The 139,630-nt window shown below is 40.7% G+C and overlaps 12 protein-coding genes, 1 long non-coding RNA gene and 1 other non-coding gene across 18 annotated transcripts in view; 7 read left to right on the forward strand and 7 right to left on the reverse strand.

Annotated features, from left to right (window-relative positions):
- The first annotated feature begins 590 nt into the window (after positions 1 to 590).
- On the forward strand, positions 591 to 1,838 carry LOC147854902 (uncharacterized). The gene has a single exon (XM_087331327.1). It carries the CDS (start codon positions 599 to 601, stop codon positions 1,829 to 1,831), a length of 1,233 nt encoding a protein of 410 aa, XP_087187453.1. The 5' UTR covers positions 591 to 598; the 3' UTR covers positions 1,832 to 1,838.
- An 18,607-nt stretch (positions 1,839 to 20,445) lies between these two features.
- Positions 20,446 to 25,578, reverse strand: LOC147854903 (uncharacterized). Its single transcript, XM_087330962.1, has one exon. It carries the CDS (start codon positions 24,274 to 24,276, stop codon positions 20,944 to 20,946), a length of 3,333 nt encoding a protein of 1,110 aa, XP_087187088.1. The 5' UTR covers positions 24,277 to 25,578; the 3' UTR covers positions 20,446 to 20,943.
- A 23,365-nt stretch (positions 25,579 to 48,943) lies between these two features.
- LOC147854904 (HMG1/2-like protein) lies at positions 48,944 to 54,197 on the forward strand. Of its 5 annotated transcripts, XM_087330966.1 has the most exons (10): positions 48,944 to 48,960; positions 49,005 to 49,062; positions 49,969 to 50,028; positions 51,596 to 51,727; positions 51,824 to 51,881; positions 52,110 to 52,154; positions 52,244 to 52,324; positions 52,633 to 52,701; positions 52,815 to 52,877; positions 54,003 to 54,197. In XM_087330966.1, exons 3-9 carry the CDS (start codon positions 49,979 to 49,981, stop codon positions 52,836 to 52,838), a joined length of 459 nt encoding a protein of 152 aa, XP_087187092.1. In that variant the 5' UTR covers positions 48,944 to 48,960; positions 49,005 to 49,062; positions 49,969 to 49,978; the 3' UTR covers positions 52,839 to 52,877; positions 54,003 to 54,197. The 5 variants fall into 5 exon arrangements, with proteins under 5 accessions (XP_087187092.1, XP_087187091.1, XP_087187095.1 ...); XM_087330965.1 differs by lacking the exon at positions 48,944 to 48,960 and having other exon boundaries at positions 48,999 to 49,083; XM_087330969.1 differs by lacking the exon at positions 48,944 to 48,960 and having other exon boundaries at positions 49,050 to 49,068.
- Positions 54,198 to 57,288: 3,091 nt separating this feature from the next.
- On the forward strand, positions 57,289 to 60,643 carry LOC147854905 (uncharacterized). The gene is made up of 3 exons (XM_087330963.1): positions 57,289 to 58,514; positions 59,055 to 59,227; positions 59,963 to 60,643. Exons 1-3 carry the CDS (start codon positions 57,405 to 57,407, stop codon positions 60,117 to 60,119), a joined length of 1,440 nt encoding a protein of 479 aa, XP_087187089.1. The 5' UTR covers positions 57,289 to 57,404; the 3' UTR covers positions 60,120 to 60,643.
- Positions 59,234 to 59,767, forward strand: LOC147854906 (uncharacterized). Its single transcript, XR_015531006.1, has 2 exons — positions 59,234 to 59,542; positions 59,672 to 59,767. It is a non-coding gene; the product is annotated as an uncharacterized LOC147854906 (long non-coding RNA).
- Positions 60,644 to 64,166: 3,523 nt separating the features above from the next.
- LOC147854907 (calcium-dependent protein kinase 10-like) lies at positions 64,167 to 66,071 on the reverse strand. The gene has a single exon (XM_087330964.1). The coding sequence runs from the start codon at positions 65,832 to 65,834 to the stop codon at positions 64,905 to 64,907; it is 930 nt and encodes a 309-aa protein (XP_087187090.1). The 5' UTR covers positions 65,835 to 66,071; the 3' UTR covers positions 64,167 to 64,904.
- A 4,294-nt stretch (positions 66,072 to 70,365) lies between these two features.
- Positions 70,366 to 75,518, reverse strand: LOC147854908 (kinesin-like protein KIN-10C). The gene is made up of 13 exons (XM_087331573.1): positions 75,256 to 75,518; positions 74,569 to 74,734; positions 73,895 to 74,095; positions 73,629 to 73,809; positions 73,210 to 73,415; positions 72,644 to 72,915; positions 72,507 to 72,549; positions 71,948 to 72,421; positions 71,775 to 71,821; positions 71,666 to 71,687; positions 71,082 to 71,150; positions 70,746 to 70,784; positions 70,366 to 70,659 (listed from the first exon to the last, which is right to left on the reverse strand). Exons 1-13 carry the CDS (start codon positions 75,501 to 75,503, stop codon positions 70,612 to 70,614), a joined length of 2,016 nt encoding a protein of 671 aa, XP_087187699.1. The 5' UTR covers positions 75,504 to 75,518; the 3' UTR covers positions 70,366 to 70,611.
- Positions 75,519 to 82,965: 7,447 nt separating this feature from the next.
- WIN1 (HOPW1-1-interacting 1) lies at positions 82,966 to 87,711 on the forward strand. Its single transcript, XM_087331199.1, has 3 exons — positions 82,966 to 83,694; positions 85,002 to 85,448; positions 86,865 to 87,711. The coding sequence occupies exons 1-3, from the start codon at positions 83,092 to 83,094 to the stop codon at positions 87,390 to 87,392; spliced, it is 1,578 nt and encodes a 525-aa protein (XP_087187325.1). The 5' UTR covers positions 82,966 to 83,091; the 3' UTR covers positions 87,393 to 87,711.
- Positions 87,712 to 88,824: 1,113 nt separating this feature from the next.
- On the forward strand, positions 88,825 to 90,299 carry LOC147854910 (myosin heavy chain-like protein). Its single transcript, XM_087330851.1, has 4 exons — positions 88,825 to 88,998; positions 89,425 to 89,743; positions 89,873 to 89,931; positions 90,018 to 90,299. The coding sequence occupies exons 1-4, from the start codon at positions 88,863 to 88,865 to the stop codon at positions 90,065 to 90,067; spliced, it is 564 nt and encodes a 187-aa protein (XP_087186977.1). The 5' UTR covers positions 88,825 to 88,862; the 3' UTR covers positions 90,068 to 90,299.
- A 2,008-nt stretch (positions 90,300 to 92,307) lies between these two features.
- TRNAQ-UUG (transfer RNA glutamine (anticodon UUG)) lies at positions 92,308 to 92,379 on the reverse strand. The gene has a single exon. It is a non-coding gene; the product is annotated as a tRNA-Gln (tRNA).
- A 1,179-nt stretch (positions 92,380 to 93,558) lies between these two features.
- LOC147854912 (pentatricopeptide repeat-containing protein At5g39350-like) lies at positions 93,559 to 96,896 on the reverse strand. The gene has a single exon (XM_087331763.1). The coding sequence runs from the start codon at positions 96,582 to 96,584 to the stop codon at positions 94,005 to 94,007; it is 2,580 nt and encodes an 859-aa protein (XP_087187889.1). The 5' UTR covers positions 96,585 to 96,896; the 3' UTR covers positions 93,559 to 94,004.
- Positions 96,897 to 97,888: 992 nt separating this feature from the next.
- On the reverse strand, positions 97,889 to 104,014 carry MCM3 (Minichromosome maintenance (MCM2/3/5) family protein). Its single transcript, XM_087331245.1, has 16 exons — positions 103,849 to 104,014; positions 103,312 to 103,424; positions 102,880 to 103,088; positions 102,641 to 102,771; positions 102,266 to 102,504; positions 101,695 to 101,931; positions 101,470 to 101,624; positions 100,669 to 100,877; positions 100,406 to 100,574; positions 100,120 to 100,319; positions 99,973 to 100,032; positions 99,502 to 99,594; positions 99,234 to 99,415; positions 98,774 to 98,914; positions 98,330 to 98,471; positions 97,889 to 98,200 (listed from the first exon to the last, which is right to left on the reverse strand). The coding sequence occupies exons 1-16, from the start codon at positions 103,912 to 103,914 to the stop codon at positions 98,144 to 98,146; spliced, it is 2,403 nt and encodes an 800-aa protein (XP_087187371.1). The 5' UTR covers positions 103,915 to 104,014; the 3' UTR covers positions 97,889 to 98,143.
- Positions 104,015 to 106,511: 2,497 nt separating this feature from the next.
- On the reverse strand, positions 106,512 to 119,613 carry LOC147854914 (pentatricopeptide repeat-containing protein At3g03580-like). Its single transcript, XM_087330893.1, has 2 exons — positions 116,312 to 119,613; positions 106,512 to 108,824 (listed from the first exon to the last, which is right to left on the reverse strand). The coding sequence occupies exons 1-2, from the start codon at positions 119,449 to 119,451 to the stop codon at positions 107,045 to 107,047; spliced, it is 4,920 nt and encodes a 1,639-aa protein (XP_087187019.1). The 5' UTR covers positions 119,452 to 119,613; the 3' UTR covers positions 106,512 to 107,044.
- Positions 119,614 to 139,325: 19,712 nt separating this feature from the next.
- Positions 139,326 to 139,630, forward strand: part of LOC147854915 (putative methyltransferase PMT17) — a 5,733-nt gene continuing 5,428 nt past the window's right edge. Inside the window, exon 1 of the mRNA XM_087330887.1 lies at positions 139,326 to 139,630. This exon is cut by the window's right edge and continues 728 nt beyond it. The gene's annotated coding sequence lies outside the window, so the exon portion shown is untranslated.

Raw genomic sequence — 139,630 nt, forward strand, 5'->3', positions numbered from 1 at the left:
TCTGGTTATTTCCCGGGCATACCCTTCTGCACCCAATGAAGCAGAAAAACAAAAATATGAAAGAAAAGAGAGAGAGAGAGAGAGAGAGAGAGTCGTGCCGCTTGGCTCGACATACCCACACGTCCTTCCATCGCTGGTGCCCCCTCCGCCTTCCTCTCCCCAATCTCCATCTCCATCTCCATCTCCATCTCCATCTCTGTATCTCTGTGTTGTCTCTGTTCCTCTGTCTGTGTTTGCCCCCCCCCCCCCCCCAAAGCTCAAAGAAACGAAGAATCTTGAGAGAAAAAGAGAGGCATAGCGATGGAGAGATAGAAAAAGACAGACAGAGAGACAGAGAGAGCGGAGGGACGAATGGCTGGCGGTGGAGCGCCCCCCCAGCATCGCCGCCTCAGCTGATCCAACAATCAAGGACTGCAGAAAAAGCACTAGTTAGGTCTGAGGAATCATGAGAATGCTCATCAAATACTGAGTCGCGGGATTGGAAGGAAAGCAAAAAAAAAAAGCAAAGGGGGTGTTTGTTTGAAGCAAAGGGATTAGGGTTGAGAAAGACAGAAAGACAGAGAGGAGGAGGAGGAATTAGGGTTGAAAGAGAGAGAGAATGCCTCGTGAGAGGACCCCGGGGCCCGGGGCGTACAACCTGGACGTCCGTCCCATCACTCCGGCCTCGCCGTCCTACTCCATCGCCTACAAGCCATCTGGCGGAAGCGGCACCACCGATGGCCAGCCGGGCCCCGGCACCTACAACCCTAAAACCACCACCTTCTCGGCCGCCCCCGCCTACACCATCCCCGTGAAGCACCCGTCGTCCAATTCGGATCAAGAGAAGACTCGCTTGCCCGGCCCCGGAACCTACAACCTCGGCACCCCCGACATCACCCACCCGAAAGAGCCCGCCTTCACCTTGGCCGGCCGCCGCCGCTCCGGCACCACCGACTACGGCCCGGGCCCCGGCGCGTACACCCTCCCCAAGGTAGAATCGGGCCCCGCCCACACCATCCCCGGCAAGCGCCCAACCTCGGCCTCGGCTTCCGACCGCTCGCCCGGCCCCGGAAGCTACACCCCCTTGAGCAACCGGCCGTCGAGCCCCGCGTACACGATCGCCACCCGCAGCAAGAAGGACTCACAAGACATTGGCCCCGGGCCTGGGTCGTACCAGCCCCGCGTACCGGGCGTGCACGCCCCGGCCTACTCCATCCTCGGCCGGTGGCCCTCCTCCTCCAGCTCTTCGGCCACCACTCCCGGCCCCGGCTCGTACCAGCTCGACCTCGGCGCAGCCCTCACCCATCAACGCGACCCCGCTTTCACCATCAGCTCCAGGCATTCCAAGGCCTCGGCCGACGACCAAGGCAGCCCTGGGCCTGGCTCCTACACCCCGCTCCACTCGTCCCGCACCGAGACCGGGCCCGCATACACCATCGCCACCCGGAAGCTGAGCTCGCGGGGCGAACCCACCCCGGGGCCCGGCACGTACGACGCATCCCGCATCACCGGGAGCCCCGCCTACTCCATAGCCGGGAGGGCCCCCGTCTCACACGCGCCACCAAACCCGGGCCCAGGCGCATACAATATCAAACCGGCCGCCGTGGGCCCCGCATTCAGCATCCCGCGTCGGTACACCTCACGGCGCAAGTCGGACACCCCGGGCCCCGCGTCCTATTGCCTTGACCTCGATGTTGTCCACACTGCCTCGCCCAAGTTCTCGATGGGCACACGCCATGACGAGAAAGGCAAGGAGCTCTGCCCGGGCCCTGGCTCGTACGAGCTACGCGTCCGCTCCACCGCGCCCGCTTTCAGCATGTCCAGTGGCACGCCTCGATTCGACCCCTACTAAAGGTAAACAAACTTTAAAATCCCCCAAAAAATAATTCCTTAACCTTGCTCTAAAGATTTTACTTTCAAAAAACACACCACCAACAAAAAAAGAACACATTATAATCACTTCATTATCTTTGTATCAAGTTGATATATTTTAATATGACGCTTTGTTTTGAAACCTTGAGGGGCAATGCTAATAATTACTTTTGACCATGTAAACTAAAATCGGGAGTGGCCAAAAATGAGCATGAAATGTGTTCTTCACTAATTCGACAACTTTCCATGAAATGATAACGGCTTTTTTTTAATCTACACTTACGAGCTATTTGTTGAAATCCCCCCCAAACTTGTGTTATGCACTTGCTAAGAGAGAATTTCATGATTTGAGTGTGGCTTTCTAGCACTAAAACATGAGGTTGTGCACCTAGCAATTGATTTATTGCAAATCATTCATCATGCAAAATTCAAGAGGTTTTCATCTATCGTCTCGCAACTATTGTTCTACCACAAGGTATCCAATTATGACAAGCTAAAGTTGAATATACACTTGCTTTAACCCAAGTAATTCGACCAAAGACAAGCTAGGCCTTTTTATATAGGCGCACACACGAGAGACATATGCACATGCTTCACCACAAACTTACATGCTCGTTTGCTTCATATCATTGTGCAATGACACCCATTTATTGAATGCAACCCCATTCTCTTAGTAAACCACTTGGACAATAGTCTATTAGATAGGAAGGATACCTAATTGTAGTCTATCGTTGAATAGGAGCAAACACAAGTTATAGTGTTTTGTTTCAAGTGTATGAGTTCCCCTTGGTTGATGCACATGTATGGCTTGTGAGATAAATACCCTTGATTTGGTAATGCATAGTCATATAAGCATTTGTAGGTGAACTACTCTTGATTACATGTATGTGTAGTCTTCCTAATGAGGCTTGTGAAGGTATAATTTCATGTATATGTCTACTTTGTCTTGATTATACCCCAAAGTTATGAATAAAATAATTAAGAAATGAATACATCTAAAGATTAATCATTGTGTCTCAAGGATTAATCACACTTGTTCATCTATATATGTTCAAATTGTATCTTAGAATAATGTTACAAGCAACGGATCAAGTTTCATGTACCAAAAAGATTCTGGAAGGCATAATCCTACTCCAAGGCTACATTCATATGAACGATAAGAGCTATAATCAAAGGCATGGTTTCGAAACTACATTTAGGATTGTATTTTAAATGATGAGAATACTTGGAACTATACCAACTTTCTACCAAAAGAAAATGCATTGTGCTACTTTAGATGAAAAATGTTAACGTTTTTCTTTTGTTTTTTTCATTCTCTAAGATTAAGTTCAATTACACATCCCACTTGGCATGCAAATTGATGTCATTGAATCCATATTGCACTTATAAGGCTTCTACGTTCTTTGGATCATAGTAAACTATTGAGTTTCTAAATAACAATTATGTATCAATTATGCCCACTACTCAAAATCTTTACTAGATGGCTATTACGTTAAGTAGTTAATTGAATCTATGCTACTTTGATCAAAATCTTATTATAATTGAGAAGTAATGGTATGTATGAATCTTTACTAGATGTCATTGAATCCATATTGCACTTATAAGGCTTCTACGTTCTTTGGATCATAGTAAACTATTGAGTTTCTAAATAACAATCATGTATCAATTATGCCCACTACTCAAAATCTTTACTAGATGGCTATTACGTTAAGTAGTTAATTGAATCTATGCTACTTTGATCAAAATCTTATTATAATTGAGAAGTAATGGTATCTATGCTACTTTGATCAAAATCTTATTTTATATGTGCAAACCAGTAGCTCTTTGTCTCTCAACTGGAAAGTAAAGTGCTACCAATGGATGATTGGCAATATAAATATATTCTAGCTGCATTTTGAAATATAAGTACATAACGTGAGTTTATTATTTGAAGAGATTATGCGTACATTAGATGGAAAACAAGTTAGAGCATTTTGAAAATTTGCGTAAGTTGCATGGCAATTAATGTCAATGCATTACCATAAGTACGTAAAATGTATTAGAACCCTCATGACAAAATGCACGACACAATCGTCTATATTTAGTCCCATTAGGGATATACATACGGTCACTTTGCGAAGAGAAACTAGTTATCACAATAGAAGATTGGAGAGAAGATGCAAAAGGCAAATTCTATTGTAGAAGTGGAGTGTCGTAAGGCAACCCAAATATGACCTAATCCCTAAACTTCATCCCACTCATCATCAACAACATTAGTATTCCTATTAGCATATACTAGAGATTACTTGACCAAACCCAACCCACAACTAATGGCTCACTCAAAATGATCTCCTCCTCTATGTCCACCAATCGCACCGGGAAAGGATTGCTCATGTTTTGGTCTAATACCCAAGAAAAATCCCCCTGTAAAGAGTTCAAATCCAACTTTAGGTGAAGGTTTCCAAGGTACATGAGCACATGTCTTGCAACCAAATGACCTCAAATGATTGTAATTTGGATTCTTTCTGCTCCACATATCTTCTAGTATCTTCAAGTTATTGGCGAGCATAACGATCAATTGACAATGCGAGCAGTTGTTGGCAATGCTTTTTCCGAGAACTCTCACCCCATACTTACGTGTTAGAATCATCATCACTAACCATTCTTGGATAGTTCAATTCATGCGTTCAACGACACCATTCTAAACTAGAAGGAACAACTCATTCCAATCGAATTTCCCATTCTTAGAGAATAATCAATATTCATCTAAGTTAAATTCCCAACCATTATCTTCTCTATGAAACTTCACTTTCACACCTTTCTCCATTTCTACTACCACAAGCTATACCTTGATTTCTTGAAAGCTTTTGGGTTCTTTGATTTCAAAGAATATCCCAAATCATCTTTGTGGCATGCATTGGCAACAAATGTCATAAAGAATTTGGCTTCTCCCTAAGAGCATTCTAGCATCAAGCCACACATATCAGAGTGTACCAACTCTAACAACACGAGCACATTCTTAAGGAACACTCTATGTTGGCTTTGCATATGCTTTCCCAACATGTAGCATTTGTATCATTTACATTAATACATATTTATGTACGTATGTATAAGTCTACATTACTTTTTGGAAAAGAGTTGAAGGTACTACGACTCCATTTTCATTTCAAGAGAGATGATAGGTTTTATGCCCATTTTGTAAACATATTTCAAGTTTAATTTTTTTTATTAAGTCTAATTTTATTCACTTTTTTTTAGGGTAGAGAAAAGATTATGGTTGTGTATTGTTGACCATCCGTTGGTCATATGACAAAACTGTAATTATATATGTAATGTATAAGAATGACATGACAATCTATAATTATAAAAGGGTCAAGGATTAGGTAGCCATGTAGTTTATTAAATGTTGAGAATATAATATAAGCAAAGGGCAATCAAAGCCAAGTACTTAATGTGTTGTTAAATAGGTAAAATAAAGTGGCCGACAAGCCCTTTGCAATGGCATGAGTGAACAACATAGAATACTATTGTCACCAACCCTCAAGAAATGGAGAATGCACAATCAATCATCTCTGTATCAAGTAATTCCCTCCCTAGAATTGAAGTACAGCACTACTTCATTGTCATTGTCATTGCCATTGCTATAGTTGTGCTCTTGATTATACATTGTTAGCCTTACGATTTGTCATGGACTATTGTACCTATTATTAATTGAGAACAAGGAGTTATGATAGTCTAAATGTGTTCATGAAGTTTGTTCCTCTAGGCTCTAACCATTGTGCTCCCACACCATTACAACTTGATCATATCATACTTGTAATATATCATTGAACAAGAGGGCTCTCTAGATCCCTTTTGTTGTGAAGGTTGGAACTCCAAATTGCCACCCATAAAGCAAGGTGAGTATGATTGACAAGTGTATGAAATGGTCTTAACTTGGTGTGTAATTCTTGAAATTGAATATGGTCTTGACAAGGGCTACATGCTTACACTTGAGAGAAATGTTACCCTCATGCAAGTGATAATTGTGCTTCTATTGATGTGCCCTAGAGCACACATTAGCATTGTTTGTACTCTACAACTTCCCCTTCAAATAAGATCTGATGGCGTAATCAAATTGCTCATTTATTGTTGGCATTAAACACTTAGATAAATTTGAATGTTACATAGAACTTATATCATAATTCCCTTGTGTCAAATTTAGGAAGGTGATTCACTGATAGATAAAAATTGAATCTTTCAAAACATAACTTTAAAGTTTATCTTGGTGTCCTAAATAAACATTCAATGCTTAAGAGAATCGTTTCGCTTTGCTAGTGCAATTAGTAAAGTTTGACTGATGTGCTCCAAATGAGACTTCATTTGCAACGACTTCAAACGCAAAAGGAAGAGAATCATAGATTAAGAATAACGCATTCTATACACTAAGGGATTAAGAGGCTATATGTCAAACCATCACCTTTTCTTTTTTCTTTTTTTCCATAAAAAATATCCTCCATTGGTATTAAAATTAAAAAGGCCACAAGCACTATACAAATAGTATATAATATTGTCCATCTCAACAAGTATAGATCATCAAAGAAAGGACCAAAGATAAGTGATGGCATTTGGCAAGTTAGGGATAATTTATATCCATGAATGCAACTCTCAGCCTTTGTCAATAACACCTTTCCTACGATAAGCTAGGAGACCACATATAAATGTGATAGAATCGGGGACTATACCATCAACCTCCATCATCTGAAGATAATTTGCCATGACGAGAGGATGAGTGGTGATGGTGTGGGGGCCGACGTAGATCATGAGGGGATGGGGAAACATCCTACACTCATTTTGTTGTTATTTGCATAGGACCTTGGTGGTAATCGGCGAGATGGTTGATGCGGACTGAATGAAGCAATTTGTCTGTTTTTTATTAGAATGAGTGATGGTGGGGGGGAGCCGAAGCAGATCATGAGGGGATGAGGAAACATACTAGACTCATTTTGTTGTTATTTGTACAAGACCTTGGTTGTAAGCGGTGAGATGGTTGATGCGGACTGAATGAAGCAGAATTTTGTTTTGTGATAAGGATGAGTGAAGATGGTGTGGGGATCAAAGCATATTTGCTTGAGGTGATGAGGACATTAGATCATTTTGTTTTATAAGTAGATGATTGTGGTGTAATCGGTGCATGGTTGTTTTGAGAACATGAAGGTTGTGATAAAGCGGAGTGTTGATGGTATGGAGGTTTAATACAAGTAGATTCTCGATGGTCATGGAGATGAAGGACATAATCGTTTCGACATGGGAGAGGATAGATGGGGGCTATCCAAGGCGGCCCGTCGCGTTTTACTCCAAACGACATGTGCATCATGGACTGTTTAGTGTCTACAACTGCATCAACTGAAGATGGTCTTGATGTACAGAAATTTGCCAAGTATGTTCCTACAATGCAAAGAATTTTCAGCTAATTCAAAGGGCATCCTAGCAGATGATGTTACCTTTCTATGCGGCTTGAGAGCTTGTGCCAATACAAATGCATTCTATGATGGGTTGGTTATACATGCTCAAATTATTGAAGAGGGTTTTGATGAGCATACCCCTGTCTGTCACACTTTCTACATAGGTATGCAAGATGTGGCTATTCATTGAAGCATTGGATGTGTTCAGTGAACTGATACTTCAAACGCAATATCTAATGGACAACGCGCTTATTGTAGGCTATGTAGAACATAGTGTTCATGACAAGGCACTACAATCCTTTAAAGAAGCATTATTTTAGCTTCTGGTGCGAGACAACAACACGTGGACATCACTTATCTCAGGGTATGCTGAGCATGACTACCAGCAAGAAATGTATTCTCTTGGACTGCATGAATTTGTTTATATGTTGAGTATGGTTATGTTGAATAGCTTTAGTATATGCGGAACCAAATGCAAACAAAGCATGTATCCCCAAGTTCAACCACCTTTGTCTGCAACATGAAGTTTTTAGAGACCCCTAACAAGGGGTAAAGGGTACATTGTCAAATTATTAAATTAGGACTCGAAAAAGACTCTTATCGGAAATACTGTAGTAACTGATATGTATGCAAAATTTGTTTTGATTGTTGAAGCAAAAGATGTGTTTCAGAGGCTCCTAACTACTGTAACAAATGTGGTCTCATGGAATGCAATGATGATAGAGCTTATTGAACATGAATGTTTTGATGAAACCATCACCTTTATGCATCATAATTTAGCTTTATATGTTTCTTATTAGAATTGTAAGTCATTTGGCTTAGTGCTCAAGTCATTGGTTTATTAATGCGATCACAATAAAATTCTTCCAATTCAGTTTCTCTCTAAAGAATGGCTTCACAACATCATCGTTATCACGTATTCCCCACATGAAGAGTGAAAATGATTGAAGATTCAGAGAGATTGGTCACATTTGTTGTCTTGATTTCAGCGGGCAAACTATTGGGGGTAACCGATTTGCTCGCAACTACTGTGACAAACGCAGCAACAAAGGCTGAACAACCAACAACGCCCGTTGAAGGGAGGTGGCCAACGGCTGAGCCATGCCCGATAGGAGGTGAGCCGGTTGCGGTGGTAAGTTGGGCGGCTGAAGGCAAGGCGCCTCGACCTTCATCGCCACATCCGCAAATCAAGAGCAATTGTCGCGCCGTCGCGAACAATTTAACTGGGACTATCATGCAGCTAACCCGGATATCCCACCCATTTCGGACACTAGAGCTCATGTTGTCGGAACAAGATCAAACACGGATTGTGCAAGAGATTCAACGTTTGGAGAAGAAGATTATCATTGCACATGTCTTGGGCCTTCGTCCTACACGTGCTGATCTCCGTTTACTCCTTCAAGCCGCTTTGAAACACGATCTTGACAGCATTACGGATGTACAAATACTTGGCAGAAAATACTATCAACTAGAGTTCAAGCTGGAACGCATCATACCAATTTTGTTGGAAAAGAAAGCAGTTGCAGTCAAGGGAGGTTGGATCTCTTTTCACAAGTGGATTCACAATTTCTCTGCAAATCAGGTGCATCATGATTTTGATTCATATGAAATATGTGGTTGTTTTTCCTAATTTGCGAAAAGAATGGTAACTGCCTTCTGTGCATGTGATTGCTAGCACTGTTGGTACGGTTTTAGAAATTTATGATAAACCATGTCATATCGAAGATAAGTATCTAGGAGTTGCATCTACTAAGCTTTTGCTTTTTAAGTTCACAAGTTTGCCCTCAAACATTTTGTTGCCCAATTTACTTGACCCACTACGGGCACCCTATTCTCAGAAAATCTTGTATAATCAATGTTGCCGTTGTTTTGGGTTTGGTCATTTGGCAAAATATTGCCCGAAATTTAATGATGACATTGACAAGCACACACCTAGCACAACGATAGTTCCATATTAGAATAGATCTTATGGTTGAACCATAATGGAGCTAACAATCGGCAACGGTTTGGTTTGAACCGAACCGAACCGTGAAACCGCGGCTTAACGGTCTCAACAGTTCGGTTCGGTTCAGGTTTAGGTTTTTTAAAACAGTTCGGATCGATTTCGGTTCGGTTTTAACAGCCAAAAACCGTGGTTTAAACGGTTTAACAGTTTGTTTTTTGTTTTTTTTAATAAAAATTTGTTTTTAAACAATCTTTTCCTTTTTAGACCTTATTCTCACATTTTAGGTCTAACATCTTAAACATTTTAAAAATTTTAAATAATGAAATATTATAAATTTAAAACAATTTAAAATTTTGATCTATTGTTGAAAACTAAAACCGAACCACGAAACCGCGGTTTTTACGGTTTAACGATTTGAAAATTGTTTAACGGTTTCGTGGTTCGGTGTGGTTTGGTTCAGGTTTCGAAAAATTTAAACGATTTGGACCCTCTCAAACCGAACCGAACCGAACCATTGCCGATTGTTAAGTGGAGCATAAGAAGATAACTCCACGTGTATCCCTAAATAAACCTTCACAAAGTGCCAATTAACAATATTCAAAAATTGCCTCCCTTGCAGAATATGTATAATGCCCTCCAAATCGAAGAGGAAAGTTCACAAGAAGTGAATAATGGGGATCATTCATCATTCCACCTTCCTCAACAGAAACTCAAGTCAAGTTCTTCCTCATAGAAGATAGACCAACACTCTACTCAATTCGATACATCATTTCCAAAGTTGGTGGCTGGATAACTGCCCTTAAAATTGTTGAGAATCGGCAAATTTTGGTCAAGTCTACTAATTCGGATTCTTCCGATAAGCTTAAACGAAAAGTTGCCTCTAATCTACAAGTTAATATGCACGTGGCAATGCCTAAAGGTACAATTATGGAAATGGCAAAAAAAATAGCAATTCAATGTCTTTGATAATTTAGTTTATTCGGATAAGCACAAAGGACAACCAGTGGATATTGAAATGACTCAAGATGTAGATAAGCACATTCATGCTGGATTTCAATTTATAGTTACACAAGATCCTTTGACAATCCAAAATTTTGAAAAGTTGGTCAAGGAACATATGTTACATAAGTATGCAGGGAAGGATTTGCTTTTGAAAAGACAAATGAGAGCTTAGGAGGTTGCCAAGAAAAGACGTCAGGATACTCTTCTTGAGAAAAGGACATCTCTAAACCCTATGTAATATGGATGCCCTACATTTTCTTTCCTGGAATGTGCAAGGTCTAGGTGGTCAAGCTTTTCCAGATTTAAAGGACTCTTACGTTCAAATTTAGGTACTTCTAATGTTGGTACAATTGATATTCTCTTTCTACAAGAGCATCACGTGTGCAGGGATAGGATTCAGAAGTATAGCCCCATTTTACCAGGAAGGTGGACTCATTTTGGGTTCTTGCCTTTGGTCCAAATGGCCGCCAGGCTGGATTATGTATTGCTCTTAGACAGCACTTGCAGTCTATTATCTTGTCAACATGTACTATTATGAATAAACAGGCGTAGTTTCTTATTGTAAAAATAGGGTTTCAAAAGGTTGGCCTAATGAATATCTACGCCCCTAACTCCGCGTCAAATAGGGCATGTTTGTGGGTGTCTCTTTTGGAATATGTGGGTTTAACATATTGTTGGTTAGTGGGAAACGATTTTAATATGATCGAGGATGCTTCCGATAGAATAGGATGTTCAACTACTACAATTTCAGGTTCGAAAGCTAAGTATTGGGACTCCTTTGTTTTGCCTTTGGTGTGCTTGATTTATGGAAGGTGCATTCTTTCTCACGTATACAAGGATCCCTACAATTTTCTAGATTAGATGGGAGTGTGCCTAGTGCTACTTTCTCTCAACTGGATAGATTTTATGCCAAAGGTTTTTTTGGGATGTGGGCGGATCCCTTGGCATTATTCCGCGATCAACGATATCTAACCATGACCCTCTGAAGTTAAATGTTACATTTAATAAGAAGTGGTACTCTAAGCAGTTGCATATTCCTCCTTCCTTGCTATCTAATGATAGCCATCGGATGTCAATTGTTCAGATATGGTCAAAATACAACTTGTCGGATGATTGTTTGCTTCGTAATATGGTTAATGTCATACTTGATACAAAGAATTTCTTCATGAATAAAGTTTCAGATTCGGTGCATCACTGCAATTCAAAAATTGCCAATTTGTGTCGTGCTCTCATAGCAAATTATAGAAACTGTTGGAAAGGTATCCACCTTCATATATGCTACTTTCTGATTTGTGGCGGCTAAAAAGAAGTTTAAAAGAAAAGCAACTGGCACGTTCGATGTTCCTCTTGAAATGTAAATGGTTGTAGTAAACAATATGTCATTTCATTTGTAATCTTCAGCTGAACAGTTGCAAATATAACTTGTTTCTTATTTAAAAGACTTCTATTGTAAAAGTTGTAGTAGACAACAACTGATGATAGTAATCTGAAACTATACCTCGCATCTCAGAGTTATCTGATGTATATGATCCATCAAGTCGTTTCAAAGAAGTAATGGAGATAGGTTTATATTTTCGTTTGAACTGATTGAAGAATTCCTTATTGACTCGATCTTGCTTTTGCGACCAATGAGGACATTACCATAAAAGAGGAACAGCGAACGTGCCAGTTGCTTTTCTTTTAAACTTCTTTTTACCCACTACAAATAAGAAAGTAGCATATATGAAGGTGGATACCTTTCCAACAATTTTTGTAATGCTACGAGACCACGACACAATTGGCAATTTCTGAATTGCAACGATACAACGAAGTTGAAACTTTATTCGTGAAGAAATTCTTTGTATCAATTATGGCATCTCCAGGAAAAGACGGAATAGGAGTTGGTTTCTACTTACATTATTGGGATTTTCTTGGCCCTATCCTCACTAGAGTGACTAATCTACTATTTTCAACGGGAACTATGCTGGCGGAATGGATGGAAGGAATAATATATATGATTCCTAAGTCAATGTGATGAAGTCTCTAAGTGGCGGCCAATAACATTGCTCAATGATGGTTATAAGATTGTGGCAAAAACTATTGCCATTAGATTATGATCTCTATTTCCATCTATTATTCATGACACACATTCTGGTTTTATACAAGATATGACAGGAACTACACGCTCCGATGAACAACGCTCGGCCACAACCGAGCCTAGAATAAAACAAAGAAAAAAACAGGGAATGGACACAACACGATAGAGAGAAGAGTACATTGGATGTTTACGTGGAAAACCCAAACTTGGGAAAAAACCACGGCAGCCCACAGACCGCAAACTATCACTATGTCAGAATGTACAATAAGAAAGCACCGAGGCCACGACCTCAAGCTTGCTATCTTCGCCACAGGCGGCGGTTACAATCAGAGGCAACGACCTCTTCCTCTCTCACACTCTCTCTGTACACAGTTGCACGCTCTAATCTTGCACCAACAAGAATGACAACACACTCACATCTCTGTTTGCCCTAAGTCATATTTATACTAATATGACTTTTCGGCTATTTACAAATATAGCCCCGATGGACTCTCAGAAACATATTTACAAATATGTCCCTTCATCCGGTGAGCTCTTCTCACCGGGTCTTCACCATCCGGCTCTTGCCGGGTACACCACATCCGGTTCTCACCGGGTCTTCCGTAGCCGGGTACTCCACATCCGGCGCTTGCCGGGTACACCACATCCGGTTCTCACCGGGTCTTCCGTAGCCGGGTACTCCACATCCGGCGCTTGCCGGGTACACCACATCCGGTTCTCACCGGGTCTTCCGTAGCCGGGTACTCCACATCCGACGCTTGCCGGGTACACCACATCCGGTTCTCACTAGGTCTTCCGTAGCCGGGCACTCCACATCCGGTTTCGGCCTCGGCCGAGTTTGCTCATCAGTACTGTTCTTCTCACTTCCCATCTGGAGAGACCTATTTCCTAACAAGATAGAAGCATTTTTTATAATATCTTTTTATTCTAGGAAATGGTTTCATTAGCTCAGCAAAATAAACAACAGTTGACAATATTACTGAAGGACTTTGAAAAAGCCTATGACAAAGTAGACTGGATTTTCTTGAGGCAGTGCTATCAAGATTAGGTTTTCCTAATGCATGGATAACTAGTGTTTCGGCCTTTAAATACATGTTGGCCTTTAGCTTAGTTTTGTTCGTTGGAGGATATGAGCCAATATTTCCAATTTCCAGGTCAGTTAGGCACGAATGTCCTCTTGCCCCTTTGCTTTTTATCTTGTTCGGGTAAGCTCTGTCCTCATTCGTAAGATCTTCTTCGGTTGGCATAAAAGATATAGCATTACCTATTGCACAGTCTACTGTATTGGATGTTGAGTTTGCAGATGATACGACCCTCTATGTTGATGGGGGGGGGGGGGGGGATCTCGAATAATGGCCAAAGTTGCTTGGAAGGTGTTGATTCAACCTAAAATCCATGGAGGGTTGGGTTTGGTAGATCCTTTGATGTGGTCAAGAGCCTTCTTGGTTAAGTTTGTGATCCGAGGATTGTTGCCAGGGTTAGAAACCTGGAAAGGAATGTTTCTAAATCAGCTAATGAAGTTAAGTCTTAAGATGGGGGGAGTTTGGTCTCCCTCTCTAAAATGGTTGTTCTTGAGTGATGTGCAAACACCAAGGCGGGATCTAGCATCTAATCGAATTTTGTTAGGAATCATATGGGCATGGGATGGGATTAAGCCATTTTTTATTAAGGAGAAGCCTTCTACTTGGGATGCACTGCTTAATTAGCCTCTTCTTGCAAATTCTCTATTTCGGGATAATGAGGAAAAGTGTTGGGCCTTAGAATTCACCTTGCTTGGGTTAAATTGGATAATGGGCCAGCTGCATCTGTAGGCACCTAGATTCAATTCCAGCAGATGCCACAAGCATATCGTCTTGCAACATTTACAAGTTGTTCATGGTGCCAAGATAATGATGACTGCCATTTCAGCAGCATATTCCTCATTGACGGCAACCTTCCAACCCATACAAGAATATTATTGGTTTGGATGCTTCATAAATGACACATTGTTGGTTGTCAAGGGTATCTCCCCTAATGGGTGCATTTCGTATTTTGAGGTTCTTGATAACAATAGATTGAAGACTCATGTCTTTGACTGCAACTATCTACAACACATGTGGAATGCACCAATCAGAGTGGTTGCTAAAATGGGAAAGAAGTGGTTGCTTGGTCCTTACCCTTCCATCGCTCATATGTGTGATATGATGTGGTTGTACGCAAAATAACCTGTTGCAAGATTACTATGGGATCTGAGGGGTTGGTTCTAGTCATATTCCTTTGGGGAACAGATCATAAAGGTTCCCTTCTTTCAATATTCAGTGAAGCTTGGAAGGTCATTACTAATGTCTACAAATGTAATGGTGCCAACAGCTCAAAAACATTGGACTAACTAGGGTGTTTCAACGTTGCAGTTGAAAACCTATTGGAGATGGATCTAGTCTTTCAAGGGGCCCACTAAATTTATTCTTTTTAGATGGCTATTAGTGCATGCAACATTACCAATTGGCTAGTCATGGAAAGGGAATGTAGCACCTAACCTCAAGCAATGTGGCTTTCGCTATGCAACTCAGGAGACTACAAAGCATGCCCTCTAGTCTTGTCCCTTGGCTCAACAAGTATGGAATAAAGTTCTTTCTTTATTTCTAACTATCAATGTTGGTTGCTTGTTCTTATGGGGAGCAGCGGTGTGGGGAATTTTACATTCCAGCTTGATGTTGTATGAGGCAGATGATATTCAAGAGGCCATGATGGTACACAATAGAAGATTGATATCGGTTAGTCCATTTCTGCAACCTCAAAAGCAGGTGCGATCTGTCCAGGTCTGGAAAATTGTGACTATGGTAACGTTATGGGTATTATGGAAATGTAGATGTAGTTGACTTTATGATGCAACAAATCTTGGTCCTTCAGATGTACTGCTTGAGATATGGGAAACATTGCTGACATTAGTCTGTGGGCAGTATGATAATATGCATGGTTCTCCAGAAAATGTTCATAAGAGAAGGACGAAGCTTCTTCACTTATGGAGGAAGTTGCCCCTCTTTGTAGTGTCAAATCAAGGGCCTCAATGGAACTATCAACTTCCATGGACCCTTTCTTGAATATCAGTACATCATGGTAATGTACCATATCAAGGTTCAACACCCCTTTATAAGTTGCTTTTGTATGTACAAGTTTTGGTGTACATACAATGTCTTTTATTCTATGTTGTAACCCTCTGTGCAGATAACTTCAACTTGTAGTCTTCAGACGTTTTTTAATACTATAGAAGAAAATCTTTCAAGGAAAAAAAAACAAAGTTAAAATGATTTGTATACAATAGCAACAATAGAGGTAAGACCCAAACTCACTATTTCATCTCTATACCTAATGTTGCCCTCTATGCTCGGAGAATTGTTGTTCAATAAGACAACCTTAGGTGAAAGTCTTTGACGAAAATAAATGTCAATAGGTCCCACACAAATGACAAAATTTAAACTTGTGATGTTTATGCGTGGGTAATTTTCCACATTTGACTTGTCTTATTGTAATGACATATTTGAATGCTTCAAATAACTTGCTCAATTTTGATTGTTTTTTGTTTTCTTGTGTTTTGGTCGCAAAGCAATTGTGAAAGGAGGTGATAAGGTATGTCGTTGTTAGCATTTTCTTTTAAACTGGAAATGGGGCATATTTGTCACTTCCACTATGGAAGAATGTCAATGTGTTTTTTTGGAAGAAAAAAAAAAAAAAAAAAAATGTCAATGTGAACGTTGCAAAGCAATCTTGTGTGGAATGAATGTTAGTCTTAATGTCAAGAAAGCGGCTTTCTAGGAGCACTCTGTGTGTCCATGATCTTCAATTAAATTTTCAACAAGCTCTTATAATAAATGCAACATCAAAACCCACTATTGAAGACTTCGACCGCGAACCTCCATGTTGCAAGTGCACGAACTTTACCACTCCACAATCATGTTTATAGATTATTAAACTTGTAAAAGGAATCGTTTGTGAGGACACAAAGGTCTCTTATTTTATGTGAAAAGCTAATGCTTTCACATTGTGCTCTATTGCACAATGTCTTGCTAGAATTGTCTTTGTAAAGAGGATTTTTTGGGAGGAACATAATTTGAAAAGCTATTGAAAACATTGGACACTAATGGAGAAAAACAACATCAGTACCTTGTCTTTACTAAGGCCCTACATGAAATATGTTGTCCACATTTACATACCATTGGTAATTCCTCCATCTCTCATGGAGAGTTTGTAAAGTTTTGTTAATCACAACTTTTGCAACAAGAGGCATTGCATCATGATGTGCTTTGCACATTTTGTCTTGTCTATCTAGCATTTGAGGCCTTTTAAGATTAGGTTGAGATTGTGCACATCAATAGTTTGCTTTTCGCTTCGACCGGTGGCTTGAAATCAATTCCCTCTCAATTTACTAGTTGAACAAGTTACGATTTACATACATAATTCTCATCATACCTCTATAAAAAATCAATCAATATAAATCACGTGGGTGATATCCGATGTCATTGTGAAAGAGAAATTTCAGCAATCTCTTACAAAATTTAGTTGTTTGAATCTAAACTTTTTTTGCTTCTTATCCATTATTAAAAAAGGACCATATTTTATATAAACATTTCAATCAAACATATGCCCTAGAGTTGATGACTATACTGTCTATACATACATAAAAGCCAAATTAATAGTTCCCCAAATATGGTGCTTGGTTGCTCTTTTGAAACAATTGTTGTTTTCACATGGTCACAATATATTAGACGACAAGAGTCAGATTCTGTTTGTTGACAAAAAGACGACAAATTTAAAATTCAAGGTCCCAATATTCAAAGACGCGAGTTGGGCTATGTGCATGGGCTTGCAAGCACCAAGGAACTTAACCTTGGGTGATGAACTAAAAGAATGCATTTTAAGTCTTAACAACGAGATATAGCTTAATGACAACGTATTCATGAGTCTTTTCGTCGGTCTTCCTTCTGATCATTCTTTTGTTGCATATAGCAATAAAACCAAAGTATGTTCCAGACTAACACCATGAGCAATGATTCTCAATAGCAAAGACGTAAAAGTTGTTCAATATAAAACATCTTCGTGCATTTTACTCCCCTTAGGCCATTTACATGCAACCATTATATCACTATCACTTTTAAACCTCAAATATTGAAATTGATCAAGCATTCTCAATTATGAGATGTGGTTGGTCTCAAATGAAATCTATTAGGAAAGCTAGTGATATCTATAGAGTTAAAGAAAATCATATGGCCCACCCAAGAACACCAAGTCTAATATCACATGCTTAGAATAAATATTGAAATTTTAAGGGAATGCAAACATAAATTTGCAATGTAAACCAAACGTGCAAAGTAGATAAGTATGTGGCAAGAACGAGTGGGCATCATAAGTGAGCAATTATTAAGATGATCTATGTATAATTGTGGCTACATGAATGTCCATTATATGTGAGATCATTATAACATACATATGGATAGGACGCATGGTAGTTGAAACTTTTTTCCAAGTAGTGGTTTCGATACAAATATCATGGAGCCCTCCCAATAATAGATACCCATACCTTGTCTTCACTTCCTTGATCCAATTAGCACTTGCCGAGCATAAACAATGCTGATAAGTTCAAATGAGCATTTCTCTAGATACATGGAGATAAATCTTATACAGGACCAAAGTGCAATGAATATGCACCTTTTCATATTAGTGTGGAATAGAGATTAGAAGATGGGAGAAGATAAACAATTGATTTTATGAGTTTTGCACGGTGATATTTGAGGCAAATGCCAAATGTATATTCCAATATGGTTTGGACCATTCCAACATGTCGAGCAACTTGAGAACCAAGAATGTTTGAACCTATAGCTCAAGGAACTTCAAAAACGCAAAAGTATGTGTATTGAAAGATGAACCACTCCCAAACCCATTGGAAGAACATAAGTTCATCAACCTCAACCTATCTTGTTGCATACTACATGCCCACAACTCATTTAAGCCCGAATAACGCATAGCTACAAGACGTCCAAGACACAATAAGAATTAAACAACCTCCTCACAAATATACAAAAGCCATCATTGTGAAGTATCAAAAGCTTTGGTTAAGACTTCTCCACAAAGATAGGAGTTGAGGCATTGGGGCACTGGGGCACTGCTCTTTTCTTTACTTAGTGTCTATTAATTTTCATTTCTCAACAAACCAAGGAGCTATAATATCTATATAGTTTTAGTTTCACATACCATATTGGCCACTTTCAAGACCTTATTATGTTGGGTCTACTTCATTAAGAAGCCTAATGTACCAAAAACCTTTATATTAATATTTTGCACATATCGCATATGTATTTATTTGTAGTCATGATAGAGACTCGAGAGGCATGATTTGCCCACATTATATGTATCTACTTTAACTAGTTGCAAAATGTTTGCACACCTTCCTAGACCTACGAAAGTCTTGTCAAAATATATATCAACAAAATCCAATCCGATCATCTAAAAAGATCATCGACATCTTGAATGTTGTCCTTTTTAGTAACCCACATAGTGCCATCTTATCAATTCCTTATTCCGGAGAGGGCAATCTCATCAGAGGAGCACAAAAATAAACAAGAGTAATGTAATCAAATTTTGTCAAGAACTAATGGGATCTTTTGGTTTGGGGAAGGGCTAGCTCATTAAAAAGTTTACAAGGTACGGTTACAAGACTTAGACTAGATGTAATGCATTTAAAAAGGGGGAGCCCAAGGACGAGAAAAAGAAAGACTTTACGTGCATTGCACAATATAATGCATTGGCTTTTACGCTCCTTTCGCCTACAAGTGAGGAAATGACATCAAGTTTTGAATACTTCCAACAAAAGAAATCCATGTGACACCCTACATTTCACATATACAGGTGCCAGATAGCATAGGCTCTCTCATCTCGCTTTCCCTTTTCATTTGAACGAAATAGCCAACTCATCTCTCTCTCTCTCCCTCACCCTCTCTAACTCTCACATCGACTTCCTAAAATTGCATGAGAAAATTTTCAAAAGACAACTTAAAACCTTTAGTTTACAGAATGTAGATAAATGAGAGATATGAAAAGAAAAGCTTTGGCAGATGGGATGAGGTCTTGTCAGATTCCTCGGTGAATGAGGCTCTCTTACAATGCCAATGCATCATGACCCGAAAGAGATGAAGCTCACTATTTACACATTATGTTATGTTATGTATGTTGCACCAAACTACAAAACCTTATTCCGGAGCTTCTTGTTTGAAAGAATAAACCACTCACCCATGCATACTGGAGCTTATCCCCTATTCCACAATTAGCACCATTGTTTCCATATGACATATCACCTCACATTGCCTTTGATGCGAGATGAAGCATTGGAGCATTGGTGAGGAGACTTTCCAGATATCCATGGTTTGCCCCAAACAATTCACAAGTCTTAGTATCATACTTCGACATATACCAACTTTTCCTTAATTTTCAACATTGGCCTATCCTTACATTTCCTACAATCACACTATGCGCTTTCAATTTCAATGTGCATGAGTAAAATTCATCAACGTCCAAAATAACTTATCAACTCCTCATACGCTACACAAAACATTTCCAAGTTGATCCCAGAAGTCAGAGGAATTTAGTGTCACGCCCCTACATGGGTAACAAACAATATTAAAGTGCCAAAAGGCAAGAATTGTAGTGAGAAATACAAGAGTGAATCTCTACTTGCTCCAATCTCTTAGAAAACAATGAGAAAAATTATCTACCCCTAATGCAAATGGTCTTCAACAAAGGAGAAACCCTCGGTTAGAGCCGAATGTAGAGAAGAAAAGGATACGTGAATGACTCTTCTACCACCAACCTACATTCGAAAATAGATGGAACCGATATGTTTCTATCGATTTTGGTATCGTGTTGAAAGAGCCTTCTTTGCAAGCGTATTGACAAATTATGCATTTCATATAGGGAACGTGAATGACTCTTCTACCACCAACCTAGGTTCGAAAATAGATGGAACCGATATGTTTCTATTGATTTCGGTATCGTGTTGAAAGAGCCTTCTTTGCGAGCGTATTGACAAATTATGCATTTCATATAGGGGGGGACAAGAGGGACACTTGATCTTGAGTCACGAATTAACACATCTGGTTCTTTTCTTTCAAATGGGAAGCCATACTGGCTTTTTACAAAACCATGGGAGTTATTTTCAATGATGCGAGAAAAAAAACCACACAGCGTGCGTCTTCTCGTTGGCCCGTGAAATATGATGGGCTTTGCAAAAAAAAAAAAGTTTTTCAAACTTAAGGCTTCTCGAGAAAACAATGGATGCCCACCCGCCTTCAAACTCTCCATTGGCGAGCATATTTTAAACAAATGGACGACAAACGAGCCGGACGATCGATTGAGTCTTTGGCAGGCAGGCAGATTGGGATGACACGACCAACCAACGAAGAATAGCGGCCAGCCAAAAAGAATAGTTCGGCCGGCCATGGGGCACAACTTGTCGGGACTAGGGCAGGTCATCCCCGAGCACAAGTACACACAAAGGCCCAACGATGTCCTCGATGATGGTCAAGATAGAAAGACGAAAGGCGAGCGAGATCGAGACCGAGCACGAAAAGGTGGGTGCTTGTGTGTGTGTGAGAGAGAGAGACGGAGAGAGAGGGTCATTAGACCATGTCCTCGATGCTCGAGACAAAAGACGCATCCCGATGGCAGGGCGAGGGCGAGTGGTGGACAGAGAGGCGAGAGGGGGGCGAGGGCGAGAAGAACTCGAGGGGCGCGGCCGGAGGGGGTGGCGCCTCCCCGAGGAGCACCTTCAAGATGGCGGAGATCGAGGGGCGGGACGACGGGAGCCGTCGGATGCACGAGAGCGCAAGCGCGATGCACAGGTGGGCCTGGTCCCGGGGGAATGAGCCGTGCAGCCGGTCGTCCACGAGGTCCAGGACATTGCCCGAGTAGGCCAGGCTTCGGGCCCACGAGATGAGGTTCGCACGCTCGAACCGCCTCATGAGTAGGGTGGGCGAGGAAGAGCCGCCGCCATTATTTTGGGCGGATTCGGACACGGATGGGCCGAGGGTGGAGATGGGCGGGGATGGCGTGAGCTCGATGGGCCGCCGGCCCGAGATGATGACCAGGACCAGCACGCCGAAGCTGTAGATGTCGCTGGCCTCGGACACGGAGCCCCCCGCGCCCCCACCGAACTCGGGCGCCACGTAGCACACCGTGCCCCGCATGCTCGTGGTTGTGGTCGTCGTGCTGCTCAGGTCGTCGCTCGCCGCCGTCTCCGTCGTGGAATATTCCCCCGGGGGTCGTGGCACCGACGAAGATTCCCCAGCCCGCCGTGGAATATTCTCCGACCCGGGGGTGCCAGCCCGCCGCCGCCTGCGGTCCGAGGGTCGTGCCGCCCCTGCTTCCCGAAACCTGCTCACGAATCGATCCGCCACCATGGATAGGACGGGGCAAGCCCCGCATCTGTCTCCTCCACCTTCTTCTGCGCAGCTATGGAGTCCTTCCTCCTCCTCCTCCGCCTCCGCCGCCTGCTCCTCCTCCTCCTTCTTCTTCATCTTCTTCTTCTGCTTCCTGCTCAGCTCAGCAAAATACTCATCTTTCCACCATTCTCTGCTCTTCCTCCCACTGTGATGATGATTACTCCCCTTCGACCCACCATTACCATGCTCTGATCGTCTCCTTCTCACATCCGACTCCATTTCCTCCTCCTCTTCTGCTTCTTCTCCTCCTTTTTCTGCTTCTTCTGATAATTCCTGCACAGCCATACCTGATCTCATCCCTTTCCTAGAACTCTTCCTCTGCTCCTGCTTCATCTCCTTCCTCTTCTTCATCCGTGCTCTCTCTTCTTCCACCATAGCCATAGCCATCGTCTGATGCTGCTGCTTCGGCCTCAGCCTCGGCTTCGGCTTTTGTTCCATACCCACCATACTGTCCTGCATCCTTGTTGTGTCTCTGCTTCTATTGCTCTCGCTTGCAGAGAGCTCACTCCTCATCCATTCCATTACATAATCTTTCACCTTCAATTCGTCACTGTGCTCCTGTTTCCACCACCAATCTCTTCCACTAGACATGGCTGAGCCTTTCTGTGGTGATCTGGTCCGTGATCTCCTCGGCTGCAGAGATGATGGCATTATACCTGCACTAGCTGGGAAGTGGTAATGATAATCTGTGCGAGGCGAAAGACTCGACGGTGATAATTCTTGCAGGTTATAATTAGGGCTATCTAGTGGAGTGACCAGCGAGCTCAGATCAGTAGCAGCTATGGCTGCTTTCTCAGATGGAAGACCTATGGCTCTGTCTTCTGGTGATGCAGAAGCTCCGGCTGTCGCTTCTGGTGATGGAGAGCCTATGGCTGTTTTAACTGATGGAAAAGCTATGGTTTTTTCCGATGGAGAAAGGATCTTTACCTGGCCACGGCCTGCAAATCTTGCCACATTATCTGTGGTAGGAGACTGTATCCATGGCGATTCTTCCAGATTAGGGCTATCCGGAGCTGTCAGAGGTGCTACATCTGCAGTAGCTATGGCAACTTTCTCTGCCAAAGATGGCATAGACGCGTTTCCCGCTACAGAAGCGCTAGAAGCTTTTTCTGATAGAGAAGCCATGGCAGCTTTCTCTGATAAAGATGCCGTGAGAGCATTTCCAGGTGGAGTGAAGACCATAGTTTTGATGTCTGAGTATGGAGAAGCTATGGAAGCTTTCTCCGCAGAATGTGGTGGATAAACCATGGCCACGACCTCTCCAGGATATGGAGAAGCCATAGAAGCTTTCTCTGCAGAACATAGAGAACCTACAGTCTTTAGACTATGAGAACCAGCGATAATGTTGCCATTGTCTCCACCTCGTATATCAGGCGATCCAAGGTAAGAGCTGGGGAGAGATAGATCGCCAGCAGCAGCAGAAGCAGAATCATAGGCATTACTTACATTGGCCATAGCTATGGCTCTGTCTGGAACAACTTTTGTCTGCTTCGTCTTCTCCATGATCTCTGAGCTGCGCAGGTTTGGAGCTTTAATGGCGGCCTGCATTAAGCTCCCACCGAGTGCGTCTGCTTCTTCGGATGGATCGGATCTGATCTTGTTGCTGCTACTCTGTTGAAGATCAGAGTTCGGAAGAATTTCCACGCCAATCTGATCGCTGTTACTAATCTTCACCCTGGCTAAGCCAAAGTCTGCAAGATACCCGCAGAGCTCGCCATCAAGAAGCACATTGCTTGGCTTCACATCGCCATGAATTACAGGTGGATTACATTCAAGATGCAGATAGGCCAGAGCTCTGGCTATGTCCAAAATTATGCTAAACCTTCTCTGCCAGTCGAGCAATGGCACAGACGAAGATGAACCGCCTGCTGCCGTTAACGCCTTCTCCAGCAGAGCTTCTTGCAAGCTTCTGTTTTTCATACACTCGTAGACTAACAGGCGTACCTTCTCCCCATGGCTAGAAAACCCTAAAAGCTTCACGATATACCTCGAATCCAGACGCCTGCAAATCGAAAGCTCGTTCTGGAACTCCCTCTCGCCTTGAGCAGAAGATAGCACCAGCTTCTTCACTGCAACTTCTTTCCCATTTGGGAGGAGACCCCTGTAGACGACGCCATAGCCACCTTTGCCAAGCTTCTGGGATTCATGGAAGCTATTGGTAGCTCGCTTAAGCTCCCTGTAGGAGAATCTGTGGAGCCTGCGCATATTCTTGCGCGAGGAACCAGCTTGATCCTCGCCACAAGTGTAGCCAAAGACATGGAGATCACGAGATTGGTCTAGTGATAACGGCGTGCAGGTTTTGCTGTGAAGTCTGCGAAGCCTGAAGAGTCTGATCAAGAAGAAGAGTGCTGCGAGGAGAAGGAGAAGAACTGTTGCGATGGCAGTGGCGGAGATGACCAGACTGTGATGACTGTGACTGTGGTGTTTGTGTTTGTCTTTGTGTTGATTAAGATGCTTCTGCTGTTGTTCAGAGATGGATATGGAGAAGAAGCTTCGATGATACTGAGGCATGGCTGCAGCAGACAAGATGGCATATTGATGATCAAGCGATGAATTCTCAGTCTCTCTCTGCCTGATTATACCTGGTCCTGCTGTTAGAAGAAGGAGAAGAAAGATCGATCAGAAAGAATCAATGGCGGAGGAACCCATGTCATTCAAGGAGGAAGATGGAGAATCAGGGTTACCCTGTAAGTCTTCTTCTTCAGAATTAGGGTTAAGCTATACGTTTTCGTTTTTGGCCTCCTCTTGTTTTGGACCAGAAATTAGCGTTAAGCTGTAAATATTCTGTTTCTGCTTCAAAATGAGGGTTCGCCTGCAGGCTTCTACTTCAGGCTTTAGAATTAGGGTTTAAGAGATGCGCCTTCTTCTTCCTCTTCTTATTCTGCTGGAGAATTAGGGTTAGGGTTAGGGTGTTAGTTTCCTACTGTTGCTACAAAGACTTCTTCTTCCGGTTCTGTTTTCTTTGGACTTAAACCTGAGCTGTAGCTCTTCATCATCATCATCTTACCCTTCGTCTTCTTCTTTTGCTCTGCTCCAGCTTCTCATTAATCTTTTTTAGGGTTAAGCTGCGAGTTTTCTGTTCTTCTTTTTCTTCTGATCTGCTCCTGCTTTCTACAGAAAATCTAGGTTAAGCAGCGAGTCTTCTTCTTCGTCTTCTACTTCTGCTTCTATTCTGCTCCTGCTTCTACAGAATTAGGGTAAGCCTGCGAATCTTTTGTCTCTTTCTTCTTTCTCCGTTCGGCAACTTCTTTTTAACAGAATTAGGGTTCCCTGGCGAGACTTCTTACCTCCTCTTCTTCCACTCCTACTGCTCTACTCCTATTTTTTAACAGAATTAGGGTTCCCTGGCGAGACTTCTTACCTCCTCTTCTTCCACTCCTACTGCTCTGCTCCTATTTTTTAACAGAATTAGGGTTCCCTGGCGAGACTTCTTACCTCCTCTTCTTCCACTCCTACTGCTCTGCTCCTATTTTTTAACAGAATTAGGGTTCAGCTGCAAGTGTCTTCTACTGCTGCTCACCTGCCTGCTCCTCCTTCTTCATCTTCCTGTCACTTTGCGTCTGTTTCTTTCCTTCCTTCCTTCCTTCCTTCCTTCCTTCCTTCTTTTCTTCTTCTTTTGCTTTGTAAACCGCAGAGACAGTTCAATCTCTGTCTTTCGACCTTCTGTCGTTCTTTCTGTCAGAGCTTCGTCTCTGCTCCTTCCCTCTCTCAGACAGGGCTTCTTCGTCGTTCTTCTTCTTACGGGATTGTTAGCAGTTTGTGAGAAGATGAAGGAAGAAGCAGAGAAAGACAAGAGAAGCAGAGTATGTATGTGAGGAACAGAGTATGTATGTGAGAAACAGAGATGAGAGAGAGAGAGAGAGAGAACCAGAGCATGTATGTGAGAAACAGAGTGTGAGAAACAGAGTATGTGAGAGAGGAGAGAGAGAGAGAGAGAACCAGAGTATGTAAGTGAGAAACAGAGTATGTGAGAGAGAGAGAGAGAGAGAGAGAGAGAACCAGAGTATGTCTGTGAGAAACAGAGTGTTGTGTATGAGTGTAAGTGCAAAACAAAACATATACTATATGTACATATATATATTGATATATACATATACATGTAGATGTACATGTACATATACATATATGATATATCAATGGAGAAGAAGAAGTCACACACACATATATCCATGGAATTCCTTGTCTCCGCCGGAAGAAGTAGTCGCTTGATCCCCGAGACTTGTCGATGATACCTTTCCTCCGATACTAGTCTCTATGATGATGATTATGATGATGACGACGATGAAATTCCCTTACTGGCGCCAGTCGAAGAGGCACTGATGTAGCCTACCTTCGATTCCCAGGGGCCTCAAGGTTTAGAGGAACAAGGAATTGTTGTCGTAGAGGTGGTTCGTTGACACAAGTGAAAGAAACTACGAGAACTCACAAGGCATGAGCAAGTACTCAACCAGTGCCCGAAAGTTTCGCAAGTAATCTGCAAGTAGAGCATGTTCTGCACCATGAGAACTCACATATGTTGGGGGTGTGTATCGACAGACAACGCCCGTAGTCAGGTGCTTGAAACCACCAGAGCTCAAGCAATGACGCCTCCTAGAATGGACTTCTCTCAAAAAACGTTGTGTCTACAAACACCATCAACCGGCAACCTTTGTATTAGCTTAGCTATCTTCAACTCTTAATACTACATACTTTACTATGGCGAGCATCGATTTTCAAGCCCCTATTCTCCAAGGCATAAATTGGAAATTGAATGGGCATGATGGTCATATAATATCTCCTTGACATGTGATTTTTGGTCATGGTTAATGGTAGGTGGCGGAATATACATTAAAGAGGGGCATTTTTTATCCACATAGTATAAAAATCAGAACTATGTGTATATAATATTACATGAAGTCCTAGCCTTAATGTGTTCACTCATGCATTCACACTTGTGGTCACCCATGTGTTCACACCAAGCTACATAGATATCCTTGATCTTCTAACTTTGATGCTTGGTTTACATGGTGATTTGAGCCAATGCAGATTTCGTTAGTCACAAAAACAATATTTTCGAATCGTATCTCCAAAAATTAGGGGAAAAAACCATACGAAGCTTATCGAATGTGGTATATGTTGTGATACATAAGGGTAAATGCAAATATTTTGAGTAACTCACGCCATGGAAATAAATAGATAGATGTGTATATACATATTGTGAACTAGATAGTTAGTTCTCATGCAATGAAAATACATAGACATATTTGTGTGTGTGTGTGTGTGTGTGTGTGTGTGTGTGTGTGTGTGTGTGTGTGTGTGTGTGTGTGTTGTGAGAGAGACGGAGACAGAGACAGAGATTTCAAAGATAAAAACTTGTATTGATAAATAAAGGGGACATTATAATAAGAACATACGTTATGGAGTGCTAACTAGCTATAATTAAATATACATACACATGTACAAGATGAGGAGCCAGGTTTATAGAGACATTATTACTGTAGTCTGTACATATATACATACATACATACATATATGATATATATACACAATAGAAGTCCAGATTAATTTAGTAATGATGGAGAGTGAGTGCAATAACTCTTTAAGTATCCACTTCATTTAATGTAAAAGCATCACTCATTCATTGAGTCAATTGGTGGACTTTATATAACACACATGTCTCAAGGAATCTCTGCTCAAACTCGTGGTGTGTGGGTACCTTTTCAAGTTCAATTGCGTTGTGCCATCTAACAAATTATAATCATTCTACGTATGTTGGACATCGATATCCTCTATTATAATCCGCTCACTAATGAAATAATAATGACCTTGATGGGCTTTCTTCAAGAGTGAAACTCGGGGTTTCAAATTAGTCAAATGTTATTGAGGTTTAGGGTTTAATGTCTATCAAGGTGTTGTTCTTGAATGATTCACTTGAGCCACAAGACTTCCCAAATAGCAGTTGTTGCCCCCTACACTCAACAACAATGCTTGATAGAGCCACCATGTGTTGTTTTTTGTTGGTTCACAAGATGACACCACCACCCAAAAAGAATATCAAATTTGATGTCTATCTTCGATCTACAAAGCTACATGCCCAACTCATATCCATGAAGCCTTTGAGCCAAACCACAATTCCCACTTTATAGAAGATGTGGTTGTACCATTAATGTGTTATATCACGTTTCAGTGAACTAATCAAGGAGCCCAATAATGACACTAAGATTGGGTTAGACTATTGTCAAATAGATTTGATTATTGATTATCTCCCTATATGTATATTGCAGCGTTGTGGATAACAAAGCCAGAGTTTATGTACATCTTCAAGCTTCAATTAAGGTAGGTTGTGTCTTGAACAAGAAGTTGACAATGAAGTGGCAAGTTGTTCATATGTAGTGGCATTGTTTGAAACCAATATTTCCCACGTGTCTAAATTAGTTAATGCCAAAGAAGAAGTGAAGCTCATCCATATTCTTCATCTTGAATTTGTTTGGCAACCATCGCGGTAGCTACCAAGTGATCACCATCTTAATCCCTAGCTTGTCACTATTCAAGACTATAAAGAAGTCCACACAAGTCACATTAGACTTAGATGGAGTTTTTGACTTGGACATGCAAAAGTTGATATTACTTAGGTACAAGAATATCTTAAATCATGGGATATGTTGTGATGTCATGATGTGGCGTGTGTGAAGGGAGGAAACCAACTAAAAGTCATTCGGTCAAGATTTTGGACAACAAAGACTCAAAAGAAAATAGATGGATATTGTCAAATAAAAAATGAAAGTTGGTGCAAATTCTAAGAAGTAACAACTTGAATAGCAAGGGCAAGGGTTTGAACCTCGTTAGGGACGATGGAAGAAAAAGTTGAGCTACGATATATATATATATATGTATATATATATATATATGATGAAAATGAAGCAAGCAATATATACGAAGACGTTAATGAGCCTTTTGTAGCATCAAGTGCCCATGCAAGGATAAGTTTGAGTGGTTGCTAAAACAATTGGAGGCGCAAGGAACTCCAAAATGCTATAAACTGAGCAATAGAATTCATGGGTTCTTACTACGGATCAGGAGGCAAGTAGGCGACGACAACAAATGAGGACGTGATTGTCAATCATAGACTTGCAATGTCAAAACTCAAGGATACATCCCTAATATTTTCTTGATCATACTCTTATTCACCCTAAGAAAAAGGTTATCTTTTGTAAACTTTGGCGTGGACCTAGGAACGAAAGAGGAAGAAAGAAGAAGCAAATAAGAGCAAAGGAAGAGAGACATGCACCGACGAGAAGTAGAGAGGAACGGAGGAGGAGGAGCGAGATGACGAAACAATGGTTGCACACTTGGAGGGGTTTTTTCGTCCGCTTGGCACCTTTTGCCTCAAAAGGGGAACTATGATAAAGGGGGCGGGAAACCTTAGATTTCCCAAATACCCCTCACCTACCAATGATTCCTTCATCCAAGATTTCCGGACTCCACCTACTCCCTCAAATAAAAACATGTTTGAACTTACACATACATGTACATTATACAAAGTCAGTTGCACACACACACACATGCATCTAATTACATAGACTTAAATTTATACATGCACATCACTTTAAACTTTCACACTTATAAGAACACATATAGTTAGAAGCATAGGTTCACATACTCATAAACACCTATACTTGCAAATGCTTTCCTCGTGTATATAGTCTCAACTGTTCACAAAAACAATTACATGATAAACACGTATGCATTCTGACGCACACAATAACACTAACTCATAGAATTATACTCCACTTGTACACATAAATGCAGGGATTATACCTTAGTTAGATGCCCAAGTTTGTAGTGTCAAACCACGCCACAATTGGAAGAAGGCCAAAGAAGGGACCATCAAACTAACATCACTTGCAATTCATCATCAACAAATCCATCTTCCTTAGTTCAAGTCCGATGTGGTCCTGATCGACTTTCACACACGTGTGAATTTATGCAATCATGCATTGTTGGGTGGAAGCATTAGGGGAGTGAACATCTCAACATTCAAGGCATTCAGATGGCATCACGAAAATACAATTAAAACTTGAAAACGAACAAGTACAAGATCTCACAATAAGATAATCATAAAAAAATCAAACTCAATCTTTCTGAAGTGATTATAGATTTTGTTGACCCAAAGCAAATTACAAGAGGATATTAACCCTAAGACCAATAGGTATAACAATGAGTAAATAACTAATTTATTATACTTTGCAAGATGATAGAATAACTAGGAAAATATGAGGCCATTGACATTAGGAATGACAATCCATAACTGAAATTATAGAATTTAATTTCAAAAGAGATAATCTTGAGACAAAGCACGTGATCTTTCCAAACCCCACAAATGTTATTCTTAAAGAGTAGCTTATTGGTTTTCCCTTTTCAACCTGACAAGGAAGAGATAAATTACCTTAATACTAATTGATTCGAGACTATGATATAGAAGACTAAATTAGCTTCACGTTAGTTATGTTGGTGATTGCTACGAGTCCTCTTGGATTAGTGCTCCTTAATCTTCTTTCTACCCTAGTGATCCAGAAAACACTAAATTTGACCTCATTCCTCTCTTCCATACCTCCTTTGGACATTTTGTATTTTCCCTAATAGATTAAACCTTTTTTCATCTTTTAGAGAATCTTTTACATGAACAAGTCACTTTTCACCAATATGGTAAATTCTAGCTTTTTGTCAATTTTGTTGTTTTTTTGTGGGGATGGTAGAAGGCCTTCAAGTTGTGGCGATTGATTGGGTGTTGCTGGTGTTGGGTTCACATCATTATCTTCTAAGTGAACCACTTCCAGTTGTGCATTGGGGGTGTCTTGCATTGTGGCCTCTCCTCTGTAAGTGGAGTATGATGCTCTTCTTTTGGTGCAACACGTGGTTGTGTTGAGAGTAGTTCCATGGGTTGAAGTCCCCGTTGATCTTGTAAACATAAATCCAATGTGCAACTACATAGATTTGGAGCTATATAACACCCTCGATGATAAAATAAATAGAATGTAGCTTTCAAGTTCATGATTTCTTCAAGGGGGAAATTCACGAGCTTGAAAATGGAGGGTTGCTTTGATGATATCCTCAACGCTATCACCATTAGTATTGGGCCAGAAGGATACACCATTTGCTATAGGCATTCCAATACTATTGCACATTTGTAGGAGTTGGATGCAGAACAAAACCAACACTTCTCCTATGAAGATCTTTATTTGATGATGAACAAAGTCATGAAAAATAGCTCCACAATGCTTTGATGATATCCTCAACGTTATCACCATTAGTATTGGGCTAGAAGGATACACTATTTCCTATAGGCATTCCAATACTATTGCACATTTGTAGGAGTTGGACGCAGAACAAAACCAACACTTCTCTTATGAAGATCTTTATTTGATGATGAACAAAGTCATGAAAAATAGTTCTACAAGAATCAATGGAGGCAATAGTAACAAGAAACAAGATCAAGAAAACTAGGAAACAAAGAGACACCAAAGTAGGCAGAAATATGTGTAACTGTATTATTCTCCAAAGTTACAATGGCAACAACAACAACAACCAGGTTACAAGAGTTAGTTTAAATACCAACCGACTTAGGGCAGATGCTCTTTCCACTATTTACATAAATAGCCTAAAATCTAGTATGTCCAAATGGGATAGTGTGAATATGTCCATTATTTCCCGTATTCGACACTCCCCATAATGGGCGTATACAACAGAAATATGTACTAATCAAGAGAATAGACAAGAAATATAGATTTAGACAAAGGGTTGTTGTAAAGAAATGGAGAGTGTAGGTGATCTTGTGCAGCGGAAGGAACTCTGTGTGTGTGAGTAAGAAAAATAGAGAGAGAGAGAGAGAGAGAGAGAGAGAGAGAGAGAGAGAGAGAGAGAGAGAGAGAGAGAGAGAGAGAGAACAAGAAGCTATATTAACTGTAAAGAATTGGGTATGATTCTTGTGTAGCGGAAGAGATGTGTGTTATATGTATGTGAGAGGAATTAGAGGAGAGAAGAGAGAACACAAGATAGATAGAAAAAGGAATACTCAAGAAGAAGGTGTATATTCACAAGTAGAATGGCAAATACAAAATGTAGCATTATAAGGAGTCACAACCGACTTAGTATGACATATGAGGAGGGTGCTTTATATATAGTCACCCTCTCTCTTCATTAACTAACTACAACAACCACCCTCTCTTGGGTAATGTGAAGACTCATCGTCATGGGGAATATGTAACTCATTAGTTATGTTTCATAGAATATGATTCTATGACACATAACTAATGTGTAGAGAGTAGTGGTGTGACTCTTGATCTTTGAGTAATCATAAATTCTCAAAATGTGTGTTCACACGTTACACTATGTTGAGCTTGATTCTCAACACGCCCCCTCAAGCTCAACTTGGGTTGGTTCCTTTCGATTGATGTCTGCTTTTGCTGGTATCCGGTTCAGATGATCTCTAGTGTCTACTTCAGCTCATACCTGGTTCGGAAGGTATTCGGTTCTTGCTTGTACTCCCCCTCAAGCTTGGCAAGTCAAGGATCGTCAATTCAAGGTCTGACATGAATTGCTGAAGCTTGTCGGCCCCTAGGGCCTTGGTGAAGATGTCGGTTGTATGAAGATTTGTGTTGATGTGTAGAAGATCGACATCTCTGGCCTAAACACACTCTCGAATGAAATGGTAGTGCACTTCGATATGCTGTGTGCATGCGTGGAACACTAGGTTCCGAGCCAGATATATAGTGCTCATGTTGTCGCAGTAATGGGAGTTGGATCCTTGATGGGAACTTCTAGATCCTTCAAAATCCTCTTGAGCCATATAACTTCACATGCAGCTACGGTTGCGCCCCTGTATTCGGCCTCCATACTCGAAAGTGCGACGGTAGGCAACTTCTTACTACTCCAAGATATTTGTCCGCTACCAAGCGAGAAGAAAAATTCGGAGGTTGATCGTCGATCAACTTTGTAGCTGGCCTAGTCGGCATCCATGTACCCTTCGAGTCGAATTGGTGTGATGATGCATAGAGGATGTCATAATCCATTGTGATGCTCACGTATCGTAATACCCGCTTAGCGCAATCGAAATGGATATCTCGAGGAGTTTGCATGAATCGGCTAAGGGAGGCCGATCGGATAGTTGAGGTCAGGTCGAGTGATCGTGAGATAGATGAGGCTCCCGATCAGTTATCGATATTGAGTCGGCTTGCACTCATCTGTGCCAGAGTCGGCATCTAGTTTGAGGTTTCGATCTTGAGGGGTTGCCATAGATTTGCACTCTGTAATCCTGAACTTGTATAATAAGTTGAAAATGTAGTGTTGTTGAGAGATCATAATGTCAGTCAGAATCCGAATTACTTCGATGCCTAGGAAGTAATGAAGTTCCTTCATGTCCGTCATCTCGAATTTGTTGCAGAGGAGGGATTTCACCTTGTTGATGTCAACTAAACTTTCTCCTCCAATGACCAGATCATCCACGTATAGGATGATGACAATCAAGCTTCTAGAGTCGTTTCGTACGTAGAGGGAGTTGTCGGATTTTGACATTCGAAAGCCGATTTGATGAAGATATTGCGTAATCTTCGAATGCCAAGTACGCGGTGCTTGCTTGAGACCGTGGAGAGGCTTCTTGAGTTGGCATACGACTTTCAGATGAATGTTGAATTCGAATCTGGGAGGTTGTACCATGTACACCTCCTCTTCTAATTCACCTTGAAGAAAGGCGTTCTTGACGTCCATTTGGTGGAGGTGCCACCCTTTCGTCGTTGTGAGTGCGATCATGGTCCGCATAGTCATCATCTTTGCCACGGGGGCAAATGTTTCTTCATAGTCGACTCCATGCGTTTGTGCGTATCCTTTTGCTACGAGTTGAGCTTTGTAGTGGTTTACGGAGCCGTCGGCGTTATACTTCACCTTGTAGACCCATCTGCAGCCAATCGCCTTCTTGTGCGGTGAGTGGGGGACAAGATCCCATGTCTTGTTTTTGGAGTGCTTGCATCTCCTCATTCATAACTTCAACCCATCTGGGGTCCTTCGCAGCTTTGGAAAACATTTCCGGCTCCTATACTATCGCCACCTTCATCATAAAGGCGTAATGGTACGCCATATAATCGTTGTAGCCGAATCAGCTTACGGGGTTCTTTTCACGGGTGTATCGGCGGAGGTTCTCGTTTGTGGATACTAAGGCTTTCTTCGCTCCATTTGTTTGGATGTCAAGGCCTTCGAACTCACTATCGAGGGGGAGAGTCGATTCGTTGCCGTCGAAGTGATCGTCTTCATACTCCGCCATTTTCGCCTTCCCTTTGTCCAACTTTGGACTCAGCCAAGATGTGCTTTGATTGCTCGGAGGCTCTTGTGGCCCACTAAGCCTTGTCGTAATCGGGCTTTCTTCAAACATGCGTGTGAGCTGATCTCCAACTTCTATCTCTATTTCGGCAAATTTTGGGTCGAGCAGAATCGAAGTTGAAGTTGTCTCTGGTGCGTCCCAAGATGTGAACTCATCGAAAACGACGTCTCGACTTACTCGAGATTATCGAGTTGAGGGGTTATAGCACTTGTACCCCTTTTGCTCCAGTGAGTATCCTATGAGGATACATTTCTCTGACTTTTGTCGCTTCTCGTCGGGGATGTGCACGTACACAATGGAGCCGAATATCCAAACATGTGATAGGTCCGGCTTCTTTTCGAAAAATTTCTCGTGCGGAGTAAGTTTGTCCACACTCGATGTCATACACCAATTCGTTAGGTATACGGACGTGTTAGCCGCTTCTGCCCAGTACGATTTTGGCAGGTGTTTTTTGTTCATCAAGGCCTGTGCTACTTCGAGGATGTGCCGATTCTTTCATTCAGCGACTCTGTTTTGTTGTGGCATATGTCGACATGAAAACTCTCGCTGAATTCCTTCTTTCCGTAGAAAAGCCGAAAATTCGTCGGAGAAGTACTCCTTGCTTCCATCCGACCGAAGACATCGTACATGTTGGCCTGTGGTTTTCTCAACTTCATTCTTAAAACTTTGGAAGTGTCCGAACACTTCGGTCTTTTGCCGCATGGGGTAGATCCAGGTGTGCCTAGAGAAGTCGTTGATGAAGGCCACATAGTATCGGCATCCGCCGAATGTAGCCGTCTGAGCCGGACCCCATACATCGGAATGAATTACGTCGAGTACGCCTTTGCTGACATTCCGCTCCCCTTCGGAAATGGGTGCCGATGTTGATTGCCGAATTGGCAAACGACAAACCCGCCTTCAATCTCTTACTCCTTGAATTTTGGGAGCCCGATGATGACTCCTTTCGATTGCATTGCCTTGAGCTTTTGGAGATTGATATGGCCAATCCACTTGTGCCATAACTCTATGTCGGAATCGGTTTTCGTGCCCTTTGTGAACATGGCCGATTTCATCTCGTGCAAGTCGAGAATGAACATTCGGCCCTCTCTTCGTCTGCGAGCGATGAGTCAGCCCTCTTTTTCGATGAAGCAACCACCTTGATAAAATCGTACTTGCATCCCTTGCTCAACAATTTGGCCGACGGAGACCAAATTCTTCGTAATGGTTCGTACATGCAAGATGTTCTTAATAAAAGTTTGGTTACCTTCTTTGCCGAATGGGACATTGTTGGGGACAAGGTCGTCAATGCAGAAGTGCAAGCAACATTCGTGATGAAGAAGATCCTGTGTATGCACGAGCATGATAGACACAGAGGGAGAGAGAGAGACACACACAACGTATAAAAAGGTATTTCAATAGCAACAATTACAAAAATAACAACCAACCTTTACTAAAGGTTACAAAGTCACTTTATATAGTTGCTATCCTAGGGCAACTGCCCTTTATGCTATTTACAGAAATGGCCCAAACTTGGGTTGTCCAAAGGGACAATGTGAATACAGCCATTATACACTCGTATTTGACAGACATTGCCGATGTGTCGAATCGGATGTGTAGTGTCATCTCCGGTTTCGACATAGTCGGGTCGGTCCAACTCTCGAAGTTCTCAGAACCATTCTTGATGAGACGTCATATGGTTCGAGGCACCAGAGTCGACGAACCATACGTTGTCGTGAAGGATTTGCTTCACAATATAAAAATGAACTTAAATATTATATTCAGTAATATTTTAGAGACTAGAACCCATAACCTCACACACGAAGTGTGAAGTACACACCACTAGGTTAAGTTATTTGTTTTTAAGTTATCGTAAAGGATATAAACTTAACATTGAGAGACTTGAGCCCACAACCTTATATGCCAACTAAAAAGCATATACCACTAGACTAAGTTATTGTTTTTAGACTATATTTCCATGATTATACTTATCCCGTGCCTATTTTCATACATGAAAGCTCAAATGAGCGAGATGTCTATCATGCATCACATGTAATGCATGAATGCCAGATGGCGATCATGCATCACATGCATGTCTTGTACCCTCACATGCATTATATGCATGGGGGCACCTATAAAAAGAGGGGAATCAACTAAGGAAGGGGCCAAGAGAAAGTTAGAGAAAAAATATGATCAAACAAACAAGTTAGCTCATTTGGGAAGAGGCTTGTGTTTCAAAGTTGGAGTCGAGGTTTCAAATCTACAATTCAGCAAAAGAAAAGTCGCATCTTGTGATCGACATTGTAACTTTGGTAAAATCTTGGGTTTTTAATATAATACATATTCTTATCATATTTTCTTACCTCTTCAATCATACATTGTCTCTATCTCTCATCCTTGTTCGTCTCTCTCATACATTACTTTCAACTTTTATTCTTGCTATCGTGAATCTTTGTGGTAAAATCTTATATTCTTAATATAAATCATGTTAATATCATATACTCTTGCTTCTTAAGTCATATATGGTCTTTGTCTCTAATCTACGCTCGTCTCTTTGTCACACAATACTTTTAACTCTTATTCTTCTTATCGTTAATCTTCCTAACATTTGTGCGCAAGCTTTATAAAAGTTTCTTCAACTCCCCTTAAACCTTAGTCCCTGAGACTTCGCTGCACGAACCACAACTACCCCGATGTCAACATCTTCTGGATTAGATGTGCTATTTGAAGTAGAAGACGACATAGAATTTGCTCTATGTCTCATCACGAACATTCCGCCACGATCATCATAGTCGGAGTTGGTGGTGTAATTGGTGAGTTGTCAGCTAGTGGAAGCCGACTCGCGTATCTTCTTACAACACTCTTCTTCGTGGTGACTGATTTTTCTGCAATATCCGCATTTCGGCTGAGTTTTGTCGGCTCGAACCGGAATGGAAGCTGCCCCTTCTTCCGAAGGTTCCTCAATGGCTTCCGTCTTGATGCCAAAATTGCGAGTTATTTTCGTAAGTCGGGCTTCACCCACCTCATCCTTGGCCAAATCGACCTCTTCTTGCACAATCGTGTCCTCTTCCTCCGTCCGAGTGTGAGTAAAGCATGTGGCCTTCCGAGGCGTTGCTTCTTGTTCGAACATGGTTTTCTTCAACCAACAACATGGATTGAAGATCGAAGAAGGAGGGCGGATTCTCCCGTGCTAATACGGCGGTCCTCATTGCGCTGAACCGTGGTTCAAGGCCATCGAGGCATATTTGCACCATCTCGTCATCGTCCACATTGACGCTTATCGAGCCGAGCGAGTCACAAAGCTCCTTGATCTTCAAGGTGTAGCTCGTGATGGACATATCCCTTTGTTGGATGTTGTTCAACTCTTGGCGGAGTTGAAGCTTTCTCACGGTTGTGTTGGCAGTAAAAATCTTTTGTAGATTCTCCCATGCTTCCTTCAGCGTCTCGGCTCCTTGAATGTAGACGAGCACGTGGTCATGAACACAAGTCACCAAGCAATACATCACTCGGCTTGCCGCTTGCTCCCATGTTGCGTTGTCGTGTTGTCGCGCTTGTGCATAGGAAACTAAGGCGGGACTGGGGGGGTCCTGAACTGAGGAGTGTGTGAAATGGAGAGAAAAGAGAACGGAAGCGATGGGTCGGCAAGCACTGGTTACCGGCAAGCACAACGCTCACCGGGCTTGATGAGAGTACAACTATGGGTGAATGAAAGACGGAGAAGAGCACTTGGTCGGTTATGAAGACAACAACAAATTAGAGAAGGCCACAGTTAGGCAAGAAGACAAGTACCCAAGACGAATCGATTGCGACTACTAAGCGATTACACTGTTTCAGAGATTACAACCGGCACGCCGGTGATCAACCAAACACACGCACACACACACCAGAACTAAGATACGCAATGGAGCCTCTGCTGAAAGCACATGAGCTCTCCTTGCGAGTAGAGGCAACCAACCAGAAATCTTGCAGTGATCACCACAAAAAGAAAAGTGCTCGGTCCCAAATCCGACAACACTTCCTCCTCCCCAAAACGCGATACCGTTTCCGCCTTCTCCCCTTCCTTTTATAGGCTGCTGGGGAGGGACTGTCAGATCCGGTTTACATCATCTTTATTCTCTGTCCCTTCGGGCAGAGATACACTTCGATTTCTTAGCTAATAAATATATTCTTCCTAGTATATTTACATCACACCGACCTACTCCTAGTCATGTGCAAAGTTATTAATGTACGCGTCCCCACGTAAAGGGGACGGTTCATGCGCTTTATCCCTTAAATCCTCTTTAGGCCGGTTTTCTTCATGACATCCACCCCCACCTAACCACGTATCCACCGGTATGTGCCAAGAGAGACAAATACCGAAGAAAATTAGCTTGTTTTCACCCGTCGATTTCCAGTTTGTCGTCCCCGTTGTCCGCACTTGTCGGGTCTGGCTCGTCTTCGTGCTGTTTCTTGAACGCCTTGACCCTCTTACCGGCTACCGATACTACTATCCGTGTTCCGTCGAGCTCCACGAGGTGGTAGGTGTCGTTGTTGTTTGTGCTTGTTACGACGTAGGGCCCGAACCACCTTCTTGCGAACTTACGCGTTGCCTTGTGCTGATTGTTGAGGTTGTTGTCGTAAACCAGAACCCAGTCGCCTTCCTCGATCTTCTTCGGTCGTAGCCGTTGTGTCCGGTCGAACCGGCCTTTATTCTTCTCCCTTGCCGCGTGTAGCTTCGGCTTCACCCGGCCCACGTCCTCCGATCTTCACTCAAGCTGGCGAATCCGCGCCGCCAATAGCTCTTCCCGACTCATCTCGTCTCTCCAGTCCACTGTAGCCCATGAGGATATCGTTTGCTCCATCAGCATGACTGGCTTCTGCCCGTACATCAGCTCGACCGGCATGAACCCAGTTACCGAACTATGCGTAGTTCGGTCCGCCCACAACGTGTAAGGCAGGAGCCGCGACCAATTCCTGACTTGTCCCTCGCAAGCCCACACCAACGCCTTCATGATTGGCCTGTGCTTGCGCTCTACCTTCCCGTTTGCCTCCGGATTGTACGCCGTAGTGAGGGAAAGCTTGACCCCCAACCAGTCGAACAACTCTTCCGCCTCCCGCGCATCCAACTCTCCCCGATCGGCCACGATCTTCCCCACGCACCCGTACCGACATACCACCTCTTCAATTAGGAACCGGCATATGTCCGAATTTGTCTTGTTTTGCAGCGCACGACCTTCTACTTGGTTCGTCAGGTCCTCCCGTGCAAGCACCAGGTAATGCATCTGCCCTAACCCCATTGGCATCGTCACTAAGTCCACCATCCACTTGTAATGGACGGCCGACGGGTAGGTCGGGTGGAGCTCGTCTCGATGTCGGATCACGGAATGCATCTGGCAGCTTTCGCAAGTCATCACGAACTAATGCACGTTCCGGTACATCCCCGACCACCAATACTTCTCCTTTAGATTCTCGAATGTGGCCTACGTCCCGCGATGTCCGGCCTAAGGGGTCTTGTGATACGCTAACAACAAGGCCCTCTGCTCTTCCTCCCTTGCCACCACACGAAGCGGAATACCGCCTCGCTTCTTTGGGTGCTTCCATATGTGTCGGTCCCGTAGGAAGAACCGGTACGCCTTCTTCCATATCCGGTTCACCTCGTTCCTCGTCCATGTTGCGTCTGGCGTCAACGTCCTCAAGAACCTACCGATCTAGAGCCATTCCCTATCGTACTCATCCTCGTCTAATTCATTAAGTGTCGGAGTGCGCCTGTCCCCCGCCGCTATGTGAGCCGACTCGAAGATGTCTACGCCGACTTCTTCGTCTTCCGAAACAATGCCATCCTCGTTGGTAAACCGCGCCCTCAAAAGCATATCGGCCATGGTGTTGTCTTTTTTGGATATGTGCCGTATCTCCGGGTTCAGGGATTTAATGTACGCGATCCACCTAAGCATTGCCAAGTTCAGCGTCGCGCATCTGGAAACCATACCGAGGGTCGGTAGGCAGTTTGTCTTAATTACTACCTCCGTCCCGCTCAAATAGTCTTTGTCGGCCTTGACCGCCAAAACGATACCCCAAAGTTCTCATTTAACTTGGGCGTATCCTCGTTGTCACTCGCTCAGTACCTTCGCTCTGAACCGGATGGGGAACCTGGTGCTACTCTCGTCCTCCTGATTGATCACCCATTCGATCCCGGTTGGGCCTGTGTCTACGGTTACATAGATCGGGACCTCCTTGTCGTAAACCACTTTTTGGAGTGTCAGTGCCGTGGTAAGCGCTTCTTTCAATCTCCGGAACAACTTCGTATGTTCCTCGTCCCATTTGAGCTTACGCCCTTTCTTTAGCAACCCGAAGAGTGGCTCTGTAACGTGTGCGTAATCGTGATGCGGGATCCAGTGTGATAGAACACACACGCGCCCAAGAACCTCTGAACCTCCATAATTGACTTGCAATCTTCCTTCATTTCGGAGATGGCTTCTACCTTCGTCAGAGATGGTTTCCAGCCGTAGGGCCTGCACAAGTGTTCGACAACTAGGATCTCCAACTGCCCAAAAGTTGATTTCTCCCCAAAGAAGGTGAGGTGCGCGCTCTCGAGCCTCTGCAGCACCTTCTCGCAATCGTGGATGTGGTCCGAAACGAATTTCCAGCATCCGTCCGGCCCAACCGATTCATCCTTATCTTCCACTGGACATCCTTTTATCGGGATGTCGTCCAAGAATGGCATGGTGATGTCCGGGATGCAATCCCTAAGCACCTTATTCATTGCGTTCACCATGTGCACCACCGAGTTGGTCCCTCCTTGCGGTAGGGTGCACATCCGCACTAGGCCGAGAGGAGTCCGCATTGTCGTAATATCCCTGTTCTCTACTGCTAGTTGGAATTGGTCGTACCCCGAGTACAGATCACCGACCAAATAGATGGACCTCCCAACGAAGGCCTCCGCGAACTCGTCAATGGTCAATCCGATACCTGCGTTTCGAATGGTCACCTTGTTGACCGGCTGCAGGTCCTAAATGAAGCGCAACGTGTCGTTCTTCTTTGGCACGGTAAACCACCGATTTGAATACGGGGCACTCGACGACTCGAGGATGCCCATATCTACCTTTTGCTTCAGCAGCTCCATCAACTTCGGGATGTGAGCTTTGGGTACCAGAATCGGCTTGAGGTTCCACAGCATATGCAGTACCGTAAAGATAACCATTGGTTCCACGACCATCGGGTCCACACACCCGATCTCCTCCGGCGAGAATGCGAAGGCCTTCTCGTGCCTCCTGAGCATCCTCTGAAACCCCTCCTCCTCCGGGAGTAGAAAGCCACCCCCACCGATCTTGAGCTCCCGTAGCGTTGTCTCAGTGAACCAGTGCCCTTTGCCGGCCAGATCTGCACCCCTGTACCCTTCGAGTCGAATGACCATGTACGATTTATACCTGAGTACTCTCTTAGCGCAATCCAAATGAATATCCCAAGGTTGCTGGATGAATTGGCTAAATAGACCAACTGAATAGCTAAGGTCGGGTCGTGTGATGGTAAGAAAGATTAAGCTACCGACCAACTGACGATATTGAGTTGGCTCACACTTTTTTGTCCCTGAGTCGGCATCAAGCTTGAGGTTTCGATCGAGAGGGGGTTAACACAGGTTTGCACTCTGTCATCTTGAACTTGTATAGCAAGTTGAGGATGTAGTGTCGTTGGGAGATCATATGATCCCGATTAGTGTCCAAATTACTTCTATGTCGAAGAAGTAATGGAGCTCTTGCATGTCTTTCATTTCGAATCTGCCGGACAGGAGTGATTTGGCCTTATCAATGACCAGATCACCATGTATAGGATGATGAAGATTGGGCTTTCGGAATCACTTCTTACGTAGAGGAATTGTCCGATTTCAATATTCGGAAGTCGATTTGGTGAAGATACTGAGTAATCTTCGAATACCAAGCATGCGGTGCTTGCTTGAGTCCATACAATGGCTTCTTGAGTCAGCAGACTACAATGGTCATATGGTTGGTCAATTCGAAACTAGGTGGTTGAACCATGAACACCTCCTCTTCTAACTCGCCTTGAAGAAAGGTGTTTTTCACGTCCATTTGATGGAGGTGCCACCCTCTAGCAGTTGCGAGTGCAATGACTATTTGAACAATCATCATCTTTGCTACTGGGGGAAAAGGTCTCCTCGTAATCAACTCCGTATGTTTGAGCATATCCTTTTGCTATAAGTCGTGCTTTGTAACGATTTACTGAGCCATCAGCATTATATTTTACTTTGTAGATCCATATTGTTAAGGATTAGGGAATTAACTCCGGGTTAATTAGTACCTAATTATGTGATTAAGTTATGCGGAAGATTAAGTGATATGTGTGTGTGTGAGGAAGAGAGAGAGGAAGTTAACACTTATGAACAACGAGACAAGATAGGGGGTGATTAACTATATTAAAAAGCATCATCAAATACAAAAATACCCACAATGAGGTATATATACATCTCATGTGCAGAGGTGCACATGCGTCAGTAGAATATAGGTACAAATGTGTAAGTCCTATATTAAATGAACATGGGAGTGGAGGATCTACAATGTATCCCACTCAAGTACAAAATCCTATTTAAGGCTCTAAGGTCAATACACTAACTAGATTTTATCTTGGTAACTACTAAGTTACGTGTGTTGACTAACTAACTAAATCGAGTTGAGCTTGATATCTCAACACATATGCATCCGATCGCTTTCTTGTGTGGTGAGTGGGGGACGAGATCCCACATATTGTTCTTGCATAACACATGCATTTCCTTGTTCATGGCTTCGACCCATCGTGGATCCTTGGCCGGTTCGAAAAAAGTTTTTGATTCTCAAACTGTCACCACCTTCATCATAAAGGCATAATGATATGCCATGTAGTCATCGTAGCCGAATCAACTAACCGGGTTCTTCTCTCGGGTGGAGCGACAGAGTTTCTTATTTGTGGTAGCTATGGTTTTCTTAACTCCATTCATTCGGATAATTGGAGCATCAATGCCTTTGAACTCACTATTGAGTGAGTGAGTCGATTCCTTATCGTCTGGATCTTTGTATTACGACATTTTGGCCTTCCCTTTGTTCATCTTCGAACTCGGTTGAGATGTGCTTCGATCGCTTTGAGGCTCTTCAAGTCCACACAACTTGGTCGTATTTGGACTTTCTTTCAACATGTGCCTCAATTGATTGTCCTCTTCTATTTCCTGGTTGGTCGAGTTTGGTTCGGGTGGAGTCGGCTCTAGTTCGTACCATGATGCCAATTCGTCAAAAAGAAAGTCCAGACTCACTCGCACTTTTCAAGTAGATGGATTATAACACTTGTACCCTTTTTGTTCTAGTGAGTACCCTACGAGGATACATTTCTCCGACTTGGGATCGAGCTTCTATCGCTTTTCACCGGGAATATGTTGTCAGGAACTGCGCGCTCCCGATGAACAACGCTCGACCACAACCAAGCTTAGAATCAAACACAGAAAAACGGGAATGAATGCACGACACAATGAAGAGAAGAGTACATAGGATGTTAACGTGGAAAACCCAAACTAGGGAAAAAACCACGGCAACCCATAGACTGCAAATTATCACTATGTAACAATAATTACAACAGAGAGCTCATGGGGGCAACGACCTCGTGCTCACGATCTTTACTACAGGCGGCGGTTACAACAGAGGCAACGACCTCTTCGTTTCTTTCTCTCTCTCACTCTCTGTACACTGTTGCGCTCTAATCTTGCGCCTACAAGAATGACAACAACATCCTCTAAGTTTGCCCTAAGTCATATTTATACTAATATGACTTTTCGGCTATTTACAAATATAGCCCCAATGGACTCTCAGAAAACATATTTACGAATATGTCCCTGTGAGCACTTCACACCGGGCCTTCACCATCCAACTCTTGCCGGGTACTCGTCATCCGGTTCTCACCGGGTCTTTCGTTGCCGGGTACTTGTCATCCGGTTCTCATCGGGTCTTCTGTTGCCGGGTACTTGTCATCCAATTCTCACCGGGTCTTCCATAGCCGTGTACTCCACATCGGGTTTCGGCCTCGATCGAGTTTGCTCATCAGTACTGTTCTTTTCACTTCCCATCCGGAGGGACCTGTTTCCTAACATATGTACATAAGCAATTGAGTCGAATATCCTGACATGGGTAAGTCCAGATTCTTTCCGAAGAACTTCTCGTGGGGTGTGACATCATGCAATCCCAATGTTGCGCACCGATTCATGAGGTAGATGGTTGTGTTAGCCACTTCTGCCCAATACGACTTTGACGAGTTATTCTCATTCATCATTGCCCTTGCCACATCCAATATGTGCCGATTTTTCCTTTCAATTACCTCGTTCTGTTGAGGTGTGTGTCGATAGGAAAACTCTCACTGAATTCCTTCTTATCGAAGGAATGCTATGAAGGCATCGGAGAAGTACTCCTTGCCTCCATCCGATTGAAGGTATCGTACATGTCGACAGGTTGCCTTTTCGACTTCATTTTTAAACTTCTGGAAGTGTCCGAACACTTCTCTCTTTCGTGACATTGGGTAAATGCACGTGTGCTTGGAGAAGTTGATGAACGTCACGTAATATTGGCATCTGCCGAATGTAGCCGTCTAAGCTGGCCCCCAGACATCTGAATGTATTACATCTAGGATCTCGTTCCTTACGTTCCTCTCCTTTGGGAATGGTTGTCGATGTTGCTTGCCGAATTGGTAAGCTTCGCACACTCTGACAATCTCCTTCTCTGTAAAATTCGGGAGTTCGATGACAACTCCTTTCAACTGCATGCCCTTGAGCTTCTAGAGATTGATGTCGCCAATTCTTTTGTGCCACAATTCCATATCAGTGTCGACTTTGAGGCCTTTCGCAAACATAGCTGACTTCACCTCATTTGAAACAAGGATGAACATTCGACCTTCTCTTCAACCTCGAGCAACAAGTTGACCATCTTTTTCAATAAAGCACCCTTCATGATTAAACTGTACTTGCATGCCTTGTTCTACCATATGTCTGATCGAGACCAGATTTTTCGTGATGGTCGAGACATGTAAGATGTTCTTGATGTAGGTTTGTTTGCCATCATTCTCGAATAGGACATTTCCGACATGATGAATGGGGTGAATTGTGGCGTCCCCAATTTCAACGTAGTCGGGTCGATCGGGCTTTCGCAACTCTTGGAACCAATCTTCATGAGATGCCATGTGATTGGATGCTCTAGAGTCGACAAACCGTACATTGGCAAAAACAGAGGTGTTGGTCGGACTCTATGCCAACATTGAGTGTGTTGTATGCCTCATTACGAACATTTCGCCATGATCGTCATAGTCAAGATTCGTGGCATAGTTCGTGAGTTGTCAGCTAGTCAAAGCCAACTCTTGTTTCTTCTTTCGGCACTCCTCTTCGTAGTGGCCGAGTTTTCCATAGTACCCGCATTCGATGGGGCTATTTTGGCGACTTGGTCCGGGAGGATGGATCCCCCTTCTGTCGAACTCCCTTGGTGTGTTTCTAGCCTCTTGCCAATGGTGGGAGTTGTGTTCTCGGGTCAACTGACCATGTCGGCCTCGTGTGAATCGGCCTCAGTTTCCTCGGTTGAATCCTCTTCCCTCGTCCGACTGGGAGTAGATCATATGACCGTCTACCACATTCCTCCTTGATGAGATGTGATTTTCTTCAACCAACAATATTGACTGAAGGTCGAAAAATGAGGGACGATTCTCCCTTGCAAGGATGGCCGATTTGATTGTGCCGAATCATGGTGCTAAGGCACTGAGGCATATCTGGATCATTTCGTCGTCGTCGATGTTGGTGTTGATCGATCAAAGGACGTCACAAAACTCCTAAGTTGATCTTCCAGGCGTGGTTGGTGACCGACATATCCCTTTGCTGAATATTGTTCAACTCCTGACGGAGTTGAAGCTTGTGTGCGACCGTATTGCCTGTGAAAGTCTTCTTGAGATTGCCCAGGCTTCTTTCGACGTTTTCGCCTCTCGAATGTAGCCAAGCATGTGATCATGAAGTTATATTAACACAAGATAGAAAATACATCCAACAGTAACTTAGTTACAAAAGGGTTGGTATCAATACCAACTAACTTAGGGCAACTACCCTTTCTACTATTTACAAAACTAACATGAACCTAGAGTTTTCATTGTTAGTGTGAAAGTCATTACATTGGGGAAGTTTAGTTTGATTCTCAACAGTTGACAAACAAGTTGGCTTTTGTCCGAATCGGCAACATCTGGGAACAAAAGGCCGGAAGAGCTGAAGCCAAATCAAATAGTTCAAAAAGGGAATCCTAATCGGAGAGCTTGAAGTCGAGTTAGCTATGCCGATTGATTGTTTGAAGCCATCCTGAATATCTGACTCAATCAGACTGATTCTTCATTATGCCCACTTGGTGCCAAAGGGATTAGAATCGATCCGTTAGAAGACACTTGATCATCCCATCGACAACATTATTGGTTGTGGGTATTTTCTCAAGGCTGATTTTCCTTGAAATGACGAAGTCTTGAACAAAGTGATATCTTACATCGATGTGTTTCGATGTGTTGTGTTGGACCATATTTTTCAATAAAGTGACGATGCCTTAACTTTCGCTATAGACAACTGGAGCCGAATTGGAGTTGGCTTGTCAAAACGTCCGTGCCAGAATAGAAACCTCTTAACTTTGTCCATTCCAACATATGCAAGCCAATGCCATATTAATGTCTTGGTGGTGGCTCATACTTCATCGTGTTTATCAATGATGCTACCCATAAGGTATGGGTCTGTCTTATGAGGACCAAAGACAAAGTCTTTGCCATCTTCCAATAATGGCTTGCAATGGTCAAGAATCAGACAGATCAAACTCTCAAATGCCAACAATGAGAGTACAAGTTTGATGCATTCAACTCACATTGCAAACAAAGAGGTATTCAACATGAATTCATGACACCCTATAAGACGAAGCAAAATAACATTGTTAATGGATGAACCAAACAATTCAAGAGAGAATTGTTGCCATGATGAATCAAACTTATGCTCCAATGCTATATACTTGATCGTGGAGCCTTTCACATGCGTTGGTGCTCCACACATGCTCATGGGCTCTTTCGCATCAAAAAGTTGCATTGGGACATTGTTTTTCAAATCTAAGTGCTTCATACTTGATCTCGTGGCCTTTCATGTCACAATTTGGTCTCTCCTTTTTAGTGCTTAGATAGTTTTGAGTCTTTTCCACAATTTGAGATGAACACCCTTACATGATAAATCTCAATATATTTTCTCTCATTATGGCAGTGTAGTCAAAACTATCTCGACACTAGGTAAATCTCCATGCAATTTCTCTCTTTAACGTGCTTTCATCTTGATAGCCTCTAGCACTAGTTGAATCCTCATGCAATTTCTACCTTTGAATCTGCCAATCTAATTTAGTCTCAAAATTGGAGATAACAAGAGTAATTTTGGGTTCCTACAATAAAAAACATGTAACACGATGTTTTCTCACAAGCATAACGATGAATTAACCCTTAGAAACTAATTAGAGGGACTGAAAATTAGTAGAGAGACCAATAAACTTGAAATACCAATAACACCTATAAAAATCATGTCAACTTCGTGAAGAGAGCTTGATTATAATAGGGGGCCGAAAAGATTATATTGAGATATAACCTTAGTCCTACAACATTACATATAATATTACTTTAGAGATTAAGCTTAAAAAAACAATAGATTATGGATTCACACTTATTAACTGACCAGAAAAAAGGCGCCAAAAGAGAAGAGTAAAAGGTTACATGCATTGGCCACCTAGATTGAGCACGAAAATTCACCAGGAAAATATCACCATGTCGTCAAACTCGAACACACATGTCACTAACCAAGAAGTATAAATGGAATAACCAACAACCAAGAGCCAACAATTCCCAATACAAAAATCCATTTTAATTTACATCAGCATATCTCTCGCGTGAAATCTCAAGTGTCGGTCGATAACACAGTTGCAAATGCATCGATGACAGGTGAGCATGAATCTAGGCAAGGAAAGATGGGCGAGTAGATTTAGGCTAACCTAGGTATAAGCTAAAAGAACATGTGAGGACTCAAAAGTCAAACCTAGAAAAAGACCTCGTCCGGTGGTTTGGATCAGTGTGTCATGGCTAAAGATCCTTACTTAGCATTTCATGTTCTCAACAACACAGGGATGTGTTTATATTGTCATAGCATCAACAAAGGTCAAACGAAACAAGAGAAGAGTAAAAGGTTACATTATTGTATGTCCGCCCCCATCTTTGAGCCATAGATGTATGCGAGAAGGCACTCGCTTGGACTACGTATGTGCCCGCATTGCATCCGTACAACACACCCACCCACATACACCCACACACACCCACACACACACCCACACGCACACACACTCACACACACACTCTCTCTCACACACGCACACGCGCACACACACACACACACACGCACACGCACACGCACACGCACACACATCTGTGTCTTCCCTTGCATTCCCGCATATGAACGAACCGAATAGGGCATGGTCAAATTCGGGACGGAGCCAATGTTTAAGGCTGAGCCTGCTTCTTCAATTTTTTTTTTTTCCGGAGGGTGAGAACGCGAAGAGCATCATCATGTGGCCGACAACTCGGAATCGAGGTGGGGGCGGGCGGGGGGGGGGGGGGGGGACAAAATTGATGAGTAATGGAATGGTGTGTGAAAGTGGACATTTGGGGGGTGGGGGGATGAAGGGGGTGACCGGGAGGAACCGGCTGAGCCGGTAGGCCTATGAGCTAGGTCTTCTTCTCCCTTTCCTCTTCTTCTTCTTCCTCTTCCTCTTCCTTCCTTTTGTGTGTGTTTTGTGAAGAAGAAGAAGAAGAAGAAGAAGAAGAAGGAAGAAGAAGAGAAGGAAGAAGAGAAGAAGAAGGAAGAAGGAGAGAAGGAAGGAAGGAAGAAGAAGAAGGAAAGAAAGAAGACATCTCCTCCTCCTCCTCCTCCTCCTCCTTCTTAAGTTTAAGTTTAAGTTAAGTAAGTAAGTAGCTCTTACTCTTCTTCTTCTTCTTCTTCTTCTTCTTCTTCATCTCTTCTTCTTCCTTCCCCTGCCCTGCTCTGCTCTGCTCTGAGCTTCTGCACAATCTACCCCCTTCCCTTCCGCCATATCCATCTTCTCTGTTTCCTTCTCCCCTCCCTTCCCCTCCCTTCCCCTCCCATTCTCTTCTGTTTCCCCCTTGAATTCCTCAAATTTCCCTGATTTCTGAAATCTCCCTGATTCCTGATTCCCCGATTTCTGAATTCTCCCCGATTTCTGAATTCGTCGCTTCTAATTCCTGATTCCTCCTTCACCTCTGGACTTTCTCCTTCCTCCTTCCTCTTCCATCTCCAAGTTTCTCTCTTCCGTCTTTCTCCATACCTGATAACCCCCCCCCCCCCCCCCCTAATCTGAGTTTTCCAGTCTTTCCCTTCCTGTGCGTGTCTTCTTCTTTCTTCTGATCCTCCCGCCCTTCCGTTCTGATATCTGTACTTTCCCCCCCTTCTTCTCTCTTTCTCTCTCTCTCTCTCTCTCTCCATACCCAAACTCTGATCCCCCTCCCCCTCTCCTTTCTCCATGTCTGTCTGCAACTTTTCTTCTGTTACCTCCTTCATTCATCTTCCGCCTTTCCCTGTGCTTTTCGCTCTCAGTCTTTTTTCTATCTCCATCGCTCTGTTCTCCTTTCTCCTTAATTTTTGTTTTTCTTTCTTGCTGTCTTCGTTTTCCTTTTTCTTATCCTCTATCTCTCCTTCCCTCTGCTTTTATGTCTATCTCCTCCTTATGCATCGCCTTTTCAGTCTCTGTGTCTTCCCCCTTTCATCTCTTTCCCTTCCTCATGTGCTAACCACCGTCTTTAAAATTCATCTTGTTATCTTTGTTTTCTTGCAGGAAAGCTTAAATGAAAGGAGGAAAGGCAAAGACTGGTCTGTCCAAACAGACGGAAGAAACGTATGATTCCCTTGAAACCATAGCTCAAATAATGATATTCTGTTTTGTTTATTTTTGTTGAATAATCGTCCACAAATTCTCTCTCTATATATACACACACACAGAGTGAGAGTGAGAGATAAATTGTTCCTATTGATGCACTTTGAAGTAGATGAATTGTTTCTATGCTAGCCTGACTGATAAAAGATCTGTATGCGTTCTGAAGAACACAAAACATTGATGATTCTTTTTTCGAAAAGAATCCCTGAATTAGGAGGGTTTTGGCTGAAATAACGAGCGAAACAATCATGATTTTCCGTAGCAAGTGCAATTCACATGATTTCTCTCTGAGTCCTGTGATACTTAAGGTCTCAGAGTAGGGAATCTCAGTGAGAGTTCGGGAAATGTCCTGATTTTCTACACAAGCATAATTCACTCAATTTGCCTACGATTTTGCGAGAAGATTTGAAGTAGGCAATAGCTTTGGGAAGTTTTGGAAATTATCTAGGGTCTGATGTTATTCAGAAGTCTCAAAAATCAGGAAATTTAGGAATGTCTTTGAAATGTCAAGGTAGGATATTCACGCAGAATGTTTTTGAATTTCTCTTGATTTTCTATATATCATTTGGTATCCCTACAAATTCAAGGTGTTTGTTTGTTTGGAGTCCCAAGGTAGGAAGCTATGATTAATGGTAATGGGGGAAAATGTCTTCCACAAAGGGCTAACCGTTACCGCAGCACAGAATTCTCAAATTAGGAAATTTGATGTGTGAGGATTTTGGAAATGTTGTGAAAATGAATATGAGAGTAGGCCAATCCATTATTTAGGTGTCCAAAGCGGGAACTATTGTGGGGAAATGTTCTAAATGCTGCAATTGTTGGCCAACTGTTACAATAATCATGTGGCTTACCTGGATTTGTTTATTTTAATTGCATAAAACATTCTATTTTACCAAGTTTGTTAATTGTATAGCACACAACTTTTGGTCTAGTTCCTCTCCTTTTGATAAGGTGTTCATTTAAGATGATGAAGCCAGATTTTATAAATGCTTATTGCAGTCTTTCTAGAGAGACTAAACAGCACATAGGTCTCAAAGTAGGGGAATGTTGTGCGGTGAACCTAGTTTTTCATTTCCTATCATTGAGCATAATGGCATTAATCCATGCGATTGATTAATTTCTGTAGCTTTTGGCATGCATCATTCTATTAAGCTGAATTTCTACAACTTTTAGCTAGCATTAAAGAAAGTGGGAGTTTTTAATATGTTGAATTCCATGTTTTTCACATGCGGTAATCTCTGGCACGGATATGCATAAACATTTCAAAGAACAAGTTTTTATTTGACATTGTTTAATGGCATGAATCCATTCCATTGACATAAACGTTTTTTAGCTTTGACACAAATAATTCTACTGAACCGAATTTCTACAATGTCAAGCACTTAAGATAGCAGAAATTTTAAGATGCTGAATTATTTAGTACACAGCAAACTCTAGCACAGATATGCATAAAGCACATGCAAAAGTGCATGAATTTATGGGGGTCTGGGCTTAAATGGAGAAACCCATGTTATTATTCATGATGTAGGAACTTGAAGAAAAAGAAGCAGATTGCAGCCAAGGATGATAAGGCTAAGAAGAAACAGACAGCCAAGGATCTTAAGGGGAAGAAAGATCCTAATAAGCCAAAGAGGCCTGCCACCGCTTTCTTTGTGTTCTTGTAAGTCACCCGTTGAACTTAATATTCAGGTATCATAGCTATTCTTTGGGTTTAAATTTGTTTTTAAAAGGTCCGTTTAAATGATGGATGAAACAGGGAGGAGTTCAGAAAGACTTTCAATGCCAGCCATCCCAACAACAAATCTGTATCTGCGGTAAGAAACTGAACTGACTCTTCACCCACTAAATGTTAAAATATCCAATCCAATTGGACATTCATGGATATCTGCTTTGTTCATGGTTTATTCGTAATGCATTTTTCTGATATGTAACAAATTCCTTTTTATATTAGTCTATCATTTTCGTGGTTCCCAAAGGTAGAAGCGTCATGTTGTTGTTTCATGCCATATGATTAACACGACAGGCTTCATTTTCACTTCTAGGTTGGCAAAGCAGGAGGAGATAAATGGAAGTCATTGACTGAGGCGGTATGACAAATGTTCCTCATTATATACATCTTTCGGCTCACATATATTAAATAAAGTTATTTGACATGACTTTCTGCCTACTCTTGCAGGAAAAAGCACCCTATGTTGCCAAGGCTGCTGCCAGGAAGGCAGAATATGAAAAAACAGTGAAGGCATACAACGCGAAGCAGGTAATTTAAGGTTCTGATGTTTGAGTTTTAGCCCACAAGTCTGAATGATCAATTCATTAATCTGTATATTTAAAAGGGGGAGAAGCTCTGAAATAACCTTGTTGTCTTCTTCCTACATGGCAAATGCATTGGCCATATAGCTGTGTTCAAATACAAGATATAACTGTTAGAGAGAGATTTGGGTAAATAATTAAAATGTAGACGCAATTGGGGAAGTAAAGAACCTTAGGGATGTTTCGGATGTTTTTTATTTCTATTTAAACTTCACATGAGTCACTTCTTTTGCTTTATCTTTCAAATTTTTTTAGGAAAAGGCTTCAGCCGAGGAAGAGTCGGAAAAATCTGATGTAAATGATGATGAAGAAGGAAGTGATGAAGTATGCAATCTTTCATTAAGCACTTACATTTGATTGTGTTTTTACTGTTTCTTTTTCTATACGTCATTGTTGTTTTAATGTTTCTGTGTTGGTCTACTTTTCAATATATGCAGGATGATGGAGATGATGATGAATGAGCCGTCTAATGTCGAAGATTATTCTCTGCTGAACAAGAGGTGAGTAAGTAATATTCGTTTTTCAGATTATTCAAATGTGTCCACTTATTTTTCCTATCATGAGCGTGTTTCCTCTCTCCTTCTATAATGCTCGTCGGTTTGAAAAACAATTTTTTCTGAGTAAATTTTCAAGCTTGTTTGTTCTTATTTCTTTTCTGGCCCTTATTCAGTACAAAAAACTTATTATACAAGAAAATGTCTTTTTGAACTCTCATGTTTGTTTCTCTTTGGATGAATCCCTTAGTTTCTTCTGATTTACTTTGTTCTGACTGGTTTAATAAACTGTGGCGTTTGACATTTTGTTGATGATCTCTGTGTCATGGTAATGATGTTCTGGATTTTCTATATATATATCCACCTCATTAAGATGAACTTCTCTCATATTATAGATTCTATCACTTATGTTTGTCTGGTTTTTATGCATTTATTCTTGATACCCTTGAAAAAGAATCTTCCAATATACTTGTGCATTTTTAGTTTCCCAATGTCCTGGAGTTTTTCGTTATTTCCCTGATGCGCTTAATTAACTCCCAAAACATATTATATGTGCTATTTCAGCAATTATAGGGTCAATTCATCCCCTTTTTCTGTCTTAAAATGGGTGTTGACGAAGAGTTTCTGAGGAGATAACAAAACCTCAGGGACATTCTGAGAAACAAGGAAAAACTGGGGTGGTTTTTTGGTTTTCTTTTCCTTCATATTATTGTTAGTATTTCTATCTCTCGGATATGGTTCACGTAAGTGCACTTATATGGAAGCCCAAAAATGATTCACATCTTATAAAGGTAATGTTGATTCGAATGGAGGAAAGAACTGTTGGTGATATTGAAGTCCCAAAACAAATATTCACCAATAATCCAAAAATATTCCTGGAAAGACATCGAAAGGCGAGAATGGTTTTTGGGCTTCCAAGTCAAGTGCACATTGAGTAAAACATGACAAAGAGATAGAAGTATCAGTAATAAAACTGGAAGAAAAATTCCAAAAGTGACTCAAGTTCTCCTTTTATTTCCCCAAATGCCACATATATGTGTATATATACATTGATGGGCATCTTTTGGATTATTATGGGCTGGAATGACTTGTTTTCTTGCGATACACACTCATATATTTACTTCTTTGCAGGATACTTACAGTTCCCGCTCATCTCGGTTTGTATAATGTTTGAAGTTTAGCAGCAACACCTTAAAAAGGAAAGACGAGCTCTACTTACTGCTCTTGTATGGAAAGGGGGGGGCAAAAGACAATTTGCATTTACTGCAAAAGTTTGTTGTGCTACGATTTGGTTTTTTAATCAGTAATTTTACTCTCTTTTTGTGCTATCCTCCAGCTTATTATTAGGTGTCTTTGATTTGACTGTTGAACTAAGATTGTTTTTTTTATGAGTACTGATTTGGTAGTAGCAGTAAGTAGTAGTGCAAAATTGCGGGACTTGTTATCTGATGATTAAAATGTGTGTATGTATATAGACTGTTGTTGGAGAGGCTAGGGAAGTTTATGCTTGTATTTTATATAGACAAAATGTGTATGTACATATTGTCTCAAGTTACTCTCAACAATATGTTATCATTCATTCTATTGAAGAATATGATAAAGCAAAGGTGTTTCTTCTAGCTTCATCATGTTAATACTCTTATCTGGGATGAGGCCGAACTTTGGATACAGTTCGGATATGTAGCATGGTTTTAATCCTATATACTAAGCACTTAGGCTTGAGCCAAATCATGAATCTCGAGTTGGCAGTTTATTTATCATGTATGCATAGGCTTTTATGTTTGTGTGCATCTGAATTCATTGGAAAGTTGCATCCTCTTTGTGAAAAGCAACGAAGCTGGTTATGGATGCAAAAATGATGTGCAAAGTTATGGATTTGTATACTGTAGCTGTGTTATATCATGTATTATGTTCTACTAAAATACATACGGATGTTATGGGTTTGAATATCATAGCTATATTAAATCATGCATTATGTTCTAGTAAAGCCCCCTTAACTATGTTAGAGTTTGCCATTTCTCTCGATGCTATATATGGAAAGGATTAACATCTACACATTTGGCGCTCTAAAGTAAACTATATGAGAGCATTTGTATGGGAGAGACATGTGACATCTTTCATTCCTTGTTATGCCTCCTTAACCCCTTACATGTGATTCTTTCTAAGGGTGAAATATCCTTGGAAGATGGGGGATGGATTCTCGTTTTTGAGATTTTTGTATTTTTCTCGTTAAGTCTACTTTTGATTTGGGTCATATATGTATACATTTAGTGTGAGTACATTGTTGATATGATCTTATAGAATGAGGTTGTCGTTAAGTCAATCTAGGGTAGATATTTGAGTTGTGAGTGCATCATTTAATTTGCATATTATGGGTCGAATTTGCTTGCTCTTTCATTGGGTTCACAAAATCTGTATTCAAATGGGCCTTCATTTTTCATTTTTCATTTTTCATTTTTCATTTTTCATTGTGTGCTAACACAGATTCTAGAACTTTGTCTTGCCATTCCATTTTCCTTATTTCTCTTCGATCAAAGTATGAGTGATGCATGCACAAGGTCTACTGGAATGCACTTGTCTATCTCTTAGGGTTGCTACTAATAAGAACAAATGATTGGTCAAAGGTGGTGGTGGCTAGTTGATCCATAGGTTTAGTGATACCATTCCACTATAAGATGTGATCAATATCTCCACAATATATCGACAAAACCTCAATTTATCTTCCTTTCTTTATAGATGAATTATAGAAGGTAGGACGAATGGCTCCAAACATACATATACATGAAACACCAAGCTCTTCCATTATGATAATGCACTAGGAAACAACCCCTTGCTATTCTAGTGGGTTGGTTCTTACATTACATTATGCCATACACATCATTACTATCCAACAATTAGACAATAGGCAATGTTGCAATGCGTTTACGCATGTGACCATGTGAACATTCAGGATACATTGAAACAAAGCCAAGATGTATGGCATTGCATTATATCGTCTAGCTTAGCCTCTTGTCCAAGGATGAGTGCAGTCAATGACTACCTTTCTTTATTGTGGATTCCGATTCCGCCAACCTAAATCGATAGGATTCTTTCATAAAACCCTTGAGATTTGAATGTTCACATACTAAATCGTGTTACTCGTATGTGGGCCTCTTTAACTTGTGAACCAAGAGGATTCTCAAGCAGGCTTCCTCACAAGAGTTGTTATTGATTCTGTTCATAATGGGTAGTTATTAGTTCAGACCATAATGGACAACAAACATCCAAATAATACGAGTATTAACATTTCACGAACCCGTTACTGTATGTGTCTGTCGCCTCATTCATTATAAGCTATGTCAACTTCACGATGGACTCCTAGCTGTTATGACCTAGGCTCTTGCGAGTTAGCGACAGGAGGCTCCGCAACGGAGGGTTTTTTCTTCTCCTTCTTTTGTGGTGGTGGGTGCTGGCGGACATGACTTGGGCAGGTTGGCGGGCATGTCTATGGGTGGCTGGCGGGTTTCTCTCTAGCAGGCATGTCTAGGGCAGGCGAGCGGGTATCTCTCGGGGTGGACTTGACTCAGGTAGGCGGACATCTCTTGGGAAAGGGGGCGGACATGTCTCGGGCGGGCGGACATCATCTCATCGACAAGAGACAACCCGATCCGACTAAACTCTATCTCTTTCTTCTTCTTCTTCTTCTTCTTCTTCTTCTTCTGGTTGGGCCATGGATGATGGGGTATGTATGTATGTATGTATGTATGTATGTATGTATGTATGTATGTATGTATGTATGCATATGGCCATAGCTTCTTCCTTCCATGTATGTAATACAGCAGGCCCTCAGATGAAGATAAAAGCAGGAGATCCCGATAAGAACAGAAGAAGACGCAGAGACAAGTGGCAATGAAAAGCTTCTTCCGATCCCAATCATTCCCTGCACCTCCTCTTTTCATCACCGCCCACTTGATTTGATTCGATGCCATCTATGGCCATGCCTCCTCCTCCTATTCCTCTTCTTCTTCTCTTTAATACTCCCTCTCTTCCCTGCAATCTGATGATGATGGTGATGGTGATGGCGGTGATGAATTGTGAGCTTCTTTCGTAACGATATCTGATGCAGAACTTGCCTCAGTCCGCATCTTCTCTTCTTTACAGCTCCCTTCTAATCTTTCAATCTTCTTGATGATATACGACAGTGATCTTAATCTTCTCTTCTTTACAGCTCCCTTCTTATCTTTCAATCTTCTTGATGATATACGACAGTGATCTTAATCTTCTCCTCTTTATAGCTCCCTTCTAATCTTTCTATCTTCTTGATCATATACGACAGTGATCTTAATCTTCTCCTCTTTATAGCTCCCTTCTAATCTTTCTATCTTCTTGATCATATACGACAGTGATCTTAATCTTCTTGACGACGACGCAGACCACTTTTCTGCGTATAATCTCTTCTTCAAAACCCTTCCTGTTTTTCTGTTTAATCTATAAGCATTTCATCTACCCGGATTTCTGTACACACATTCTCTCCTTCGTCTTCTCTTTAGCGATATGCCTCTCAGGACATCTTCTCAAGGGAGCCTATTCTTCAAGAACCTTATGTCAGGACCTGATCTTTCAAGCCAAGACATAATCTCTTCAGATCAATCATCCCACGGAATTTCCAACAGCTCAAGAAACGTCTGTTTCTTGCAATCTCCGTCTGATCATCGGAGATCTGTCTTACTACCTTCTTCACCTTCTCCTTCGTCTGCTTCTGCTGCTGCTTCTTCTTGCTCTAGCCTCTGCAGAACTCGATCAGATGGAGCTTCTCTTCCTTTTTCATATGCCTTACTGACCATCAATGCAGATCACAGGAAGCAAGAATTAGCGTCAAGTTCTAGCTATGGCACAAAACTTGGGAATGGAAGAGAAAGAAGAGGAGGAAGACAAAAAAGATCGTCCTCAGATGCTGTTCAGAAGAGATCTGTATGTGAGTCTGCCAAAAACATGTCTTTTGTCAGTAAACAGACTATTTCTGAAGGTCTTGAGAAGGATGATGATGATGATGATGATGATATGCCACGATTAGAGAAGCACGGTTCTTTGTCTGTGGATCGCTCTGATGTTCTGAGTATGGTTGGACATGAAGATATATCAGAAGAAAAGCACGGGTTATTGCCTTTGTTTGCTGCAGGTCGATATGATTTTGTGCAAAATAAGGTAAGAAACGATGGAAAATCAGAAGAAAAGCACAGCTTATCATTGCCTTCATTGGCTATGAGTCGATCCGATTTTGTTCAAAACAAGGAAAGAAATGATGCAAGAGCAGAAGAGAAGCAGAGCTCACTATCTTTACTTGCTCTGGATTCACCTGATTCTGTGTCGAGGAAGTTAAAAAATGATGAGAAGATGCAAGGATTTACATCAGAAGACGGAGAGGTTTTCAGTAGCGTGAGCTTCAGCTCCAGTGGAGTTCCTTTAGCATGCAATGGGAAAGGATGCAGACCGCTAACGCTGTCCGAGAGAAAAACATTAGGGTTTATGGGATCAAACCATGGTTCTGGATTTGGAGATGGGGATGGAGATAAAGAAAATAGCGAAGCTTACTTCCAGAATCTCTTACAATCAGATCCTCAGAATCCATTGCTTCTTAGAAACTATGCACAGTTTCTTTCTGAGGTTAGTTGTCTCAGCTATACCAAGGTTTTTGCAGCTTTCCATGTGATTTTTGGAGATTCTGGTGTGGTTTTTGGAGATCTTTGTGTGTTCACATGTTCCAACATATAAATCCTTCTAGTATATGTTCTAATATGCTAGATTACGTGATACCACTATCCACAAGATTTTTCCCATGAGTTTTTGAAAGCTTTTCATTAAATGTTTTGTGATGTATAAATTATTCTACCAAGTTAGGATCCATACTAGTATTATTCTACAAATATCCTTTTTGAAACGAATGTCCTTTGGAGTTTATCATGAAACATTTTGCAATAACATATAAATCATTGTAACTTGTTTGGATCCATGATGCCATTGTCTGCAAATGAGCTGAGTTCTTTATGTTATATAGCGATTCTTGAACATTTTTCTTTGTTTTTATTTTGCTGCAGTGGATTTCTTGAGTATTTTCACTGCGACATGCAAAATCATTTACATCATGTTTGCTCTATCATATACTATCAATTATCTACACTTATATTCTCTTTATATTGTGTGCAGGAAAAGGGAGATTTTAAGAGGTCTGAAGAGTATTATGAAAGGGCCATCTTAGCAGAGCCCAATGATGGAGAAGTGCTCTCTCAATATGCACAATTGCAATGGAATGTTCATGGAGATAAAGATCGAGCCGAAATATATTACAACCAAGCCATCGAGGCTGCCCCTGAAGACTGGTATGAGTACCATAACATCCTGAAATACCACTAATTGCCATGTATTTACCAGAACAACTGTAAGTCTGAAAATGACCAGAATAACTGTGTAGTAGTAGTTTTTGTACGTCAGAGAGACAAGTACAAACTAATGAGATGAGTATGCTCTACGGAACCCAACTAATAAGGTAATTGATCTCCACAAGAGCAATTGGTGAATGTTTTCGAGGAAACCATCCATGCCAAACTGGCCTCTTTATGGACGATAAAAATTCTAATTCTAATTCTAATAGATCACTACAAAGTCTAGGTTCATGAAAGTGGGACACAAATCTGGTGGATTGGTAGTAATGAATGGAAAAATAGATTTAGAATGCCACAAAGAGGTTGGGTTTAGATGCCCATGAGTTTGAGATCTAGTTAGCAATATTTTAAGGTATGTTAACCTTCAGTTGTTTTTATCAGAAACATGTTACTCTGGAAAGGTTTCTTGTTTTTCACACCTAATCATCTGCACAGCAAATACGTTGGACTAGAATTTACAACCCAGTCCGATCCTAAGAGATTTGATGCATGTTTGTTTGCATAGTATGTGTGCCTGAGACATGTGGAGATTATTAAAAAGAGACAGGTGAAAAAAAGAACTAGGTAGGGCAATATATTAAAGGAGTGTAGTACAGACAAAATTTTAACAATCTTTGATACGCCAACAAGCTATAAAAGATTGTCTGATTTTATTTTCACTTCATTTTGCAGCTATGTAATGGCATCCTATGCATCCTTTCTATGGGATGCAGAAGAAGACGATTACACCGAAGAAGAAAATAAGAAGTCTTCTCTTCCTGGAATGCCTGTCCATGAAACATTGTCCTCTCAGGCACTCGTTTCTACCCCTTTGATGGCATCTGTGTAGATATGCTATTGTATTTATGGAAATAATTTCCGTCTTGCATGTTTATTTATGTGTATATATATATATATATATATACATATGTATAGTTTTTTATATGAACTTGATCTTCAACTTTAGGTCTCTTGCATTTGGGTATTAAAGTTTCTAGCTATTAGAGACCTTAGGCTATTATTAATACATCTTATTTTGGGATCAAGCAATTCACATGTTTATAGGTTTTAGTTGTGTAAATGGTCTTATTAAGGTGCACAGCTAGCATTCAGTATATGTTGGCAAAATTGCTGTGGAGCAATGAGTAAGCGAACAACAAATATTTGGTAAACAAAAAGTTTTCCGTGAAGTTGCTCCTGCGCAGGCATGCATCCTTTTCGTGATATGCCTGAATTGAGTATGAGAATGTAACTGAATGCCCCTCTCCTTGGTTATACTCACGTATTATTTACTTTGTGAAGCTTGTGTAATTATTAAAATACAAGCCTTTTGAAATCATTGTTGTGAATACAGTTCAGTATTTTGGTTTTATATACTCTTGCACATGAGGAGGCTTTCATATTCTTACTTGCATGCATAATCTCTATATCGAATGATGGATATGTATCTATACATGTCCTTCCACATGTTATCATGTTACTCATCAGCTATAAATTATATGAATGATGATGTTAGAGTTTTTGAGGCATGTTAACTGTGGCCTGCTTTATCTGTCGAATTATATGCTATAAAGTTTGTGCATTATTAGTACAAACCCTGAACTTTTAATGCTTGTCCTTATCATACGAATTATTACTTCTTATCCTTACGATATAAATTATATGTACAAGTAATATAGTACCTTAATATGTAAAGACATCTCATCCTTATGGTGAGCACTATTGATGCAAACAAATTTGTACATTGATGTTTTGTGAAAGGAGCATTTATCTATCTTATTAATGTATATTGGTAACTTACTATTCAATGTATGGCCAGAAAAGTCATTTGGTCCATAAAGATGGAGACAAGTACCTCTGGTGACATTGGATTGATATGTTGCGTTGTTTGTTTTTCTGTGTTATTTAAATGCATAACTGATGAGAAGTTCAAGGATGTGTTTGTGAAGATGTGATTGCGCTATATTTAAATCTACTCTACATGTGTACAACTATAGCTAACAGAAGGTTCAGTGGACATTTGGGCAGAATTATGTGGTGATTTGATTGAATATTGTGTTGAACCATTGTATACTTATATCCTATCAGAAAAGGAGCATTTAGATTCGTGGTTGTAAGAGCTGCCCATCAACCTATATCAAGGTATTAAGATTTTGATGATCAACAATCCTGGTTTGACCAATCACGGTCTGCCTTGATTGCTTCATGGAAATTGAAATAACATGTTCATTATTCAGGACTTCAGCTATATGCTCCTATTATGAGATATGGTGCCTTCAGTAATTAACATACAAGCAAATTAAGTAACTCTATGTATCCCTCATTAGCAATTTATGTAAAAGATTGTCAAAATTAGCTTTATGAATAAATCATCATTCAAAAGTTGTCTTGCTCAACCACATGTTTGAGATTAGGTATCCATATATTGACTTTCCCGTTATATCCATCTATCTCAAACCTCCAATATTATCGAACTTATTGCATTCTCCAAAAAAACTCCATTAGGGACGCGATATATCCATCTTATGTGGAGGCCCATTGACTCAATCAAGAAAGGGAGAGGACGACCATGTTGGTGCATTCTTGAATTTGACTATATTTCAGTCTCTAGCTAAATTAATTAGAATTGCACCTTGTTTTCATGTCCACTTTTGTTTTCTTTTAAAACAATGAAAAGTCAAAAGACTTTCCACAAGTTCACTTATGGTACTTTTGTCATTGGAGTTCATTTTTGTTTTTTGAACATTGAAAAGTCAAAAGACTTCTGACAGGTTCACTTATGGTACTTTTGTCATTCCACTGTGGATGAAGGGATGATTGAGAGCCATGATATTCATTGGCCTTGATTGTGATGGGGTTGTGCAAGTTGTTCTTTATGTAGAACATATTGGCATTGTGCAAGTTGTTCTTTATGTAGAGCATATTGGCATTGTGCAAGGTGTTCCTTTCATACTGTGGATTGTGTTAATGCATGATTTTGCTTGTGATATCACTACATAACAACAAGCCAAATATGAAATTGATTAGTTACAAGATAAATACCATTTGGCACATCATGGTCATAGACATTGGTGGTGATGGTGATAATGTAGCTTGTTAACTCATTGTTGTTGAAGATCATAGATTCATGCTTAGGTTGTTGGTTTAATGACTAATTCACAAAGCTTCCTTGTTTACTTTGTTCACATATACTTGCAAATTGCAATTGGTTTGTTTTGTGGGCTCCTGATGTGCATGTTAGCTTCTTGAGCACATTGTCAACATTTGAGTGTACGGGTTACTTAAAAGGAAATCATGTCCAAAAGTTTTAAAATACAGTAACATGAATTTTGCATGTGGCAAGTTGTTCAATTCAAAATTAAAGAATGAAAACAAAAAAATAAATTATGATACAAATTAAAGTAGGGATATAGAGGTGTATGCTAATGCTTTTTGGGAAAGGACATTGTGTGGGCATATGGGTGTATGCAAGTATATTAGAGATAAGATCTTAAGTACTTACCATCATGCCTTTTGTATAGGGAAGTACTATTTGAAGCATGGAAGTATCTTATTAGGGTATTTGATCTCCAATTCCCTCGAAAATTAATGTTGCCCCATTGTTGTAAGCTCAACTAATGTGAGGAGGGGGTATTGACAACAACAATCGAGTATGTTTACAACTCAATGCTTGCAATTTGTTACATACTCTCATGGTAATCCAACCTAGAATGTGTGAGAAGTTCATATGTTTATAATCTACCTCACAAAGCTACATACAAAAGATGATATTATTATGAAGTCATGCATCGAGAACAACAAAATGGAGTTAGGAAAACGATCTATGAGAAAAGAGATACCTTCTTGGGTTCTCATACATCATCAATGCATTCATGAACAAAACATTACTCAGCATTGAAATTATTGGAATGATTGATGAAAGGTCTATCTAATACAATTGATTTGCTATTAGACCCATGTTTTTAAACTATGTTAATAAGAACGTTGTAAAGTGAGTCCATAAGGTGCGGGATAGCGTGCTTCATTAAGCTAGGAGCTCATTATCTTAGAGGTAAAGTATCTAATACCGAGATGCATTTCAACATTTTACTAATATCAAGTAATGCTTTCAGCTAGGATCAATAAGACAAGCCCAAGGATCAATGTTCTTCTGTAATAAAATATCTTCTCTAGTGTGACTCGTGAGTGAGTGAGTGAGATTGAGCACAAGCATAAATTATGATTCTAGAGTAGGGAATAACAAACCGTGTCTATAATATCTTAAGAGTTAACAAAAATATTCCCAAATTTAGATTCATTAACAACCACCCTTCGTTTTCTAAGTTTTGATTCTGTATCTTGACCAGAGGAAAAAAATTAAATATGAAGTTTCATATGAGTTTGAGAATGTCGTTTATTGAATATTCTAACATTGGGTGCACCATGTGTCGGAAGTCTTGATATATTATAAAGGCTAATTTTGTGATTGGGGCTGGCGACATGCACTCAAAACGCTTCCAAATATGGGCCAACTACATCATTTGATGGGAGAGACACATGTGCTACCTATAGAAAGCTGAGAGATACAGAGCGAGCATGGGTTATCCACCCCTTATATTCACATCAATGTGTTCGAATGTTAGGTAATGCCTACGATGTTCTTTCATAGGCAATGCTTGCGTTTTTGTCCTCCATGCTCTAGGGATTTCACACATTTGAACTTGCCAAAAAGTCTCTTCTTTTTTATTTTTTGATCGGGCAATATCCAGGCACAAGTATGAAATGGACAACCTTATGCTACATGCAATGAAAATCATTTACAAGCACCACATGACAAATAGCCCAACTTGATTTGAAGCAACACATTGCACAAAATGAAGTTCAGCTACAAACACTACATATATCGAAGCAGTACATGTTTAAAAACTGGGATACAACATTGTTGCAATGAATACAAAACCGAAAACTTTATGCAAATTGCAACGAAACTTGTTCATCCATAATCACTTATGAGGATGCAACGGTCGCGGTAGTGTGACTATACATGATTCTTGTAACTTTAGGCCCTCATTTAGTAGAGTCATACAATATATTGCAACAAGTTGAACTCCCTACTTATGGCTAGCAAACCAACACCATATGTAACTCTCGCAATAGTGTTTGTGTGACTATGCATAATAAGTCTTGTCACTTTAGGCGCTCATTTAGTAGAGTCACATCGTATATGTCAACACCTTGAATTCCCTACTTATGGCTTGCAACCAATGACAAAGCCCAGAAATAGCACACTCTGAATCATGCTTCTAGGTTTGTCGGAGGCCAATCTTATACCAAACAAGTCTACCCCTCCTGATGAAGTTGAACTTGATGGATACAAGTTACAAAAGCAAAGCACCGAATCGTGTTATCGTAAGGGCTAGAAGGACTGCCATTTTGTGATATGCGGAACCTAAACTGTTACAAGCAAAGCATTATCCTATGCTAACCGAAGTCTAAAAGGCATATATAAGGCAAGTGTGACCCAAGTTACACATGATCACAACATAACCTAAATTACAATTGAACTCTTCCCGACCGGGACGGGCACCCGAAACACTTGGGTCGTGTCCACACTGTTGGGTCTTCTATGTTTGGGATGGGTTGGTTTGTTGAAGGTTTAAGTGGCAGCAGTGAATGTGACAGGAGATGGTGAAGAAGAAGAAGAAGTAGTAGTAGAAGTAGAAGAAGAATCCTTCTTCATATTCAGCCATGGGTGAATGAGCAAGTCCCTTAGCTTCATCCTTCTATATGGGTTTCTCTGCAACATACCTTTCAACAGAGACTTTGCATCCTGGGAGATGCATGGCCATGGCTCCTTCTTGAGGTCAAGCCTACCCCTCCTAATGGCAAGGAAGAGATGGCCAATGTCTTGACCAGTGAAAGGAGCATAACCAGAGAGCATGACATACAAGAGCACCCCAAGGCTCCACACATCGACCATCTCATCGTAACCTTGGCCCGACAAGACCTCGGGGGCCATGTAGGGGGCGGTCCCCTCGGCCTCCCAGAGGAAACCGTGGTGCCGCTCCTTTCCGGAAGGATCCTTTCCGGAAAGATCCGCGGCCGACCCGAAGTCGGCAAGCTTGATTGTGTGGGCCGCGATCGGATTGGTCCTCGCGGGTGCCGAGACTAATAATATGTTCTCGGGCTTCACATCCCGGTGAACAATGCCCCGGCCGTGGCAAAACATGATGGCCCCCGCGACTGCCGCCATCACCTCCGATGCGGCTGCCTCGGGGAGCGGCCCGTGGCCATGGATGTACTCGTACAAATCCCCGCCCTCACAAAGCTCGGTGAGCACGTGCACCCATCGCTCGTCCTCCCATGACCCCCGGTATGAGACTATGTTCGGGTGGCCACCCCGGAGCCGCTCGAGGAACGCGATCTCGCTCTTCGCGTGCCGGGCCGCCCCGGGCTCCCATTTCGGCACGGATTTGCATGCGTAGACGCGCCCTGACAGTCGGTGCGTGCACACCCGGACGATCCCATCCATCCCTTCGCCCAACTGGCGCCCAAGTATGTAATCCGTACCAAGTTCCGGCTCCATGGAGTGCGAGGACTAGGGTTAGGGTTAGGGTTAGGTTTATGTTTAACGGTTTTACGAATTCGAGTACCAAATGAAGCTGTGATTTGCACAATTAGAGTGGCGCTAGGGTCAAGGGTCAATGCGGAAGCAATGGCAATTGGGGAATATTGTGGGGATCCGATCGGCATGGGGAGGTTGGTTTTTGTTTTTTTGTATATGTAGAATTAGGGTTAGGGTTAGGGTAAGTGTGGACTGCTTGGATATTAGTGAGTATTTATGGGCATTGTTGTGTGCATTTTAAAATGGCACCAAAAGTTGGTTAGGAAATAGGTCAGGAAGATTCAAAAGAAAAGGATCAACTTTTCATGCCACCCTAATATCACCAATATATATATATAACTACATACATATAGATTCTATGGGACGTTTCGTTGTGAACGGGGCCAATGGGGGGATACGAAATAAATGGCCATGTGCAACCCAACCTTAACACTTTAGTCGGTCTCAAATAAAGTGTGAAGGAAGCTACAATGAAGTGAGAGATAGAGTCTAGATGGTTATAGCTCAATGGATAAGGCCATCTAGCACATATCACAATACTTAGCTCAATCAATGAAATTGGATACATACAATTGATAGCAATGCATGTTACAAATAGGGTACAAGCTCGTTAATAAAAGAAAAGCTAGAGATGGCATTGACATGGGTGCCCCAAATGGAACCATACAAGGAATTTTAATTGTCGACTCCCTCGCTTCAGTCTTATGAACGGACGTAAACAAAACTTGTGTCACTTTAGGACAACGAATGTGTTTCAAGTGTGTTATGGTGGCCCCTCATGGTATATGTCTTCAAACAACAAGCAATTGACAACATTTTCATGATACATTCCTGACATACTATCACAAATTTCTTGATTCGCCGTTATGAGTTGCTTTTAAGCAGAATGATATATTTCTGCTCTCTTTCTCTCTCATCAATATGTGCACACACACGCAGAAAGTCAATTCATAAACATTGTTCAATAAAGACTTTTGAAATCCCTCCATACATCTAGGGTACTAGGCGGGTTTTGAGAGAGAAAGAGAGAGATGGTGGTCAAACACTATGTACCAACAAGATTGGAACTAAGTCGTCCGTCATTATTTACGCAAACAAATAAAAACTAAATGCTCACTACTATTAGTATACAAGAAACACTAATATTGATGTGCATTTCATGCTATTGATTATTAATTTTGAGCATAGCTCTATGTATCCGCATTTAAGTGAGTATAAAATACAAAAACATGTAGGGCAACACGTCCTATCATACCAAAGTAATATGCACCATATATGTAGCTTGTTTGCTTATTAGAAAAAATGAAAATTAACAAACACAAAGTAGAGATGAAAAGGTTAGATTGTTGATGTTGGTCCATATCCATATGATGCCTCATCTCAATCTCTATTGTATTATTGCACTTGAGAACCCATCATTCTAGCCTCATACGTTCACCAATTATGGATGTATGTATTTGTGAAGAGGATGTCTTGTTCTTCTTTGAGCTGCCCTAAAACGCGTCCTAGCCGTAAGTTATTCAGTTCTCTCTAAGGTAATCCATCCATTTAGTTAAAAGCTTGTTTGCTTCTAGTGTTCTCGAATCTTTATTTGGTATTTAGGTTAGCTGTAAGGATTCTAGAATGTGTGTGAAACAAGTAAAGTTAAGACATCAATGATGCGTGGATCATATATTTATCTATTCTCTTTGTTTATTTAGTTTGCCATTTTTATGAGACTCTTAAACCTTGTCCATAAACAAAATAACATGGACTTGCCAAATATTATTTTACAATATTCGATCATCTTAAAATATTCCAACTTCGGGTGACCAAGGTTTCTCAAGGGGAAAGTTTTTTGCTAGTTTTGAATCAACGTAAAATAAACAACATGCCATTTTTACGAATTTAATAGACTTACGCAAGGTTTTGAAATATGTTAGAATAAGGAATTCGACGTAATATTATACAAAAGTAAGCTAGTTGTTATGAATTTCTGAAAGGTTATCTAAATTCCCTATACTCAATTTATAGAGTTTCATTACATGTGAGTTCATGCAATTCCTCATGTTTTACCTAAATCACATCTCCATGCAATAGCGCATGTGTTTCATTACTTACACAGCTATTCTTCTATTCCACTAACTGGATGAATGTAATGAAAACAATAACATTTTAATCAAGAAATCTATGCGCTTGAAGTGCCAACTTGGATTGCATCCAGTATGATGAATCAAACCAATTATAGTAACCAAAAATCTGTCTTATGGTATACTTTTGCTACAAGGGGAGTACTTTTCCCAATGCATGCTACACCAATAAAGTCCAATAGACTGGGTTATGCCTTGAACAACTAACTTTGTACCAACACACAAACCCTCTTTATATAAGAGCTATGAGTAGACTACATTAGTGTGTTCATGAGTTAAGGTTTCTTCAATTTCTTCAAAGATATATTGAGGGTAACACTTCTTTCTCAAAGGAACTTACACGTTTGAGTATGCTACCACCATATCAAAGGCTATGTCTGAAGGCTAAAACGGAAGTGTATACCATAGGGATTGATAGGTATAGTTCAAGTTGCTAAGTGAACCCCGTTCAACCTTGGCGGGTTGCTTGATGAGGATTATTTTGCTTGCACCATTATTCACATATGTTGATAATTATCCCTACCAATTGTGGATTGATGTTGAGGTTGTTGGTTTCGTCTTATGTTCTCGAATGGAAATGCTATAGGTTTCGTCTTACGTCAAATGTATTCTATCAAGAGGAAGGTGCTTGCATGCATGTGTGCGTGTAAGAGAGAGAGGGAGAGAGAGGAAATAAGTTATTGTTTGATAGTCTCCTTAGATTACTAGAACAATAGGTAGGGTTAAAAGATAATTGATTTAGCATGCCCCCCCCATATGAACATGTTGGGCACATTGTATTTAAAAGGCCTTGCTTTTATGTCAACTAGTCTTGCATCCCCTCAGTAAATCCTCCCACTTGTGGGGACATTGAGGTTTGGTTTGTTTGTAATATATATACCACTTTTTGCCTGGAACCAAACAAAGAGTTTATATATCGATATATGGTGATGATATATTGGTGTGTGAGCTTGTGAACTCATGAAACCATACAAATTTGTAATACATAAAATGTGTAGGGAGATACTATCTAGCGAAAGTGTGTAAGTTTCGTGTGGAAGTAAATTTCTCTTAGCAAGAATAGAAAGAATAACTCAATGAATGTATTTAAATCACAACGTAAATATTCAAAATATACAATTTGAGATTCTTAGGCTCTATTAAGAAAACTAACTAGTGGCACCTAGTGACATTGCCCTTGGGGCAAACCGACAAAGAATAGGAATCTTGTAGCTATTGATTAATGCTATACATTCCATTCAATTGAAGAAAATTAATGAGTTTGTATTGTATGTTATTTTATAAAGATAATGGACCATTGAAAGGAAAAATAATGTCATCAAACAATCATTATAGGCCATAAAAATGTAAAGTTTATTTGGAAGATAATTTGCATGTCATAATCAGACTAAGTGTTAGACATCGGATGTCATAGTGGGATGGTCGGAGACTCCATTATTCTTGTGATGTTGCAATGTAGTTTATGTTTTTCCTATGGGGTTCCCAAATGACTTTGTCATGCATGAGACATTATTTTTAGGTATTTATCTTACTTTTTGCATTGGTTTCTTCAGAAGCATTTAATCCAAAACATGTCATCTACAAATTTATGTCCCGATACCCTCATTGACATGTACTGTATTCTCTAAATTATAGCAAAAATATAAGAACACTACTACATAGTTTCATTGGTTTTTCATACTTAGGTAGCCAAATAATTGAAACTTCAAGCTCGTGTTGAAGGTTTCATGAAAGCCATCATAATCAAGTTGTGTCTTAATCTGCTCAATCATGTCCCATTCGCAAGCAGCACTCTTATTTCTTTTTATACAGTCTATATGGTGTGTTGCGATAAATCAAGGAAAAACAAGTGCGATTCTTTATGACTAACAATGTGGTATTATTTACTGATATCACAGTAAAATCATGGATCGTTGTATAGAATCCAATCACATGCATCAGTATATTTATAGAACACTTCAAAAAATTGATTGTATGCCTTAAGAGTTTCTCCATTATCACATCACTTGATCTACATCAGCTGGCAATACGCAATTAAGTAAACATCATGCATGTTCTCATGCAATGTGTTCGATGGAAATTGCCTACCAATGTTTTTTCTATGGTACAAAACATCACACCAATGTCTTAGTCCTATTCTTACAAATGAGTATGACAAAAAGTTGCGGCATTTAGGATGTTTCAACAGTTTTCCATAAACAAAGGAATCCAAATAATATCTAAAATCCCATTTACCATTCAAAATCACTTATTTCCCAGAAACATCTGAAATCAACTGACTAATTCAAGGCCAACAATTTGTTATCACTAACCAGCCACCCAATGAATGCAAACAATATGGCACTTTGAAGACAAACAACATATCAAACATAATCAAAAGATTAATAAAAATAAAACAATGCCACTCAAGTAAAAAGTGGTCTACAACAAACTCTATAGAAAATGATACACATTTTGATGCACATGAAGGAAGTGCACTCATAGTAAGAAACAATGACATACATTTTGGTACATTTGAAGTACGAGAGGGTTATCTTCATCAGCAAATGAAGAAAATGGAAGGCTCCATTGATCCTAAGAGCTTTGGAGGCGTTGTTGGCATTTGTTTCTTAGGAGAAGAAGATATGGCGAGCTGTGTGATGGAACAATAACATTGCCTGTACATATAAACGAGTTGAGTATCAAATCATATACAAATAAATATCAACCACAAAGAGTAATAATACAAAAAGTCGAATCTTACTTGTTTCTTGGTAATTCCAATCTTTTCAAGGTCTTCAATCTGGTAAAATAGTTACAAATAAGATTTCTATGCTGAAAGCAATAAATAAAGAGATGCATTTGGTGTTTGCATATAATTTTACCAGAGTGTACGAAACCTTGACCTAAATTTGTTGACATTGTTTCATTTAATATATTTTAATGTTTTCATTCCAAAAACATCTCAACTTTCAGAAGTAAAAGAAGTCAATCTTGAGATTATCCGAAAACAATTGCAACGATGTTACGAATGCTTTGTATGCTTCAAATAAAAACACTGAATAAAAAAGTGACAGATGGTCATGAAGGACGGATTTACCTCCTTTAATGGTTCAGAAGACTCTTCCCTTAGGCTTAGAATATATTCAGCTCGTTTATCTCCAATTCCCTGAATGGTATCACAAAGCCAGATGCTTAGAAACCTTTTTTTCCAACTGATCTAATACATAATGACAGATGTGTATCAATTGCATCAAAAGCTTACATTGCATGGTCAAAATGTCTCAATATATACATTAGGCAACATCAAGATTCATGTTAGGCAAAATCATTTAAAAAGATTGTAATAACTCTTCATCTTTACTTACTGAATACTGAGATATTAAAATATTCAAAAGTAAAAATTTTAAAGGTGATTTTCGCATAATGCAAATGCAGATAATGCAAAAGCATCGAGGGATTACAACACAACGAATTCTCCTATTGTGGATTTACGTGAAAAACAGTATCAATATGTAAACCCTTCCTTAACTTCAGTTTCAAAATAGAGACAAGTCTATATCTTCAACTTGAAAATGCAAATTATGCTAATCTGGATTTTTTAATTATGACATTGGAATACATGATAGTTCTACAGTCCCAAATGAAGAAAGCAAGCTTTACAAAATATAAACCACTCCTTACCTTCATTGCAAGAAGCTCATCCCTGCATAGAAGAAGAAAACAATATTTAGTCTCAATTTGTGAGAGCTTGAAAACCCCAACTTGAGTAACTACAAGAAAGGAGTCAAACCTGCTAGCAGTGTTGAGAAATGCAATGTACTCTTTTGCAATGGTATTCTGTCAAAGAACGAAAGCTTTAATACCTTATATAAAAGATTTTATTTTAAGTGTCTTAGTGTCACAGATCTTAAGACACTTAATGCCACAGCTTGTAATTTATTTATTTTATTTTAAGGGATGAACCTTAATGCCACAGCTCTTCATATTTAGCTTCTCTAAAGGTGTGTTTGCACTAATCTCCTCCATTTCTGTAGCACAATATGGACTGGTCTGTTGTGATTTCACGGGAGATATTATCTTACTTATAGTTGACAATGGCTCTTTTGCATGTATTACATCATTATCATGGATAGGTTGGATAATCTCTCTCATTGCAGCTCGTAAATTGTGCAAACGTTCACTGAGAGGTGGCGAGGACGATTTCATCGTTGGCTTCAAATTTGGCGTGAACATATTCTTCCAATCATTCTCCTTATCAACCATGGAAGTTGTAATAACTGAAGCATTCTCATCCATAGTTCTTTCCCCGTGAAACTCAATCAGATGATTGCATTTATCGTAAACATTATCTTTATCCTGGGACAGCATTTTGTTGTCAATCACCCCTTGGTGCTTGGCCTTTTGACATAAAGCTGGTGTTGTGTCTGTTCCATTTTCCTGGTAAAATGTAATGTGATGAAAACCTCCCGGTAGTGTCAATCATTTGTACAAATATGTATCCAGGCAAAAAGACTTTCCGTACCTTTTCATGGCCACAATTTGGTTGGTGTGCAATAAGGACTCTTCTGCAAGAGGAGGACATATCCCATAAGTAAGCAAATACCTCTCATTTGTAGTTAATTAATTGATGTGAGAGCAATGAAGTTCTTTTCTACTGACCTGGCCTTTGGAGAATCTTTCGGGATACCTCTCTCTAACCGCCTCAGTTGATTGATGTGGTGATGAGAAGGTGTGTGGAAAAGCGGTTTCCCTTTCCCCATTGTGGATACAGATGGAAAGACTTTGCCTTTAGCTTCCCGCCACGCTTGTAGTTTTTCTCCCATATCAATTTTTGGCTGTGGATCTTTCTTATCAATGTTCTGATTGATAATCTGTCTTGAACGAGTAGCAAGGCTCAAGGTATGAGCAGCCTCATTATATGATCTTGGGTTCTAAAACAAAATAAATGAGAACATACGATTAAGACTTGTATAAAGCAGATATGACTTGGGGAAAAATCCCAATATTTTTCTTTATCTCCGAACTGCCCTAAGTTTTCCTGCTATATGAGCACTATTTGGTCTATTCATTCCTTTTCTGGTCACCTCAGAAGTTTCCCGTGGTGGCATCCATGTAAATAGCCACAAATTATGGACATATCTAAGAAAACTCAGAGATTTTCAGAGTTTGCACCTAAAACTTAATAGACATACCAAATTAACATTGGAAAAATTCATTTCCTTTACCAGGCAAGCAATCATAATAGCACGTGTCCTGCCACCGAGAGAGTCCTGGAGAATCCGAGTAAGTTTGCTATCTCTGTATGGTACCCGTGATTCATTCGAATTCAAGGCATTAATAACATTGGACAATGCAAAGAGAGACTGATTGATGCTAGAACTCTCAACAAGTCTAACACCATCATTGCCTGTTCTTTTGTTATCTTCATTTCCTGTTAATAATCAACATTATATGTTAGGTACCTATAAGTACTGCTCCAAAAAATAGGCAAAAATATAATTGAAAAGTTGAGATTTTGGTGCACTTAATTTTGTGCGGATTTTCTATAACCTTTAAAACTTGCTATAAATGATTTACATCTAGTGTGTCCTCAATGAGCTTCCTTATTTTTCAGTGGCTGTTCCATAGTATTTATTATTATTACCTGCCAAGTCAATGAGATTCAACTTGCCCAAAACTGCACCACTCTCAGCATTTGTTACCGATACTGTTAGCACACCATGGCTGCGACTTGACACATCATTCAGACCAGTTTGTCCAACTTTTCGCCGCATACAGCCATTGACAAACAATTTCCTGAATTCATTCAGTGTTTTAACATGCACCTGAGGACCAGAACAGCAAATTAATACTAAAATTTGACATTAAAATGTGATGATATCATATTTATGTCTGTACAAGAAACATTGCCTGAGAAAGGCCACGCAATTGTATTTTTCCTTCGTTATTTTCCAGGACTGACACCTCGGTGCTTTTATCCTCCAACAAGTCATAGCAACGTTCCATATAAACTTCATAATAAGCAACCTGCACTTGGGCATGGTTTGCCTCCGCCATAGAAAGAATACTTGTCATTGCTAAGGGCATTAGGCCAGGTCGTTCATCCAGACCCTATGCGCAAAAAAAACAGTAACCTTATTACAAAATAAGATTTCGCATCTAGCACACATGGCAATAATTTAAATTGAGGAAAGCATTCAAAATGACTCTCTGTGTGGGGTAGGGACTGTACTGAAATGAAAAAGTATACAGAACATACACCTTGATCTGTTGTATGTCCACTGTATATATGTACCAAACATAGCTTAAATTTGTCTTTAAAATCTTTTTGCATGACTTCAAAAAGCTTTAAAACATGTAAGGTTTCACAGCTCAATTATCAATGTTTGTTGAGCAAGATTGCCAGATCATGTTCACAAATACAATTCCAAGAGTTTTTAGTGTAATAAGATCCGAGCTTCAAAGCACAAACCTTATTTCAACTCCACAGCTTCTGTTGGCTTAAAATTAGTTGTGTTAACTTTTTCATATCGTACGTACATAAATAAAAAGTAACGTGCTTTCGTTCGTATAAACTAGAATACCTGCATGGTGTATGTCTTCCCACTGCCTGTTGCACCATAGGCAAACACTGTTGCATTCTGTCCTTGGAAGAGCATGGGCAAGATAGGCTCCACTTCGTTAGCAAATATGCCACTAATCTCGTCTTCTTCACCATAGCAAGAATCGACTTTATAATTTCCTTCCCGACTAGCAACAGTATATCAAAATCAATCAGCTGGGTATAAATGAATATCAAACTCAAACCAATCAATTTCAAACTCAAATTAGAGTTGTGCCCCAAAGTTAAATCAAGCTTTTACTAGCCCAAGCTCTGGGTGAGGTTTTAATCTTACGATAAGAACTTCCCCTCAGATAAGTTTACTAACAAACCTACAACCTTCTGAGCAAGACTGTCTTTTTCTTTATCATTATTTATTGACTTGCCCTAGAGGTATGTTATTAAGCTATCAACACAATGTATTGGGATCAAATATGTACAGAAAGATCCCTCAGATTCACGAGGGATTCTGTATCAGAGAAGATAATAATTATGTGCATTTCTCGTCCAGATGAAAGATGTGCCCAAACAAACAATACAGACAGATTCTTGAATCTGTCTCGGAATCGCAAAACTATGAGGCGATTAAAAGAGTATCAAGAATAGATATACAGGCAGACAGACAAATTCTTGGAGGAGCCTTGAAGGGAAAAGAAGGCAGAAGTCTGACCTGGTAACAGTATCCTTGATGTGGAGGGTCTTTTCATCGGCGAGGTCGTCGGAGAAGGAGATGCAGGAGGAAGAACCATGGTGTTCGATCTCGGAAGGGAGGAGGGGCCGAACCCTAGCCACGACGCGGACCTTGCCACTGCCGGAGGGGCAGCGAAGGGTGGGGGTGCGCAGGAGGGAGGAAGGGCGGGGGGAGAGAGGGGCGAACCGCGGCTTGGCTGCAGGGGTGGAGGCATGGGTGAGAGCCATGGCGATGGCGAGAGGACAGATCGGTCAGAGTGGGGGAGGAAGACACAGAGAAGGAGACAGAGCGGCGATGGAAGCTTGAATTTCTCTCTCTCTGTCTGTGTGATACGGAAAGATCGAAGACACAGAGAAACAGAGAGAAACAGAGAGACGTTGAGAGAGAGAGAGATTTGAATGCTCTGTTTTTCTGTTTTTGAATTATGTAAAGCTTTCTTCTTTCTTCTTTCTTCTTCTTTCTTCTTCTTTTTCAAAATGAAGCTACTTTCCCCATTACTTAGGAAGGATTATTACAAGGAGACTCACTACCTACACAAGGAAGCTTATACACATATCAAGATCAAGAAAATGAGACTACTTTCTTAGATAGTCTTTCAAACCGACTACCTTAAAGTAAGTATATACCTCTATAACTAAAAGCAGTGGCCTTTAGTGTTGATCAGTATGAGCCGACTCCTGGGGCCTACAACGAAGGGAAAGGGTGGCATGTGAAAAGGAAATAGCCAGCGTGGGGGCTGGTAGTTCCACCTCGGGCCACTTCCTCCTAGCGTCACCATAGGCATAGGCGTGTTCTGCCATTTCTATCAAAAGCACAAACGGACAGTGCCCACATCATTGGAGTGGTTGCAAACCTCGTCCAATGACCCTCGTAGGCAGCTGATAAGCGCGAACCATATATCCATGATCACTTCCGTTGGGGGTTGTACCAGATCTTGGAAAACCTTTAGGCATCATGCTTTCCAGACATACCACAAGGTGAAACCTGCGATCAACCTCCAAATTTCTAGGAACCTAGGGGATGCGGACAACAAGTCTCTCTCAAAATGGATCTGGTCGATTTTGCCTCTCGTGCATACATAGCACCAACTATCCGCATTGAAGGCGTTCGTCCACCTATCAGCTGAGTGATCAATCCATGCCGCAACACTCCACGATGTTGTTCCTTCCACTTCACATGCCGCAAGGAGGCGAGTGACTTTGTCCCATACCTTTTGAGCTTGAGTGCAATCCCAAAGATAGTGTCTCAAAGACTCAATAGGTGAAGAGCAAAGTGGGCAACCTATAGGGCCACCACTTTTACCTAGCCATTCACCAACGGGAACCACGTTATGACCGATCTACCGCCAAAAGAGCTTGATTTTTTCAAGCATGTGGAGACGCCAGAGACCCTTCCAAAAGGTAATGAGCACCTCGTCAGGGATGCCCAATGTTCGCCAGCCATTACGAAGGGGACCATTGAGTTGCAGTTGTAAAGCCTGCCCCAATTTAGTGCTATATTTGAAGAAGTGGCGGAGTTTGCCATCATGTTTCCACCTGAAATCCCTTGGGTCCCATTCTAGTTTGACGAGGGGACGAGAACCATATACCCATAACTTCCAATGGGGTTCCACCTTAGTAACATCCGGGTCTGTCTTCTAGATGTTATCAACTTGCGTCACCACTCGAATTGGGTGCCAAGTGCCCCTACTCTGCCTCTCCCCCAAAAATGTATCTCTTCTCGATCCACTCATGCCCTTCAACAACTTAACCATTCCAACCTCATCAAAGAGACCGAACCATGCATCTTCTCGTACTTCCCCCATTGGAACCCTATCAACTGCCTCAACTATCAATCTCCGCATTTTCATAGCTCCCTTGAGGGGAGGGAATGGGTCCTCTTGGGCTCCCATTGGAGAAACCATGCGTCTCCAATCGTTTATAGAGTGAAGCCTTGTCTGCGCCAACTTTCCCCATGCTAGGCCCTTAAGTTGCCCCTAACATCATGTCATCACTTGTTCGCACCCGAGGATTCCAAAATAAAGGTTGTCTAGTCCACTCAATTAGTGTCTCCGGAGTGTGCTTGACCAAATGTTGTCGCACATGACACCATGCCAGCAAGATGGAGTTCGTTACCCCTCCTCCGATTGACAAGCCATCTTGGCTAGGACTCCGCTCGTGCAACACCAATTCAAGGAGTTAGGCCAAGTCCTACCATACTTGGGAGTCCCTACTTGCAACCTGTTGCGAAGTAGTACCTTCCAACACCCCTTGCATGGCAGAAGGCAACGAACCACCAATTTGGCCAGCAATGCACGACTCTGCATTAAGGGGTGATGCCAAGCCCCCCTTTGGCCCGCAGTTGCGTTAACCAACGTCATGACACTCTGGTAGCAACCATTGGGTTGTCCTTACCGGACCATATAAACCCCCTGATGGCAACCTTAATCGCATGCAAACCTGTCGGGTCCATAATCCACATTATATGTTAGGTACCTATAAGTACTCGCTATCAGCACACTACTGGTAGCAGTCCGATAGAGTGTAGAAGTGCATTTCCTCCATTTTTGGGGTAGGCCCATAGCTCTCATCACGTTTTCCAAGAAGGGCCATAGTACCCTGTCGTAGGCCTTCTCAAAGTCTAACTTCAGAATAGCCGAGCTTGAGACGGAGTGGTCTACCAATGCCATTGCTTCCCAGAGAAGCAACACATTATCAAAGATACACCTGCTCATGATAAACCCTGTTTGATTCTCATGTATAATGTCTGATAAGAAGCTTGCTAACCGTCGAGTGAGGACTTTTGTGAGTATCTTGTAAATCGTGTTAAGGATCATTATTGGACGCCACTGGCGCAACTCCAAGCTTCGCTCTGCCGCTTTGGGAATGAGATAGATCATCCCCTCAGTCAGCCCGGTCGACATCGTTCCCAAGGACCAGATCTCCTAAACCCCGACTTCCAATGACAGGATAACACTGTCCCAATGGATCTCAAAAAAATCTCGTGAGAGACCATCGGGGCCGGGGCATGCTCCTCTCTGCAAATCTCTAAGTGCCTTCGAGAGATCTATTCGAGAAATGGGGCTATCAAGCACCATTTCCATCTCTTGGGTTACCTTGGGGTGAATGCAAGTCATCACCCTATCAACTAGCTCTATGTTTTGCCTCATATGCATAGGTGCAAGTAGGTCTTGATAGTATTGTGTTGCCATATGCAGAATCTCATCCTTGTCCTTCGTAATTGAGCCGTCAAGTTTACGCAACCCTTGTATACGTCCACCACCACCCTTGAGAGCCTTGTAATGAAAGATGTCAGTTGACCCTATCGTCTATTCTAGCCCACCATGCCACGGTTCTTCTAAATAGCATTCGGTTCCTCTCCTCCGTCCTTTCTCGCACCTTCATCTTGGCTTCCTCTAGCCTAGATCTAGACCAATTGCAACCAGGGTATGCCTATAGCAACCGTTGCGCTACCGCAACGGACTTCCGTAATTTTATTTCTATGGCTCTAACCTGCTGGAGGGCCCGCTTGGTCTCTTGTTGTAAAAAGGAGGAGGAGAGGGCCAGTTTTTTTTGCAAATCCTCACTGGCCAATTCTCTTACAATGGTTTCTTGCCTTCACCTCTTCACTCTTCATGATCTTTGTGGGGATTTTCACATTAAGACTCCCCTTTCTGTCGTTGGGTGGGTTAAGGTCTAGTCTCATAGGTTGGTGATTAGAAAAGGTAAGACTTGCCAAGATAGCAAAGGAGCCCCCCAGCTCTTCAAGGGATGAGAGCTCATCCCTTGAAGAGCTGATGTATATGCGGTCTAATCGTGCAAGGCTACCACCCCTAACATTCACAATGGCTCTAGAGAAGTGCATCGAATGTGAGCATCTCCTAAGGGAAGAGCCCCATGTATCTTTCACCCCAATTTTGCCAATTAAGAAAGCCCATGAATCCAGCTCCGCACCATGAATTGGTCTTTGGGTCCCCCCTTTCTTGTCTCCCAGGTGCTCAGTCATGTTGAAATCACCAGTCATGTTATAAACCTAAAGCTTGAGAGAAAGAAAGAAAATAGACATGATTGTTGGCTCATTGAGCTCAATTAATATACCCATGCTCATGCTAATAGTGTGGACCTCAACATTTTTTGCTATGTCAGATAAACTCTTTGGCCAATCATCTTCCACTATTTGTGGTGGTATTTGGGTGAATTGATTGAGTCATTAATCTTGTTTGCATTTGTTTGGTTGATTAGGTGTTCACTAGTCACAAAAATGTTCATTTTGACCCCACATGCTTTGGGACAACCCCAAGTTAGATGGAACCCTCAGTTCATGTCCGTCTCTGATTCCAAACATCTCAAATTGCAAGTAACATGAATGAAATTTTAAATGTTTCTTGTTCATGTAAGACATCCAATTGCCACCCCTCGATATCAAACAACTCCAATGTGCTCAATTGCTCGTACATAACCCAATGACACTCCCCATCTTACACTACCATACTCACCACTAACTAGTCTAAACTAATTTCACCCCAATCCTTTCCACCATCCACCCCCATCACCAACACCACACTCCTTCTTTCCAATCCTCCACTTGCTTCACCCCATCCCCCACCACCAACCAAGCCTTCCAAATTCCCGACCCTATTCTCGTTCTTAACAAACCTCCACCTCTCCTCCAAATCACATCCTTTCTTTTCATTATCCTATGCTCAATAGATGACAACTTGTCAAAGAACGTATAAGATGGTGCAACCAGGACTTACCCTGATTAGTTTAGGGGAAATGTATTAGTCATCGTATGTTTTAGTAGTGCAAACATTGAGATTGCATGAACAAGGAGGAAGATACTTGGTAAAACTCAAGAAAAGGTATAGTGTACCCACAAGTATGAAAGGAGACAAGTGGCCCAAATTGAAATTGTAAAGAGGTATAAAAGGTAATGATTTATCTTCTCTCTCTTTCTCTGGACTTGTAATCTTGACTCTCCCTCTCTCTCATTATATGAAATAATTAGTTGTAAGTATTTTACCGTAAGCCTTCCACTAATCATTGGTATGAACATGGACACAATTAATGACGTGTGTTCATTCTTTATAAGTATGTGTTGTTTACTTTTACTAAGTGATTAAATTAATTAAATTGCTCATTAGCTAAGTGAATGTGGTCAGATAGTTGAGAGAGATTCGTTTTGAGCATGCAACATAACCTTTAGTAGGCTTGGTAGTGATTCATCATTAACGATATGGTGGATGATACTTTGTTCCACAATACAACCTTTGCAAGGAGCCATAAGTTTAGACAAGATTAATACATGCACGTAGTATTGCACACTTTGAGTAGGCATAAACTCTAAATTTAATGTGACCATCTCAAAGCCTTTCAATATACAAGTTTTGACATCTCAAAATTTCAAAAAATGATCCATTAATCTCTTATTCAAATACATATTGGGATTGTTATGTTTGTTATTGCAAAAACTTACGTCAAATTGCTTAGGATACATCTCAAGGTTGTTATGTTGCTATATTGTAAATACTCGCATCAAATAGTTTATGATACAAGTCAAGGTTGTTATGTTTGCTATAGTGCAAATACTTAACATCAAATCGCTAAACAAAGTTGTTATGCTAAGGGTCAAGATTATGTAGTTTATGACATTAATCCAACAAATAAGTACAATGTAATATTCTATAAGGATACAAACATTTGAGGTTCGAAGAAATATGGTAGAAGAGAATGTTGAAGACAAACAATGGTGGGTGTAGGTCAAATATGCAAGAATCAAGAAAGAAAGAAAGAAGAGGGGCCACACCTTACAATTGAGGTGATGGGGTATGTAATATGTATCATGCTTCTGTGCAACAAGAAAAGGAAACGAGAAATAGACTATCAAGGTGGTAGTCACTAGTATATATGTAATAACTTAATTAAAGATACCTCATAATTGCAACTTGAGTATGTGAAGCCTCCAAGACTATTCAAGGAAATGATGACATATTCTTTAGTTTTAATAACCCTATAAGAGGTTATATTTCCAACCTAGCATATTGGTCATAGTCAAATGCATACAAGAAACATGGTCACATTGTAAATTGTAGAGGGCGACCCTTTATTAGGTAGCAATGGCTAAGGCCCAATGGGTGCGTAGAATGAGAGGTGCCCTTTAGGTTTTTAACTTGTATAAATAATAAAAGGGCAAGAGCTCTCAAAGTGCTTTTGGGTGCCCCAACATTGACGCTACTTTTGGTGCTCGTTCGCTTCCCTTTGCATCCACTAAGAGCCGCTTTACTCAGTGTAGCTTTTCTAGAGTAATTAATCGAGATATACATGTTTTCCACTAAAGATCCAAGTTTATCATTGTCTCGAGTTCTTACAAATCCAATGTTCTTGGCACTTTGTATGTAAACCTAACGAACTCTCAAACATAATGAATGCATCTATTTATTGCTTTGATATGAGAGCGTACTGATACCCCGAGTTCGTACGAGTTTTTATGTTTTGAAGGTTGCAAGATGGAGAAGGATCAACACATATAGAACAATTAAGGGAACAAAGGTATAATGCCATCCTCAATAGTGAGGGGAACAATATGGCCACATCCTTGGCTCATGCGGATGCCATGTGAGTGGGGGGTAATTATATCATATTTTCATCACTTAGTCATCGGGAATATAAGTATTCTCCATGCATGCGGCCATGCATGGGGACACCTATCACACATACATGCAAAAGCACCATATACATGTGGTCAAGTGCTAGACCTAAGCCCGGTCCATGCGCATGATCAAATCATTCTCATACACATAAATTTGCCTTCGTATACTAAATACAAAGGAATCGATCTACGGAATGAAGATATTTTGTCGAGACATCTGTGTCGGGATATGCATGCTTGAAAAAACCTCTATAGAGCACTCGATAATACGACAAAACTAGAGGTTCTTGTCGGGTCATTCTCATACACCTACATTGCCTTCGTATACTATATATACAAAGGAATCGATCTACGGAATGAAGATATTTTGTCGAGACATCTGTGTCGGGATACGCATGCTTGAAAAAACCTCTATAGACCCCTCGATAATGCAACAACTAGAGGCTCTTGTCGGAGTCGACGAAGGTGTGAATCCGAAACACTCGAAAGGGTTCCATGGAAGATGGGGGAAGGTTAGGGAAAGGAAGAAGATTATGTATGGAAGTGGGAAGGAAGAAGAAGAAGATGGGAAGGGGTTAAGCCCCTGTCTGAATGCTCATATCATATCCCCATGAATCCAATCCATCATGATGCATGTAGAGAGAGAGAGACAGAGAGAGAGAGAGAGAGCCCATCCATGATTCTCCCCCCAAATGAATTGAAAGGACCCCATCCATCAAGCTAAATCTATTTGCATTTCTGCTCCTGTTTTCCATGAATTGAAAGGACCCCATCCATCAAGCTAAATCTGTTTGCATTTCTGCTCCTGTTTTCCATGAATTGAAAGGACCCCATCCATCAAGCTAAATCTGTTTGCATTTTCTGCTCCTGTTTTCCTTCCATGAATTGAAAAGGACCCATCTCCATCAAGCTAAATCTGTTTGCATTTTCTGCTCCTGTTTTCCTTCCATGAATTGAGAAGGGACCCATTTAGCTGCATCCATTTGCATTTTCTGCCCTGTTTCCTTCCATGAATTGAAGGTCCCATCAAGCTATAAATCCATTTGCATTTCTGCCCTGTTTTCCTTGAATTGAAGGGCCCATCGAGCTGAATCCATTTGCATTTCTGCGAATTGAAGGAGACCCATCAAGCTAAATCCATTCCGAATTCTGCTCTGTTTTCCACCCAATCGGTCTTAACTCTCTGACATGAATTCTCTGCTTCAATCTCCACTCTGCAACATCTCCACACCGCCGCCCGGTGTTCGTCCCCTTCTTCCTCACACAGAAAAGAATCGTTCCTCTCTGTTTTTCTCATGGGGACCTCAGCTCCATGTCTCCAAGAATCATTGCTCTTCTTTACCCAGGATCCTAGGTGTGGGTCGTGGCTCTGCTTATATAATCACCTACAATGAAGAAGAGAAAATCCAAAGAGAAGGAGAGAAGAAAGAAACAAGGGGAAAAGATGAAGAAACAGAGGGAGAAAAGCATGAAGAAGAAGAATTAACGCGATCGGCCACCATACCTCCAGGAGAAGAGGATTCTTTGGAATCTGAGAGGAATCTCTCGAGTAAAGAAACAATTGAGAAAGAATCCCGACTCTTTGTTCCCACATATTCTCGCTCTCCTGTGGTTTTTGCAAAAGGATCTGGCTGCAAACTGTATGACGTGGAAGGAAAAGAGTATATTGACATGTGTGCAGGCATTGCCGTGAATGCTTTAGGCCATGGTGATAAGGCTTGGGTTAATGCTATAACAGAGCAAGCTTCTCTCTTATCTCATGTTAGCAATGTCTTCCACACTGAACCACAGGCAAGAATGAATCTACTGGTTTTCCTGTTTTTTCTTCTTTTTTTTCATTTGTTGATCATGCTTGCTATAGTGTTTCGTTTTCTATTCACTTCATGAAGAAATGGTATTCTTGCTTGTTATGGTTCTTTTTTATTTGTGAAATTCTATTGAGAGGAAATGTTCTTGTTTAGGGTTTAGGGTTCTTTTTCTTATTTGGGCATTCTATGAAGAAATGTTCTTGTTGCTTGTTATGTTTATTTTTTTCTTCATTCTGTGAATATATATTCACCTTGCTTGTCATGGATTTTTTCCTCTCTATGTATTGATATATGTATGTGTGATAGTTATTGAAAGTCATGTATGACATTATGCTTAATAGGGGTTTTCATGTATTTCACCTGTGCATTTGTGCAACTTCTTGTTAGGTTTTTTTTTTGTCTCTCCATATACTGTATGCACACGAGCGTGTGGTGGATAAAGAATTTTATCTTTCACAATGATTTCATTTATGAAGAAACATTCTGTTTGCTCACATATGTTGTATGTGTCTGTGTATATGTGCAATATAGAGGCTATGGAGCCAGGTTGGAAGCCATGGTTTTTCATTGAATGAAGAAACACTTGAATTGTTTATTCTCATTTTTCATCTATTGCATGTATATGCGCTAGTCACAAGAACTCGGAGAAGATGCTGTCAGTATTCTAATTTATGAAGAAGTGTTTTGTTTTCATGTTAGCTTTTTAGTTTTTCTATGTATAGTATTACACGTCTGCGTGTGTGTGCATGCTAGATAGAGGTTTTTGACTTTCACAAGAAGTAAAATGTGAAGTTATGATTTCTTTTATGAAGAAACTTTATGTTTGCTTGTTAGGGTTTTTCCGTCCCATGTATTGTAATATACCCCGCTAGATAGAGGCATTAACTTTCGCATGAAATCATGTTAGAAGCTATGATTCTCATTTGTGAAGAAATATTTTGCTTGCTTTCTAGGAGTTTCCTCTATATGCCATTTTGGCTTGAAGTCACGTTAGAAGCTATGATTCTCATTTGTGAAGAAATATTTTGCTTGCTTGCTAGGAGTTTCCTCTATATGCCATTCTGGATTCTTAAAAACATTAATATATCTTTCTTTCTATATTGTATGTGTGTGGATAGATAAGCATTTTAACATTCAGAAGAAGCCTAAGAGGTTTTTCATCCTCTAGTTTTCTACATGTTCCATTCAATGAATCATGCTTATTCAGGTTAAATATGTAATTAGGACAGTGCAATTCTAAGAAGCAAGAACTGTTTATGAGGATTAACATCATTTATAGTTCTTTCTCAGGTCAAACTTGCGGAACGCTTGGTGAATTCATGCTTTGCGGATCGAATCTTCTTTTGCAACTCTGGTACCGAAGCAAATGAAGCAGCCATCAAATTTGCGCGGAAGTACCAACGGTCCAAGCTCAAAGAGAAGAATGAAGAATCGAAGCCGTCCGCCACTGAGTTTGTGGCGTTCTCCAATAGTTTCCATGGAAGGACTATGGGATCTCTTGCACTTACGAGCAAGGAGAAATATCGTGCACCATTCGAGCCGATAATGCCTGGTGTAGAGTTTGTAGAGTTTGGGGACTTGGAGGCATCACAAAAGGCTATTCAACCAGGTAGAACTGCAGCAGTTTTTGTTGAACCTGTGCAAGGTGAGGGTGGTATCTATCCTGCTATGTTACCATTCCTTAGAGGCCTTCGTACGCGTTGCGATGAAACTGGAGCATTGCTGGTCTTCGATGAGGTACCATTGATTATTTTGCATCAGAGTGTTTTAATTTTAAATTTGCTTTTGTGTTTGTGAGCAAGTGGGCGAGACATGGTGTGCATTTTAAGTTTATGTTTCCGTTTGTTATTATTAATATCATAGTATGAACCATACGTAACATACGTGCATTCGCATTCGCGAAAGAAAAACACCCTCAAAGAATGATAAATATCATACTTTTGGATTAACTATTTATTATGAGGTAGATAAGCCTAAAAATGGAAAAAAAAAACAAAAAAAACATTAAAAAAATGGGAAAAAAACAAAAAAAAAAACACAAGAATGTTTGGATAACATTCGCATTCGTTTTCCAACGTAGGAAAACGAATGTTATACTAGACGAACACGAATTTTACGTACTATGATTAATATTATACATATATGTGTCGACTTTTGGTACTCTGATATTTTATTGTTGTGTATGCGCGTTTATGGTGCTAGTGTTGATGGTGTCACCCTCATGATTTTGGTGGGCTATGAAGAAGGTTAGGTGTAGTCTTGTGTACTGAGTAAGGCTAGAAGTTTCTCCTTATTGTAGAGATGGCTAGAGATTTTTACATTTATATCTATTTGTGTAAACCAGTCAAATATTTAAGTGTTGTGACATCTCGAAACTTATTTTTTTGCCGATGATTTTGGTGACCTTGAAATTTTGGCAGCGACGACAAGATGTAATTTTGTTCTGTCACTATGTGAATGCTTTGAAAAGATTGTTCATAAATTTGCCTTTTAGAAATTCCGTTTCTGTAAAAAGTGGTCTCTGGGAGGCTTGGAATTTGAAAGGAAAAAAACGAAGTTGTCCTTGTAGTATGATTGTTTAGTAGGAAAGGGAAAAACTCTAAATAACCCTAACATGTTTGACTATTTACCAGACTATTTACCAGAATCTCAACCAGAATGCCTGTTACCCATGTAATACCGGATTTTCTTCTACTAAGGGGTATTCTGGTAAAAATTTGGAAACTTTGGGGCGTATTGATGAAGATCCTAGTTGCTAGCATTTTGCATTTAGCAAATAAATATATACTTCCCCTAATGTTGTTTTTAAGACTACACATGATTTCCTCCTGTTTTGGAAGTTCAAAGTGTTCTGATGCTTTTATTGAAAGTTTTGAATCTTAAAGCCATAGATACAATGGCCTCAAACATTTTAGATTTTGGAGGACGTGTGTACTTTTCATTTAGGAGAAATAACTAAAGCTGCCCCTTTCTACAGTGTGAAAGTTCAAGAAAATAATGACTTATCTTTTAAAGTTATTTCTTAAAAATTATCAATACTCTATGATTTGTTGAAGTTTTGAACTGTTAATGTTTTTTCTTGGAAGATATTGAACCTTAAAAGACAATTGAATGATTTCAGACTGCTCAACTTTGTTGGTTTCACTGATGCAGGTGCAATGTGGCCTGGGTCGAACAGGGCTATTGTGGGCATATGAACATTATGGAGTTTTGCCAGACATTATGACTGTGGCGAAGCCCTTAGCAGGGGGTCTTCCGATTGGGGCAGTTCTAGTAACCGAAGCAGTTTCTTCTTCTATCGAGTTTGGTGACCACGGGAGCACATTTGCGGGGGGACCCCTCATATGCCATGCGGCCCTCGCAGTTCTCGACCGGATACAAGAACCTGGTTTCTTAGAAACTGTCGCTGCTAAGGGGCAGTTCCTACGTGGCCTCCTAACCGAGAAGCTTGGAAGCAACCCACATGTGAAGGAGGTTCGAGGTATGGGTTTGCTTGTTGGTGTTGAGCTTGATGTACCTGCAGGACCCTTGGTTAAGGCTGCGCTTGAACACGGGCTTCTGGCTCTAACGGCGGGGAATGGGAATATAGTGAGGCTTGTCCCGCCCCTCGTCATCACCGAGGACGAAATGAAGCAAGGTGTTGAAATCCTTTTGGAGTGCATGACAGCCTTAGATTCATAAAAGGAAAAAAGGTTTTCGACAAAACCTTTGGTTGGGCTTTTTTGTATGGTGATGCCGTATATAAGGTAGTAAATCATTAATTATGGTGGAATATGAACCTTTTCTTTGTCATTTTACGTCAATTGACACGAAAGGGGGTCTGTGGCTTAAGAAAGTAAAGGGATCTCAATCAAACCAGTAGGCGAAGTTTTCTTGGGTTTGTGGTATATGGGGTTTTGTCTTTTTGCAGCTTTGATGTTTTAAGTCTTCAAAGTCTTTAAGAAGGATACAATATTTTCCCACTTAATAATCAATGCAAAATACATTGTGTTGCTCAGAATGAGTAGGCTATATATGAAAAAAGAAAATGTAAATGTAATATGAAAGTATAGCCAAATGTAAGGCTTATTGTCTTGATACAAAGCAATGTACAAAAATGGAGGGGAAGTGTTGCGGGAAGTGTTGCAAGCAATGTGTTAAAATTGGTATTTGTTTAAAGCGAGAGAGAGTAGTTCATAACATTATCTTTGGTCTACCTTGGTACATGAAACTACCCAATGTCGATACCATCTCAATAACGGCATCGAAGAGAAACCTTGGTTGAGGCATGAAAAGAAATATGCTTAGAAAAAAAAACAAAACCGTGGTATTTATTATAGTGGCACCAATTTTGTTATGAGGGCAACATCATGTTTTACCACATGAGATTCACTCTTATATGATCGCTAGAGAAGCGAGTGACATTTTACATTACTTGAACAAGTCTTAATTTATGTGAGATTAGTTAGGTGTGAAAAGCACCATATGTGCATCCATAGTTTCTACACATTTCATGCTTTGAAACAATGTTTCACATGATCCATAAAAATGAGGGCGTCAACAAGATCGAGAATCCAACATATTGCATATTGTTAGATCACATAAGAATTGCGCATAATGAAGGACAAATGCATACTACAATTTTCACATTCTCTCCATCATGATTAAACACTTATTCAAAGACTTGCACACATATACATCATATGCTAGAGATGAGTCAGGCTTATGTTGATGCCAGATTGGATTGCATATGAGCTTCTATGCAAGGATGAACACAACAGTGACACTCGACACTCGGGATGTTTAGGGTGAGTTACGGAAGTGTGATTGGGACAGGTATGATGGATGTATGCCATGGAAGCAACAATCGGTTCAAATGCTCCATGAAGAACGAATGTCTTATAATCCGATAGTCACAAAGGTCATACATGGTTCAGAATAATGGTTTGGGAATGAGCAATTGAAAAGATGTGAACTTTCTTGTGTACCCTCCCCCCCACCCCCCTCAAAACCAAAGTTATGAATGTTATGTGGAGGGAGGGGCATTTGGGCAAATAATGAAAAGCAGGGAAGGAGTTTTCATGATTCTTCTCTCCATAGCTTGGATCCACAAACAGCAGAATACATACTGATACATCCATCCATCAGAAGGAAGGTGAAAGAGGGTGAAAGATGGAAGGAGAAGGTGAAGGTGAAGGTGAAGGTGAAGGCCTTGGGAACGTGAAATCCTCTGTGATTCCTCAATATCAAGGAGATCACCTCAATATCCCTTCCAAACACCATATCCTCAAGCTTCTCACCAAACAAGGTAAAAAAAAAAAAAAACGTTTGCCCCCATTCGCACAGAATCTCCTCTCTGATTTTCGCCGTTTTCTTGATGTGGGTTTTAAAAAAAAATAATTCTAGTTTTGTTGCTATCCAGACACCATATTTTCAAGTCTTCTGCACATTAGTTATTTTTGCACAGATCTCCTGCCTAATTTGTTTTATATTTTTAACGTAGGTTTATTTATTTATTTTAATTTCTATTCTTAAGCTATATTTCATTTCTAACCAAGCACCATATCCTCAAGCTTCTCATCAAACAATGCAAAACCCACCTGCACAGATCTCCTCAAAATTTTAATCTTCCGATTCTTCCAATCCAAAATGATCATCATGATGTAAGAGAGACAGGGGAAATAGATGTATCTATGCACACAGATAACTAAATCCTGATGTAATTCATCCCCAGGAGACAAAGAAGTAGTTTTTGCCGATAGTATTGTCAAGGTGAATCGGGAAGGCCAGATAAAGCGGCTGATACTTATCATCACCAATGTCGCTATCTATGCTCTCGATAATAGGTGGTGCAATCTCAAGCGGAGAATCGGCCTTTCAGAAATCGAACGTTTACATCTAAGTGAACTCAATGACAACTTCTTGGCGATCGTTGTACGAAATGAATATGACTACTTATTGGCAAGCACTAGGAAGTCAGAGATCGTGAACGTACTTGTTACCGCGGTGAACAATATACCTCGATCCCCCCTTGAAGTATCATACAAGAATAGGTAAAAATGTTTTGGCTAGCTTTACATTGCTATATAATGAATATTTGGATTTTTCTGCGAGGTATGTAGTTAATAAGTTTTGGTGGTGGGTTTTTATTTTTGCTTTTCGGTTTTGGGTTATACATATAGGTTTGAGTATCGTGTGGATTGCGAGACAACCATGGAAGTGCATTTTGAGGAGGTTACTGGTAAGGGTTTCTCTTTTCCTGTTTGCTTATAATGGGCGTGTTTTTAAGTTCTCAATAGAAAACCAAACTATTCTTGATGCACACAGGGGGAGTAAAGATGAGGATTGTGAAAATGTCGCAAGTTGCAAATGGATGAGCAAGTCTAAATCTACTGCCAAATTTGAGTTGCTTTTGGCTATTGTTTGAAATAGCGAATGGGATCATGATGAATTCTTCATTCACCTTCCCAAATTCTTATCCAAGCTCCTCTTGTCATGTATAAAGGGAGTTGTTTTTACCCATAAAAGAAGACCAGGGTAATGCTTTTTTGTTGTAAAGAAACTTGTTTTCCAAAGATAATATGATTGTAGTGAGGATTTGTTTTTGCATCTTATGCATTATATTCAATATCATCTCAAAGAACAAAATCTAAACATTAAAAAAGGCTCATGTTGTCACTAGAGGTTAGATTATATTTGTGAATCTTAATACTGGTAGAAAAAAACTAGCAGACAATTTTTACAGAGTGTTGGTCATTTCTACCTTATTCATGTGTACCATCTATGCATGTATTGACCATAGTAAGATGAAATTTCACTAGTCTAGGAACAAATGACCTTAGCGGTACTCCTCTACATGTATGAAAACAATGACCTAATGACATCCTTAACACGTATGGAACTGATGACCTAATGGTGTCCTTACACATGTATTGATTTAGATGGCCTGATGATCCCTAATGGTTGTATCCGTGTATTCAGATAATAACCTAATGGTTCCAAATTGTTGTATCCACACATCGAATCAATTGGTATGCATGGTTCGTAGTTGTATCCATGTATAGAACTAATGACCTAATGGTTCTGAACTGCTGTATTCACATGCCAAATTAATGTACTCGCGGTCCCTTAATTGTTTATTTAACGTAATGATCCCTACTTGTCACATCCATGTATTGAACTAATGGCCTAATGTTTCTGCACTATTGTATCCTCATATTGATTTAACTGTTACTCACATGGTCCAAATAACTGTTTATTTGACCTTAATATACGCACTGTCCCTAATTGTTTATTTGACCTAATGTCCCCTAATTGTTATTTGAACTAAAGGCCTAATGTTTCTAAACTGTTGTATCCATGTATTGAATTAATGTATTCATGGTTCCCAACTGTTATTTGACCTAATGATCCCTGGTTGTTATATCCATATATTTGAACTAAATGACCTAATGGTTCCAAATTGTTGTATCCATATATCGAACAAATGCACTTCTGGTTCCTAATTGTTCTATTTATTCTTCTAGCAACTAATGAACTTGTACCCCACTTTACTTTAAGAGATTGAAGCCTCAACTCTGGTTTTTGAATGTTGGATGCACATATCAAATTATAATTGATTTCTTTATCCTTATAGCAACTAATGAACTTATTGGCCTTGCCTGAGTTTAAGACAATGAAGTCTCAACTGTAGTTAGATTTGGAATCAACTTTAGTTTCTATTGGTTTTAAGATTATTTTTTTGCGCAACATTGTTGATCTATATGCCTAGAATATGAGGCAAAGTTTTGTTTATCTATACATGGTTGTTTTGTTGATGGTACATTGTCTAGCAATGTTTTCACAAAAATTGTGCCAAATTCACCTCCAAACTGAAGATATTTCCACCAATAAGCTCATGAGGACATCTTGCTCTCTTTTATTTATCACTCTTTTTGTATTATGGTACAACTTGGTGCTAGACCTATGACATTCTCTTGTTTGGTGGACAACCTAACATTCGGCCTTCTAGGGTTGCATTGAGTTAGATAGATGGGTCTTATAATGGTGTCTAGAGAGAGAATGGATTGTATTTGAGCTTAATGCCCTAACCAAGAACACAAGGACAAAGAAAACTTCATTCTCTCTAGGGCATGAAACATGATAATTTTTTTCAATAGTCCACGGTCTCAACATTCCATTGAATCTTTAGGGGGAAAATATTAAAGTGCCTATTGTGTAGTGTGTACTATCTCCCACAACGAATTCCCAAGCACAAGAGCAAACACCAGAAAACACGGTTCTTTGATAAAAGTGAGACTCTTTTTATAAGTTCCATGCATCGAATTACTGGCCTCTAGACAAGCCACAATATGTTTTTTTTTATTCGTTTGTTCGGTGCACACTGCTAGACTTCAAATCTAGCCACATGAGCATGACCCTAGTGTAACGAACAACATTGTTTGTATCATCACATTACAAAGTTGTAAAGTCACATAAATCAGCTTCTTTATGTAGTTGAGTTTACACCTTCTTCTTCCTCTTTCTCTTCAAAATCCGAGGAGAAAAAAATGTAGTACTAAAAGTATAAGATCTACAAAATTAAATAACAATGGAATTTAGATGGAGCGAAAAAGGGAGGTCCTACCGGGATTCGAACCCAGGTCGCTGGATTCAAAGTCCAGAGTGCTAACCACTACACCATAGAACCATTGATGAAAATCTATTCTAATTTAACCAATATCTATTGTATCACAATAATCTGGTCATGTCTAATCATGCTTTGACACCGTGTTTTTGCATGTAATATCTTCCTATTACCATTACTAATCGTATTTTAACATCATTGTTTAGGATCAAATTAAGTCTTATGCATGACCTCCAACTAGAAATTTTTAATTTGATAAAAGCTTGACGATATGAAGAGCTATTGCTTGCTTACTGTATGTGTGTGTGGATAGATGAGACATTTTAACATTCTCAAGAAGCCTTTAAGAAAGTTTTCATGCTCCAGTTTTCTGCATGTTTTGATTCAATGAATCATGCTTATTCAGGTTAAATATGTAATTAGGACAGTGCGATTCTAAGGATCAATAATTTGTTTACGAGGATGCACATCATTTGTAATTCTTTCACCTTATTGAGGTCAAATATGAATTATGCATGACCTCCAACTAAAAATTCGATTTTGTTTTTAGATTTGTAGGCGTGATCTCAAACAGATATATAAAGACTCTTTTTTAAGGAATGAAATATTAGGACCCACTGCTCAATGCCATGTTGAAACATAATCTTAATGTTGTAAGATGCATGCAATGCCATGTTTAAATCTCACAAACCCCAAATAGCAACGAGTAAACTTAATCACAAAACCCACAAATGATCCACAAAGATAAAAAAAGAACACAAATGATCAAAGACTTCACATCAGTCCTATTTCTGATCATGCAATTCAATGCAGCTTATGTATATAGTTGAAGCGCACATGTGGTTGGACATGGTTCCATGGCTAGAACACCCTGATTGATCAATTTGCCATCTATTTCCATCCACACGTTGTTAACAATGCATGATATAATTGGTACAGAAACTCTAAGTGAGTGAAAATCCAAGGTCAAATTCTTACAGCATGTAGACAGTAGGATTAACAGACACATTCTAGGTTAACACAATCACAAGCTGTACATTATACCATGTATAGTTTTTTTCTCTCATGATAGTAGAATTTGTAGGAAACAACTGCAAGGTTCAAACAGTATCACATACAAGGTGAAGGTTTCCAATTGGTACATGGCCATCAGTAAAATGAACACAGAAACTAAACTTCTTTTAACTAGTGCACATGGATATGACATGTAGTTCTTGGGCAAAGTAATTGGTGTTAAGGCATAAGGAAACAACTGAAGATCGCTAGAGATAAATCAAACTAAATTAGCTTTCCATTAGGAATCATGCCAATGTTCAGAGGTAAACTTTTGAATATGCCAATCACGGATCTATCCAATGTAACATACAATCAATATGATGCATTTAATTATTAACCAGGGCTATGGATCAAACCATCTATGAATTGCAAACCCAAATGTAAGGAATTTCAGAACAATAGTGTAAAGGTTTTCAATCACTACATTGCCAATGTGAGCCAAATGCCAATTCTAGTAAAGAGATGAATATCATTGTGGGTTTCACATGAAGAAAGGCATGTTTCTGGTTTCAGGTTTCACGTTTCATGTTCAATGGTTGTTTCTCTTCTGGGTCATGTGCAATAATATCAATTATAGAAAAAAATCATCAATATTCCCTACATCTCTCTGCATATGCAATGATTGTGTTCAATTATTCAAAAGCAGCATGTTTAAGTCTCATGGCTTCAACTTTCTTTGCATCTTCTTGCATGCCAGCAGCTGCAAAGATGTTAGCCATGAGCACATAAGCTCCTCCAAGACCTTCATCTAATTGTATTACCTGATGAAAAGCTGATCTCCCAAGCTTCACATTTCCCCATTTCCTACAAGCGCTTAATAATGCAATCCAAACTGGAGGATAATCAAACGATGGCATAATCTTAATCACAGATATAGCCTTATCGAAATGTCCCACATACGCAAAACCAACCACCATGCATGTATGATGCTCCAAGTTCGGAGTAACACCATATTTCTCTACCATATTTCCAAAGAGCATTTGGGCTGTATTCAATAGCCCAGAGTGATTGCATGCACTCAGAAAGCACACAAATGTGACCTCATCCGGAAAGAAACCCTCATTCTGCATTTGTTGTTGACACTTCAGTGCTTCGTGACCTTGTCCTTGTTGTGCATACCCGCCAATTAATGAATTCCATGACACTATGTCTCGAATAGGAAGCTCTTCGAGAAGTCTCCGTGCTTTTCCAAGAAAGCCACATTTGGCATACATATCTATCAAAGCATTTCCAATCATGACATATTTTTCGAGCAATCCTTTCATGACAATTTGATCATGGATTTGTTCGCCATTGTCTATGGCTCCCATGTTGGCACAAGCACTCAAGATACAAATAAATGTAACCAAATCAGGAGAAAAACCCTCATTTCCCATACGTGTGAGAGAGTTCCAAGCTGAGAGACATTGCCTTTGGTGAGAATATCCTGTAATCAATGCATTCCACGAGACAACATCTCGAAGAGGTAGACCTTCGAGCACCTCTTGTGCTTTTGAAATCAATCCACATTTTGCATACATATCAATCAAAGTGTTGCCAAGCGTAATATCCTTGTACAGCCACCCACTACGTGCACTTTCTTCGTGAATTTGTATGCCCTCTACTATAGCTCCTAGACTACCACATGACTTTAATATACAAACAAGTGTAGTTGCATCTGGAGAGAGACCCTCACTTTGCATCTGTTTAAAACAAGTAAGTGCTTCATGACCTTGCCCTTGTTGAGCATATCCTGATATAAGTGCATTCCAAGTGACTACATCTCGAAAAGGAAGATCTTCGAGCACTTCTTGTGCTTTTAAAAGCATCCCCCATTTCGTATACATATCTACAAGAGCATTGCCAAGGATAACGTTCTTCTCCAACAAGCCTGTATCCACAATATCATCATGAATTTGTTCACCCATGTCAATACGTTGTGTGCTTCCACACTCCTTCAAGATGCTGATATAGGTGACTGCATCTGGAAAGAGGCCCTCAATTTGCATCATTTCAATATAAAATAATGCTTCATCAACTCGACCTTGCGAAGCATATCCAGTGATTAGAGAGTTCCAAGAGACCAAATCTCTTACAGAGAACTCGTCAAACGTTCGTTTTGCCTTCGCAAGTGCTCCACATTTGGCATACATGTCCAATAAAGCATTTCCAAGCACGACATCATTCTCCAACAAACCTCTCCTCACAATCTCAGCATGAATGTTTTCACCTATGTCTATTTTCCCTGTTTTGCTACATGCCTTCAACACACAAATGAAGATGATCGCATCCGGAGAGAGACCCTCACTTTCCATTCTATCAAAACAATTCAACGCTTCTTGGCCTTGATCCATTTGGACATATCCTTGAATTAGCGAAGACCAAGAGAATATGTTCCGAATCGGAATCTCTTCAAGCACTTGTTGTGCTCTTCTAACCATACCACATTTAGCATACATGTCCACCAATGCACTACCAAGCACAACATCCTTCTCGAGCAAGCCCATAGTCACAATCTCGTCATGAATTTGTTCACCTTTCTTGATACCTCCTTTAACACATCCACAAGCCTTCAATATGCAAATGAAAGTGACTATGTCAGGTGAGAAACCCTCTTTTCGCATCCTTTCATAACATGTTAAAGCTTCATGGAATTGTTCATGAAGGCCATATCCAGCAATAAGTGCATTCCAAGTAACAACATTCCGAACCAGAAGACGATCGAAAACCATTTGCGCTCTCAACAGCATACCACATTTCGCATACATATCCACCATAGCAGTGCCAAGCACAACATCCTCCCTTAACAAATCCCTAGAGACAATCTCATCATGGATCTCTTTGCCCTTACCTAAATCTCGAGTTTTGCCACATGCCTTCAAGATACATGTGAAAGTGACAACATCTGGAAAGATACCTTCACATTTCATCCTTTTGAAGCAATCCATAGCTTGGGATCCATGGTTTTGATTGGCATAACCTGAAATTAGTGCATTCCAAGACTCTATATTGGGGTCATGGAGCTCTTCAATCACTTCTTGTGCTTTAGTGAGAAAGCCACATTTTGCATACATATTGATCACACTAGCTGCCAAATAAGGGATCTTTTCAAGCAAACCCTTTCGAGTAACATCATCATGTAGTCTTTTTCCACGGATGAGATCTTTCTTCTTAGCACACGCCTTGAGTAAGGAAACAAAAATGAACCCTCTTCTTTGATCTTCATTGTTCATTTGATCCTTATCATGTTTTCCTCTGTTTTGTTTATCTTCTTTGCCTATATATGTATGAATAACCTTCGAATCTGAAGCTTCCAAGCTTGAGCTTGGGCCCAGGCCATAAAAATGAAGCTTCTTCGTCAATCTTCATTCCTTTCATGCCTCGTTCTTGTTCTCAATGAAAACGGTTTCTATAAGAGTCATGATGTGTGATTTCACATGTGCACAATCTGCACATTTGACCAGAACGTGGTGTCCTTTTAGGCAACACCATGTTGCTTGCCAAAGTATGGCATTTTTCTCTGTAAACTTCTGAATGCATGTGTGTGTCATCTACCATCAACAACTAATCATGCATCATGCACTCGCTGGGCATTCAAACACATAAGTGGAAGACACATCCATCGATTCAACAGTATTAACAACATTTATAATCCATAAAATGGAATTGTACAGTTCTGATCCACTTTGAATTTACTAATGTGACGGACTCCAACGCTCCAATTTGTGAAAGAAACAGATACAGAATCCTAACAATAACCGTGTTTTTCAATTTCCTTGTCATATAGTAAGTTCACTGAACATCTTCTTGGGTGCACACATCAACTAGACATTATATTACGCCACAGACTTTCAATATTTTCTCAATTTGTTTTAGTACTTTCAATATTTCCTGAGAATGATTGATAGAGATTTTAAGCATAAAATGGTGTTGCATTTGGAATGGGTAGATTCCATTAGCACAACATACTCCGTTAAAACTCCACATTCATTATTTCTTATTGATGTGTCGGTTACTCCTAGGATTAAAAATGTCATATATTTGTGCAGTTGTGATTCATGTTGGATATATTTATTCAGAAACACATCTACTTTAGGGCCCACAAAAGCATATTTACCACCTCCCCGCTGGTATTGATTTTAGCTCGGCTCAGAATGGAAGAGATTTTGATGATAAACTACCCAACATTTCATGTATTCCTCAACAACGGCCTATGAAACATGATCACCATCTCACATACAAGATAACCAGTTACAGTTATAGCCTCTTTTCCATATCCAAGCAAGGCCAATATAGAGAAGATGAGACACTTGTTTGAGAACAGCAAAAGCTGTTCCATCATTTATAGCCTCCATGTTCTCTAAGGCCAAATATCATACAACATAACTTGTCATGAACACACAAAGACAAGATTGTAAAACCTTCAAATTTCTCAATTTGACGTTGTTCGTTCTATATGTATGGCATCAATACAAGGATTTCGGGTTTTTCACAATGGGTTTAAGTTTGATGTTTGGAAAAACATCTCACCAATTAGTGTTCATCAACAAACATAGGCACACCCCACAACCGATTTATTTGTATCCCCAAAAAGGCAATGATACAACAATCGTCAGTTCAAATATTCCACCAAACAGATCGCCAAATTACTTAGTCATGTCATGGTAGAATCAATTACATTTCTCTATTGCATGCTACTAAATCCCTTGACCAAGTTAAAGAGTAAAGAGATCTTAAAATACATCATTGGTAAACAAAAACACCAATTGGGAAGAGAAATAGAGATTGTCGCTTAAACCAAATGCACTACATCCCCTGCCAACATGACTCTATTTGCTGTTTGTAATCTCTGCACATAACAAATGAAGCAATGTCTATTAACTTGGAAATGGAATGGTTTGACTTTTTAACTTAAAAACTCCAATAGAAAATGAGGCATTTAAAAAACAAGTTGAGCACACGCGTATATAAAAAATACCTCAAGTAGCCCATCTAGCTCTTGGGAAGTAAAGGGATTAGGGTTCCCTGCATTCACAACACCTGCTACAGCTCCCACACTGATTTGATCTAGCCTATTTGTCATCATATGTTGGCTGAATGCAGCATTAAAACGCTCCTCCCTGCAGATACACATACAAGCAATGTTAATGTATTTTTAATACTATCCTCAATATCGTGGCTAACTAACAGTGGTCTCATAAAGGGCAATGTACAGATTACATTTCGGTAGTAATGAACCTTTCAGAGCACACCTAGCTAGTCAACTGTTTGGTCTCATCAAAAGCAATCATAAACAAGTTCTAATTTTGGTAATTGTATTCTAAGAAGACAATAGCTACAGCTTTAATACATATGGGTTTTATAAGTGATTCTGACAAAAACTATACTAACTAATAGTGGTGTGTGTGGAATGTGCTTTTACCTTTCTGAAGATATTTCAATAGCACTACTCTCTGGATGCATAGAATCATCAGCTTCAGCGGTATCAACATCAATTGATGAAACTCTCTTCCTTCCAGGGGATCCCACGTCACTTCGTCGACGTTGCCTCCTCCCAGTTTGCCTGCAAAACCACAAACTTTGACTTGCCTATATTGCTATCTCAGCTTACTATCATACTCTAATGCTATGTTTTTGTAGGTAGTTTTAATTGTTTTGAGATGCTTGGTTCTAAAGTAAATTTTAGAAACCTACTAGTCTTTTTGTGTCTTTACCAGGAAATTTGCAGGTATTATCAACAATGTTTAACAGCTTAAAATCTCTGTTATGGTTTCAGATTTGAAATGCACCAGAGTGTGCTTTGAAAGTAATGTCTTATTAACAGACAAAAAAGAGCCTTTACTGCTTTGTTCATACAGAAAATGAGTAGCAGCAAGCTGTACCTTTCTTGGCCAGCTTCTGTTCCCTCAGGATCATCACCATCTTCTCCATTGTCTTCAACAGGACGCTTTCTTTCATTTTCTCTCTCTCTCTCATGCTCCCTTTCATCCATTTCCGTGAGCTCCTTATGATAAACCGCAAAGTTCAGTACTTTCAAGGCTGCATCCACATCAGCTTTCAAAACCTGTGGTATACAAAAATAGTGCACTTAAGGCAAAACCATTGAAAAGTATTGGAGCAAGAATTCCACCAATAGTGCTCTCTTTATACCTGGTTTCTGAGCTTCAATTTTGCATGTGCAGATGACAAACGGATAATAGTCTCCAAGGTTCTGGCAGTAATTGGAAGGGTTCCTCCACCAGCCTGTATAATGAAGTTTCAATCAGAATTTTAACAAACTGTAGGCACCCAATATCATATTTGTAATGCATAGAATGGTTTTAACCTTAAATCCTGACCATCAATTTGTGGGCCTACAATGTCACATGCACACAAACAAATTGTGTAAAATCCTTAACTTTAAACCACAAACACCAATTCCTTGGTCATTCAATGTCAGATGTGAAAATGTATAGTTTTTAATCCAATGTTACTACAATGTGAAATGTAAATAATAATAATAATCCTAAATCTTAATCACCAACCACAAACCGTGATTAATCCTAAAAAGCTAACACCTATCATCCACTATGTGTGCACCAAATGTCACACATAAACTAAAATGTTTTTAAGCAATGTAACCTTGTTCTCTGCACTTGAATTCCGCATTTCAGCATAGGCAGAAGCAATCTGCTCTGACGCCTGGAGGCAAGACATTCCAAAATAATTTAATGACAGTTTCAAATTCATATACACATTACATTATAAAGCGAGAAGCTTTCAACTAACCTCATCTGTAAGCACTGGCTGATGCCTACTCTTGGCATAGTGTATGTACTTCTTCAAGAATTTGATGGTTAATGTCTCACGCTTTCCATGTCTTCCTCTCCTTTCCCCATGCAATAAACGGTTATATTTTACAAATATGGCTGTTGCTATCTCTGCTTCTTCATCTTCTACATTCCTGGACCCATCCATGACCAGTAACCCTAACAGAAAAGTAACAGAGATTTCATGTATAGAATAAATCCTAAAAGTCAACCATATTTCAGCTTATTGCTCATAGGTAAGATACCTCCACTTTCAGATGCAGATCGATATCGATGCATTCTTAACACATGTTCAGATATTTGCCTATCAATTTCAGCATCCATTTGATCAAGCACAATGAAAAGCAGATCAAATCGTGACAACAAAGAGTCAGGAAGGCCAATGTTCTTTGTTGGAGTAAGAGATCGGTCATACTGCAGGAGTAACAAATAAACAAACGAGATTAATTACACAATGGAAAATTTGCTGTAAATAAATCCAGGTTTGACATTGAGGATAATTTCTTACAGTGCCATATATGGGATTTGCAGCTGCAACAACACTGCAACGTGCATTCAAAGATGTATGTATACCGGCTTTTGCAATAGTAACTGTCTGTTGTTCCATGACTTCATGGATAGAAACTCTGTCGAGGTCATTCATCTTATCAAATTCATCAATACATATTATGCCTCTATCTGCTAAAACCATAGCTCCGGCTTCAAGACGTCTCTCTCCTACATTTATTAATTGTTTGAAATATTAGATTACAAAAGATGTTGGCATTAAACTATATTATCTATTGTTCTCTGTGGATGTGATTGGCATTGGGGTTGTAGTCACTTATGTGAATTATCTTGCTATAAATACCGTGGACATGGTGTTATGCCAATCCTAACATCAATTATTTTCTAATATATACTTATTATTATTATCCTCTGCTCAAAAAAATATTACAGAAGGTAGAAACAGATATGTAAAAGTAAAGACTCTATTTCTACTATCCACATGCAAGTATGTAGCCCATAATTGAATATTTGTTAAATGGTTGTCTATTTAGAGCCAACATACTGTTTTAATGATTGCAATTTACCAAATCATGCACTTGGGCTTATGTAAAAGGGGTGGCAAGATTTGCCCCAACACTTCATATATTTATTTCTCTGTTGGTCCTTGGATTTAGTGTTTATTAATCATTTCTCAATTAACTAAAGGAGATTGTAGACATTTTCATAGTTTACAATCTAGATCAATCTTAATATCAATCACAATTCTCGTGTCACAAAAATTCAAAAGATTATCAATCTCAAAGGAAATCAGTAGAGGCACCTGTTTCTTGATCTGTGGTAACTGCTGCAGTTAACCCAACGCCAGATGATCCTCGCCCAGTCGTGGAGATGGCAAGAGGAGCAATATTCATGATAGCCCTCAAGAGCTGTGACTTTGCTACAGATGGATCTCCCACCATCATCATGTTGATGTCTCTGAAAAAGGAAACTTGGGTTAACTTCCACCCTTTTGAAAACATGCAATTGTGTTAAGCACAGTACTTACCCCCTAATATGAGTTCCATTCTTCAGATTTTTTTCCACACCACCCAACAGCTGCAAAACAACTGCCTTTTTTATCCAAGAATGCCCACAGATTGATGGCGCCAGCGACTCTCCAAGCAAATCAAATGCATCTGTCCTATTGCCAATCTTCTTGATGTTCTTAATGTCTTCATTGGTAAAGACAGGAGTATTGATCTCTTTATTCAATTGAGCAATGTTGTTCGCCACAATCACAGTCCTGAAAGCAGTCATTTTATTGCATAACAAAGCCAAAACGGATTTCTTCATAGATTAAAAGAAACACACATCCCAATTGAATACACTAAAATCGAATGCTTCCAAATCCTTTCAATTCAAGGTGAAAATCTCCTCACAAAATTGTCACAAATAACTGGCCATTAGATAACTATATATGAATTCAGACTAGAAACCTCAAAAGGAGAAGGCAGATATAATCCTCTTTCATTTCATTTGAGACATAGCAGGAACGTATAAGTACCTATACACATATATTGCACATATATCCCTTCGTTAAATAAATAACAAAGTATTGAGGATATCGCGGTCAGTACCTGAAGACACCATTAACACTTCCTTGAGCCTTCCCTGGAAGAGCTTTATAGACACCAACTACTGCCACGCGATCCCCTGGTTTACATGTGTCTACCAAATCATCTTCCACAATCACATCAATTGATCTGGGCAGCTGACCTGGTGCAGCATTTTCTGGCATCTCCTGCACTGAAATTGTTTGATGATCTCTATACTTGCACAATCCAAATTCAGTGACAAGTAAATTCCCCTGATCATCCTGATAGAGAAAAAAGTAGGACCAAAGTGAGTTACAGTTTGATTATAGGATTAATAAGGAGTTACAGGTAGACAATAAGATTGAATCATTCTAAGATCAGAATGATAAATGGAATTTCTTGAAAAAAAAAGCTTACTCGAGTGGGATAGACAGACCCCGTCGGAAGGCCCGTGGTGGAGGTAATATCACGATATTCCCTATAAGTGAATTCACCAGTGGTAGGGCAAAAATGCACACTTTTAACAACTTTTGGCCTCACAATAGAACCTGAAATTCAAATACAAGAACCATGCTCATATCTTTTCTGGATAGATGAAGACCCTGATAAAATCTACCTTATATGAGCATATAATGGTCACTGAAATTTACTCTTACATTTAGTGATGATACCCTCTATACACACCAATGTGCCAATGAATGGTGAGAGTAGTTCTCTAGGTGATACTTTGTGGAATCCAAACTGACCCTCAAATCCAACTTGCACTTCCTCTCCTTCTTGAAGGTATTTGGGATCAACACTTCTGGTGACTTCATCCAATGCTTCAGAAAAAGGAAGTATATACTCACTTGGGTGTCGCATTAACCTGCAATATAGAAGACTTTGATATAGCTCTAGGCCTAGTTGATGATGGATACACTCTCAAGAAACAGTAGCTACTCCGCATGCATATAGTTATTCCGTACCTATAAACATATGTATACATATGCATACATATATATACACTTTTATGTCTATATATTTATGCAGAATCAATCTTTTCTTCGTACATATAAAAAATTTCTAAAACTTCTTTGAATTATACAAACCTGCGAGTAAGGTCATGGCTGAAATTTCGAAGGTCAGTCAGGTCAACAAGGAGACGATGCCGCCCCTGCGCTATCATACTCCTAATTTTATCCATATACAATCCTTGACCAATCTGCATTTTTCATTTGACCAGATTTGGTCAGAACCCCATAATTAATCAAAATTAGAGAACCATTGAACAAGGTAATAACTGATTAGATGTGAGAATAAAAACACGGAATAAAAAACCATTTACTTGATAATAGAAATAAAACAGTAAGTAAATTCATTCACAGGATAAATAACATCAACAAATTACATGAATTCAACCAGTAAGCTATTATATAGTAATCAGGGATCAATGAAAGAACAGAATTACCCAAATCAGAACCTTACCTGCAGATTTATAATTGTGTTTACAGAAGAACAAAACAAGAAGAAAAAAGAAACTAGGACTAACAAGACATCATAGAACATAAGGTCAAAGAAGGAAAACGGTTGTACAAAACAGAGAAGAAGAACGAGAGAGAGAGAGAGAGAGAGAGAGAGATGTTTACATCTTGGTCAAGGAAATCCATGAAGGTACGTTTATGAGCGAGATGAGCTTCCTGGCCGATGTCCATAGCTAGATGTATCTGTGTCTACTCAACAGAATGGTAGCAAAGAGAGTGAATTGAGCCTGGTTTGGCTAACACTGTTCTTCTTCAGAATCAGACCTTCCTCTCCCGTCTCCTTCCCTCTTCTCCAGCCTCCTCTCGACAGAGAATCAGAGAGACACACACAGACAGAGAGACACAGAGAGGAAGTGAAGGCTTGGTGGCGGGAAACGCATTTTGGCGGGAAACCCGACGCAGGTTTCACACGACGTGGCCAATCTTATGTCCGGACACACGCGTTTCCTGTCCGGCTTCACCTTTTATAGCCAAAGGTTTAAGGAGGTATGACGGAAAAGGATATGATAGAAGAAGGAGAAGGAGAAGAAGGAGAAGGAGAAAAAGAATGTGTGTACATTCCGGCATCCTCGGAGGGTTGTTGTAAAGCCGGTGGTTAATCTGAATCACTTACGAAAAAACCACTAGCGCTATACGAAGAGATGCATTATTATTTGGCAACCACTATACATATTCGGCTCAAAATAACCCTGGCACAACAAGGCCCATTCTCTCGTTCGGAGATCAGTTCGGCATTATGCTTTTGTGGACCCTAAAAGAATAGTATTTGGTTCTCCTTTCCTGCTTCCATCTATTTATGTTCCGCCCTTGTTGTTCGTCGATGACCTTGAATTGAGTCTTGGCTGAATCCTTCATGTTGTGACATACTGGCAAGGACAAGGTAGGTAGAAACTAAGCAAGGTTGGGAGGGAATTGAGGTGCTACTCAGAGGCAATATTAGGCAAGGTAGGAGAAAGTGAACAAGGAAATATGTTTGATAACTCGTGTTGCATCGTCTATTGGAAATCATTCCCAAAGATCAAGCATTCAAGCCTTACCAAGAATTGAAGTAGATTAAGTACGTCGTTTTCTAAATAATATAAAGGTGATGAAACTTGACCTTACAAGCCACTTTTGGGCTCGAATCGGATGGTTGACCACATGTTCACAACACCAACTCTAAATGTTGATGAGAATCTTTGTGAAGTTTACTTTGAGACGTAACCATGTGACTTTATCTCATAAACATTACTTAACGATAAGTAAGTCATGGGTCCAAACGATAATTATCCTTGCATATTGGATGCTCCTCAAACACTACATAAATTTTGCACCTTGTCATAATTTTGCCTTGACACGAGATAAACTTGAGGTAGGAGGAAACGTCTTATAAAATATGCATTTTGCCCCATTTCTTAGGTGTCCAAGAAACATGTAGATTTGTGAATATGGTAAGGAACCATGGGTTGTTCATGTTGACAACTTTGTTTCGCAGATTCCTCAAATGTTACTACATAATTTTGCCTTGACACTAGATAAACTTGAGGTAGGAGGAAACTTCTTATAAAATATGCATTTTGCCCCATTTGTTAGGTATCCAAGGAACATGTAGATTTGTGAATATGGTAAGGAACCATGGGTCATTCATTGTTGACATTCCTCAAACCAATCATTTCAAAAAACCATGGACCCACAAGAATGAACTAATACTTGATGGAATAATGAAGCCAATGGTACACAACTATACCAATGGTTGGAGCAAGAGAGATTGTGCCTAGATATTGGAAGATGGGCCATAGGTGAATGGAGAGAATAAAGGAAGGGGGAGAATAAATTGAAACGGTGAACCTCAAATGAACCCGACAATACACAAATGTACCAAGGGCACATGCGGCGAGAATTGGATGGAGAGAGCAAAAGGAAAGGGACAAGAATAAATTGAAATATTGTATTGGAAAAGCCAAATCACCTATGAGATTGACCAATGTTCCAAAATGGGTAGCTAATCGCCCAATACGTCGTCATCTAAAACAATCATAAACAACTAGCTACAAAACCATCCCAATAACTTTGACATGGGTCTCTACCGTATGGCATCATGGTGCCAGGTGTGCACATCATAATTTGCTTACCAAAAATATGCACAAAATAATACAAGTTATCCTTCAATGTAGATATTTCCTATCATGTGAAGATCCTTGTGCCTTCAAAAGGGTATAACTGAGTTGACTCTTAACTATTGGTGATGGGTGATGCTCCACATGGGTGATGCTAAAATAACCTATGACCTCCATTATTGAAAAGCCTCAAATGAACATTGAGATCTCATTATAAGTTGTGCATCATTTTATGTGATGCGCGTTCATCTCTAAGTTAATGTAATGTTGATTCAGGAGCCAATACCATAATAAGTTGAGCATCGACATATTGTATGGACACAATAAGTTGAGTACGTTATGTCGTGATGATCTGAGAGCCATGTTATAGAATCGGTATAAAATCGCTTATATGGCCAGTGTATCAAGCAAACTTAACTTTGTACATGGTTCCTGTAATCATCTCATCGAATATACGATTCAAAATGAGTCAGAGAGAGTGGGAATAACAACACTCTAATGGCGTAGCGAACTCACTTGAATAAACCCTGCAGTGTTTGCAACCAATAATTCTATTGCCTCATCGAGGTCAATAATACCCCACATGAGCTTCATGCTACGCCCAAGATATGGATGCAATACGTTCATCAATTTGAACCTGACAAGAACTATGCCAACAATTTGCTCAACTCGTGCTCAAAGCAAGGAGATATATATAAATTGGCCAACAAATCACTAGAAAATGTGTGCCGTGGCCTCACCCTAGAAGATAATGAATGCGATTGCACCTCATCGAAAGGTACCTGAGAGTTGTGTGAAGAGATCCAGCCAACAAACCAACAACCCTATTAAATATGCTTGTCCATGCATAGCTTCTCGAAACATGGTTGTTTACCATGCTTATCATAGTTGTTTCCATCAACAATTCCATCTATCCTTTATCTCCCTCCGCACCTTACCCAACCTTTTAGTTGGCATTCACCATGGCCACACTTCTCCAATTCCTCATTATGCATTCCTATCCTTCCAACCTTAGTTGTTTGCATCTTGGAGCTCTTCTAGATCAGCTTGAAACTCCAAAATATGGCAGATTGCAAGACAATGAACCCAAACTCAAGTCAACATAACTTAAATAAAGTGGAGTTGGATGATTTGGGTGTTTTATCTTGTCATGGACTTGTTTACCTCATGTCAATCAGCTCCACGTGCCAAAGGAAATAATGTTGTTAACTGGGAACCAGCATTGGTGTGTTAAAATTTTGGCATTCATAATAATTGTGGCAAATACATCTTCCATCCTCAAAAATGTGAACACGGTTCATATCACTCACTTGAATCTTGCGATTCTCTATCATTGAAATAAGAGAAATGGCGGAATGGCAATCTCCACAAATCTGCATATTCTTCGTAACACGTATAGGCACACTTCTGGGAGTATTAATCAAGGCACACGCAATAGACAGCTGCTCACTATAGCCACACAACACATACTTTTTCACCTTTTTATCATCAACAATGTCTTTTGATGATGCCCAATGAAGACCCGGGGAATACCCATGTTGTGATAGTCTCTGATGAATATCCTCTAGCTTTCCATATATATGAGTACTTTGTGGATGCTTCTGATCAGGCGAATCAAATGAATGCACGTTCCTATCAGGATCAGTCCACCAACAACATCCTTGCATCTTCCATGCTTTATTCTTCATCCTTAATGCTTCGATTCCATCTGCCTCCGTTTGCATACCTACAGCAGCATATATCTTTTCCATACAAACATAAGCAACTGAACATTTTTCATCTATTTGTATCGATTGCTCGAATGCCCATCTCCCAAGCTTCACATTCCTCCATTTTCTACAAGCACCCAATATGTTCAGGAATAGTGGAAGATGTCCAGAATATGACACCTCATCAAGCAGGGATTTTGCCTTGTCAAAATGTCCAGCACGGCCAAATAGACCAATCATACAAGTGTAATGTTCTAGTGTTGGGGTGAGACAATAAACAACACGCATTTCATTGAACAACTTTTCGCCTTCCATCACGAGTCCTGCATGACTACATGCATTAAGCAAGAGAATAAAAGTAATCAAATTCGGTCGAATATCTTCTCTCCTCATTTTTATATACAAATCCATAACTACATTAGCTTGACCTAAGTGAGCATATCCAGCAATGAGAGCATTCCAAGATACAACGTCACGTATTGGAAGTTGCTCAAATACTTCTTGTGCTCTCTCAAGTGCACTACATTTGGAATACATGCCTACTAACGTGTTTCCGAGCACAATGTCTTTCTTTAGTAACCCTCTCTTTGACACCTTAGCATATATATCTTCCCCTATCTCTAGAGCCCCAACCACACCACATGCTTTCAAGATGCAAACGTAAGTTAAAAGATCAGGCTGAATTCCTCCATCTTGCATTTGTTTGAAGCATTTCAATGCTTCTTCATTGAGTCCATGTTGGGCATACCCAGCAATCAAAGCACCCCAAGACACGACATCTTGTATTGGAAGCTTATCAAATACTTCTCTTGCTTCCTCTAGAGCACCACATTTGGAATACATGTCTACAAGTGCAGTGCCGAGACAAATATCTTTGTGCAATAACCCTTGCTTTCTAACTTCGGCATCTATATCTTTTCCAGTCTCTAGAGCCCCCGCAATACCACAAGCTTTGAGAACACATATATATGTGACTACATTTGGACAAACTCCCACATCTTGCATTTGTTTGAAGCATTTCAATGCTTCATCACCAAGGCGATGTTGGACATATCCACCTATCAAAGCACTGAAGGAAACAACATTCGGCATCGGTAGTTCGTCAAAGACTTCTTGTGCTTTTGCTAGTGCACCACATTTTGAATACATGTCCACCAATACATTTCCAAGAACTACATCTTTCTTCAATAAACCTTGTCGCCTGACCTCAGCATCAATGTCTTCCCCAATCTCTAGAGATCGCATAATACCACAAGCTTTCAAAATTGATGCATAAGTTACCGCATCAGGATACACTCTCTCATCTTGCATGTCTCTAAACCATTCTAATGCTTCCTTAGCAAGGCCATGTTGGACATATCCAGAAATCAATGCATTCCAAGATACAACATTGCGCACCGGAATTTGATTAAATACTTCTTGTGCTTTCTCTATGGCACCACATTTGGCATATGCTGTAATCAGAGTAGTAGCAATATAAACATCCTTCGTAATCAAGTCTTCCTTGACAAGATCACCATGTATCAACTTTACTTTCAACATATTTCTTTCTTTGCAGCATGATTTTAACATATTCAAAATGTGCAATCGGTCATGAAACTGATGCTTGTCCAGAAGCTTAACATCATCAACCACGTTACTTGTGAAATTTGCTTTCATCACCGTATTCAACCAGATTTTACCGTGGAACTCCACAAAGCTGAAGCCCTTTTAACTTAATTATTGATAAAAGTGTGGTTAGGAGCATAAGGCCTATCCACCATGGTTTTCCCTGTGTGTGTGTGTGTGGTGGATAAAAACCAAACAAAATCAAAACAAAAGAAATGGGCAACAATCCAGAGAGGCCCTGCCCTGTTATCTTGTCTCATCCAGAAATTTGAAGGAATCACGGAGAACTAGCTAAAAACACACAAGCTTGAAAACATATCCTTCTTGAGCTCATACATACATACATACATACATACATATGCATACATACATACATACATGCATGCATCCATGCATATATGTATGTGTGTGAGTAACAAGTGTATACACTCTTATGTACGTATAAGCCACTAGTAAAATATAGGTAGGAGGAAACACCAAAATATCCCCCAAACTTTTGGATATTTACATGAATACCCCCGAGTCTTTTGCCCTATCATGTATGTTTTATAAACAAACTGAGAAGACGTTAACGCAAATCGCAATGACTTCTTGGAATCAGATGGCATGTTGTGGATAGTTTGCCCTATCGTATTTTAGGAACAATCAGAAAACCAGCAAGTAAAAGAGGTTAGTGCAAGTCACAACAAACATTGTGAAATCGGCTCAAGTTTGCTAGGGTCGTGAGACGAGAACTTCGAAAATTCAATTTGTTTAGGAGACACAAACAAAAGCCTTGTCGAAACATAACCAAAACGTGCACATGTCACTTTTTAGCAGGCCAATTGTGCTTACTAAAAATGTAAACATGATAGCCAATATATAGTCAAACCCCTTATCATTGCTCAACATTATAATTTATGCACGACTTAGACTCTCCATACACATGCTAGTCCATGTACATATTGTATCATGACCATATGCCCAAACTATTCACATCTTCACCTATACTACTAGATGATAATCATATCAAAGACTTGTCTTAATAATGTATCTTACACCCTAAGGGTGACCATGTGTTGGTGTTTGCACACATGCGTGAATGCCAATTAGGGGGGTGGACAAGAAATGAGAGTAGAACAAACTAGAAATATTAAAGAACTAAATTAGACAAGATAAACAAATGGAATGTGGAATCATCTTCGACCATTACTTGTCTCATGTAGTGACAACAATATTTATGCTCATTTTAAATTGGAACTACAATAGCACTAGATCAATCAAGTGTCTCAACCCTCCCGATGTTTAACAACAAAACATAAACTATAATATGTATTATCTTGTTAAATTGTATTGTCTCAATGACTTTGTTGGAAACATTGAATATTGCACAAAAAATGTATGTTCATTATCTATTTATAAGACTTTGTTGAGAATCAAGCTCAACTTGGTCTAGTGTGTGAACTCACCTTGAGAGTGAAGAGACACTCCAACGGTCAAGAGTCACCATTATGTCACCACTTTGTATTCTAACATTAAGTATGAGTCATAGAATCATATTCTATGACACATAACTTATGAGCTTTCACATTCCCCATGCTCCATGAGGCTTGTAGTTAATGAAGAGAGAGGGTGACTACATAAAGCACCCTCCTCCCACCTTGTATAATGTTGCGTCTTTCTCCTTAAATGTCAATATATCTTTTACATTGCGTATTCCTTGACTCTTTCTCTCTCTCTCTCTCTCTCTCTCTCTCTCATACACACACAGTTCACACCTATTCCACTTCACAAGAATCCATCTCTTGATTCTTTACATGGCATCAGAGTGATTTGGTAGCTCGATCTAGCCCATTCACCTCATCGTGATCATGTGTTGTGCTCCACGTCGACGACCAAGAACTGGCTCATCGCTATCGTAGTTTCGCTACATAGCTCGCATTCAAAGAGAGAAGAACAAGAACAAGAACAAGAATCGACATAATGAATACTCAAATGGGGAGCGCTCTCCCTACCGAGAAGTTGGATCGAAACAACTTCGCATCTTGGGAGTACAAGATGCACCAATACCTTGTCGGACAAGGCTATTGGAGTTACATCAAAGGAGCGCATGAAGACCGACCCGCCGAAGCGGCTCCTGGATACGTGACATGGGAGCAAGCCGCAAGCCGCGTGATGTATTGTTTGGCGACATGTGTTCACAACCACATGCTCGGTTACATTCGAGAAGCCAAGACGCCGAAGGAAGCGTGGGAAACTCTACGAAAGATTTTCGCCGCCAACACGACCGCGAGGAAGCTTCAACTCCGCCAAGAGTTGAACAACATTCAACAAAGGGATATGTCCATCACGACATACACCTTGAAGAGCAAGGAGCTTTGCGACTCGCTCGGCTCAATAAGCGTAAGTATAGATGATGATGAGATGGTGCAAATATGCCTCGGCGGCCTCGCACCACGGTTCGGCGCGATGCGAACCGCCGTTCTAGCACGGGAGAAATCTCCCTCCTTCTTCGAGCTCCAATCAATGCTATTGGTTGAAGAAAACCACGTGCGTACAAGGAGCAATGAGTCGGAAGGCCACATGCTCTACACGCACTCTAATGGAGGAAGAGGACGCGGACGAGCGAGAGGCGGATTCGGCCAAGGACAAGGCGGACGAGGACCGACCTACGACAACAACTCCCAATTTCGGCCGCAAAACGGAGGCCAACAATGAACCTTCACAAGAAGGGGGAGCTTCCACTCCGGCCCGAGCCATCAAAACGCAACCGAATGCGGATATTGCGGAAAGCTCGGCCACCACGAAGAAGAGTGCCGAAAGAAGATGCGTGAATCGGCTTCCACAAGCCGACAACTCACGAATTACGCGCACAATTCCGACTACGAAGAGTATAGCGGAATGTATGGGCACAACTCTGACTACGAGGATCGTGGCGGAATGTACGCATACAACTCCGACCGTGGCGGAATGTTCATGATGAAACATAGAGCAAAGTCTATGTCGGCCTCTACCTCAACTAGTGCCCTCAATCCGGAGGACGTATGGTTTGTTGACTCTGGAGCCTCAAACCATATGACATCCCACAAAGAATGGTTTCTCGAACTTCGAGAGCCGGAGCGACCCGGTTATGTTGAAACCAGAGATGACACTACGCACCCGATTCGGCACATCGGCAACGTTCCGTTCGGCGAAAGAGGTAAGCAAACATACATTAAAAATGTCTTGCATGTACCCACCATCACAAAGAATTTGGTCTCGGTCGGCCAAATGGTTGAGCAAGGGATGCAAGTACGATTCGACCAAGAAGGGTGCTTCATCGAAAAAGAAGGCCGAATCATCGCACGTGGAAGAAGAGAGGGCCGGATGTTCATTCTCGATTCTCACGAGATGAAATCCGCCATGTTCGCGAAAAGCACGAAAGCCGACTCCAACATAGAGCTATGGCATAAGCGAATCGGCCACATCAATCTCAACAAACTCAAAGCAATGAAATCGAAAGGAGTCGTCATCGGACTCCCGACATTCAAAGAGAAAGAGATTGAAGGTGTATGCGAAGCGTGCCAATTCGGCAAGCAACACCGACACCCATTTCCGAAGGAGTGGAATGTGAGCAAAGGCGTACTCGACGTAATTCATTCCGATGTATAGGGTCCGGCTCAAACGGCGACATTCGGCGGATGCTGCTATTACGTGCTCTTCATCGACGACTTTTCTAGGCACACTTGGATCTACCCGATGCAGCACAAGAGCAAAGTGTTTGGACACTTCCAAAAGTTCAAGAATGAAGTCGAGAAAGCCATGGGCCGACATGTACGATGCCTTCGATTGGATGGCGGCAAGGAGTACTTCTCGAACGATTTCACGGCGTATCTCCGAAAGGAAGGAATTTGGCGAGAATTCACTTGCCGACACACTCCGCAACAAAACGGAGTATCCGAGTGCAAAAATCGGCACATCCTTGAAGTAGCACGGGCCATGATGAACGAGAAGCATATGCCCAAGTCATATTGGGCCGAAGCGGCAAATACGGTCGTCTACCTAATGAACCAGTGCACAACATCCGGCGTGCACGAGGTCACTCCGCACGAAAGATTCTTCGGAAAGAAGCCGAATCTATCACATGTTCGGATATTCGGCTCCATTGCATACGTCCACATCCCCGACGAGAAGCGCCAAAAGCTCGACCCGAAGTCGGAGAAATGTATCCTCGTAGGATACTCACTGGAGCAAAAGGGGTACAAGTGCTACAACCCCTCAACTCGAAAATCTCGAGTAAGTCGAGACATCGTCTTTGACGAGTCCGCATCCTGGTACGCACCAGAGACAACTCCGACTCCGACTCCACTCGACCTAGAATCCGTTGAACAAGAGATAGAGGATGGAGATCATTCTACGGGCATGTTCGAAGAAAGTCTGATCACGACCTTGACTGAGCAGACCACAAGAGCCTTTGAGCGATCAAAGCACATCACGGCCTAGCCCGAAGATGGACAAAGGCAAGGCGAAAATGACGGAATACGAAGACGATCGCTTCACCGACGATGAGTCAACTCACTCACTCGACAATGAGTTCGACGGTTTCGAGGTACCAATCGGAGCAAAGAAAGCCCTCGTCTCTGCAAATGAAAAGCTTCGCCGATCCACTCGTGAAAAGAACCCCATAAGTCGATTCGGCTACAACGATTACATGGTGTACCATTACGCCTTTATGATGAAGGTAGCGACAGTACAGGAGCCGGAAACCTTTTCCGAAGCCGCAAAGGACCCGCGATAGATCGAAGCAATGAACAATGAGATGCAAGCACTACGAAAGAACGAGATATGGGATCTCGTTCCCACCTCACCGCACAAAAAGGCGATCAGATGCAAATGGATCTACAAAGTGAAGTACAACGCAGACGGTTCTGTCAACCGCTACAAAGCTCGACTCGTAGCGAAAGGATACGCTCAGACACATGGCATCGACTACGAAAAAACCTTTGCCCCGGTGGCAAAGATGACGACGGTGCAGACCGTAATTGCGATTGCTACGACGAAAGGGTGGCACCTCCATCAAATGGACGTCAAGAACGCCTTTCTACAAGGTGAATTAGAAGAGGAGGTGTACATAATCCAACCACCCGGCTTCAACTCGACCACCTATCCGAAAGCCATATGCCGACTCAAGAAGCCACTCTACGGCCTCAAGCAAGCACCGCGTGCTTGGCATTCGAAGATAACGCAATATCTTCATCAAATCGGCTTCCGTATGTCAAAATCGGACAACTCCCTCTACATACGAAGCGATTCCTCAAGTCCGATCGTCATCATCTTATATGTGGATGACCTAGTCATTGGAGGTGAGCATCTCGTCGAAATCAATAAAGTCAAATCCCTCCTTTCCGACAAGTTCGAGATGACGGACATGAAGGAGCTCCACTACTTCCTCGGCATCGAGGTAATTCGGACTCCGGCCGGAATCATGATCTCTCAACGGCACTACATCCTCAACTTGTTATACAAGTTCGGGATGGCTCAGTGCAAATCCGTGGCAACCCCGCTCGATCATAATCTCAAACTAGATGCGAACTCCGGCACCAAAGCGTGTGAGCCGACTCAGTATCGGCAACTCATCGGGAGTCTCATCTACCTCACGATCACACGACCTGATCTCAGTTATCCGGTCGGTCTCCTTAGCCAATTCATGCAAACACCGCGTGATACTCACTTGGATTGCGCTAGTCGAGTTCTACGATACGTGAGCGGCACAATGGATTGCGGCATCCTCTACAAGACCGCAATGCCAATACGACTCAAGGGGTACACAGACGCTAATTGGGCCGGCTACAAAGCCGATAGAAGATCAACCTCCGGATTTGTTTTCTCCCTCGGCAGCGGAGCAATATCTTGGAGTAGCAAGAAGCAGCCTACCGTCTCTCTTTCGAGTACAGAGGCGGAATACAGGGGCGTAGCCGTAGCTGCGTGTGAAGCCGTATGGCTCAAGAGGATTTTGAAGGATCTGGGCGTACCCATCAAGGATCCTACTTCCCTTTACTGCGACAACATGAGCAGTATCCATGAAATTTATGTGGTTGTGGAGTTATAATCATTCATGCCTATAAAGACCCAACCATTTTCTACAACTCAAGCTTCAAGAGACCATGACGATGACAACCACAATGATATTGCCACAAGAATTTCTCTGAATATAGTATAAATTACATGAGCATTTTGGGTTCCCAGCACTGGATTTTTAGAGCTTTAGAGAAATACCTACTTGCGTACAGAAAACAAGGGTATTGTAGAACAATGCAATTCTTGGCATTGTACTATTCACAAGTATTCAACATGAATCCATAACCAAATGCATTCTTCTTTCCCTCTCTTCTTTTGTTTGGAAAGAAAAGAATTATGCCCTTTTTTATAGAAAAAAGAGCATATGTGATTGTCCAGCATAGTATAACTTATACGTGTGGTGGTCTCGAACAATTTCAAGAGCCATAGGCATAAAGACAAAACAAACCAGGATTATTGTCGAAAGATGTAATGCTTGACATTGCACTCATGGCTTCATATAGCATGTGTCATTATGGCATTCCCAATTAATGACACGTTTTAGCATCGATGACTGTGACATGACATTTATGACATGTGCTTAGTTATTTTCTGGTGGATTAGTTACTGCACACTCCTAAGTCTGAAGGCTGTCCTTTTTCCTTTATTAACTTAGAGAATGCTTTGCATCCATCCAAGAAGAAAGCAAATACAAATTTCTCCACTGTATGCACTTATTTCCAAGTAACATACTTGAGCCTCATAGCTTCAACATTTTTGGCATCCTTTTGCATGCCAAAAGATACAAAAATGTTACCCATAAGAATATAAGCCGCACTGCAACCATTATCTACTTCAATGGCCCGGCTGAAAGCCAATCTTCCAATTCTTAGGTTTCCCCATTTTCTACAAGAACCCAATAGTGAGAGCCACATTGCAAGCTCATCATCACAAGAAGGCATCACATCAATCACTGACATTGCCTTATCAAAGTATCCCGCACATCCAAAAATCGACACCATGCAAGTATGATGCTCTAAGTTTGGAGAAATGTCATACTTCCTAGTCATAATTCCAAAAAGAAATTCAGACAACTCCAACAGCCCAGAGTGGCTACACGACCGAAGAGCAGAGAGAAATGTAACCTCATTTGGAGAGAGACCTTCCTTTTGCATCTCTACCAAGCAATTTATAGCTTCATATCCTTGCCCTTGTTGGGCATATCCAGCAATAAGTGTATTCCACGATATCACATTTCGAATAGGAAGCAATTCAAGAACTTGTTTTGATTTTGTAAGCACACCACACTTGGCATACATATCCACCAATACATTTCCGAGCATGATATCCTTGTCAAGCAAGCCCCGACATACAATCTCATTGTGGATGTCTTTACCTTTGTCTATAGCTCCTATACTTCCACAAGCTTTCAAGATGCAAATGAAGGTAACTTCATTTGGAGAGATGCCTTTTCCTAGCATCCATTCAAAACAATTCAATGTTTTATGACCTTGTCCTCGTTGAGCATACCCAGCCATTAATGTAGACCAAGATATTACATCTGAAATCGAAAGACACTCAAGCACTTCAGCAGCTTTCATGTGGTGGTCACATTTAGTATACATATCTATCAAGGCATTTCCTAGTATAACATTCTTTGGATCCATCAAGCCCCTCCTCACAACCTCGTCATGAATTTGGTTGCCCTTGTCAATTGCTCCTATGCTGCCACAAGCCTTCAAAATGCAAACAAAGGTGATGGTATTTGGAGAGATACCCTCACTTTGCATGTTCTCGAAACAGCTCAGTGCTTCATTGCCTAACCCTCCTTGAGCATATCCTGTGATTAGTGCATTCCAAGTGATGATATCTCGTGTAGACAGTTCATCAAACACCTCTTGTGCTTTTGTTAGCAACCCACATTTTGCATACATGTCAACTAAAGCATTACTGAGCACAATATTGTTCTCCAACATCCCATCATTAACAATCTGGCCATGAATTTGTTTGCCCTTATCTATATCTCTCATGGCACCACAAGCTTTTAGGATGGAGAGGAAGGTAATAGCATCTGGATAGAAACCCTGCATTTGCATCTTCACAAAGCAATTCAACGCTTCATGGCATTGCCCATGCTGAGTGTACCCTGCAATTAATGAATTCCACGAGACTGTATCTTGAATAACTAGCTCATTGAATGCCTCCTCTGCTCTTATAAACATGCCGGATTTCGCATACAAATCAATCAACACATTGCCAAGCACGATATCTTTCCCCAAGTAACCCCTATTTAAAATCATATCATGAATTTGTTTACCCTTGTTAATATAACCTATGCCATTACACGCCTTCAAGATACAAATGAAAGTGACTAAATCTGGAGAGATGTCCTCGGTTTGCATCCATTCAAAACAATTTAATGCATTGGCATATTCTCCCTTTTGTACATACCCTGAGATTAGTACATTCCAAGAGACGGCATCTCGGGACGGAAGCTCTCTGAATACCTTTTGTGCTATTTCTATTTCCCTGCATTTTACATACATATCAACTAAGGTATTGCCAAGCTCAATGTTCTTATCTAGCATACCTATGCTTATAATCAGTGTATGCATTTCTTTGCCCTTATTTATAGCTCCTAGGCTGCCACAAGCTTTCAAAATGCATATAAATGTGACTGCATCCGGAGACACACCTTCAGTTTGCATCCATTCAAAGCATTCTATTGCTTCATAGCATTGTTCTTGTTGAGAATACCCTCCGATAAGTGCATTCCAAGAGACAACATCTCGCACCCTAAGCTCTTGGAGCACTTTTCTGGCTTTTGGAAGTGCCCCACATTTGGCATACATATCTACCAAAGCATTTCCAAGCACAATATCCTTCACCAGCATACCCTTTCTCATGATCTCATCGTGGATTTCTTTCCCTTTGTCAATGTCTTTGACAATCCCACATGCCTTCAAGATACAAATGTATGTCACTGCATCTGGAGATATGCCCTCACATAGCATTTGTTCAAAACATCTCAATGCTTTATGAGATTGCCCATGTTGTACATACCCTGAAAGCAATGCTGACCAAGAGACTACATTCCGAACGGGGAGTCCTTCGAGCACTTGGTATGCTCTCAAAAGCTCCCCGCATTTAGCATACATACCAACCAATGCAGTGCCAACAACAATATCCTTTTCCATGGTTCCACTATTCACAATCTTGACATGAAGATGTATGCCCTTATTTATTGTACCGATATTTATGCCCTTATTTATATCTTTGTCTATAGCACACTTATCTATGATCTTAACTGTGCACTTATCTACTATACCCATATCTATGCTCTTATATAAACCATTACCTATACCCTGATCTATGTACTTATTTATTCTCTTATTTATGCCATCATGTATAGCACTCTTATCTATTTTCTTATCTATCTCGCTCTTGTCTGTGATATCATCTATTCTCTTATCTATCCCCTTATCCATTACATTCTCTGCAAGACCCTTATCGATGCCTTTATCTGTAACACCCTTATCCATGGCCTCATCGACACTTCTATTTACTCTCTTACCAACTCTTTCATCCATAACGCCCCTGGTACTACAAGCATTTAAGATGGAAATGAAAGTGACCACATCAGGTGAAATAGCTTCACTTTGCATCCTTTCAAAACAGCTAAGAGCTTCGTGTCCTTGCCCATTCTTTGCATACCCAGCAATGAGTGCATTCCAAGCAACCACATTTTGAATATGGAGCTCTTGAATCATTTCTTTCGCTTTATCAAGCTCACCACATTGCACATACATATCCACCAATCCAGTGCCAAGTATCACATCTTCTCTTAACAAACCACTACACACTATTTCCTCATGGATTTGCTTGCATTTGTGACGTAAACTTTTGATTTTTCCACATGCCTTTAAGATACAAGTAAAACTAACTGAATCCGGAGTGAACCCATCACGTTGCATGGCTTCAAGGCACTGCAAAGCTTCATGACCCTGACCTTGTTGAGCGTATAACGATAGTAATGCATTCCAAGAAGATGTGGTTCGGGTGGGAAGCTCCTCAAACACTTGTTGTGCTTTCGAGAACTCGCCACATTTAGCATACATGCTAATTAACGTGGTAGCTACATAAGGGCATTTTCCAAGCAACCCTTTCTTCACAATCTTCGCATGCAATTTAATGCCTTTCTGAATGTCTTTCTTCTTGCCACAAGCCTTGAGCAAAGACACAAAGCTAAAGGAACCTTCTATATTGTCCAATATCAACATCCTTCTCCATTTATTTCCAAAACTTTCCCTGCAACAGTAGCAGGATTACTCTGTTTCTTCTTCCTTCTTCTTCTTCTTCTTCTTCTTCTTCTTCTTCTTCTGATGCTGCTGCTGTGCCATTGGCCTCACTTTTCATTATTACCTGAAATGCCCCTCTCTTCACTCTCTTCAAATTTTGTTCTCTCTGAGTGAAAAAATGAGGGGCATTTGAGGAAACACCCCTTTTTATTATTGTAAATTTGTAATGTGGATGATGTTTTATCATAACATAAATATTTTTCCTTAAGCCAGTGTCTTGGGTTCGAATCACATGTTGCGCAAACAAGTAAAAAAGTTACTCTGCATGCAATATATTGTTCTCCGTTCTCCTATATTTCAAAAAATATCCTTGGCGATTTTAACCAAAAGACAAGTCTTGCATTTACAACATATGTTTTTGCAGTTCTGATATATTATTTCCTTTAGATTTGTTATCCCGATCATAGAGAACTCTACGGTCATAGGGTTTGAATGCACGACCTTCTAGCCTCTGGACAATGTTACAATAAATAGTTAGTCTTCCTTCATCGGTGATGATCGTACTATTTATTGGAACGCGTGATAACATGGTTTCAACTTTCCACCCAACGGTCATAAATTTAAGTGAAGATGGTACATAATCTTCGTGTTTGTAGCCAACATTATAATGGTTGCACTCTCCCAAATGTAAGATGATCATATGGCTATAGGAGCAAATGACCTCTTAATTTCTACCCAACAATCATAGAATTAAGTGAAGAGTGTGTGAACTAGTACGCGAGGCAAGACATCTCTACTCTGTTACGTCGTCACGGGGATAGAAGAAATCTCTACTCTATGAGTTTGTTTTATCATCATGGCGAGAGAAGCTCGTAAAGCCCCGTAAAATGGCTTTCTCACGGTAATCTGTAACAACGGAGAAATTTGCACACTACCTTGTGTTAGCTAAGGAGTCTCTTATAGAACAAATATTGATACTTTCTTATACGTAGCCTTATGTCAAAGTGAAAGACAATAAGTGAATTTATTTAAGGAGTTTCATGGAGGCATACCACTCCCGAAAGCTATCTATCATGTCTATACATCGAGGGGAGAGAAGGAAAATTATGTAAACACCATATTGGTTGACTTATTAAAACTTGTTTGCTAACCAATCTTAGGCATTAATCATCCTTCACATCCAAGTCGCAAATACCTATATCTTAATCAAATACCAAAATGCAATCAAATGTAGATACACGAGAAATGAAGGATAAGGGAGTCATACGAATTAGTGCATGCATGTTCATGTATGGCAAGAGCATCTTAATGGTTAAAAGGGGGTTGCACATGAACGTTGCATACAAGACTCCCTTTGGTGAGGCACAATTCTTATGCAAAGCACAACTCTCCATTCCCCCTTATTTCTCTCGCGCATTATGCGGTGATGGAGTACAAGTGGGCAAACATCACAATGTTGATAACATGGGCAAGAGTAGTGTCATGATGTTGTGTGTGTAAATGGAGGAAAATAAAAAAGGCAAGTGTGTAAAGGTGCGTGACTACGGTTGGAGTGGTCATTCTAAGAGAAGGGGGATGGATATATCAAGGGTTTTAACCCATTTTAACCCCTTTGAAGGGGAAAGTTGACCTATGATGCATAATTAACCATATAAAAGAATGTGGTAAAACTAAATGTTTGACATGCATTTTGTCATGGCTACCAGGCTAGGACTCGGGAGCCCATGCAGGGAGAAGGAGAAAGCACACAGAAAAAAAATAGTGGTGCATGTTAAACAAATTGAAATAATGTCTATTTGACAAAGAGCTCACAAGGGCTATATAATGAGCAAGATAACTTATTATCATATCACAAGTATTGAGAGTCAAAGGCTAAAGTTTAATCGGGATAAAGAATATTGGGGGCGTGCAGGAGGCCTACAATTTACAAATTTGCAATTATCAAAATACGTCCTTGTCAATCATAGACTCACCATTCCGAACCTTTTATTTCTTATATTATTTTCACCTACGCACACAAACTTAAATATTGGATAATCATGATTAGATTGGGATAATTTTGCTTGTAATTCACAATATTTATAACTTTCTCCTTAATTATCTACTGGAAATTTTGACCAATCATAGGATCATGTTTTTAGTCATTTACATAATTAAGCCAAATTCATTGTCCTTTGACTAATCCCTTTGTAAGGGCTCTCCATGAGAAGAAGTGCATTCTCTCTAGAAATTTATATCGTTATATCGCGAAGGATGAAGTGAGCTATTGGTTGAATTGCTACTAGAAACAAAATGTCGAGTAACAATTCAACAAATACCTTGCTCCAGTCTCCAAGACATAGTTGCATTGCAATGGTTGAACATGATTGAAGTCTTACAATGGCTCTCTTGTGAGTTGAACTTGTATTACTATGTCAATGCGATTGTTTCATGTCCGCCATGGAAGCTACATTTGCAAATTGGTTTCTTAATTGCCTCCTTCACAAAGGGTTGACACCCTCACACTGACTCTCCGTGAGAGAACATGCTCATTCACTCACGAACCTTGCGACGTGGTTCTCTCATACAAGCTCAAGCGAGCCTCGTCAACATTGAAACTACTTGCTTCCAAAACCTAGGCTAAACATTAAGCCTATAGGTCACATAGAAATGTTTAGCCTAGGTTCCATAAGTGGGTACAAATTCGTGCAATTTGCTTGCATTCACTTGCTACATTCAAATTAGAGATAAAAAACAAGTTATCCCACATGCACTTTTGCACGTAGGACACATCCACAAAATAAATATCAAAAGTAGGATATACAATGTACACTTTATAGAGTTGACATTAAGTGCATATATATATACACAAAACTATCTCTCACACACAAACACTCGTATTCACATTTTCTTGATCGAGCACATACATTCTCAAGCACACTTTTCTCACCCCAATACTCACTAAAACAAGAAAAATCGCACCCATGCACCCATCAAATGTATGATCTTATGGACATAGTCCTAAGTGCTTCCATCATAGGTTTTGGGCACACGTATACATGCCATCTCAAACTTTAACCTTTGATAAACTCTAGAGGCAACATACCCAACATGGTCTTTGAAGATTCAAGATCTTGGTGGAATTGCTAACATCTTTCACTCATACGCTCAAAATTTGCGGCGATAGTTGTCAATTGCACGTAAGAATAGCAAGGAATGAACCACTTCATTTATTGAGTCAACCTCTCACACTCACTCTTAACATTTTAAACATGTAACTTTATTTTTGTTTGTTGAGAAGACTTAACCTACTTTCTTATGGTTGAACCATGAAGTGTGTCTTTTTATATCTCCATGAAGCGAAGTTTGTCAACTTCCATCTTCATGACATGAGATGCATACAAAAGTTTACCAACATATTCATAAGCTTTTGAGTGCCTTTTGAAATATATGCAAAAAAAATTCTCATCTACACATGATAACAACATTCACAATGTTGGCATAAAAGGCCGACTCCTTCCACTTTGTATCTTAGTGTGAACACACCCAAATAGTTAGGGCTTAGAATATAAGCTCTAACCTAACATTGTAATATCATCTTCTTGTATCTCGAGTCTTTGAGAGAGTGTAAGAGTTATAGAATAACGAGAGCTTCGAACCATGTCTATGTTACCATCTATTTCTTCTGTCATATTCTCTGTGTTGTTTGTTGTGCAAATAACCTACAAGTCCTCGCGTACTTGCATACATATCAAACGCCAAAGCCAACAATTGGTATCAGAGCGACTTGTTATTCAACGGGAACAAAACAACAAAGAAAGCTGAAAGAAAAGACATGGTTAGAAAAAAATCTCACTTAAAAAAAGAACATGGCTTCAACATCCAGTACAGGAGTTGAAATTCGCAAGTTCGATGGCAAAAACTTTACCTTGTGGAAGGAGATGATGTAGGACGTGTTGATCATCAGAAGACAGGTCGAAGCCATTTGACATAGTGAAAAACCTACTTCGATGACAACCGAGGAGTGGAGATCCAGACGAAATCACGAGCTCCACCATTCGAATGCATATGGCCGAAAACGTTTACTTTAGCATGGCCAAGGAGACGACACCATTCTTGTTATGGGAGAAGTTGTAGGTTGTATACGAAAAGAAGTCCTCATCTTCGAAATTGGTACTGATCAGACAACTATTCAACATAAAGATGAGAGAAACCGATCCAACCACCTCCCACCTCAACACCTTCAACTGAGTGTTGTATGAACTCTCCTCCGAAGGGATTAACTTCGAAGAAGAAGTGAAAGCCCTTGCCCTCCTATCGAGCTTGCCAGCGAGTTGGGAGGTATTCTACACGACATTTGCCAATAGCCGACCAAATCTAAATCTAGAGGAAATAGTCGGCCAAGTCCTCATAGAGGAAATTCGGCGAAAATCGATGGGACTCACCATCGATGAGTCGGCAAAAGCCCATCACTCAACCGAGTCGATCGAGAGAACAAGCTGAGAGAACCGGTCAAAATCATAGTTGATCAAGAACGAGGGGAGACCGACAATGGTTGAAGTCGAGAACGAGTCGATCAGGCGAATGTTGCACCACTGCAGAAAAGGCGGTCACAAGATTTCCGACTGTTGGTTGATCAAGAGGAAAGAGAGTGGTCGGAGATCTGAGCAGAATTGAGGACGATCCGACTCGAACCACTCTCCAGTTGACAACCAATTCAATGTTGTCGACAACCAATAGGGAGAAATCCTCTCCTTAGAGGACTCAATGATCGGAGAAGTCCTCTACAATGCACAAGATGCACATACGTGGTTGTTAGATTCCGGTGCCACATTCCACGTAACCCCTAACATCGAATGGTTTTCAAACTATTCGACCGACATCAACGACACAGTCCGACTAGGCAATGGGCAAAAGTGTAGGATTGCAGGAATTGGTGAAGTACCAATTTGACTGTCAAATGGCAATATGATCATCCTGCACCAAGTTCGGCATGTACTCGCACTAAAAAGGAGTCTGGTCTCCATCGACATGTTAGCCGAGGACAGGTACAGAACGACTATGAGTGAGTCGACATGGATGATCAGTCGTGGAAATATGAAAATAGGAAGCGGACGCAAGTTCAATAACTTGTATCCAATAATGGCAATCAATCCTGAAGAGGTCGTGAACATAGTTGAAACAACCAACCCGCACTTATAGCATGGCCAACTCAGCCATAGGTCTCAAGCTAAACTCGATCAACTGATGGTGGTTGTCTACATTCCGAAACTCCAAGCAAAGACGGACTTCTGCGAGCATTGTCGATATGGGAAACAGAGCCGAAGTCCGCACTCTCTCCATTATAAGACGGTACGACAACCCCTAGAGCTCGTGTTATCACAGACGAGTGTAATAGAGTATAACTGAGACAGGAGAGAGAAAAAGAACAAGAACTTGACTTATGATTCCGTAGAATCAAGGTGCACCTGAGTATTTATACAAAAAGGTAGAGATATGGAATGCATGAAGATCCATGCAAGCTAGAAATAGAGAATGCATGTATGCAAGCTAGTAAAAGAGAATGCATGTAAGCAAGCAAGGAATAGAGAATGCATGCAAGCCAGGAACTTCCAATGTTTAATCTACCATACATGAAGTTGGATTTTAATACAAGGATGCATAAATGGATGTAGCTTAGTTAGTAGGGTTGCCCAATGGAAACCAGGAGGTTTTGGGTTCAATCTCTACCTTCCACCATGGTGTGGCAAATGTCTATGACACGTGCACACAGATATATGTGGGCCCATGCCTGAACGATCAGTAGGAGGCTCCCGGGATCTTAGACATCAAAAGATCGTTCCATATACACCCATACAGAATGGAATGGCCAAACGATCCAAGAGAGGGTGACAACAATGCTCCAGCAAACCGAACTAAAGTTGGACTTCTAGGCTGAACGATCCAAGAGAGGGTGACAACAATGCTCCAGCAAGCTGGACTTCTGGGCTGAAGCATTGCAGACAGTAGTATACCTGATCAATCTATCACCGTTGAAAGTGATAAGGCTCGAAGTGCCACACGCACTATGGTCGAGCAAACAGTCAACCTATGATAGGCTCCGTATATTCGGATGCAAAGCCTACACATTCATCCTCATAGAGGAAAAGGACCAAGTTGGCACCCCATGCAACTAAATGCATATTTCTTGGTTATGGAACCGATGGGGACTTCAGCTACCACTTATGGGACCCAGAGAACCGGAAACTAATCTGGAGCAGTGACGTAATCTTCAATGAAGACTCTATTCTCTCTAAGAGGAACTAGCAAAAAATAGTTGGTAAAAAGGTATCATTTGAAGTTGACAAAGATGTCGTAGAAGGACTGACCCATCGGGCCGAATCAAAGATTTGACAAACAGTCGAACTCGACCAAGCCATCAATACACCTGCCAATTCAACCTGCCGACTCTGAATTGGCAAGAGGTCCACTAATTGAAATGGATTCGACGAAGAGATTGACAATATCAATACTAGCCAACAAAGGCAAAGTTGAACCGACAAGAGTTGAGACAGGCAAAGCCAAGAAGTGCCAAGCCGAAAAGACAGAGTCGATTCGGCTGACACACCAAAAAAGGCTAAGGGGAAAAGCCGACATGAGTCAGCTAAGACTCCTATCCTCAAGTCAATTGATCCCGAAGCAGGGGAGGATGGCGTAACACCCCTGAACTCCTATTACAGGGGCGAGTCATCCAAAAGGACTCGTGACATAAGTGGTTCAACAAATGCCGATCGAACGAGAAAGCCGATTGAAGGATCCGAACCGATCAATACGACACTCAGGAGATCCCGACGAGCTCGAAGGTTGACAAAGTTCTATCAATCGGGCCTCGACTACATCAACTACACAGATGCAAGTGAACCAAGCACATACAAAGAAGCCCCAACACATGGCTACAAGCCATGCAATCCGAGATGGACTCGATTCACTAGAACCAGACATGGGAGTTAATCGAACTACCAGCTGGAAGGAAGCCACTACCTTGGAAATGGTTCTTTCGGTACAAATATGTCTCTGATTCAGAAAAGCCCAAATACAAAGCTCGGCTCATCGCAAAAGGGTTAAAATGGGAACATGGGGTTGACTACGACAATATTTTCTCCCCAATAGTCAAGATGACCACCCTTTGACTCCTACACGGGGTCGTGGCGATAGAGGACCTAGAGCTTGAGTAGTTGGACACCAAGACGACATTCCTACACAGAGACTTGGAAGAGGACATTTACACGTCCCAATCGGCAGGCTTCACGACGACGGGGGAGGAAGGTCACCTCGTATGTTGACAGAAGAAAAGCCTTTATAGCTTAAAACAAGCACCGAGGATGTGGTACCAAAAGTTCAATTTCTACATCCGACAGCTTGGCTACAGTCGGTCCAACTCTGACCCATGTCTATATACTCGGCAACTGGCCGATGAGTCCCGGATCTATCTTACCCTATATGTCAACGACATGCTGATTGGAGGGAGCAATCAAGCCAAAATCGAAAAGCTAGAGCGGAGCCTTCACGAAAAGTTCGCGATGAAGGAATTCGGACTAGCCTGACACATATTGGGCATGAGGATCGAGCGAAATCAGACAACGAAAACTCTCTGACTCTCCCAGTCCGACTACATCTGAGAGGTGTTGAGCACTTCAATATGAAGAACGCGAAGCTAGCACCAACACCGCTATCAACGCCGATTCAACTATCAGACATAGACTCTCTTTCAGCGAACGAGGAGAGAGAGCTCGATAGGATGATACCATACGCATCGGTCATAGGAAGTATCATGTATGTAATGGTGGCGGCCCAACTTGACCTTGCCAATGTCATAGGGGTCGTCAGTCGCTACTTGTCGAACCCAAGATGGAAGCATTGGGAGACTATTAAGGACATCTTCAGGTAAGGTAGATGCACAACTAACTTTCGGATCGGCAAACCCGATCGAATTCGAACAATTAGAAGTCGACATCAGGATACATCTTCACCTTTGGCGATGGCGTTGTCATGATATGGCAAGACTCGAACCCATGACCTTAGGTTATATGGGTCGAGCTCTTGACCATTAGATCATCTATTGTAATACGTAGGATATTATTTTCATTTACATTTTATTATAGGAAATTAGTGTATATTCCAGATTTCTCTGGAACAAGAAGCTTCAGGATTACTCCTGAAAACACTATAAAAGAGGGCACTAGGCATTATGTTGAACCAAATTGGTTCAACGCTAGTCTTAAGCCTTTTAGCCACCATTATATATTCTCTTCATATAATACATATCTTTCTTATCATCACACACACTCTCTCTCGATCTCTCTCTTTCTCTCTGTCTCGCTCACTTCTTCCTTCTCTCGAAGAAGTTCCACACCTCTCATAGTACTAATCCTTCGTTTAGTACTAATTCCTTCTCTGTCTCAATACTGTTCATGATAGTTTGAACCAATTTTCCCTACCTTCTGTCTCTCTCATTTCCTACTAATCTTTTATTCCTCTTTTCTTTCATCCCATGGCCACTGTTAGTGCTGCAGAATATCAATCTATTTTCTCGGAATTTCAATGCTTGAAGGAGAAGTTCCATGCTTTGGAACAAGAAAACCAACGGTTGCTGGGGGATCTTCAACAAATCTCCTTAGAAAATCAGCAAACGCAACAACAACATGGGGAACTTGCGTTACGCGTGCAACAACTCGAAGCAACCATTGTAGCGATGCAACAACAAGGGCCTGGAACACAAGGGATTCATAAAGAACCCAAGATTGGCCTTCCCATGAAGTTCGATGGAACGCGATCGCAGTTTAGAGGGTTCCTTAACCAGGTACGATTAGTTATTCAAATGCATCCTTCCCGATATCCCACCGATGCATCACGAGTGGGTTTAGTAGGCACTTTGTTAAGTGGCTCTACGTTGTCATGGTTCGCTCCACTATTAGAAAAGGAATCTCCGTTACTCAACAATTTTGAAGAGTTTCTAGGTGAGTTTAAAGCATGTTTCGGAGATACTGACAGCATCAGGACCGCAATCAACAAAATCCGGCGATTACGCCAAGGTGACCGTCCAGCCTCTACATACGCTACAGATTTTTGCCTACTTGCCGTCGATATCCCTTGGGATGATCAAGCGTTGATGGAGCAATTCCGTTATGGTTTACGCAACGACGTCAAGGATTTACTATTGACCTTCCCCGAAGAGCCAAAGTCCTTAACAGAAGCAATCAGTCGCACGGTGAGATGTGACAACCGCCTCTTTGAGCGACGTTCGGAATGACAACTACAGATGCCGAGGGCAAGATCAGAGCCCACCTACGCCTTAGTGGTAGCAAGACCTTTTCCAAGGGAGTCATATAATGCGCCTCCAGCGAATACTCCGACTCCGATGGAGATTGACACTACACGTCGTCGAGGGCCATTATCCGAAGAAGAAAAGCAGCGACGTCGTACAAATCGACTATGTCTTTACTGCGGTGGACCAGGACATATCGCAATAAATTGGCCCCATAGGCCAAGAAGACAGGTAAACCAAATAGTCGCTAGTTCTAATTGTACTAAATCCGAGCCTATTTCAGTAGGGATATCTGATAGTCCTAATAGTACTAATATCCCAGATCTAGCAAACAAATTTGATGTCCTTAGTCAGTTAGAAGAAGAGTTAAATGACTAAGTCCAGCCAAAATAGGAGACGTTTGGTTGGACAGCCCTAGATCTGTGCAACCCATTAGTGGTTCCATTCCCTCTAAGCAAGTTAGTGATGTGTTCGTAGCCCAAGTAATAGTTAGTACTAAAAGTACCCCTCCAGTACATGTCCTAGCACTCCTAGATTCCGGAGCTAACTCTTGCTTTTGGATAAGAAATTTGCTCAAGCTCATAAGATATCCCTAAGAAAACTCCAGTGTCCAACCTCTGTAGTAGTCATTGATGGACGTCCCATTGCTTCCGGAAATATCATAGAAGAGTCAGAGCCCATTAATATTGTCCTAGATAACTTAGCATGTGTAGTATCATTTAATATTATTAGTATCCCAGAACATCCTATAGTTTTAGGATTACCGTGGTTCGAGTTACATAACCCAGACATAGATTGGAGAACAAGAGAAATCCGGTGTCGACAAACCCAAGGGTCAACTCAGAAGATGGCAACCATTTCGCTACGTCAGTTGCGTAAAGAAGGGCGCAAGGAGGAAATGTTCCTCTTTGCAATATCAATAAACCCCTCCAGCACCACTAAAGAAGAATCCACCGTTCAACTTCCTGAGAAGTATCGTCATTACGCCGATGTGTTCGATAAAGTACAAGCCAACACACTTCCTCCTCATCGACCGTACGATTGCCCCATCGATTTACAACCGGGAAAAGAGCCGCCATGGGGACCGATCTACAATTTTTCACCAACCGAGCTGGAAGTCCTTCGGGCCTATATAGAGGAGAATTTGGAAAATGGTTTCATTCGGCATTCGAAATCTCCAGCCGGCGCGCCCATTTTCTTCGTAAAAAAAAAAGATGGATCGCTTCGTCTCGTTGTAGATTATCGTGGCTTGAATAAGGTTACAATCAGGAATAGGTATGTTCTTCCCCTTATCTCAAGTCTTTTAGAACGGATCAATGGTGCCAGGTTCTTCATGAAGATCGACTTACGGGGAGCATATAACCTCGTACGGATCCGACCAAGAGACGAATGGAAGACCGCGTTTCGCACCAAATATGGGCACTTCGAGTATACGGTCATGCCGTTCAGCCTCACTAATGCGCCGGCAGTCTTCCAGCACATGGCTAATGATATATTCCGAGATCTATTGGATGATTGTTTGATCATCTATTTGGATGATCTACTGGTTTATTCAAAGACCCAAGAAGAACATGATTCTCATGTACTATTAGTACTAAAACGACTTCGAGAACATGCTCTGTATGCAAAGCTGGAAAAATGTAGTTTCGGGTGCAACCAAGTGGAATTTCTCGGCTACATCATTTCGTCAGAAGGCATCTCCATGGACCCAGCTAAGGTCAAAATGGTGGTAGAATGGCAGACTCCGTGTTCGGTGCGGGATGTGCAATGCTTCTTAGGCTTTGCCAATTTTTACCGGAAGTTCATACAAGATTACTCAAAGATCCTTCTACATCTCACACAACTTACCAGGAAGGGACAACCGTTCATCTGGTCTGAAGAAACGGATATGGCTTTCGAGATTCTTAAAAAGGCATTTACATCGGCTCCAATTCTAGCTCATGTCGATCCGGAAAAACCATTCATTATCGAAGCTGACGCATCGGATTTTGCATTGGGGAGCATTCTGTCACAACAGGGGAATGATGAGAGGCTACATCCTGTGGCTTTTCACTCACGCAAGTTTGACACCGCCGAAATCAACTACGAAATTCATGATAAGGACCTATTGGCAATAATGGATTCTTTTATGCAATGGAGGCATTTTCTGGAGGGATCCTCTCATCCAGTCACCGTATTTAGTGACCACAAGAATCTTGCCTACTTTCAGGATGCTCGTGTGTTGAATCGACGTCAAGCTCGGTGGGCCCACTTCCTCACGCGTTTCGACTTCAAAATTACATATCGTCCGGGGAGGCACCAAGGGAAGGCAGATGCATTATCACGACGTTCGTATCTAGCACCCCGTCCCGGCGAGCTAGCTTTCGATAACAAAAAACAAGTCATATTGGGACTGGCACGACTACAAGCAACACAGATCTTTGACATGCCTATGGATTCCCGCGTTATCGATACCATACGTGAAGACTTGAAGACAGATGCGTTCGCCCAAGCTATACTAGCACAAATTGATCCCTCTCGAGCGTCGTGTTCACAGTCGCAACCACCAGGTACGGACTATCGGCAATTCAAATACCATGATGGATTACTCTTCTTTAAAGAACTTTTGTATGTTCCTAATGGTTCTTGCCGCCTTCGAGTAGTACAAAACTGTGATGACACATATACAGTTGGGCATTTTGGTAGTACTAAAACATTACATTTAGTACAACGAACATTCTGGTGGCCCTGTATGCGACAATTTGTCGAGGATTTTGTTCGGACTTGTAATACATGTTGCAGAGCGAAAATGCCAAGGCATCATCCATATGGTTTATTAGAACCATTACCAATTCCAAGCAAGCCGTGGCAATCCATTGCTCTAGACTTCATCACAGATCTTCCAGTCTCTAAGGGGTTCAATGCGATTCTAACGGTGGTCGATCGATATACGAAGATGGCTCATTTCTTGCCATGTACTAAGGAGATCTCTAGTGAAGACATTGCCGAAATTGTCATGCGTGAAGTATGTCGGCATCATGGACTTCCCGATAGTATCATCAACGACCGTGGACCCCAGTTCGTGTCAAAATTCTGGAAGCACCTTTTTAACATGCTCAAGGTCACTTGTAACCTCTCCTCTGGCTACCACCCACAAACCGACGGCCAAGCTGAACGAACAAATCAATCGTTGGAGCAGTATCTGCGGTGCTTTCTCAACTATCATCAAGATGACTAGGTAGATATTCTCCACTTTGCCGAATTTGTCTATAACAACTCTATCCACGCATCCACTAAAGTTATGCCATTTTATGCTTATACGGGATGTCACCCCCAGTGGAGTGTACTTGAAACCCCAGAGGTGTCCACAAATCCGTGCGCGGAGGATCGTTTGGAGCAGTTACACAAGATACAAGCGGATTTATCTACTCACCTCCAACAAGCTCAACAAACACACAAGGTCTACGCGGATCGTCATCGACTTCCATCCAATTTTAATATTGGAGATCGGGTGTGGCTGCTACGACGACACATCAAGACTACTCGTCCATGTGAGAAGTTAGATTATCGGCGATTAGGTCCTTTCCATATTATTGGACAGATTAATGATGTCGCTTTTCGTCTCGATCTACCTCCTCAACTTCGGATACATCCGGTGTTTCATAGTTCTCTCCTCGAACCCTACCACAAGAGCACCATCCCAGGACGTCTTATCCAACCTCCACCCCCGATCGAGCTTGAAGATGGGCCGGAGTACGAGGTTGCCGCCATCCTTGATTCCAAGATTGTTCGCAACAAGCTCTACTATCTAGTCGATTGGCTAGGCTATAGCCCCATCGAACGTACTTGGGAACCGATCGAGAATGTGACCAATGCTCGTGCTCTTCTTGAAGACTTCCATTGTTAATATCCACACAAACCAGGTCCTCAATCCAAGACGACTCGTGACACTCGTCGTTTTAAAGGGGGGATAGTGTCATGATATGGCAAGACTCGAACCCATGACCTTAGGTTATATGGGTCGAGCTCTTGACCATTAGATCATCTATTGTAATACGTAGGATATTATTTTCATTTACATTTTATTATAGGAAATTAGTGTATATTCCAGATTTCTCTAGAACATTCTAGAAGCTTCAGGATTACTCCTGAAAACACTATAAAAGAGGGCACTAGGCATTATGTTGAACCAAATTGGTTCAACGCTAGTCTTAAGCCTTTTAGCCACCATTGTATATTCTCTTCATATAATACATATCTTTCTTATCATCACTCTCTCTCTCTCTCTCTCTCTCTCTCTCTCTCTCTCTCTCTCTCTCTCTCTCTCTCTCTCTCTCTCTCTCTCTCTCTCTCTCTCTCTCTCTCTCTCTCTCTCTCTCTTCTCTCTCTCTCTCGCTCACTTCTTCCTTCTCTCGAAGAAGTTCCACACCTCTCATAGTACTAATCCTTCGTTTAGTACTAATTCCTTCTCTGTCTCAGTACTGTTCATGACAGGCGCCATATCATGGAGGTCAAAGCTGCAAGACTACACAGCCTTGTCTACCACAAAGGCTTAGTACATAGCAACATTAGAGGCAACAAAGGAAGCAATCTGGTTGCACCAACTGTCAGCCGACTTCAACGACAAGTCAAATCGACCAACATCCAACGCTGACCAATTACTGCGATTCACAAAGCACAATACACATCATCAATAATCTTGTCTATCATGCAAAGACAAAGGATATTGAGGTGTGGTATCATCACATCCGGGAGCTAATAACAGAAAAGAAGCTCAAAGTCCGAAAGATCGACATCGAGGCGAACATTGTAGATTGCATGACGAAGCCACTCCAAGAACAACGCTTTGAAGCACTAAGGACAAAGATGGGACTACGACAAGTGATCGAACCAAAGAGTGTCGAGCATGGAGCAGAAGGAAAGTCGATCCGAACGATTCCGACAAACCGAACCAAATGACCAACCGAATGAGGTTAGATACTGATCTCACCTTTGCCGACTTGGCCATATGCCGACTGACATGTAATTACAACTTTAGATTTGCAATCTAGGTTTACGGGGGAGATAACCCCAAATAACTTGTATACGTAGGAAAGAGTAGTCCTTTTATGGGGGAGTTTGTTGGCATAAAAGGCTGACTCTTTCCACTTTGTATCTTAGTGTGAACACGTCCAAATAGTTAGGACTTAGTATATAAGCTTTAGCCTAACATTGTAACATCATCTTCTTGTATCTTGAGTCTCTAAGAGAGTGTAAGAGTTACAAAATAACGAGTGCTTCCATTAGAGCTTTGAATTGTGTCTATGTTTCCATCTATCTCTTTTGTCATATTCTCTGTGCTGTTCTACAAGTCCTCACGTACTTCCGCATACATATTGAACGCCAAAGCCAACACACAATGCTAGCTTCTTCAATGCCTTCTTGCTTCTTTATTAGAATACATCAATGCATAAACCAATAGTCAACATCATTGGCTAATGGTAGTGCTATTGAAAAACTTTGAAATCCCATCTCCCAAACACACATAACATATCGACTTGGTACCTCGAGTTATTCTATGTATCTCCAAATATGGTCATAAGACGTCATATTAAAAGCTTTCATGAAGTGTACCAAACACCATAGCAATTTATCCTTCAAATGACTTTATTGTATCAACACTTAAGAATGACAAGTTGATCAATGGTGCTATGGTGTTTTTAAAAACTAGCTATTCGTAAGGCCTCTTACCATTATTTTCAACCCAAGCACTTAATTTTGATTCTACATCCAATTAGCTTTGTCGTAAGAGAGCCAACCATGTTTTTTCAAAAGTTATACACATTATTTATATCTCCCCCTTCATATAAAGGTTTGTGCCAATTTGTACTCCAATCACGGGGCATGCAATGTCATAGTACATAATTAAACATGACACTTTAATATAAACATGTGCTTCCTTTTAGAGAGAAAGAGTATAAACAAGATTAACAAAGATAACGTATTCAACAAAATGAGGGATAATCATAGAATAAGAAACAACTAAGTGTAAGCCAAAGGCGATTAACTCTGGAGATGAGACAAGGGCTTGGTACAAATAGAAAGTTCTATGTGTACCTCACTTTGAAATCTAAACTACTTGTATCTCTACACACGTAGAAATTGATGTGTACTTGACATGCATAGATGGGAGAGTAAGTGGGATATCTAAAGAATACACTCCGTTAAATATAAAGTAGACTTTACTAGCACACTGTGAATGGGGTTGATGTTGATATCTTAGCATATATCTCACCATCTTATAAACTGATAAATTTTAGAACTTTTTTCTAGCCATTACATGCTCATGTTTTCGCGTTCCCTCTCAAATTCAAGTTGTCGTGTGCTGATTATTTCTCTCGAGTGCTGAGGTTGATATCTTAACATATATCTTGCCATTTTTTAAAAGAGAAAACTTTTTTTGTCCTTTCATGCTCAAGTTTTTTTGCTCCTATTCTCACTCTACTTTCCCTTTTGGATTCAAGTTGTCGCACGCTATTTATCCCTCTTGAAGACCCTTTTCACTAAGTTTTGCATATAGGTCTGTCCTTTCTCTTTTATATCAACTTTTTCTTCACACATCACATTAAATGTTTACTCAGACATCTCCTCTACTTGATTTCTCAATTCATTCTCTTTAACACACTCCCCCCTCCCTTTCGCATTTTTCACACCGACACAATATATTTCACCTTTCATGTATTTGCTTTATGATTGCATTCATACTAGAGTCCCTTATATTTAACACATTCTAACATTACAAACTAACTTAGTGTTGCCATCTACATTTGTTAACATGTATACTTTACCCTTGAAACGAAGATTATAAGGCTCCTAATCTCGAGTTCTAAGGTTTCAACTAATAAATTTTGTAACAATGAAAACCTAGATTACTAATGTTAGTCGTTCCACAAAGAACATGGAAAGTAGACATGTAATCTTATTAAAGTATAGGACAGATATGTAGGCACATTCAAAGGGGAACTTTTGGAAATAGTTATAAGTCTCCAAGTAAATGGGCATCTCGGGAAAAGACATTAGTTTTCTTTTTAACTATCACATTCAAAGAGACTATAAAGAAGTGTAAGGGCCATTTATGGACCGTTTAGGAGTAAAGAGGAAAAGGCATTCAATGTATCCTTTTCACTCCCTTCATCGATTGTATATAAACCCTTATTGACGAGCAAGTGGTTTGGGAACGTGTCCATTACTTTTTGTATTAGCTTAAGTCTTGAGAGGTAGTCATCAAGAGTAATTGGTACTCTCTTCCACTGTAATCATCTCTCTTGCCTTAATTGCATATTAAGATACTTGATAATAGAGTGCCATTATAGCTTATACTTCCTTGTTCCTCAGACTTAATGAAGTTTAATTAAATCATTACCTACTCCTTGCTTAGCCCCATGAATTTTAAATAGTGATCAAGTGTGTGTTTCTTAACTAGATTATTGGCTTCAGATGTTTGTTACCTCACCATTGGCTATTCTAACGACTATTTCGGGTGATTGCTTACTTAAGTGTTGAGTTGACCTCAACATCCCTAATTAATAAACATTAATCCTTGTGTTGCATGAGTCCAAGTGACACTAGCCCTCTTCAAAGCTAAAATGTTGGTAGTTTGATCATTTCCTAACCATTTCTTTGCTTGTTATCAAAGGAGAGGAGGCAATCATCATCGTTGGAAATGTCCATCACGACCCAAGATCAACAACTAAGTTCATCAATGGATATGGATTTCAAACAATTATTAGCTAAGTAGATTTTGGGAGCTATAACAAAGTAAAACCTATTATACAAAAAGAAAATCATTCATGAAGCTCCACTGTATATATGGAGTTCAAACTTTTAACTAACACGTTCAAACAAATATAATGAACAACTATTAATAAATGTACATAAGAGTCTTGTCGCGTTTGTTTTGTGAATAGATGTGCAAAGCCATATAAAGTATTTCCAATATTATATGTAAGTTAGTCAGTGTGCTATAAATATATATCCAAGCATCAAGCCTTGTATTGCGTGTGAATTGATGTGTATGCGAGTTTATATACATATATAATGGGTGAATTATACAAGAATGCACGATATAACCTTATTATAATAGGTTAGCATGTAAAATAACTATAAGAACAAAGTCATAGCCTTTGCATGCATATGTATGAGGGTGTGAATACAAGAAAAAACAACCTAGCCTTATTAAAGTGAGAGAGAACCACACGTGGACAAAGCACCTATGAAGAGCACTCCCATGCATGACATTGGTAGGCATGACCCAATATAGATGACAACAATTATTGCAAGTGAGACAATAACAACATTGTCATACAATAACATGATTGTATTTGGTTGGAGCCATTGGTTGATTCAACAAGGATGGTTTGTCGATCAATGTCAATGGTAAGAAGTTATGTTGAGATATTATTGTATTTTTCTTCACTCAAGTGGTACGAAACTCGTTGAGATGGGGGCGATTTACTTTTGGCAACAATTGCAATAGATTGGCATCGATTCTAACAAAATGGAAGATTAGTTGACGATTCAAAGAATCTAACTTTGACATTTTCATATTGTCATGGTTTTGTGTGTCTGACAATGGGAAGAAAGGAAAAAACAACAAGATCATATAATAATCGAGTGTTCAATTCATATTGTTAAGGAAGCTACCGAAGACACTGGTTGCCTATGTTTCTATCATAACAAGTTCTTATAGTGCTAAAGCACATCCATTATGAAAATCACTTTGCGAGGGCTTGTCAAGTTACGTGACTAAATGAAAAGACATTATATTCGATACAATTGTTTGGCCAATTGTAAAGTGTTGGATCCAAGGAATCATTCGACAACTGTACCAGAAGTAATAGTTTCGATCAACTATTTGAGAACTACATTCAAATTGTTATTTGAAATACACAATGTTCAATGACTTATTAGACAACTCATAAAAAAAAACCACAAGAAGCGTGTTGTTTGACGAATCAAGAATCGATAGTTATGAAACATCATTTGACAACCAATAAAAGAGAAACTCTATGTTAACTGGTGAAATTTAACGAGTTATTCCACAATTGATAGGAAAGCATCGAGATTCGATGAGTTAGTCGATAACAAATTAAAGGGCAAGAGCATTGGAGAGGTTATATTGACCAATTGAAAAAAGTGTTGGATTGATTAGGTAATATTTGTACTATCGGTTAAAACGCGACCGATGGGGAAAACTTGGGGAGAATCATCACTTTTGACAAAGTTATAAGGCCAATTGAAAAGCACAAAATCTAACAAGTTCGTCCAAAACACTTGCTCAACAATTCATCGAAGAGCACCGAATATGACGAAATCATCTCACAGCTGATCGAAAGCCAAGCATAAGCAATCCATCGAAGAGTATAAAATCCGATGAAATCATCTCATAGTTGATCGGAAAGCCAAGCAGTAAAGCAAACAATCCATCGAAGAGCATCGAATCTTAACAAAATCCGTTTGATAGAACCAAAAGCAAGTCGGGCAATTTAAGACAAACGGTCGAGGAGCAACGGGTGGGCGCGGTCGGTCCAGTCCAACCAACAATTATTATTCAAGCATGATGGCAGACCAGCAAAATTCATTCGACAGAACCGAAAGGAAGCCGAACAATTTAAGACGATCGGTCAAGGAGCAACGGGTGGGTGTGGTCGGTTCAACCGACAATTATTATTCAAGCGTGATGGCATACCAACAAAATTCGTTTGACAGAACCGAAAGGAAGCCGAGCAATTTAAGATTATCGGTCGAGGAGCAACGGGTGGGTGTGGTTGGGTTCAACCAACAATTATTAATCAAGCATGATGGTAGACCAACAAAATCCGTTCGACAGAACTGAAAGGAAGGCCGAGCAAATTAAGATGAATGGTCGAGGAGCAACGACTGGGCTGGGTGCGGTCGGTCGAACCAACAATTATTATTCAAGCATGATTGCGGACCAACAATAGACGGTAGAATGGGTTTGTCCGAGCGGATTTCAGGCCTTGGGGGGGGGGGGGAATGAGACGAGAAGAAGGAAAGGGTGGTGGTTATCTGGTGGCAACAAGAAGAGAGATTGGCCAGGAGGATGGGTCTCGTGGAACTGCCACCAGCACGACCCATTTGAGGATGGACGGGCGAGGACGGCCTGTTGTCCATCTTTTGTCCGGCCGGACAAAAGATGGACGAGTGGCGGAGATTGGGCGGGGCCTACGAGCATCCCATCCATCCATTTCCATGGGACACCCACCCCCACCCACACGTGTGACCCCCCCTCCCCCCCAATCCATCCAAGCTTTCCATTGATTTGGCAGCCATGGCGGTGGCTTTGCAGAGAAGATACCCTGTTCCTGTCTCTCCTTCTACTACTCAGACAAAAAAGATGAAGAAAGCGTATGGTGTGCCCACCATAGCTCAACTACCACTCCATTTCTCCCACTAATTGTTTCTTTTCCTCCTTCTCCTTCTTCTTCTCCTTCTTCTCCTCCTCCTCCTCCTCCTCCTCCTTCTTCTCCTTCTTCTAGCTTTCTGGAGAGGTCAATAAAGGGATCGATGCAGCACTAGGGTTCCGATCTGGCTTGCTAGGGTTAGCCTTTTGTTTCTAGGCTTTGCTCACTGTCCTTTGATTCTCTGGTTACAAACCTGAATCTTTTGGGTTTGGTCAGGGTTTGCGTTAGTCCTTTATACCTGCTGCAAGCCTGTGGAGCTTGAGGTTTTGCTAGATGCTGTTTTTTCTGAGTTAGGGTTTCTTTAGGGTTAGGTCTTCCCTCTCATTTTTGGATTCGTTTTCCCTCCAATTTCAAATTTGTAGGGCTAGTGTTTTCTTGGTCAGAGATAGGTTTTTTTGTGTAGCATTGTTTTTTCCCATTCATTTGCAAAATTCAA

This window comes from Azolla caroliniana, unplaced genomic scaffold (assembly GCF_043228905.1).
Source record: "Azolla caroliniana isolate FFs.n. ecotype wild unplaced genomic scaffold, voAzoCaro1.0.p SCAF_15, whole genome shotgun sequence".
Classification (NCBI taxonomy): Eukaryota; Viridiplantae; Streptophyta; class Polypodiopsida; order Salviniales; family Salviniaceae; genus Azolla; species Azolla caroliniana.

Bases quoted from the DNA above. Each gene is read 5' to 3' on its own strand.
- LOC147854910 (XM_087330851.1), top strand. From the start codon at position 88,863: ATGGAAGGAGAAGGTGAAGGTGAAGGTGAAGGTGAAGGCCTTGGGAAC. The intron at 88,999-89,424 runs GTAAAAAAAAAA...ATTCATCCCCAG, and splicing joins CAAGCTTCTCACCAAACAAG to GAGACAAAGAAGTAGTTTTT. The intron at 89,744-89,872 runs GTAAAAATGTTT...TTATACATATAG, and splicing joins GAAGTATCATACAAGAATAG to GTTTGAGTATCGTGTGGATT.
- LOC147854907 (XM_087330964.1), bottom strand. From the start codon at position 65,834: ATGGAGCCGGAACTTGGTACGGATTACATACTTGGGCGCCAGTTGGGC.
- LOC147854908 (XM_087331573.1), bottom strand. From the start codon at position 75,503: ATGGCTCTCACCCATGCCTCCACCCCTGCAGCCAAGCCGCGGTTCGCC. The intron at 73,416-73,628 runs GTAATAATAATA...GATTATTAACAG, and splicing joins GAATCTCATTGACTTGGCAG to GAAATGAAGATAACAAAAGA. The intron at 72,916-73,209 runs GTAAAGGAAATG...ATTTTGTTTTAG, and splicing joins CTATTATGATTGCTTGCCTG to AACCCAAGATCATATAATGA.
- MCM3 (XM_087331245.1), bottom strand. From the start codon at position 103,914: ATGGACATCGGCCAGGAAGCTCATCTCGCTCATAAACGTACCTTCATG. The intron at 103,089-103,311 runs GTTTGTATAATT...TCTATATTGCAG, and splicing joins AGCCATGACCTTACTCGCAG to GTTAATGCGACACCCAAGTG. The intron at 100,320-100,405 runs GTATCTTACCTA...CTTTTCTGTTAG, and splicing joins ATCTGCATCTGAAAGTGGAG to GGTTACTGGTCATGGATGGG.
- LOC147854912 (XM_087331763.1), bottom strand. From the start codon at position 96,584: ATGAACAATGAAGATCAAAGAAGAGGGTTCATTTTTGTTTCCTTACTC.
- LOC147854914 (XM_087330893.1), bottom strand. From the start codon at position 119,451: ATGTTGATATTGGACAATATAGAAGGTTCCTTTAGCTTTGTGTCTTTG. The intron at 108,825-116,311 runs ATTTCTCTCTGC...TGATGCGGTAAC, and splicing joins CTCTCTCCAAATGAGGTTAC to TTATGCATCAATTTTGAAAG.
- LOC147854904 (XM_087330966.1), top strand. From the start codon at position 49,979: ATGAAAGGAGGAAAGGCAAAGACTGGTCTGTCCAAACAGACGGAAGAA. The intron at 51,882-52,109 runs GTAAGAAACTGA...TTTCACTTCTAG, and splicing joins ACAACAAATCTGTATCTGCG to GTTGGCAAAGCAGGAGGAGA. The intron at 52,702-52,814 runs GTATGCAATCTT...CAATATATGCAG, and splicing joins ATGAAGAAGGAAGTGATGAA to GATGATGGAGATGATGATGA.
- LOC147854905 (XM_087330963.1), top strand. From the start codon at position 57,405: ATGCCTCTCAGGACATCTTCTCAAGGGAGCCTATTCTTCAAGAACCTT. The intron at 58,515-59,054 runs GTTAGTTGTCTC...TATTGTGTGCAG, and splicing joins ATGCACAGTTTCTTTCTGAG to GAAAAGGGAGATTTTAAGAG. The intron at 59,228-59,962 runs GTATGAGTACCA...TTCATTTTGCAG, and splicing joins GAGGCTGCCCCTGAAGACTG to CTATGTAATGGCATCCTATG.
- LOC147854903 (XM_087330962.1), bottom strand. From the start codon at position 24,276: ATGCCTCAGTATCATCGAAGCTTCTTCTCCATATCCATCTCTGAACAA.
- LOC147854902 (XM_087331327.1), top strand. From the start codon at position 599: ATGCCTCGTGAGAGGACCCCGGGGCCCGGGGCGTACAACCTGGACGTC.
- WIN1 (XM_087331199.1), top strand. From the start codon at position 83,092: ATGAATTCTCTGCTTCAATCTCCACTCTGCAACATCTCCACACCGCCG. The intron at 83,695-85,001 runs GCAAGAATGAAT...GTTCTTTCTCAG, and splicing joins TCTTCCACACTGAACCACAG to GTCAAACTTGCGGAACGCTT. The intron at 85,449-86,864 runs GTACCATTGATT...TCACTGATGCAG, and splicing joins CATTGCTGGTCTTCGATGAG to GTGCAATGTGGCCTGGGTCG.